The sequence below is a fragment of the Coenobita brevimanus genome, chromosome 103, assembly GCF_032717465.1.
Source record: "Coenobita brevimanus isolate Jiangsu-jjx chromosome 103, ASM3271746v2, whole genome shotgun sequence".
NCBI lineage: Eukaryota > Metazoa > Arthropoda > Malacostraca > Decapoda > Coenobitidae > Coenobita > Coenobita brevimanus.
Window position 1 is genome coordinate 29,603,127 of NC_137056.1, and position 144,179 is coordinate 29,747,305.

Here is a 144,179-nt window from a genome sequence, read left to right on the forward strand (position 1 = left end):
GGGACCTAAGAAGACTAGAGGAAGGTGATGTCCTATGATGAAAGCAGATGTGTTTTCGTCCTCGTATTAGGCGGGTAAGCAGGCCTCGCAACTTCTGTCAAGTGCAGTGATAAGAGTAATAGTGTGGGGTTGTTTTAGTGAGGAAGTGGGCACGGAAGGCCTCTACTTCCTTCTCGAAAATGACGATGAATGCAGACAGGCATATACTGATCCAAGATAACCATTCCTTGCAATTTTATAACGTTCATGGTTGGACACATTTAATGCAGGACTCTGTCTCACGTCACAGGGCAAAAAGAGTTATGAAATTCCTCTTGGATCATGAGACTGAAGTGCTGGATTAGCCAGGTATATCAAGGATTTGAATTCCATTGAAAAAGCATGGAATTATATGAAGGACAGAAAACATGCAATACTTCGTCAGTGCCTCGCCTAATGGATGAGACTGGCAACATGTGGTTCAAAAAGATGAATGCAGAATACTTCTGAAATTTACAAGACATGTCCAGATGCCTCCAGATTGTAAATGAGGCCATGGGCAACATGACCAAGTATTAGGATGTAGTTATGGTGCATAGTTTTGTCTATCATTACTACTTTCCCTGGAATGTGATTTTGTTAACTTTATGCCTTGTACGGTCAGCTTCTTTTGCAAAGTCTGTACATTACTAAATTCAGTGCTTAAATTATTATCGTTACTGTTAGTCTTGGATAAATATGGTTATCTATTAAGGAAAAGAAAAAAAAAAAGGAAGTACGCACTGAAAGAAATTAAACTGACTGGGAATGAGTAGGCTACGTCTGAGGTCTAAGGCCAGTGTGCCGTCACTGTGCCGCTCGGGCATATTTTCGTGCTCTGCCTGGGACACCTTGTGTGTGTACAGTACAGTAGATTCTAATGGGACCCGCGGCAGTAACGAGTCCACCACACCCACTTAGCCCGGGGACTTCTTTGTAATTTAGTATTCATCACCTACTGGCGACTTTTTAATTTAATCTTTATCACCTCCTGGCGGCTTTATTCAGCTTAAGTACAGACTTTTCCAGCGGGAGCGGTTAGATATACTTTTAATACACCGCTTTTCAAGATGCCTTTCGAAAGCTCAGTATAAATCGTCAGCCAGAACTAATATGAACGTCACTCGGTACAAGAAAATATGCTGAATCCTGGGACGTATATAATCTAACTTTTTTTTAAAGCGATGTTAGTGACATAATGAAAGGTGTCTAGTACTGATGGGGTTAATGAAGACTAAATCTAACTCAGGTAGTTAAACAGGTCTTATCCTAAGCTGAGTAAAATCGTCAGGAGATAACAATAACAAATCAAGTGCACAAAAGGAGCGCATATCTCCGCCAACGCCTAACCCTAACAACTTAAATCACCATGAAAATTGTCACCTTTTCCTTGACCCATAACCCAAATATCCACAAATTTAACTGAAGTGCATCAATAACCTTTTTTTTTTTTTATATCTTAAGCATAAACATACAAACAGACAAACTGGGATGAATAGATAACCTCCTCCAACTCTGTTGGCAGAGGTAATAAAACGAAAATGACTGGGCTGACTGGGCTAATGAGTCGAGCCTAAGTGCAGTGTGTGAGAGGCTGACAGCGAGTAAAAACAGTGGAGAAAATGGTACTTGTCACTCTGTGGGAGAAGTGGTGACTGGGCTGTGGGATATGTGGGGATGGGAAGTGGGGGGAGGTGTAGGCTATGCAGGTGTGTGGTTGGGTGTGGGTGTTTGGCTGGATGTGCGTGTGTCATGTAGAAGCTGAGATTTAACTAGAAAAATTCATAATAAATAAAAGAAAAAAAAAACTTCTGTATTCAAAATCCCAAAATCGTGATATGGAAGAGCCACACCAAATAGTACTTGAGATGTGCAAGGCAGCCAGTTCACCAGGTTATAGATTTATACAAAACGCTCAAGGGTTTGACATGATCGCTAATCTTTTATAACCTTTATAACTCTGATTTGGAATAAACTAAATTATGTCACAAAATATATCACATACAGATCAAAACTTAATCCAAATCTCACAATACACAGTTTTTATAAGGAGAAATTTTATACCCCAGACTATATACTTTTGTGGCGTTCACTCGACTAAGACTCATGTCACATAATCTAAGAACAGAATCAGGTAGGTAGAGTTGAACACCACCTGAACAAAGAATGTCAGTGTGAGAGTAACAGTGTGCAAGATGAGCAACATTTATTAGTAGACTGTTCACTCAATTCAGTGTTGTCAGAAGTACCCTACAATTGCGTCCATCCATCCATCCATCATCCAGTCCTATGCCGCCCCATTAGAAGCGCAGGAGTCCGAGGCTAGGCAAGTTGGTCCTGATATTTAGATGTGAGTGACCAGCCTCACTCATCCCTGAGTGGCATTACGTGAGCAATAAACCCCAACCATCCCTCGGATATAAAGCTACACAGGCTCAATCCGATTGGAGCACCTTAGTTACCCATTAAACCACCAGGCTCCATAATTTGGTTATATGGTTACCATCCAGCGTAGTAAATGGTTTCCTGGTGTACAGGATACCATTTGGCTTGTCATTCAGTGCAGAGTCACCCATAGGAAGATGGAAGAGGAAAGAGTGAAAGAAAGAAAGACAGAAGAGGGAGTGTAAAGTCACCCGTAGGCAGAAGGAAGAGGAAAGAATGAACGAAAGAAAGATAGAAGAGGAAGGAAGGAGGAGAGGAAGGGGAAGACACGCAAAGCAGCACTACATCAAGTGAGTGGATGGTGAGTGCTGCTTTGAGTGTCTTCTCTTAAGCAGCACTACATCAAGTGAGTGGATGGTGAGTGCTGCTTTGGGTGTCTTCGCTTTCCTCTTCTCCTTCCTTTCACTAACGTTCGGTCCTCACCGAAAGCCAAGACACTGCCAGTATGTGTAAATATGACTGTGATGTACTGCAGGTTTATAGATGAATATGAGGAGTAAAGTGTCGTTGTATTTTTATTTTTATTTTCTTGAACGAACACGCTTAATGGATTTCTTTTGTTTGAGCAGGTTTCATATATTTGAACAAATTAGTACCGTATGTATTCTGTACTTGATCATATTAAATGTTGTATTCTTTTTGTCAATAAACTGAACTGAACTGAACTGTGTGGGTATGTTCTCTGTGGCGAGGTGATGTGGGCTTAGGTTATTGTTCATTCATTACCAAAAGTTCGCCCACACTTCCCGGGCCGCAGTGATGATGGAAGATGATACGTGAATTGCTTTTGTGATACTATTAAAGAGGACATGACAAATGTGTATGAGAAGGAAGGCCACTCTCCGTGGAACACTACTAGGAATGAGAGATATTGAAAGTAGGACATAGTGATAATACTTGTATTTATCTGTACCTGTCTAATGGTCCACTTCATGACCGGCGTCGCGTTGGTTATATATCATCAAGTAGTGTTAAAGAATTGGCTGTGGTGAGCAAACGAATGGGCGGAATGTGCTGGAAATTTGATGGAAAGTGGGGCAGGGACGGGAATATACTCCCTTTGAAAATTGGTGCAGGAGGATAAACGTTTGAATGCAATGAAGTTTTATTTCAAACTATGTTCCAAGAGTACATGTGTCGGGGGTGGAGGCATGGGCGCGGGGGACTAAAAGGAAAAAAAATGGATAGGATGAATATGAATTGCAATAAGGTGGGAAGGGGCCATGAGAGTCTACCTTAAGAAAATTAGTGCTATAGGACTGGTGATTTGAGTGCAGTGAAGATTTATTTCAAGAGTTTCCCTAGCAAAAACAGGAACAAGATGAAGATTATAAGCTTATAGGATCTCACAAACCCGGAGTCTAGTAACAAGGTAAAATAAATGTTCACCAAGTCTGATAAGAAAAAAAAAGAGTGAGGTGAGGGGAACTTAGTAGGAGATGAAGTGAAATAGGAAAGAACATGGGGAAAAATCAATGGAGAAGTTTAGAAGATGAAAATGTAAATGGGAGGGAATCAGGGAAGGAAATTGGTGATGTGAGGAAAAAAAATTAAGGGGAAGAAAGAAATAATGATCAAAGAGAAAGGAGGATAAATACATAAACTTTCTCATGATTGGGACAACTCTTGTATTCCAGCTGAGTTAGTCATAGGAGCCTTTATTTAAAGAGAGTGTATGGGAAAGATCAGTGAAAAATGAAAATGAAAACAAGAGAGAGAGAATAATTAGAAGGAGGAAGCAGAAAACAGGCTGCCCGGAGATAACGGAAGGGAAACGCGAAAGAAATACGATGAAATGGAGACACGAGAGAAAGGATTTAGAGGAAGGGAAAAAAGGGAAAGGAGTTAAGAGAAGCGAGGAGAGGAAGCAATAAACAGAAAGGAAACAATAAAGAGAAGGTAGGACGTGAGAGTCATTAAGAGAAAGGGGAAAGGAGAAATCGATTAAGGGAGGGAGCAAGATAGTAATGGAAATGAAAGGAATGGAGCGAAAAGGGGAGGAACAATTGGGAGAAATGAGAAAAGCACAACATGAAGAAAGTGAAAAACAACTAAGTGAAGGGAGAACAAAGTGAGGAAATGAACGGAATGGAAAGAGGCGTTTTGAGATAAAGGTACTGAAAGTGAATGGAGAAATGAATGCACACAGCAAGTAAACATGTGTGCAAACAATGAAGTTTTACAAAATGAAAAAAAAAACATCAATAAAGAGAAGTAAGAGGAAAAGCGACAAATAAACGGGGAACAAACGATAAGAGAGAGAGGGAGAGAGAGAGAGAGAGCGAGAGAGAGAAAGAGAGAGAGAATGAACAGGCAAAAGGAAAGCGAGAAAACGAAAATACACAAAGAAGAATATGATAAAAACGAAATAACAAGGGGAAGGAAACGGAAATACGAAGAAACAATAAATAGAAGTAGCAGAAAGAGGAAGAAAGAGGAAGATTGGTGTGGATGGTAACCCTTTCAGAACTGTGTCATCCCCAGTGTTATAATCCATTTAAAGACAGTCCCCTACATTCTGCTAAGAGTGGCTGGAACAACTCTACTTTTCTATTCCCATTAACACCAGACGCTTTTACTTAGTGCAGAATGAGTCGTAATAGATTATGTCGATCTACCTATCTATCAATAGCCCGACACCCTAATCCCGCGAAGGGTGGCCACAGACAAAGCGCCTTCAAGTCGTTCTGTCACCCACCGTTTGACTACCCTCCCCTCAGCTCATTCCTCTCTCCCTCATATACCCCTCAACTCCATCCTTCCACCTCATCTTAGTTCTCCCCCTCCCTCTCCCTTCCTCTAATTCACCTACATACACCCTCGTAGTCAGTCTTTCGTTCTCCATTCTCTCCACATGTCCAAAACACCTCAGTGTATTTCTTCTAATTTTCTCAATCACATCCACATCCACCCCACAACGTTCTTTCACTTCTTCATTCGTCAACCTGCCCCTCCATGTCACTCCACATGTTCCTTTCAGGTAACTCATTTCCACTGCTCTCACTCTTGACTTGTTCCCCTCTAGCAAGGTCCACGCCTCGCTTCCATACGTCAGGGTAGGGATCACAATAGTATAATGCAGTGACTTCTTAACCACCATACTGACCTCCCTATTTCTCATCACAGCTTTCAGTGAACCAATAACTTTCCTTCCCTGCTGTACCCTTTCAAGCACTTCATCCCCAAAACTTCCATCCTTACTCATCACATTACCCAAGTACTTGAATGCTTGAATGCACTCACATTCTCCATATTCTCACCATTCAACCTCATTGTGCATTCTGTGACTTCATTCCTCTCAAACACCATAACTTTACTCTTGTTTACATTAACTTTCAGATTCCTCTTCTTACACACTGTACCAAATTCATTTCACCAAACCTTGCAACTCCCATTCATCTTCACTCAACAATACTGGATCATCTGCAAACAGATTATGTGTTACGAAATGGAAAGAAAAAGGAACAGATTAGGGGCAGAGATGGAAAAAAATGCGTCCAAAGGGAGTGATAGTACTGAAAACAATGAAAGAAGAAAGCCAAGGAAATAATAGGGAGAGGAAAACACATACGATATTGGGAATAAAGGTTACATTAAAGAACATGGCCAAGACAAAGAAGGAAACATTTGAAATTAAAGATGTTGGAAATAAATGAGTATGAGAAGAAGTTATGTGAATAAGGATGAGTAACGAGCAGTGGGTGAGAGGTGCCTTGTGTCTGTCACACGTTGATTGACGCGGCGGCGTCTCAGCAAACACGCATGGTGACGTCGACTTCCCACACTGTGGTAGCTGTGGTGAGTAAATGAGTAGCGATGGTGAGGAAAGGTGAGTAAGACGAGTTGTAAATGTTGACTCTGAATTATGCTGCCGTCGTCTTTGACCTTGTGATCTCCTGCAGTCAGCTCGCTGCAGGCAGAGGGTGGTTGGAGAGGGTGGGGTCTGGTGGTTATTGCTGTGTTCTTGCTTTTCGTTTGCTTGTTGTGTAGCAATCGTTGATAGATGTAGGTCGTTGGTTAGTCGTAGAAATTAAATTTATGAGGCGTCGTGGGGCTATAATTATAGTGTCGTATGACTTATATCTTGATAACGTAGATCCAACTGTAGACTCGTCGACTCGTAAATTCGTAGAGCTTGTTTTCCTTCACTCGTAACTCGTCAGTTTTAGAGTATGATTGTAGAAATGATGGTTTTTAGTTCGTTACTGCCACCAACTATATACATGTATATGTGATTCTTTGGTCTTGTAATATGTAAATCTTGAGATTTGGCTAAAGTTATTGTGCTAGTCGAAGCCAGGAGAAGTTAAAGATGAATATAGGGAGTTGATCTTGATTTATTATCTTCAAGGAAAGTTTAGTTTGAGCAGAGTATGTATTACACAGGAACTTAATTTACTAAGTCTCGTCGGACTCTTCTTATTTCCTCTCTCCACGACCTTTCGTTTCTATGACTAGCCCCTTTCTGACTCTCTACTCCTTCCTGACTTCTCTAGGAGGGCTTTGTGTCACGTGTATAACCCATAGGTATGGGTTCTAGAAGCTTGTGTGTGTTTGTGTGTATGTAGTGCTTCCGGTGCCCACTGGCATACTGTTGATTAAGTCTTTGCTGCACTCATTTCCTTTTGGTCGATTCTCGCTGACACACTTCCTGTTCTCACACCCTGGCTGGTGCTTCTATCTATCTATCTATCTATCTATCTATGAGTTGTATTATTATAATATGGAGTCCTGACATCGAGAGAGAGAGAGAGAGAGAGAGAGAGAGAGAGAGAGAGAGGAGAAAGAGGAGTGGGAAAGGAGAGGACTGCTGTGTTTGAAGAAGGGTCGAAGTATACGTAACAGGACGAAAAAAAGATCAGTATAAAAAGAAGGAAAAGAAAATGAGGAAAACAATATGAAAACGAATATGAAATGACAGAGAGAAAATATAGATGTGGACGAAGTGAGAGGGAAAATCAAAAGGAAAAAAATGGACAGGAACGAAAAAAGATGAAGGTGAAGCGAGCGCAGAGAAATAGTTGAAATAAAAAAAAGTGTCAAAAGAAAATCAGAACGAACATGAGCATCAGAAAGAAAATGAATTAATGATAGGTACCGAGGCAGAGATAGCAAATAAGTTGGAAAATAAGAAACAAATAAGGGAGAAAAGGGTGAAAGAGAAAAGGAAGGTGAAGAAAAAAAAAGCGAGAGATGAAATGGGAGATGGTCACGGGAAACGTAGAGTATATAATTATAGTAAAAAGAAAAGAAGGAAAGAGGAGAGAGAGAGAGGAGAGATTAAGGGGATAGATGCGAGTGAAGGGAGAATAACCCGTGTTGGAATGCAGACGGAATCACAAATGAAACGGAGAGCGAGGCTTGCTTGTCAGTGAGATTTCACACATCCGAGAAAATGAGAGGGAGATAAAGAGGGAAGGAAAGAATACAAGAGTGTTCGAGATTGAGAGACATAGACAAGGAAATAGGGAAAGAAAGAATACACAGGGAGTACTGTACAACGAGTCTTAAAGAGAAAGAGAACACTAGAATGGTTACTTAGATGTTAAAAAATGATACAAACTTGCTTTAACGGAAGGGATTTAACACAACACACAGAATGAGAAAAACAGGAAGGAGATGAGAAACACAGGGAGGGAAAGTGGAGGGAGGAGATACGGAACGGGAAAAGGGGTGAAAAAAGACACAGGGAGGGGAAAGGGAGGAAAGGGGAAGAAATAATGGACGGAGAGAGGCAGGGAAGGAAAGAGGAAGGGAAAAAGATACAGGAAAGGTAAGAGAGAGGAAAGGGGACATAAAAAGAGATGTAGGAATGGCAGTACATAACAGAGAAGTAAAGGAGAGACCCGGGGAGAGGAAGAGGGGGAAAAGAGAGACAGGGAGAGAAAAAGTGAAGAATAGGAGACGCAGGAAACTTAAAGGGAAGAAATGAGGCACACACACACACACACACACACACACACACACACACACACACACACACACACATACAGGAAGGGAGAGGGGCTTCTATCCCTTCCCTAGATGTGGCCTCAGGTGCATGTGAGAAATATTCAGACGTATCTTTTGCCTCCCACAAAGCTCACTCACTTTGTAAATCTGAAATTTTCACTGTAATTTCCATGTCTTTGCCTCTTCGTCCCTCCCTCCCACCCACCCCCTCTCTCTCTCTCTCTCTCTTTCTCTCTCTCTCATTTATTCATCATGGTTACATTCTTTAGTTTCTCTGCAGTGTCAGTGATGTTAAAGTTAATCTGTTATTTTATATCAACTGGGGCATTCCACGTTCACTTCCTGAGTGTCTTTTTTTGAGAAACAGCATTCACAAATATCACGGGATTCTTTTTGAGTATGCATTACCGAATAACTGAAAATGTAATTCACACATGGCTGGAAGAACTTAAGTAATAAGTTCCAGTTCTGGAAAGATTTTAGTCATCTCGATATCTGGTACAGAAGGAGTCAATGGAGACTGTTTCTAGTCCTTTCAGTGTGACTGGTTCTACTTAGTTGATTAGCAGTGTGTGGCAACAACAATAATAAATATATATATATATATATATATATATATATATATATATATATATGTATATATCGGAGTGAGTATAGATAGATATTTCAGAGAGAGAGAGATAATGGACATAAAAGAGATAATTCTTCTATCTGTAGCCCGACGCCCTAATCCCGCAAAGGGTAGCCGCAGACAAAACGCCTCTAAATCACTCTGTCACCCACCATTTGACTGCCCTCCCCCCAGCTCTCTACCCCCTCCCTCATATACCTCTCAACTCCATCCCCCCACCTCATTCTCGATCTCCCCCTCCCTCCACTTCACCTACATACACCCTCGTAGTCGTTCACTCTCCATTCTCTCCACATGTCCAAACCTCCTCAGTGTATTACTGTTAATTTTCTCAATCACATCCACATCTACCTCATAAAGTTCTTTCACTTCTTCATTCGTCAACCTGTCCCTCCATGTCACTTCACATGTTTCTCTCAGGTAACTCATTTCTACTGCTCTCACTATTGACTTGTTCCCCTCTAGCAAGGTTCACGCCTCGCTTTCATACCTTAGCGTAGTGATCACAATACTGTCATGCAGTGACTTCTTAACTTCCATACTCATCTCCCTATTTCTCATCACCGCTGTCAGTGAACCAACAACCTTCCTTCTCTGCTGTACCCTTTCAAGCACTTCATCCCCAAAACTTCCATCCTACATTACCCAAGTACTCACATTCTCCATATCCTCATCATCCAACCTCACTGTACATTCTGTGACTTCATTCCTCTCAAACACCATAACTTTACTCTTGTTTACATTAACTTTCAGATTCCACTTCTTACACACTGTCCCAAATTCATTCACCAAACCTTGCAACTCCCATTCGTCTTCGCTCAACAATACTATATCATAAGCAAACAGCAACACCGGAATCTTCCACACCTCACCACATTCATTAGAGCCACCCTCACATCCACTGTCCTCTCTTGCACCTCCTTTACAACCCCATCCATGAATATATTAAACAGCCATGGAGACATCACACATCCCTGTTTCAGTCCCATATTTAGATCAAAGAACTCACTCAGCTCATCATCCACTACCGTAGCCCTAGCTCCTTCGTACATACTCTTCACAGCACTCAACAATAGCCAATCCACTTCATATATTCCTAACACCTTCCACATTCCTTGCCTATCCACCTAGTCATATGCTTTCTTCAAGTCCATGAAGGCAGCATACACCTTCTTTCCCTTCTCTAGATACTTCTCCACTAAACATCTTAGAACAAATATCTGATCTACACTCCCTTTTCCGTTCTAAATCCACCTTGTTCTTCTCCAACTAACTACTCTATTATGTGCCTAACCCTGACAGTAAGTATTCTACGATATTATTATTATTCCAATCGCACTAAGAAGGCAAATACCCCTATGGTTACCACATACTTCTCTCTCCCCTTTTCCTTTGTATAACGGAACAATTATACCTGATTTCCAGTCCTCTGGCACCCTTCCCTCTTCCCAAGCCAATCTACTGTACACAACTTCTATATCCACTCCACAACAATCTCACCCCCATACTTCAGCATTCCACCACACACTTCATCAGTTTCTGGGGTCTTTCCCATCTTGATCATCTTCATTGCTTCAGCTGCTTCCTCCTTACTGATCTCTTTCTCCTTCCTCTCATCTCTTCTTTTCCCAGCCATTCCCCAGCCATTTATACTCGTACTGCTCTCATTCTCTACATTCAACAGATCTGTAATGTGCTCCTTCCATCTCCTCATTTTCTCTCTCTTCTCCACCAACGCTCTATTATTCCCATCTTTCACTCTATTTCCCCTTTCACACTGTCTTACTCTCTTTACCTCCTTCCAAAACAAGTTCTTACTCTCCCTCCATTTCACACTCAAATTCCACCCAAACTCTTCATCCACTCTCTTCTTACTCTCCTTCACCAATCTCTTCACCTCCCTTCTCCTGCTCACATATACCTCTCTCTTCTCTCTCTTATCTTCTCCCCTATCTATACTCGCTAGCCAGTCACTATATGCCTTCTTCTTTTGTTCCACAGATCGTTTCACTTCAGCATTCCACCATGCAGTCCCTTGCACATTCCTGCATCTCCTCCTCACTCCACAAACCACTTCGCTCGCTGAGCCTGTCTCTTCCCTGAATGTCATGGATACTTCTTCCACCCCTACCGTCCATCTGCTCTAGCTCATATCTTCCCAATCTATCTTCCACTATGCTCTTATACTCTGCCATTTTCTCACTTTCTTGCAACTTCTCCACTCTTTTCACAGGAGCTGCTTCCTTCTGTCTTCCCCTTTGTCTCGTCACCCATTTTCTTTGCAGTCTTACCTTGGCCATCACTAAGTGATGGTCTGAGATTCCATTCCTCCACCCTCTCCACACTCTTGCATCCAACAATTGTCCTCTCATTCACTCATCCACACACACGTAATTTATCATTGCCTTTCGTTCAACAGGTTCACCGTCCCTCCTCCTCATGGCTCTCCATGTATACCTGTGGATCATCTTATGCTGGAAGGTGTTGGCTATTGTCAACCCTTTACTAGCACAGATGTCCACCAAAGCACTACCATTCCCATCTACTTCAGCTGGCACACCCCACTGACCAAACCACTCCAAGCACTTGTACATTCTCAACGTTGCCATTCATGTCTCCAATCAAAAACACTCTCTCGCTCCTCTCAAACATCTACACTCGCCCAAAACTCATCTTTCGCTCTTACCACTCGGTCCTCTGTCAGAGTATAGCCACATACAGTCGCCCAAGTATGTATACTTACTTTCATCCTCACCCATACAATCCTTGCACCCACTGTTCCATGCTCTCTTATATTCTCTCTCCACTTCTTGCTTATAATCAAACATACTGACTCATTTCTTCATTTCTGCAACATTCACGGCCTTTCCTCTAACCTTCTCTCTTTTGAACACCACTTCTCCTCCTCTAGACCTCACCTTCTCTTTTTAACCGAGACTCAGCTGTCTGAGGCAACTGACAGCAAACCCTTTTCTGTATCCTCCTACTTTCTCTATACTCATTTCAAAGCCAAAAGTGGCTGTTGTGTATATATACACAACAACTTATCTTACTTTCTTGTTCCTAAACTCGATTCTTCTGAAGTCTCTACTTTCTGGCTTAGGCTTTCCTGTCATTCTCTGACTAAATATATCAGCACTGTTTACTTATCCCCTAATTCTACTATCAAAAATTCTTTGACTATCTTACTTCTGCGATGGAAAACATTCTATCCATTTCTCCTTTCTCTGAAATCTCCATTCTAGAAGATTTCAATGTTCATCAACTTTCGCTCTCCTCTCCTTTCACTGATCCAGCTGGTGAACAAGCCTACATCTTTTCTATCCTTAATGACCTAGAGCAGCTTGTACAGCACCCTACCCGTAACCCTGACCGCCTTCGAGAGAGCTCCAACATGCTTGACCTCTTCCCTGCAACTAATCCTTCTGCTTACACTGTTAATCTTTTCTCTCCATTGGGATTCTCCAATCACAACCTTATTACCTTAACCTGTCCTATCGCTCCAGTATGGTCTGTGGACCCCTCAGAGAAACGTCGACTGTGGCACTTTGGCGTTGCGGATTGGGAGGCCCTCAGGCAGTACTTCTTTGATTTTCCCTGGAATGATTATTGCTTCAATGGCCAGGAGCCATCTGAGTGTGCCTTGCGCATTACAGAGGTTATTCTCTCAGGCATGGAAGCATACATTCCTTTCTCATATCCATTGACTAGTGCAAGAAAGCCTTGGTTTAATCACGCTTGTTCTAATGCTGTCCACAACAAGGAGAGGGCCTATAAAAGGTACCAGGGCCACCCCACCCCTGAATCACATCTGTTATATGTTTCTACCCAGATTCGTGCTAAGTCTGTTCTTCGCTCTGCTGAAAATAATTTCATCAGTACTAAATGCTCTCAGCCCTCCAACTCGAATTCTTCTTGCTCCGTCTGGCATCTTCCCAAAAACCTTTCTGACAACTTTACCTCATCTCTTACTGATAAAGGAGATCTCTTTGCTCAGACTTTCTCCTCCAATTCCACCTTAAGACAATTCCGGTGCTGTTTCTCCATCAATTTCCCTCTCTGACTTCCTCATGGCTGACATTAAAATTTCTTCAACTGATGTATTTTCTGCCGTCACTGGCCTCAATACTAACAAAGCATATGGGTCTGATGGAGTCCCTCCTGTTGTCCTCAAGAACTGTGCTTCTGTGCTTACACCCTGCCTAGGCAAACTCTTTCGCCTTTGTCTTTCAACTTGTACTTTTCCTTCTTCCTGGAAGTTTGCTCTCATTCAGCCAGTCACAAAGAAGGGTGACCATTCCCAACCCTCTTCTTTCTGATCGTCAGTACGAGCTTCGTCAGGGGTGCTCCACTGGCGATCTTCTCACCTACATTTCAGACTCTTGGTCATCTTCCTTTCGGGGCTTTGACGAAAGCTTTGCCATTGCGCTTGACATCACAAAGGCTTTTGATCGAGTCTGGCATAAATCTTTAATTTCCAAACTGCCCTTTTATCGTTTCTATCTTTCTATCTGTGCCTTCATTTTTAGCTTCCTTTCTGGTTGTTCTATAGTCTCTTATGCTGAAGATTCCACCCTTCACCTTTCCATTTGGTTCCCGCAACGTCCATCTCAGCAATTACTTCAATAAACAAGGGATGAGGCTATGGCACACCTAATGTCTGACTTGGCTCGTATCTCTGACTGGGGTAAAAATAATCTTGTCGTTTTTAATGCATCAAAGATTCAGTTTTTACACCTATCAACCCTACAATATCTTCCACAGGAGTACCCACTAATGTTTAATATATCCAGCTCAATCCTGCATCAACCTTAAACATGCTTGGGGTTTAATTCACTCGGGATTTATCTTGGAAAGATCATATTTCATCTCTTGTAAAATCTGCTTCCAAGAGATTAGATGTGCTAAGCCGACTCCTTACCTTCTTTACCCCTGCACAGTTGTTGACTTTATGCACGGGTTTTATTCGCCCCTGTATAGAGTACAACTCTCATGTGTGGGGAGGCTTCCCACATACAGCTCTTCTCAATAGGGTGGAGTCAAAGGCTTTTCGTCTCATTAACTCTCCTCCTCTTACTGGCTTCCATCAGTATCTGTCTCTTTGCCTCACTGTTGCCTTTTTATCTCTTTTCTGTCGCTACTTCCATAATCACTGCTCCTCTGAACTGTCTGCTTGCATCCCTCCACCTCTACGACTACGCACCCATCTAGCAACAAACTTTCATCCCTTTTCTGTCCAACTCTCTAATGCAAGAGTTAACCGTTACTCCCAGTCCTTCATTTATGCAACAGATCAACTCTAGAACTGTCTCCCTCTGTCTGTATTTCCTACTTCCTATGATCTCCAGTCTTTCAAACGCAATGTGTCCAGGTATCTTGAAATAAACTGATCTTGAATTTGGCTCTCTTTTGCATTACTTGTGTTTTCTTCTTGGAGGGAACTGTTTTGCGGGCTCCTGGCCTTTGGTTCCTTCTTCCTCGCATAAAAAGAAAATACTCCCTCTCTTGCCCTCTCATTCTAATTATTCTTAGTTACGTGAAATGGTGTACTTTTTTTTTTTTTCATTTTCGGACGGACTAGGTACAAGGGCCATTCACAGGTGGCATAAGAGGCCAAGCAGAGTTTTACCCTCAGCGACTGACAATACCATTTTTTTTTATAAATACCTTAACATATATGACTGTGTCGTGAGGATAATACATCACCTAACGAAGAAGAAGAAAAAAAAAGTATCCTATGCTCTGTTCATATTAAGTATTCTGATAGTCAAGTTGGTTAACTTGACTATCAGAATACTTAATATGAAAGCTGTATACATCCTCATGCCCAGATGAGTGGTAAAAAGAAAAAAAATCAAGATGCCTGTGTTTTTACAGGAAATAAGGCAAGATCCTTGCTTTATTGTTGACAAAACGATTCACTCATGATAAATAACGAGACTGTGAGCAATGATCTTCAAATGTAATTTTTGTAATTTTAGGAGCTCAACTAACTTTCAGAACAATATGCTTAAATTTCAAAATTCTCCAACTGACATGAGGGCCAATATTACTATCAACAGTATATCAACGGTGGAGTAAACTTTGCAAAAACTTTTACAAATATAAAGTTCCATATGTGCATATGCAGAGTCAGAACTCAAGATATGTGTATTATTTCCTTGTATTCGAACTTACGTATCCAACACACACACACACACACACACACACACACACACACACACACACACACCGCTCGCTGGCTCAGTGGTAACGTTCTCTCTTGCCATCTGGTAGACTGGAGTTCGCGCCTCGCTCAGGTTGCGAAAAGTTTCACTGACGAAGTGGGTGGTTACTGTCCCCTTTGAGCAAGGGGACGGGTGTGTGCGTGTGTGAAGGTCACAGCCTTGCCCTTAGATCGTACTATATGAGCTCTCAACTCCCTTCCGGGAGGGTAAAAGCTGATGATCACGACCATCAAGTGATCCTGACCGACCCGGTGAATTACACACACAAATAATTGTAGAAATGAGACGGGACAACACGAGCTTGGCTCAAATCCTGTATAATACAATTCGGTAAATACATTAGGAAAATACACGAGTTCTTCCATTACCAGTACTCTACATGAATCTGAACTCCCGTAATGTGTGTGTGTGTGTGTGTGTGTGTGTGTTTTATTTATATTCCACCAAACTATTTCCACCATTAAGTCACTCCCCTCCCCCCTTTCCAATCTCCACCACCACTTCGCCACCCCACTAACTCCCTCAGACATCCGGGGCCGTATTCACAAACTGTCTTTACTGAAAGCTGTGCATAAGATTCCACGTATACATGTTCATACAGCTACGATAAACCTTGAAAATGGAGACAGTGTTAAAGTTTGAAGTACGGCAAAGCCAAATGACTTTAGGCGATAAATAACTTTATGGTGAATTAATTTATTGTAAAAATTGGCCGAGATGTTTCATCAACAAAGTTCCAGAAGAAGCACATTTGGCAAGATAGGGCATACGTAGCTCTTACTTTTAGATTAGGTAGGAAATTATTATATTTTTAACCACTTTACTCCAAGAACGTCATTCGTATTTATTCTTGCAATATCCAGAAATATCAATAAACTCAGGTCAAGCTTTTCGAAGTGGACAGGTTAAATACGGACTTCCTTTACCTCTTCAGTAAAAGAGGTCTCCCAGGAGCTGAATATAATTGGCTGAGGCTAGTAAGAATACATCAGTAAAAACCGTCACCAAGTATGATGGAGCAATTTCATTTTTTACCCCTTCAGTCCAATGAAGTACTTTTTTAGTTTATTCTTGCAATGTCGAGACGATTTTAGTCAGATTCGGAGAGACATGTTGAACTGACAGGGACAGATACAGCCTTCGTTATCCCCTTCACTTCTAAAGCGTTGTCCTAAGCTAAGTGAAATCATCTGGTATGGCAAGAATAATAAACAAAAAACATCTTTGACTGGATGAATGAATGAGCTAAAGACTACATAGCTCTCACATTCGGCTTAGCTGGTTATTCCTGTACTTTCCTCAATCCTTACAGTACGCAAGACACGGTATTTCTCCAGAATGGATGATGATAATGATGATGATGATGAGGAGGAGGAGGACGAGGAGGAGGAGGAGGAGGTGGAGAAGGAATTGGAGGAAGAAGAAGAGTAGGACGGGGAGGAGGACGAAGTGGTTCCAAAAGATCGCGTATCCTAGCAACCAGGAGGGTCACAGATCGTCTGGGGGGAAAAAATGACGTGGTATTGGATCTCCATCTAGGGCAGGATTAGGCAGGGTGGAACTTCCTCGTCCCCAACACGAAGGTCTGACTCTAGGGTGAACTTCAGCTTTTACAAACACGCATACCCACCAGATCAGACTTCAGACAGCCTGGGCCCCTAAAGGCTATCCCTCATTGCTGAAGGCGGCTCCAAGGGATCCCAGGCAATGCCAGTGTGCACGGCCATAGTTTACTTTTTTACCTGGGAACACAAAATTTTAGACAGTTGTATACCTCCACCCAAACCGGTTTTTAGGCAAGTTGGGACCCCTAAGGGTCGCCCAAAACCAGGCAGCGGCCCATGGGGCTCTTCTGCCATGTTGGTGGAGCTGCATAGTTTTGCTGCATGTGCTTGTTATTTCCTATTGGTTCAATACGTAATGTTGTCATCTTTTACCCTTTCATTAAAAAGTCGTGTGCTACATCTTGTTTTATTCATTCTGCCATTTGGCTCCTTTGTTTACCTTTGGGGATATCTTTCACTGTGAAGGAGTTCAATACAGGCTGCGCCGACCCATCTGTGAGATTCTACTCAAATCATCTACAGCAGTGCTTCTCAAACTATCTAATTTGGTGGACAGGCATTTTTTTTTTTTTTTTTTTTTTTTTTTTGTGCCAGGGACTGGCACCATGTTCCCGCCATATTATGCGTAGCATCATTAGTGTATACTCCAAATAATGTAACGAATATAACAGACAAATTAACTCGTTTTTTGTTTAACGGGTACACAGATAAAAGTGTTACATTAAATTTTTTTTTTTTAATCAACTCAAACCAACTGTCTCCTCGCAGAAGTATGTCTAATATATTATTGATTAAAAAAGAAAATGAAAAAGAAGGGTGAAATATGTCATATATTTCAGACATATTAAACCTTCATCAGCGAAAACATTAGTTTAAAAAATAAGATTAAAAGGCTGAAAGGAACAGGTGACATTAAACTGAAAACAATGATTTTGAAAATCTGTTGTAGTACCAAGAAACTAAAGACTTATTTTACTCCCACAGTGCACGTTAACACCTTTACTAATGTGAAGGAAGGGCAGCTTTTTTTTTTTATTAGCTTATCCGGTCGTGGTTTGGTTGTGGACAACACCACACGTAATGGTGAATGAATACCCATACTACTCCTGTACTTTGTCATCTTGACACTCATCGCTGGGAAGCCATGTCCGCATAGGTATGTGGAAGGAAATGGCCGAAGAGTTTTCATAGCAATTTCGGTAAGTTCAGGGTATTCTGCTCATACTTGCATCCAAAAGAAAGCAAGTGATGATGCAGTTTCGAAATTCATCTTTAATCCTTCATTCTCAGCCAAGTCCAACAATTTATCCTCCACTGTGACAGGCAAGTCATTTTTCAAGGACAAAAAACGGGTTTCGGATCCATCCATTTCCTTTTCGTGGATCTTCTTCTGTTGGAAATTAAAACTGAAAACGTCGCACCAGATTCGTCAAGTGTTCCCTGATGACATGTCTTAGAGATGTAATATTAAACTCTTCGCTTACATCGGTGATAACTGTTGCTAATTGGTGAAACATGTCAGTCTCCTGACACTTGACTCTTCCATATTTCCAGCTTTCGTTTCAGTCGGTTAGTCTTGTCTGTCATCGTAAAACATGAAGCCATCCTTCCCTGCACAGAGATACTGAGATCATTAAAGATGGCAAAGATATCAGCCAGATAAACTAGCCTGGCAGTGCAATGCAAATCTCGGAACAGTTGGGATCAGTCTGCTCCTCTGTCCTGAAGAAACTCAGCAAGCTCGTTTCGCAACTCAAAATACCCTTGACATGACCTTTCTCCTTGATAACGAACGTCCATCAGCATGCACTACAGTAGGAGCTGTTAATGACCTGCTCCCATATCATCACACAATGTATATTTTCAAGACAGGAGGCACAGAAGAAGAGGATTTACGAGTAAAGAGGGAAAGATCTGTAGCCAGTAACGATACTGAAGAAGACTGGACATTTAGGGTAGCAAGAGGCTGGAAGGATAGGAAACAGAAGACTGCGCCAGATCTTAAGCCTCGGTAACAGCTGAATAATAATACAAAAGGATGAAAGGGTACAGATAATTCGAAGGTCTGAATCCTTATTTATAACTGAAGAAAGACTCGCAAGTACACAACACGTCGCATATTTAAGCAGGGTGGAAAATGAACTTTAAACACTAAGCTTAGAGAGAGAGAGAGAGAGAGAGAGAGAGAGAGAGAGAGTATATTCACCCTAATATTCAGTCATCACCCAAGCTAAGCCATGATATCATATACAGATTACATAGAAAGACAGTGAGATTGAGGTTGTTGCTAACGAATTATTGCATCATGGTCAGGGATTTTTATCCATTACTTTCATCTGAGTGGGGTTCGTTGTCCTTATGATGTTCTGTGCATACTTATGTCGGTAATCTATACATAAGCATTCATAATTACATTCATATATTAGCAAATGTGCAGAAACATTAATTAAAGCATGAACATAAATTGTCCACGATTTAATGGACTTTGTTTCTATTAGTTCATTAACAGCGGTCCCTCTCATAAACAGGGTAATACTACGTGAGGGTAGCAAGAATATTTTTAAAAAGTTGTTTTTAACACCTGTATCAGTACAAAAGATGTTCCAGTAATGAGAAGTGATTAACTCTCTAAGACTCCAATGACTCAACTAAATAAATCGTACAGTGCTGTCTGGAACAGAATGATGGAACAGTTTCAACTTGGTGAAAACATTAGTACTCAACAGCTCCTACACTGACTCAGTTGAATAAAATCCATAACTGGGAGAGATCAGGCTAGTAAAGCAGACCCGATCATCAAATTATTAATGGTGTCAGTAATAACACATTCAGATTCCTATGACTTACTACCAGCTGATCATAGTTGAGTGCCTTTGTGTGGAATATAATAAAATACAGTACCATGGTAAGGTAATGAAATTCTCCGAACGAAAAATAAAACACAACACCTTGTCCAGCAGAGCCAGTGTAAACATGACATACCCACAGCTGAATCGTAAGCAAAAGAGTTGGTTCAGTTAAGTAATTGTCGATGCTTTTTCTTCTGCGTTTTTGGTGTGTGTGTGTGTGTGTGTGTGTGTGTGTGTGTGTGTGTGTGTGTGTGTGTGTGTGTGTGTGTGTGTGTGTGTGTGTGTGTGTGTAGTATGAGCGACTTTCTCTCTCTCTCTTTCTCTCTCCCCTTTCACACATCCACCCTTCCCTCTCACCCTGGATACTTTTATCATCATAATGAGACCAATTACTTGTTCCCTCTGCCTCCTCTGGCGAATATTAAGACCAAGTTGATGAGGTGCGGATGGGATCAAGTCAGAGTAGAGAAGTTAATAGGATTATGAGTATGATGAAAGAGAGAGAGAGAGAGAGAGAGAGAGAGAGAGAGAGAGAGAGAGAGAGAGAGAGAGAGAGAGAGAGAGAGAATATTGTACAATAGTAGCAAACAAGAAAATAATAAGGCGTAATGGGCAAAATAGAACAACGAAGAAGTGTTATGAAAACTGCTGGGGTAACAAGAATAAAACCCCAGTGGTTGCAACGATGATATTGGCTATTTGATGGATTGTGTCCAGTGGCGGGAATTAATCTAGGGTGACGAAGGAGACGGGCTGGGATGAGGAGAGGGGAGACCATTATGAGTGAGGAGTGATATATGTTTATATATTGAGTGATTCGGCGTGAAGTGGGTGAGAGTAAAGAGGGAAGTGGATTAGAGTAAGTAAAATTGTGTTGGAGCGAGGGGAGTGTGAGGGAGTGAGGACTGGCGTTTTGGGGTGAAGGAAAAGATGTGGTGTGGAGGTGATGGCTGGTGTGATGGAATCGGGAACAGTGATGAGGGAAGGTGTGTTGGGGTGAGAGGTGGTGTGTTATCGTATGGATATGAGTGGGTGAAGGATTAGGGATGTAGAGTGAGGGATATAGGAGGTGGGGTGTTGGGGTGAGATGTGGTGTGGGCGGGTGAGAGGAAGTGTTTTGTGGTGAGAGGATGTGCAGTGGGGTAAGGAGTAGTGTATTGGGTTGAAGGAAGATTCGTTGAGGTGAGGGATGCTGTGTTGGAGGGATGGAAGCTATGTTGAGATGGAAAGGTTTGCTGAGGTGAAGAGACCTGGGGTCAAGGAAAGAAGACTGGCTGGTGGTCGATTAACATGATAAGAGAGATGGGGAGAGGAGGGGAGGGGAGATAGCTAGCGGCGAAGTGAGGAGAGAAGAGAAGATGAGAGATAGAAGAGGGATGGGGAGGTAAGGGTGAAATAAGGTTGTAGGATGAGGGAGACTTGCGGGGTGAAGATGGGGGCTATAGGCAGAGGGAAGCAGTGGATCAGAGAATGTGGGTAGGGATTAAATGATGTGGATGTAGGAGAGGTGAGAAGTGAGACAATATTGGCGTGATGTGTGAAAGAAAAATAAAGGGAGAGGTAATGGATGGGGGAATGAAGGGATGGGTAATGAGTAGACGAATGAATTGATGGGTAATGGGTAAGGGAATGAAGGAAGGAGTAATGGCTGGGAGAACGAATTGAGATATAATGGGTAGGGAAATGAAAAGAGGGGTGATGGGTAGGGGAGTGAAGGGTAATGGGTATGGAATGAAGGGAGGGGTAATGGGTAAGGAAAGAGGGGTGGGGCAATGGGTAGGGGAATGAAGGGAAGGATAATGAGTAGGGGAATTAAGGGAGGGGGTAATGCATTAGGGAGTGAAGGCTGGTAATGGGTAGGGGAATGAAGGGTGGGGTAATGGGTAAGGGAATGAAGGAAGGAGTAATGGGTAGGGAATGAAAGGATGGGTATTGGGTAGGAGAATGAAGGGTAATGGGTAAGGAATGAAGGGAGGGGTAATGGATAGGGTAGTGAAGGTTGGTAATGGGTAAAGGAATGAAGGCAGGGGTAACGGGTAGGGAAATCAAGTGAGGGGTAACAAGAAGGGAATGAAGGGAGGGGTAATGGTTGGGGAAATGAAGGGCGGGGTAACGGGTACGGGAATGAAGGGAGGGATAACAGGTAGGGGAATGAAGGGATGGGTAATGGGTAAGGAATGAAGGGACGGGTAATGGGTAGGAGAATAAAGGAAGGAGTAATGGATAAGGAATGAAAGGAGGGATTGGGCTGGGGAAAGGAAGTCAGGATGGGCGTGAAGTGAAGGGTTGGAGGTAAAGGTAGAAATGTAAGAGGTGCAGGGGGTGGAGAATGAGTTGGTGTAAGTCCAAAGTAGGTTGTTTTGGTGCGGTGGCTGGAGTCAGGAGGTGAGATGGTAGACGCGATGAGACGAGAGCAAGTGGAACGAACTGAGGAGAGGCGCACTGACCCTCAAACGACGGCAGACATATGAACTATTTTACTCATGTTACCGCCAGACAATCTTATTCAGTTTAGTGGTAAGCTGTCGTGGTTTCAGGGTTAAAAACCGTCTCAGATAACTGGTCCCCTTCACCTCTCACATTTCATGTTGTCACTTGGGCATTTTTACCCATTATGTCTTGCGTGATACCCTGTGGTACCACATCTTGTGTCATTCATTATTGTTTGTGTGTCTATGTAACTATTTCTATGTGGCAATGGAGATTTCGTAACTCTTCTTCCTTAGCGATTTATTTTGCACATTACATGTCAGCATCCACTTATATTATGTTGAAGCAAAATTTGTCGATATTATAACGATATAACCTAAATAACGCACCAGAGAACGTAATTCGTATGGCTCCACGACATGTTGGTGGGTAAAATGAAAAATAATTGAACAAGGTGATACCAATACAAATCCACCAATACTAGCCGATCTTGACCCATGTACACCGATGACTTGTTTTTTTTTTTTACTCTGTTCTTGTGTTTACCAGACGATTTTACTCAGATGAGGAGAGACCACACAGTAGTAAAGGGGTTAAGGACTGCTGTTTGTAACCCATACAGTTCGGCAAGTCTTTCCCGCACTAAACTAATCTGTGTGGAAAGTGTGAATAAAATGAGTGTATGTCATCGAGTGTAAGTGGTAATTTATGTCATGGCAGTACAAGGAGGTAATGAAAAAGATTAGAGATGTTGCTGTGCAGTAGAAGATATTACACTTCACATCTTACACTGCCATATCTCACACAGCCACACCATACATAGCTACACGTCATATCGGTAAACCTTATACTACTATACAACTACTCGTTAAGCTACTACAACTTATACTGCTGGATCTCAGACTGCCACACTCCCACACCTCACACTGCCACACAGCCTCACACTACAAACCCTCATGCTATATCTCATACTACTACATCTCATACTGGTGTATCTCATACCTCCACATCTCACAATGCTATACTTTACACTACATCACACACTGCCATACTTCACGCAACAGATCTCACACTCCCACACCGCATAATCTGCACATTTCACACTGCCATATTTCACACCATCACACTTCACACTGCCACAGCATATGTTGCCACATGCTACTCACGCTTCACATACCTATAAGATACTCTCTCGCTGTAATATTTTCACGTGTGTTATTTATACAAACTATGTTGATATTGAAGATATTTGTAACACAGAAGAATATATTGATATATAATGCGAAAAATAAAGTACTATGGAAGACATTCTTGGGAGCCTCCTAAGGCCAAATGTAGAGGGACGTAAAAAAATCGGCCGAATGTCACTGATATATTAATGATTCTCGTACTCTCTCTCTCTCTCTCTCTCTCTCTCTCTCTCTCTCTCTCTCTCTCTCTCTCTCTCTCTCTCTCTCTCAAGTCACCGGATACTGAGCTCCCTGCTCGGCCTACCTGAGTGAAGTAATATACAACTTTGACGCTGCATGAAAGGCAATGTTACCATGTTGATGCTGCTGGTAGAGACCTACAGTATTTGTGTGTGTGTGTGTGTGTGTGTGTGTGTGTGTGTGTGTGTGTGTGTGTGTGTGTGTGTGTGTGTGTGTGTGTGTGTGTGGCTAATGAAACTATGCATATAATTCTTATTTTTATCTCCATATGCATAATCCTTCTGTATTTCAGTATATCTACGTGAACATTGGAACAGAGTTGCTTCATCTGCATTTTTACACAGATAAAAACATATATCTATCTATCTATCTTTATCTATATCTCTCTATCTATCTATCTATCTATCTATCTATATATATATATATATATATATATATATATATATATATATACTGTTTCTGGCTCTAGGGTTAGACTTTATAGTTCGTTCCTCAAGGACAAGAGTGTTCTTTCACTTCTCAGTATTTCGGCGCTACTACTCACCGCGTCCGAGATGAGGGCGGGCAGGAGGGGGCGAGCGAGAGCGGGGACGGGCACTAGGGGAGAGAAGGCGGATGTTGCCATGGCAACGCCAACATGTCGCCCTCAACAACTGCAGGCGGCACGATCCCTGGCGCTAAAGAAAAATAAAATTAGAGATGGTATTCCTATGAACGTCACAGCTGCTGGAAGACAGTATGCTGAAGAACAAACTACTTCATAAAACAGACACATCTTACCCTAGACAGGGTTTAAACCACCAAAAAAGTGTTTATTACCACCTGCCGAGAGCCAGATGCGTTGGCGTGTCTTTGGAGTTACAAAAAATTCAGAATTTTCAACCACCAAAAAAAGTGTTTAATTATCACCTGTCCAGAGCCAGATGCACTGAGTGTGCCTTTTGAGTTGCGAGAAAAAATTCAGAATAGTAAATAAAACCAACGAAGCATTTGTTGATGACGCAGTACAGATCAGTAAAGCTGTGTGCAGCCCACAGAATGTGATTATTGAAGAGGGGTAGATGCAACAGCAAATCCTGTTGGTGATATGAAATGTGAAGTTTTACAACTCAACAGAAGAAAAAAGTTACACGAGAATGGAAAAGTAATTGTTGGAGATATTTTCAGAGTATTTCCGTTTCAGATGACGGCTCAGTGCCCTGGCAAAGTTACATAACCTTTGCTTAATTATACATAGCAATTTCGGTGCAGTAGTCCTATTATTACACTGGTGCAATTTTCATCAAAATATCTTCAGTTACTTCATTTACATCACAGTAACTATACTATAAATTTTGGTTAGCACTATAATACAAATTCATCCATAAAAAAGACTAGCACTAGACGAGTATGTGCAATGATATATAAACCCAGATGCCACATGACCTACTTTAGATGCGTTCTGCGCGGCCGCCATCTTTGAGCGGTCAAGGCAGACGATTTTGTGTTCCAGACATTGGGCAAAGTTGACCACAATTTAACTGGAAACGCCGCAATGCTGTGCTGCTTTGGGATGTAAGAATCATCGAAATATAGAAACAAGACAACGGGGAATAACTTTCCACAGGCAAGTTGATCGAAAGGCTAGTTTTTTTTGTGGTAATTTGACAATGGCTCCTTGAAAATGCATCATTATTGACAATGTCAGTAATGTCCATGGCGCCTGCTGTACCAGTGCCAGTGGCATGTGAAATTATTACGTTACAGGCAGTTGATATAAAATGATTTGCTTTCTTGATGTTCGTATATAAAAAGTATCATGGAGAATTTAAAAAAAAAAAAAAAAAAAGCATCAACAATTGAGAGTCAAGAGTTTGAAGGCTGTCCATTCCAAGATATGACCGTGTATGTTGTCAAAATGTATTGTTGTGCAGTTGTCACATTGTCCGTGTTAATAATACAATATATATTCAGGGCCAAGCACAATTATTCTATTTCATTTATCCCCACGAATTAGATTCCAACAGACTGTTTCATGATACAGCCCAAGTGATCCATCCTCACAGATTAACACATGTGTCATCACATAACAGGATAACAAAACATGTATTTCTATGGGATAGAGAGGGCAGAGGTGGTAGCAATAGGTATAGATATATATTAACAGATATGGAAAACGAGGAGTCCTATCATCTGCTTAACCAAGTAGAGCCATTATATGCTACACATTGCCTAATAATTCAATATGCTGAGAGCTTGTGAAAAAAAAAAGAAAAAAAAAGACTGGTGTGCCTAAAGGAAGAATATATTGTTATATATGAAACTGACTTTCGTACCGAACCATATGTAAATAAAATCCTACACAGAAGCCAAAGATCCCTCGTAGCACAATTCAGATGTGGAATACTTCCACTCAGTATTGAAGCTGGGGGATATCATAACATCTGCAATAAGGACTATGTAATGTCAGTGAGGGGGACCACATTGGAAATGATGAACATATCCTATTTTTCTGTACAAAATATGTTGAACCATGAAACATTTTATTAACTAAAGCAAGTTAAATATTTGTAAACTTTGAACATTTAAATATTCATCAAAAGTTTGTAATTTTAATAGATGTAATTTTAATAAATGAAATATTAAGTACGGAACCTGAGGTATTCTGTTACATAGAAACTGAACAATGACTTTGGCATTACGGAATATCAGTTCATGGATATATTTTTTTCCTTATGCATCGTATTTTTTATTCATCTGTAATCATATGTGCTATTCTTTTTGTTATGTGCACTGTGACAATGTAACAAATTAAGATGCATATTTTTTCGTAACCTGTGACTTACAAGCCCATAGGAGGTTTGGTGTAGTGTATTTCTAGTCCCTTCCCGGTGTAATCAGAGGGACTATAGCAGCGGTTCTCGAACTTTTTAGTGTATAACCCTTTTTGGAATATTTCAAGACTTCACGACCCACAGGGTAGAGAGAGAGAAAGAGAGTAACTGGTATATAGCCTATTGTAGCTATTATGAATATGCTAATGGTGTAATAAGGATAATTACAATTTCAGTTAAGTAAATAAAATACACCGAAAGCATTAGGCCTATGCTATGTCCCTGCGACCCATTAAAATTCCCCTCGTGACCCACCTTTGTGTCACGACCCATAGTTTGAAAATCACTGGACTATAGGTTTCAGTGCCGCAGCCAGCTGTCCGGCGAGAAAATATAGAAAACTAACAGTTCAGACACTGTTAATGGGCTCGAGTCACCCATGTTCAATCGGAAATAACTTCTTATAAGTAATAGAGGCACCTGTGAGATTTTAAAAAAGTTTTTTTTTTTAAGCAAGGAAGAAGGAACCAAAGGCCAGGAGCCCGCAAACCGTCCCTTCCACGAGAAAAACAAAAACAATACAAAAGAGAGCCAAATTCAAGATCCGCTCATTTCAAGATGCCTGGTCACAATGCGTTTGAAAGACTGGAGATCATAGGAAGTAGGAAATACAGACAAAGGGAGACAGTTCCAGAGTTGACCTGTTGCATAAATGAAGGACTGAGAGTAACGGTTAACTCTTGCATTAGATATACAGAAAAGGGATAGAGTTTGTTGCTAGACGGGTGCTAAGCGCCCGTCGTAGAGGTGAAGGGATGCAAGCAGACGGTTCAGAGAAGCAGTGACCATTGAAGCAGCGACAGTGTGGCAAAGAGACAGAGGTTGAAGGGAGCCAGTAAGAGGAGAAGAGTGATACATTTAAACTGTAAAGAATGTGTGAAAATTTAATTTTTGGCAGATAGGTTCTAATGGTTTTAAGTTTTAAAGTTAGTAAAACTCAGAATATGCACATAGTCAGATGCAGAAGTGAGCATGGAAGTGAAAAAGTTACTACATGACAGTATTGTGATACCAACTCTAACGTATGGAAGTGAAACTTGGACGTTGTTGGAAGGACACAAGTCAAGAGTGAGAGCCGTGGAAATGAGTTATTTACAAGGAGCCTGTGGAGTCACATGAAGAGACAGGCTGACAAATGAGGATATAAAGGAGCTTTGTGGTGTGGATGTGGATGTGATAGGAAGCGTTAGGAGGAATACGCTAAGGTGGTTTGGCCATGTGGAGAGGATGGAGGGTGAAAGACTGACGAAGACAGTGTATGTGAGTGAGGTGGAGGGGGGAAGAGGAAGGGGGAGGCCGAGGATGAGATGGAGAGATGGGGTGGAGAGGTATATGAGAGAGGGGGGTGTGAGTTGGGAGCGGGGCAGTGAAATGGCGAGGGACAGGGCGACGTGGAGGCGATTTGTTTGTGGCCACCCCGAACGGGATTGAGGCGTCTGGCAATAGATAGAGAGACAGATAGACATTTATGTACTTTCTTTGTTTATTTAATTACTCTTTTTTGAGCCTAAGTTTGACAAATTCGGACAAGAAATGGCAAAGTTATTTTCATTTTCATACTCTGAATTATCTCTAGAACAAGCGCCATTATTACATGCTTGACCACTCCAAGATGGTGGCTGCACAGATACATCGCCATTGTACCGAAGAACAGGCAATGTGGCATCTAGGTTTATATACCTATGAGTATGTACAGTATTTGTACATCGAAACAAACTGGTTAGACACACCTAATATTTTTCCTCCACTCCTTCTCCACTGGTGTAATAAATGCTCTGTTACTGCGCATCATAGGGGATGCATCCCTAGTAGTTGGTGTTAGTGAAACCACAATAACAACCTGCTATATCCACCCTGCCTGCGTGGGTTCAAGCGACAAAAGTTACCTGTCAAAGTTACTCCTCCCGTGTGAACCTAAGCGAGCATGCACTAGTGCCTGCTCACAACAACTGACAGTGCGGCCACGCCTACAGGGAATGAATACTGTAATTTAAAACCTTCGCCTCAGTGCACTCTCACTCGCGCCTGCCCAATCTCAGTCCGGATACATCCTTACTCTGGATTGATGTAATGGTATTAACAGGAATGTATTTATCACAAGTCGATGGGTATCTGGATAATCAATGAAGTCTGTTGGAAGGAAATTCAATAAATAAGCTGCTTTCTGCCTAAGTTTGGTATCAAAATCTCGTTAGGCGTTAACTGGAGTAGAATACGAGAGCCTATTTGTGTTCCTATATCCATGGATAATCTTCCCTGTAATGTCCCTGCGCATCAGAGAAGATTTTTTTTTTTTTTTTTTTTTTAGAAAAAGGAATCAAAGGCCAGATACCCGCAAGATTGTTCCCCCTTTAAGAAAAAAATCAAAACAAAGTAACTGAGAGCCAAATTCAAGATCTTTTTATTTCTAGATGCCTGGACACATTGCGTTTAAAAGGCTGGAGGTCATAGGCACTATGCAATACCATACAGGCAGAGGAAGACAGTTCTAGAGTTGAAATGTTGCATACATGAAGGACTGGAATTGGACAGAAAAGGAATGAGAGTTTGCTGCTAGACGGATGCTAAGTGTCCGCTGCAGTGGTGGAGGAATGCAAGCAGACAGTTCAGAGGAGCAATAATCGTTGAAGTAGAGAGAGAACGCGGAGAAGGATGCAACAGTGCAGCAAAGAGACAGAGGTTGAAGGGAGCAAGTAAGGGGAGCAGAGTTAATAAGACGAAAAGCCTTTGACTTCACCTTGTTGAGAAGAGCTGTTTGTGGGAAGCCTCACCACACATGAGACTTGTACTCAAAACAAGGGTGAATAAAACCCGTGTATAAAGTCAACAATTGTGTGGGGGTAGAGAAGTCAGGGAGTAGGCTTAGCACACCCAGTCTCTTACACGCTGATTTTACCAGAGAGGCAGTATGATCTTTCCAAGAAAAATTCTTAGAGAATGAAACATAAGCTATGTTCAAAAAGGATGCAGGACTGAGTTGAATATTCTTAAAAATTAATATATTCCTGTGGAAGATTCTGACAGGTTGGAAGATGCAGGAACTGAATTTTTTATATAAAACAACAAGATTGCTTATAGCCCAAATATAGATATGAGTCAAGTCAGACATTAGATGTGCCATAGCCTTGTTTGTTGAAGTAACTGCTGAAATGGACGCTACGAGAAGTGACTGGAAAGGTGAAAGGTGGAGTCATTAGCATACTGGTGGATAGGGTTATACGTACGAGGGTTGTCCACAAACTATCCGACCTTAGGCTCTAAAAAGTAAAGAAATAAAAAAAAAATCAAGCACTGGAAAGAACACTGGGCAACGTGTGTCAAGTCAGAAGGGGCCTACTTTGAGGGGGGATTAGTGTCCTAGCTCAACAAATTAGCTGTTTATTTTTTTAGAGCCTATGGTCGGATAGTTTCTGGACCGAGGGTTACAGCATAGAAGGTCACTGGTGAATGTGAGGAAGATAGTTGGTGATAGGACAGAACCCTGAGGAACACCACTACTGATAGCTCTAGGAGAAGATCTGTGGGAGTCTGCAACAAAATCTATAGAACGACCAGAGAGAAAACTAGAGATGAAGGCACAGACTGAAAGTTAGAACCGTAAGAGATCAGTTTGAAAATTAAAAGTTTATGCCAGACTCGATCGAAAGCCTTTAAAATGGCAAGTGCAATGGCAAAACTTTCACCAAAATCCAGAAAGGAGGACGACTGGGAGTTTGAAAGTTACGTTAGAAGACCTCCAATGGAGCATCCCTGGCGGAACCCATACTGACGATTGGGAAGAAGTTTCTGATAGGAAAGTGCTTTAATTTTTTTAAAGTATAGATTCAAAATATTTAGAAATATATGATGTTAAAACAATTGGGCGATAGTCAGGCGGCTGGAAATGACCACCCTTCTTTGGAACAGCTGAATGAGAGCAAACTTCTAACAAGAAGGAAAGGTACAAATCGACAAACAGAGGTGAAAGAGTTTGCCTAGACAGGATGTAAGCACAGAAGCACAGTTCTTGAGGACTACAAGAGGGGCACCATCAGACATATATACCGTGTTAGTATTGAGGCCAGTAACAGCAGAAAGTACAGTCGTGGCCATAAAAAATCACCTATACTCCTGTACCCCGTGCCTCAGATTGGCTTCTTTATGCGCGGCAGGTCACAATGAAGTAAGAGGGGCTGAGAGGGAGGGGCCAGAGAGTGAAGGGAAGGTGGCTGGGAGGGCGAGCGATAGTGCTGGGGTGGAGTGAGGGAGTGGAGGGAGGATAGGTAGGGGAGGGACAATGAAATGCGAAGTTGTGGCCACATAATTTGTCTATTTTCTTTCATTCAGGGCATCATATAAAGGTGTTACTATTCCGTAGATAAAGCTGCATAACACCTTGTATAGCGGCGTCAGATAACAAGCTTTAGATAGGTGGTGACATCAAGGACTGGCTTGTGAGAGAAATATACTGACGTGTCAGATCAAATATTAGTGCAGAGCCATCGAGACTGAGTCGGGCCCACATTGTCAACACGTGGATAAGGCTACCAGAGTCCCACCTTTAGGCGGGACAGTCTCGCTTTTTTTTTTTTTTTTTTTAATCTGTCCCGCATTTTCAACTGTGAACAAAATGTCCTGCTTTTTGTGCAAGTTATCTGAAATATACCGCTTTTAGAAAATTACTATTACATTAGATATAATATGACCTTCGTTTATGAAATTATGATGAATTAGTAAAATTATGCCTAATCCAAACCAAATGAAATACCGAATTGTTAATATAAAATCTGTAATACTAACAGGTAACTATGGTCGGCCCATTCACCGTACCGTACTGTATATTGGTTATTGGAGTTCGTTTGAGACATTAGTGTTTAATCAGCAGCCTCAGGGTGAGGTGTTGCGTAACAGCTGTCGCTGTCACTCGAATTTAAGTCAGTGTCTCTCTCTCTCTCTCTGGGGAGCGCGGTAGCTCGGTGGTAGGGTGTCGGGCTCGTAATCGTGAGGTTGCGAGTTCGCGCCCCGCCCGGTGGCTGCTGTGCTGGGAAGGGTAGCGCTCTCCTGTAACCCAAGCACGGCTATATGATCTGATAAGGTCTAGCTCGGCGATTAATCCCTTTAATAAATAATAATCTCTCTCTCTCTCTCTCTCTCTACATACACACACACGTGACAATGTCCCGCTTTTAGCTCCAATAAATCTGGTCACCTTACGCGTGGATGCTAAAGAACGAGAGGACGCGGGCCCGCCTCTCCCAGCACACTAAAGACGAGTGGGAGCTGTTCAGACGAAATAGCAAACCATCAACAACATTGTTTCCACGGTGCCGCGAGGCCTGCATGAGGTTTTTAAGACATGAGGCCACTGGACTACATACTAAGGCTTTCCTGGTTGCTTTGGCTTGACCATTATCGGTAAACATTGACACAGATATATTTTGGGAGTTTGGGTAGGATTTTGTTTCATTTTCCCTCTAACAGGTAATGAGAGATACTGTTACTGTATCCACCCATGAGCACAAACAGCAAATTTGTTTACCTTTTATGCACATTTATTTTAAATAGCCTTTTCATATATAGAGATGTCATTAAATAATTATTGAATTTACATGATGGTGACTGTATAGAGGGAGTGTATACCGCGAGGGTGATCATATTTACTGTGGACACAGCCATGTCAAAGGTTGCATGTAATATTTAGTTCCGAAAATTAATTACATGTAAGGGTAGAGGACGTTTCTTACGCAAACATTACGGAAGTCAAAGTCATCCAGATTCCATTCTGCGTCTGAAATCAAAATACACGGATAAACACAAATAACTGGCTCTGCACTAATATTTGATCTGACACGTCAGTATATTTCTCTCACAAGCCAGTCCTTGATATCACCACCTATCTAAAGCTTGTTATCTGACGCCGCTATACAAGGTGTTATGCAGCTTTATCTAAGGAGTAGTAACTCCTTTATATGATGCCCTGAATGAAAGAAAATAGACAAATTATGTGGCCACAACTTCGCATTTCATTGTCCCTCCCCTACCTATCCTCCCTCCACTCCCTCACTCCACCCCAGCACTATCGCTCGCCCCCCCACCCACCTTCCCTTCACTCTCTGGCCCCTCCCTCTCAGTCCCTCTTACTCCCGTGTGACCTGCCGCGCATAAAGAAGCCAGTCTGAGGCACGGGGTACAGGATGATAGGTGATAATTTATGGCCACGACTGTACATCGGTTGAAGAAATTTCAATGTCAGCCATGAGGAAGCCAGAGAAGGAAAGTGATGGAGGAACAGCACTAGAATCATCTAAGGTAGAATTGTAGGAGAAAGTCTGAGCAAAGAGTTCTGCTTTTTCAGTAGAAGAAACAGCTACAAAGCCACCAGATCAGAATAGAGGAGGGAAGGAAAATGAAGTAAAGTTGTTAGAGAGAGTTTTGGCAAGGTGCCAGAAGGAGCGGGAAGAATATGAGTCACAGAGTTCACAACATTCGGTATTAATGAAATTATTCTTGGCAGAGCAGAGGGGAAAAAAAAACAGCATTGTTCCCGGCAGAGACTTAAAGAGATGAGATTCAGAGGTAGGTTGGCTCTGGTACCTTTCGTGGGTTTTCTCCTTGTGGTGGACAGCACTAGAGCAAGTGTGATTAAACCAAGGTGTTTTGCATTAGTCACAGGATAAGAGAGTGGAATGTATGCTTCCATGACCGAGAGAATAACTTCAGTAATGTGCAAGGCATAGTCAGATGGCTCTCGGCCATGGAAGCAATAATCATTCCTGGGAAAATAAAGAAGTACTGCCTAAGGGCCTCCCAATAAACAGCTCCAAAGTGCCACAGCCACCACATGTTGGGAGGGTCTGCAGACCTTACTGAAGTGATTAGACAGGTTAAGGTGACAAGGTTGTGACTGGAGGAGCCCAAGAGAGAGGAAAAATTAACGTAGTAAGCAGGAGGATTAGTAGTAAGGAAGAGGTCAGAAATGTTGGAACTCTCTCCGAGGCGGTCAGGGATACGGGTAGTGTGCTGTACAAGCTGTTCTAGATAATTAAGAAAGGAAAAGATGCAGGCTTGTTCACCAGGTGAATCAGTGAATGGAATGGAGACCCAAAGGTGATGATGAACACTGATGTCATCTAGAATGGAGATATCAGAGAAAGGAGAAATTGATTATGGATTCAATCGTAGAAGTAAAAAGCGTCAAAGAATTTTTCAAAGTAGAATTATGGGATAAATGCACAGCACAGCTATATTTAGTCAGAGAATGACAGGATAGCCGAAGACAGAGAGTAGAGAATTCAGAAGATTCAGGTTGACGAATACAAGAGCAATATATGTTGTAGCGTACGTACACACAACAGCCACCTTTGTCTTTGAACTGAGTATAGAGGAAGTAGAATAATACAGAGAAGGGTATGGTCTCAGTCACCTCAGACAGCTGCGTCTTAGCAGGGAAGAGAAGACGAGATCTAGAGGAAGAGAGCTGGTGTTCAACAGAGAGAATGTTAAAGGAAAGGCCACGAATGTTGCTGAAGTGAACAGAGAGTGAGTCTGACAATGATTCATTACATCTCATTTGGTCGCCTGTATTATACTCACTTGATGTAGTGCTGCCTACTTCTTCCTTAGCCTTTATCATTCTTTTTCTGTGCCTGTCTTCCTCTCTTCCTATTTCTCCCAACTTTCCTGTCACTTCTTATTGCTTTTCTTTCCTTTACAGGTGGCTTTACATTGAGTGACAAGCCAAATGGTTTCCTGTAAGCCAAGAAACCCTTTACAACGCTGGGTGGTAACCATATAACCAAACCATACGTGCTCCCTACGTGTCAACAAGTGGGTTGGTGGAGGGTTAGTGCCCCTCCCCGTAAAACAACTAACTCAAAGTCAAATGGCCACCCCTTACGGGATTATGGCGTCTGGCAGTAGATAGCAGATAGACATTCCCTTCTGTGTTACTCTCAACTCTGCCGCTTTCATTTACAAACTACTGCTCTTCCTGTTACCCCACTTCCTCCAGTTTCGTCCTTTCCCTTATCAAGTTCATGCTGTCTTATCAGCAACTACTGAGTCTCTAATTTCGCAACTCCTACACCAGCCTCTCTTCCCTCCCAAGTGTGTTAGTTACGTTCCAAGCCTCGCCTCCTCAGGTTCTTATCAAACTCCTGTAAACCAGGAAATCACCTAATACGCTTGCTAGTAACCATATACCAATAACCAACCAACATGTGTTCCCTACGTGTCAGCAAGTGGGTTGGCGATGGGTTAGTGCCCCTTCCCAGAAAACAACTAACTAAAAATACAAACAAGATGCCTCGGATCAGGACAGATCAACAGGTGGCGACCTGTTACTGATTGCAACATGGATGCGAATAATGAGATGAAAGAGATGGAGATTGTCCAGGTGCCTGAGGGTGTAAAAGTGGACACGTAGATTGACTGAGTCTAACTGGTAAGGTGGAGTGTGAGAGAGTGGGAATATAGATGGGGCACATGTGAGAGAGTAGGAGAGAATGAGAGGACAAAAGAGAGTGTATGTATTGTTGTGTGCAAGAGATGGAAGGAGAATATAAGAAAGTATGGATCAGTTGCTTCAAGGCTTGTGTAGGTAAGACTGAAGGTAGGAATGCAAACGTGGGCGATTGTGGGTATATGCACCAATAGAGGACCGTGCAAGCAGAGTGAAAGAAGAGTTCTGGGCAAATGTGGAAGCATGCATGGAAAAGTTGAAGAGGAATGAGTTTTTTTTTTTTTTTTTTTTTTGGGGGGGGACGGAGATATGAATGGAAAAATAGGGAATGTGAAGGTAGATGAAGCAGTTGGTGAGAGGGGTGTGCCTGCAGAAGTGAATGAGAATGGCAGTGCTCCTTTGGACATTTATGCGGGGTGGGAGTTGATGATAGCCAATGCTCTTTTTAGGCACAAAATGATCCACAGGTATACGTGGTGAGTGATGAGAAGGGTGGGTGGTGTACTGAATGAATGGAAGGCAATGATTGATGATGTGTGTGTGGATGACAGAATGAGAAAGTATGTAATGGATGCAGATGCATACAGAGGTTGGGCAGTGGACTTTCTGACCACCACTTGGTGGTGGTGAAAGTCAAGGTAAAAATGGGATTGATGAATAAAAGGAAAGAAGACAGGAGGAAGTAGTCCAGAAGAGGAGGGTAGAAAGGTTGAAAGAACATGGAAAAAAGGCAGAATATATGACAGAAGTGGACAAGCGATTGGGTAAATATGATTTGGAGTTGATGGGGGAGGTGGAATGTGTGTGCAAGACATTCACAGAAAATATCTGTGCAGCATGTGAGATGATGTGTGGGGTGAAGAGAAGACGAAAGGGGGTGCAAGGAACAGCATGGTGGAATGAAGAGGCGAGGCAAGCTGTGGTGCAAAAGAAGAATGCATATAGCGAGTGGATGGGATGTAGAGGCATGGAGGAGGTTGAGAAACGAGAGAGAAATGTAGGGAGGAAGAGAGAATGAAAAGATTAGTAACAGTAAGAAGAGAGTGGATGAGGAATTTGGAGGAAATTTGAGTGTAAAGTGGAAGGAATATAAGAATATGTTCTGGAAGCAGGTTAAAAAAATTTAGACAGGGTGATAAAGAAGTTAGTAGGGGAGTGAAAGACAAAAATGGTAGCTTGTTAGTGGAGAAGGGAGAAAAGGTGAGTAGATGGAGAGAACACTTTAAGGAATTGTTACACATAGAGAATTAAGTAATGCGAGTATAAATGGCTGGAGAATGGCTGGGAGTAGGAGAGAAGTGAAAAGGGAGGAAGAGAACAGTAGGATGCAAGTAGTGGAAGCAATGAAGAAAGTCAAAATGGGGAAAGCTCCATGAATTGCTGGAGTGTGTGGTGAAATGATGAAGCATGGGGGAGAGATAGTAGCAAAATGGACATACAAAATGTGTGGGTTGGCCTGGGAGGAAGGTAGAGTCTCAGACGACTGAAGGTCAGGTATAATTGTTCCCCTTTACAAAGGAAATGGGGGAAAAAAGTGTGTGGTAATCATAGGGGCATTTATTCTTCTTAGTGTACAAGGAAAAGTATATGGCAGGATACTCACTGAAAAAGTTAGGAAAGTAATAGAGGAATTAATTGGAGAAGAAGAGGGACCTTTAGGAAGTGAAGAAGTTGTGCAGACCAGATATTGATCCATAGGTCTTTAGTGGAAAAGAGTCTGGAGAAGATAAAGAAGTTGTATGCAGCGTTCTTGGACCTGGAGAAAGCATATGACAGAGTGGGTAAACAAGGAATGTGGAAATAATGGAGTAAATGAGAAGCTGTTGATTGCCGTCAACAGTATGTACGAGGGTTCTAAGGCTGCTGCGCATGTGGATGGTGAATTGAGTGAATTTTTCTATCTGAATGTTGGATTGAAGCAGGGATGTATCATGTCTCAATGGTTGTTCTATTTGTATATGGATGGGATTATAAAAGATATACAAGGTAGGGCAGTGGATGCTGGAACAGCCCTAATGAGAGAGGGCAGCGTTTGGAAAATCCCTGTTCTCTTATATGAAGATGATACTGTACTGTTAACTGTAGACGAAAGGGAACTACATGGCTTGGTGAATGGTCTGGAAGAGTGTGTAGGAAACGGAATATAAAGGTGAATGTAGGGAAAAGAAAAGTTATAGCCTTCGAGAGAAATGAAGTCACTTAATGTACAGTGAGGCTGGATGATGAGGAAAAGGAAAATGTGAGTGCGTTTAAGTACTCGGGTAGTGTGATGAGTAAGGACGGAAGCTTGGAGGACGACGTGCTTGAAAGGGTACAACAGGGAAGAATGGTTGCTGGTTCTTTGAAGGCAGTGATAAGAAACAGGGAGTGAGCATGGAAGTAATACAGCCGCTGCATGACAGTATTGTGATACCAACTCTATCGTATAGAAGCAAACCTTGTGGTGTGGAAGTTGATGTGATAGCCTTAGGAAAAATACAGTGAGGTGGTTAGGCCATGTGTAGAGGATGGAGAGTGAGAGACTAACGAGAGGAGTGTATGAGTGAGGTGGAGGGAGGGAGAGGGAGGGATAGGCCGAGGATGAGATGGAGGGATGGAGTAAAGATGTATATGAGAGAGGGGTGTGTGAGCTGGGGGAGAGCAGCGAAATGGCGGGGGACAGAGACATGGAGGCCATTTATTTGTGGCCACCTCTTCCGGGATTAAAGCGTCTGGCGATAGATAGATAAATAGGTCCTGTTTCTGCTGATAGATAGGTCCTTCTACTTCTGCTGATGACATCTTTGTCATTTCTATGGTTCACATAACTTATTTCTCTCCTATCGTGCCATACTCATTTCTTCTCTGATACTACAGCTTCTGTTCTCGACTCTGTGTACTCTTACCCCTCTTAATCCTCAGTCAAATGGCATATTTTATATATATATATATATATATATATATATATATATATATATATATATATATATATATATATTGCTTTCACAGGACAATTATATTCATCTCAAAATTATATTTACTAACTAATACTCATACAGATTATTATTTCTATTTCTAGTATTTAAAGAGTTTATGAACATCATCCCAGATGGTGGAAGAGCCTCCTAAACTGGGTAAAATTCTTAGGGGATTGCAATAGTGAGGTAAAAACGAAGGCCAATAGGACCAAATACATACATGCACAGCAATGCACAATAATGCTATCACAGAACATAAGATGAAACAATTTATCAATGTTTATCACTGTCTGGCAACCTTTTCTAAGGTGTGTTCACGCCGTGACGGTGTGCGCGAGCTGGACACAAATTTGCCCTTGTATGACATGACCTGGTAGTCTTATTGGCCTTGGTAAAAACTACGCCCTCGGGTGAAATCCTGAACCTCATTTTTCTACATGTCCTCTAATACGTTCTTGCTGTCTTGTCTGTTGCTTTTACTATAATCATTTTTGTTTGTTACACATGCAGCCTCCCATCTTTATCATAACACTGAATTTTAAATACCTTCATATCCATCGGCTGTACTTCTCCTCTTCTCTGTCATTTACCACTCATACCGTGCAGTTTCTATTCGTATTACACATATATCATTCCCTTCTCTACTATCACTTCCCGTGTTTTCAATTTCAACATTTTTTGCTGCTGCTATATATCTGATAATTCATATTTTGCTGTTGTCAGTTATGCAAGCTGTCTTTCATTTATCGTTTCCTTGGTGTATGATTTTTTTTTTTTCTGCCATGATTTTGATGTTTCTACATCCTTTCTGTCACTTCCACTCCCAGTCCTCTCTTCTCGGTACTGTTACATCTACACACACACCCTCTTTTCCTTTAATCATCACACCTTCGTATCTCTTGGTTACATATCTCTCGCATTCTATATATATTACTTACATCCCTTACCCTGCAATTCCTGTTAGTAATACGTTTCTATCATTTCCTTCTCCTCTCTCCTGATCTCACTCCTGATGCTACAACTTCTGATCCTTCACACTGTGTTACTCTTCGGCTTGATAATCTTCTCTCATCTTCTTAGTTCCTGGCATATACTGGGTTGTCCATGTATTTCAACTCACCTTGGCACTCAGCAAAAACACCAGACAACACACCAACCACAAATACCACACCACCGCACAAACATCCAAATATTCCTTCATTACTAGTACCTCAGTTATTACACGTCCCCTACGTGATCATACACACCATGAATCACAATACCACAAATAGTACACAACCACAAGCAAAATACAGCCACAACATACCGACCGCACCACACAACCACAAACACGACAGTATTACAAATTCACGTAGCCACAACCACACATCACCTTCCTCCTCTTCTAACCTTGTCTTTAGTAGATAAAATAGTTGTCTTAGTTGTACCGTAACCTTCCTTATAGCAGTCAGTCACGTAAGGACCAGCAGGACTTTTGCTGTGTGTTTTCTTCTGTACTCCTTTGTACTACTTCGTACGTCACAGTCAAAAACACTACCCCACCACACATTACAAATTCACAGTGATATCCAGGCATCCCTTCACCACCACCATTACACACATTCTCTACCACGTCACGCAACACACCACCTCAAACGACACAACTACAAACACCATAAAATCTACAACACAATTTCACACTACTGTCAAAGAATCCTCCACCACTACCATCACGACAATCATCATGCATAACATCTCCTGCATCTTCATAAATACCACAGCATCACCACAAGCACCACACCAACATTTACAACACACACACACACCATAACTTCACACTAATACTAAAGCATCCCTTCACCACATCCATTACACCTCTCCCCTACCCCATCGCAATCCGAGGTAAGTTCCATCACCTCCTAGCTCGCTCACATCTACGCCTCTTCCTATTCACGTGCTCCTAACTCCCATCACCACCAGAGAGAGAAGCAATAAAGCCGGTTTGTACTGTGATTCTCTCTCTCTCTCTCTCTCTCTCTCTCTCTCTCTCTCTCTTTCATTCCTCCTCGGGAAGAAAACGTCAAATTAATCTTAAATTCCAGCATTTACAGGGGATAATCTTGTTAGCTTTGCCGACGTGGAGATGTGAGAGACGCAGCTCATTAGGTGGGATGTGGCGGCCCAGCAGCTCTCACACTGCCACACTTTAACATTGCCACGCCTTAAAACTGCCACTCCTCACACTGCCACACCCCACAGTGAAACACCTCACTCTCTGCTACATCTCATATTGCCACAACTCACATAGTCACACCTCACACTGCCACATTTCACATTCAAACTTCACACTATCACACTTCACACTGTCACAACTCACACTACACATAATACTACATAGTTCACAATGTCATAGCTCATACTGCCACAACTCACACTACCGCACCTTACACCGCCACACTTCACACCGACCCACCTTAAACCGCCACCCACACCCCACACCGCCACCCCTCACACCCCCACACCTCACACCCCCACACCTCACACCGTCACACCTCACACCACCACACCTCACACCCCCACACCTCACACCGTCACACCTCACACCAATACACCTTGCACACTACCACACCCACACGGACACAGCTCACCCTGCCACATTTTTCACACTGCCACATCTCACACCGCCATACCTGCTTTGATGAGAAGCCTACAAGTGGTGGCGCTGTGCACCTTGGGTGGAGCAGCCGCGGCGTCCACCCGGAAGACAAACCTCCTCGTATTTCCTTGGCCCTCACCGTGGGAAGGACCATGGTTCAAACCTGGTGAGGTGATGTCTACCATGGAGGGGAGTGGAATCCCTATACTGTGTATGTACTGTACCGTACCTAGAGGATGACCCCTCAGAAGCCGTTTGATACCTTAGGTCGATGGGTCTGCTCAGCTAGATAGACGGGGTTATGCAACAACAGCAAGAACACCTCACACCACCAAACCTCACACGCTGCCACAGTACACAATCACACTTCACACTGACCCATATCACATACTGCCACAGCACACTCAGCTTCCCGCCTCATACTGCCACATCACACACATAACCACATTACATTACCACACCTCCAACGGCCACGCCACGCACTCACCTCACGCCCGGTTAACCCTCACATCACCACACTCCCGTCGCCTAATGCATCCAAAGACATTCGTAATACTTTAAATTACATGCTGTTTTTAATGCGCTATTACGCCATTCCTGAGTTCGGTTTGCACAACACCATTGGCTGTATTTATTTTCTTGCTCTGTTATTGGTACTGCATTCACTAGCTTTAATGTCTTGTCATTTGCAGTTACAAACAGGAAGCGGTCCCGTTCCCTTCCTTCCCCTCACTTCTCCCTTATTTTCATTATATTTTTTCCTCTGTTCACTTGTGTTCTGATTTTCATTCTCTTGTTTCCTAACTCACCATAATTCTGCTTTGCTTCCCTTCATGTACTTCCTTATCATCATTTTCACTTTACATGCGCACATTTTATCGCTGCTCTTCATCATTCATCATTTTTTTTTCTGTTCTTTACAGACATTCAGTCGCTATTCTTTTGCTTTATTTTATTCACATTCTTTCGTGCCATCTTTTTACTGGTTTAGATTTTACGTTTAACTTTACGCACATTCACTATTATGTCTTGTTTCCTGCACATTCTTCCTTATCATCTTCGTTTCTCTTGCTGTTTGTGTCCTTCCTTAAGTCTTTCTTTGAATGACTTTTCCTTTCCTTTTTGAGACACATTTTCAGTGCCACCTCGTCTTTCCCAACTCGTTAAACTCGTTTCCACCTGCCTGCAGTTCACTTTCAGATATCTGCCTTTCGTCCTTCCCTTCCTTATTCTTTCATTGCTCTGCGCTCTCCTCATTGTTTCTCATTTTTCTAATTTTCCCTTCCTTTTCTCCTTCATTCTTTTCTCATTTTCGTCTCTCCTTTCCTCCATTCTTCTCATCCCTTCTATTCTCTCACTCCCTTCCTTTCACTTCCATCTCTATTCCCTCCCTTTCTCACTCCTTCACGTTTTTTCTACCTCGTTCCCTCCCTTCCACCATTTTCCGCTCTCCTCACTTATCTTCCTGCCTCGCTTCCTCTCTCTCTCTCTTGCATTTTCGCCTCTCTGCTCCCTGTGTCTTCATCTAAACATATTATATCTCCTTTTTCCTCTCGTCTTGGTCATCTCCCTTGTTTCATTTTTATCCTTCATCCCATTTTCCCTTCATTATTTCCGGATGAAAACAGAACACAGCAGAAGTTGGATACACTGAAAAACAGAACACACCAAATACCAGCACAATGAAAAATAGAATACACCGAAACACAGAACTAACCGAAAAACGAATAACGAAATGAGAATTGAAAAACTAAACCACGAAAAGTCACAGAAAAAGAGTCGAAAGCCACAGTTCCACGAAACGATCTGTGAAAAATTACAGAAAAAATGATTGCTCTCAAAAAGGCTACCCGAACACAGACCACCCAGAATTTCACTGGATTAAATCGCTGACAAGAAAAATTACCCATGCATCAAAAAAGGCGCCGGCAACGAAAAAAAAAAAAAAAAAAAAAAAAAAGAACAAGCACATTTCTAAATCAGCAACCCACAGCAAAAGACCCGCTAAAAAAAAGGGACACACCAAAAAATTAATATGAAATAAAAATGAATAGCTCAGCGAAAGGAACTAAAGCACTGTAAAATTAAGACGGAAACATTTGGGGAAAAAATGAAACAACGAAAAGAAAACAATGATACATCGAAGACACAGACGACAAGTAAAACGCCTAGAAACAGAAATCACACACACAGAGAAAAAAAAAAAGAAAAAAGTACCACCAGTCAAATCCACAGCCACGATCCTCACGTAATCAAGCAGAGGGAAAATTCGGCTCCCGGTATCACTTCGGCTTAATTAAGGGGGCAATTCTGCCACACCTCGAGATTGGAATATATTCTCTCTCTCTCTCTCTCTCTCTCTCTCTCTCTCTCTCTCTCTCTCTCTTTCAAGGTCCAAGCGCAGAAACCCCGACGCGTGAGTCAATTTAGTAGTCGTTAAGAGGCAACCACTACACGCAGCCAACCACTATAGACGTGCAAAAGAATCCTCATCTGCATGTGATTATTCAGATGTGGAGCTGTGTTTGCTGGGTTAGCCTATGCTCTGATACGGGTGTGGGTAGCTTGGGAAAAATGTGTGGGTGGGGAGTGGGTGGCGAGGGGGAGGAGTGAAGGTATGGGTGCTACAAAGAGATGATGTGTGTGCCGAGAAGATATGGATGTCTAGAGGAAGAGGTGTGGATGTGGGTGGAGTGGATGACGATGGGAAGGTGTGAGTACCTAGGAGAGGGTGTGTGTGATTGTGGGTGTGGGTGTCTCGGGGAGAGCCTGTGGGTGTAAGTGTGACCCTGTGTGGGTGTGGGTGTGGGTGTCTCGAGGAGAGACACTGGGTGTGGATGAGTGTGACCTTGTGTGGGTGTGGGTGTCGGTGTCTCGGGGAGAGACACTGGGTGTGGATGAGTGTGGGCATGGGTGGGAGTGGGTGTAGGTATCTGAGAGAGGGTGTCAGTGTTGCTTTTGTGTGTGGGTGTAGATGAGGTGCGAGTGAGGGTGTGGACATCTAGGGAAGGAAGTGTTGGCCTAGGAGAGAGGGTGTAAGGGTAAGGGTGTTGGTCTGGGTGTGGGTAGTGATGTGGATATAGGTATGTGGGTGTAAGTGCCTACGGTAGAGCAGGTATGTGGGATGTCTAGGAGAGCGGTATGGGAGGGCTCTGAGGGGCTTTAATTGCTTCTCGCCATCAGGGGACTAAATCGACTTTAAATCCGCATCTAAAAGTCAAATGTGTGTACCTTAAGCAGTGGAGACGTTTATACTGTGGTGGTGAGGAGGGAGGGAGGTGAGATGAAAATGTGATGATGAAAGGAAGAAGCGGGGGGGGGGGGATGAGGGAAAGGGAGTGAAGGAAACAAGGAAGAGTAAAGTATAAGGAAGGGAGGGAAGGAGAGAAGTGTGGGGAAACATAAACGAAGGATGGAAATGAGGGAAAAGAATTAAGTATACGAGGACAAGAAGGAGGGAAGATACCGTAAGCACTGGGGAGGAAAGGAAAGTTTTGAGGAAGACAGAGAATCCAGAGAGCTGATAACGAGAGGGAGGAAAGGAGAAATGGAAATGGGAGGAAGAGAGGGAAGGAGAGAATAGAGGAAAATAAAAGGACGAGAAGGAGAGAAGGAAGGAAAGAAGAGAGGTGAAACGGAAGGAAAGGATGGCAAGAATCGACACAGAGCAAAATGAGAGGAAAGGAGGGAAGAAAGAAGGAGACATGCGTAAAATGAGAGGGAAGGCGTAATGAGAGATCAGTAGGTGACTATAAACTGAGAAAGATGTGGGAGGACGGGAATGAAAAGGGAAAATTAGTGTGAAGATGAAAGAATGGGAGGGACGAGGAAACTAAGATGAAATTAACGAGAAAGGGGAAAGGGCGATGAATGAGAGAGAGAGAGAGAGAGAGAGAGAGAGAGAGAGAGAGAGAGAGAGAGAGAGTTTGATTTAAACTGGATGAAAAGTTTTTAATTACATTTTGCAAGATCAACGTTTGACCTTGCACTGTGACTTTAAACTTTGACCTATTCTCGAAAATAATCGTTACACCCACTGGCAAACCCTCAACTGTTATACCAACTTTAGTTGGAATCCAAGAAAACATGTTCATTTTGCACACACACACACACACACACACACACACACACACACACACACACACACACACACACACACACACACACACACACACACACGATAAAAGTGATGTTGCGTGGGAAGATGATTCTGTGTGGCGTGGTGTGAGAGGGTGGTATACTCGTAGTGTGTTGTGTGGTGTGGTGTGAGAGGGTGGTATACTCGTAGTGTGTTGTATGGTGTGGTGTGAGAGGGTGGTATACTCGTAGTGTGTTGTATGGTGTGGTGTGAGAGGGTGGTATACTTGTAGTGTGTTGTGTGGTGTGGTGTGAGAGGGTGGTATACTCATAGTGTGTTGTGCTGTGTGGTGTGAGAGGGTGGTATACACGTAGTGTGTTCTACTGTGTGGTGTGAGAGGATGGTATACTCGTAGTGTATTGTGTAGTGTGGTGTGAGATGGTGGTATACTACTGTGTGTGTGGTGCGGTGTGAGAGGGTGGTATGCTCGTAGTGTGTGTGTGTGATGTGGTGTGAGAGGGTGGTATACTCGTAGTGTATTGTGTGATGTGGTGTGAGAGGGTGGTATACGCGTAGTGTGTGTGTGATGTGGTGTGAGAGGGTGGTATACTCGTGGTGTGCTGTGTGATGTGAGAAGATGATTCTGTGTGGTGTGGTGTGAGAGGGTGGTATACTCGTAGTGTATTGTGTGATGTGGTGTGAGAGGGTGGTATACTCGTAGTGTGTTGTGTGCTGTGGTGTGAAAGGGTGGTATACTCGTAGCGTGTAATGTGTGGTGTGGTGTGAGAGGGTGGTATACTCATAGTGTGTGTGTGGTGTGGTGTGAGAGGGTGGTATACTCATAGTGTGTAATGTGTGGTGTGGTGTGAGAGGGTGGTATATTCGTAGTGTGTTGTGTTGTGTGGGAAGATGATTCTGTGTGGTGTGGTGTGGGAGGGTGGTATACTCGTAGTGTGTTGTATGGTGTGGTGGGGTGTGTCTTCGTTGATGTTCCCCTCGTAGCTGAGGAAAATCGTATACCGTCAGTAGGAATAAAATGCTAGACTTATTTTGACAATGACAGTATTGATGGTGACAATATTAACATTCTAAAGATCCTATACTCACGTTCGGCCTAATTAAATCGTCCGCCGGCCACAAGAGAGCTAAATTTAACTGCGTAGCCTTACTTATGAACATTACACACATTTCCACAGAACAAGTCCAAACTTGATTGTGAAGGCCACATACATTTTTTTCCAAGGTTGGGGCTGAAGAATGCCAGTGTCTGGACTAAGCACTGGGTGGCACGTAAACAGCACTCCACTAGACATTCAACTGACGATTTTATGCGTTGCGGGGACGGCTGAGTTTGTTGGTGTGGGTGTGGTAGTGGGAGTAGGATATTACTCAGTGATGCAGGGTGGATATTGAAAGCGGTGACTAAGCTGTCTGCAACATACTGGAAGTCACCCAGCGGAGTGGAAGAGGAGCACTATATATGGACTACCCTGTATACGGTTTTCAGGGTTGTTATAGGCACAGTTATATTTGGATTGTGTAATATCCATAAAAAAGATTCACCAATTAAACTATTCGCATTTACTTCGAGGACTTTTTTTATTCCGATTATTCTGCCCACTGTCACATAGTTTACTTCAAGTCTACGAGAGACAACAGTCAGTGAAGAGGTTAATGAAGGCTATTTCAAATGCCCTCAGTTAGAAGTCTATCCTCGGGTGAGTTACATCGTCTGAGGATTTTGAAAAGACAAAATGGAAAATACGTCGTCGCACTGAAGGGCTAGCAATCAAAATTAGAATTTTTTGGTCCTTTGACTGCGATGACGTCTCATTCTGGATTATTCATATAGCCTTCAGACAAGTTTATTCAGCTCAGGATTGGCTCCATATAGTTTGAGTCAACAGCTCTGAGAATTAACCGCTTAATCAGGCCACCAACAGACGATATTACTCCATTAGTGGAGATATCTTGTAGTGGAGGGATCAGCAAAGTCTGTATCTAAACAGTCAAATCTGAAAAGTCTCTCCTAAACAAGAATGAAAAGATATAAAGGACGGCATCCAAGTGAAGGATTTACTGAAGGCTTTAATCAGCCATTCCAGTTCCAAAAGCCGCTCTTAAGCTCGTTAAGTTGTCTGTAATTAGCAGGCACAATAAAATGCATCATCTTAATGAAGAAGTTTACCCTTAGACTTTTTCAGCGTGATTTTCAAACATTAAGGTAATTCTACTCGACCTAATGGAAACTTTACGAACTGGAGAAATAAGATATAGGTTACACTAACGTCTTCACATCGAGCTATTTTCTTAATAACCCCATCACTGCGAGACGTTTTCGTTTGTTTAATAAAATCGTCTGGAGTAAGCACCTACAAACGGCATGGGACGTCACGTTACGGAGGGGTTAATGAAGACTGTAATGATCCTCACCAGTTCGTAAAAGCCTCCTCTAACCAGAACAAAATCAGGTGTTCATAAGGTAAGAAATAGCAGAAAAGGGGTCATCACACTGTTAATTTTCATGACCTTAGTAATGTATGCCGTCTTCAAGGTGCCAAAGGCGGCATCGTAACACCTCTCCGTGTGCTGTGTGACGTGGTGTGGCACGTCACACCTTAACCTTCTCTTCTGTGCTAATTATTTCGCTTTGACATTGACCTAGTTCGTATCAAGAAAAGAGGATACAGAGTCGTAATGTGCAGAATAAATAAATCGTTAAGGAAGATGTGTTACGAAATCTCCAAATACGACCCCATGACCGTACGTGAGTTAACCTCTCATCCTGGATCGTCTTGTGTGTGGTTTGGGAGATTGTGTAACACTTTTTCCTTAGCAATTTATTCTGCACATCACACCTCGATACCATCTTATGTTACTAATGTAAACAGTGTTGATAAAAAAAAAAAAGGAAAGAATACAGCAGAATATTAGGATGCGGTATATATTAGAATGCAACAAATATTAGGATGTAGTAAATTTTAGGATGTATTAAGTATTAGGATGCCATATGCAAATACCTTTCACTGAGGAAGAGGTTCTGCCAAGCCTCCTGTGCCAGCTATCATGCACAGCCCTTTATTCTCTCGTGCTGTGTTACCCCTCCGTTGCCTTACTGTCGTTCTCCTTTACAGTACAACGTTAGCTGGTGTTACTGCTCCGTTGCATTATTTATCTCCTGTACAACGTAACGTTATTTGGCGCTACTGTTCCGTTGCCATACGGTTCTCCTGTACAGTTAAACATTAGCTGGTGTTCCTGCACCGTTGCCTTACTGTTCTCCTGTACAGTAAAACGTTAGCTGGTGTTACTGCTCCGTTGCCTTACTGTTCTGTACAATACAACGTTAGCTGGTGTTACTGCACCATTGCCTTACTGTTCCCCTGTACAATATAACGTTAGCTGGTGTTACTGCTCCGTTGCCTTACTGTTCTGTACAATACAACGTTAGTTGGCGGGGTTGGGTGTGCAGCAATAGTCCGTATCTACCAAAGTCTATCTTCGTACACTCGAGTTTCTCTCTCTCTCTCTCTCTCTCTCTCTCTCTCTCTCTCTCTCTCTCTCTCTCTCTCTCTCTCTCTCTCTCTCTCGGTTTGCCTTACGTTCATTTCTGTCCATATACGTTCGTTAATGTTCCCATATCTGGCAATACCCATCCGTCTACTTTTACCGTTACGTGCGTAATGTCAGTGTCTACAAAGGTCTGTCACCATATTCACGAGTCCCTTGTCGATTTATACTGCCTATCACTCATCTGAAGAGAGAGAGAGAGAGAGAGAGAGAGAGGGGGGGGGTGAAATGGGACAATGGGTAGGGAGATGGGGTAAGGGACCGTCATGAACTTAGGAAAAGTCTGAGATGGAGAAGAATAGACCTAAGAGGGAAAGAAAACTGGGAGAACAGAGGAGAGTTTCAATCAATCAATCAGTCATTTCCTGTGGCACCCCACGGGATGCATAGGGCCTCGATGAACTCTCTCCACCAATATTGGTCTCTGGCCATCTCCTTCAGGTCCCACCAACACTCCTCTCCTGCTTCTCTTTTCACTGTTCTCAACCAAGTTTCCCTCGGCCCACCTCTGCCTCTTCTTCCTCTAGCAGTCCACTCTGGCACATCCTGTATTAACCTGCCTTCTTTTATATATATGTGCCCCAGCCACTTCCAGCGAGACAGTCTCACATATTCAACTGGTTCCACTCTTGTAATATCCCTTACTCTTTTATTTGTAACTCTGTCTTGCCACTTTACCTCAAGTCTCCTTCTCAGTATTTTATTCTCAAGTTCTAATACTTTCTGATCTGTTGCAATTGTACTGTACCATGACCCATGCCCATAAATAAAAATGGGTCTAACTATGGTCGTAAATTTTTACTTTAGTATGTACCGAAAGCATATCATTATTCCAAACAGATTTCAACATTCCAACAGCTCGCCAAGCCTGTCTAATCCTCTCCTTAATTTCATTGTTTAATGATCCATTAGATGATACAATCGTTCCCAGATATTTAAGATTTTCTACATCCTGCACCACATTATTCCCAATTACACAATCGATTTGGTTCTCCACGTTCATATTAATAATTTCAGTCTTTCCACAATTCATTACCAGTCCTACTTTTTCTCCTTCCTCTACCGGACAATCAAGCACCCTCTGCATCTCGTAAATACTTCCGCAATATCAGTACAATATCATCAGCATAGTCCAAATCCATCAGCCTCTTATTATCTTTTCAGTTAATTCCTGCACCTGTTCTCCTTACAACCTTTCTCATAACATAATCCACAACCAAAACAAACAGCAAAGGCGAAAGAACTCCTCCATGAATCACTCCTGACCTAACGTCAAATGGATCACTCAAAGAACCACCCACCATTACCTTACAAAAAGTACCTTCATGCAGGCTTCTAATAATATTTACAAACTTTTCTGGTATACCATAGAATCTCATAATTTTCAACATAGCTCCACGTGAAACACTATCAAACGCCTTTTCAAATCCCACAAAACACATTCTATGTGGCATTTTCATCTCATTAGCTTCTTGCATTAGATGCCTTACAATAACAATCTGATCATTACAACCTCGACCCTTCTAAATCTCGTTTGTTCTTCTCTTAAAATTTTATCAATTACTGGCTCTATTCTGTTCAACAAGAATTTGGAAAAGACTTTTGCAACTACAGGTGTCAAAGTTATCCCCCTCCAATTTCCACACACAATTAAATCTCCCTTTTTTGGTATTTTTATACTGTAATCATTCCATTTTTCCACTCTTCTGGAATTGCACCATTATCCCAAGCCGCATTAGAAAGTTTCAAAAGCGCATTCATCAACTCATCATTTTCCGCCTTAAGCATTTCAGAAAATATTCCATCCTCTCCTGGGGCCTTAAAATTCTTTAATTCCATTATAGATTTTGCTACCTCTTCCAAGGTTATATCCCCTGTTTCTATCTGCAAATCTCTCTCGGTTGGCAAAATGTCCTCAGCTGGGATTGGTCTATTTAAAACAGATTCAAAATGCTCTTTCCACCTTCCTTTTGTGCAGGGAGGGGGTTGGTGATAGCCAATACCCTCTTTAGGCACAAAATGATCCGCAGGTATACATGGATAATGATTAAAACGGAGGGTGGTGAACTGAATGAATGGAAGGTAATGATTAATTCTGTGTGTATGGATGACAGACTAAGAAGGCTTGTAATGAATGTCAGAGCAAAGAGAGGATGGGGGAGTGAACTTTCTGACCACCACTTGGTGGTGGCGAAAGTCAAGGTTCAAGTGCAATGGAGAAATAAAAAGAGGGAATGTCAGGAGGAAGTACAGTAGTCCATACAAGGAGGGTAGAAAGGTTGCAAGAGGATGGAAAAAAGGCAGAGTATAAGATGGAAATGGAGTGTTTGGGTAAATGATTTGGAGCAGACGAGGGAGGTGGGCGGTCTGTGCAAGATATTCACAGAAGAAATCCGTGCAGCATGTGAGGTGGTGTGTCGGGCCAAGAGAGGATGAAAGGATATGCAAGGAACAGCTTGGTGGAATGAAGAGGTGAGGCAAGTTGTGGAGCAAAAGAAAAAAGCATATAGTGAGTGCATGGGAAGCAAAGGCATGGAGGAAGTTGAGAGACGGAAAAGAGAGGTATTTGTAGAGGAGGAGAGAGAAATGAAATGTTTGGTAAGAGAGTAAGAAGAAAGAGGATAAGGAATTTGGAAGGAATTTGAGTGTAAAATGGATAGTGTAAGAAAAAAGTTCTGGAAGAAGGTAAAGAGAGTTAGACAGGTTGATAAAGAAGATAGTAGGAGAGTGAATGAAAATGGTAAATTAAAGTGAGCAGATGAAGAGAACAATTCATGGAACTGTTAAACATAAAGAATGAAAGTAATGCGAGAATAAGTGGCTATGGAATGGCTGGGAGAAGGAGGGTGGTAATAAAGGAGGAAAAGATCATTAGGATAGAATTAGTGGAAGCACTGAAGAAAGCCAAAATGGTGATAGCATCAGAAATTGATGGAGTGTGTGGTGAAGTGATGAAGCATGGGAGAGAGATAGTAGCAGAATGGATATGGAAGACGTGCAGACTGGCCTGGGAGGAAGGTTGAGTCCCGGAGTATTGGTATTCAGGTATAACCATTCCCGTGTACAAAGCAAAAGGGGAAAAAGAAGTGTGTTGTAACCATAGTGGCATTCTTAGTGCAATAGGAAAAGTATATACATAGTAGGATACTTACTGACAGAGTTAGGGAAATAACAGAGAAATTAGTTGGAAAGGAATAATGTTCTAGGAAAAGAAGAGGTCGTATAGATCAGATACTCATCCTTAGGTCGTTTATGAAAGTTTCAGGAGATGGATAGAAGTTGTATGTGGTCATCATGGATTTGGAGAAAGCATATAACAGAGTGGATAGACAAGGAATGTACAAAACATTAAGAATTTATGGAGTAAATCAGAAGTTGTTGAATGCCGTGAAAAGTGATTATGAGGGTGCTAAGGCTGCAGTGCATATGGACAGTGAACTGAGCGAATTTTTCTGTCTCAGTGTTGGATTGAAACAGGGATGTGTCACATCTCCATGATGGGGTTAACAAGGAGATACAAGTAGGGCAGTGGATGTTGCAGCAGCCCTAATGAGAGAGGTCAGCATTTGGAAACTTCCTGGATTGTTGTTCCCAGATGATGAAGAAAAAGGGGAACCGCAAGGCTTGGTGAATGAGTTTGAGAGAGTGTGTATGAAACGCAATCTAAAGGTGAATGTAGGGAAGAGTAAAGTTATGGTCTTCGAGAGAAAAGAATTCACTGAATGTACGGTGAGGTTGGATGAGGATGAAATGGAAAATGTGAGTGCATTTAAGTACTTGGGTAGTGTGATGAATAAGGATGGAAGTTTGGACGATGAAGTGCTTGAAAGGGTACAACAAGGAAGAGAGGTTGCTGGTTCTTTGAAAACAGTGATAAGGAGTAGGGAAGTGAGCATGGAAGTAAAACAGACTCTGCATGACTGTATTGTAATACCAACTGTAACGTATGGAACTGAAGTTTGGACCTTGCTGGTAGTACACACGTCAAGAGTGACAGCAGTGGAAATCAGTAATCTGAGAGGAGCATCTGGAGTCACATGACGAGATAGACTGACAAATGAGGAAGTAAAGGAGCACTAAGGTGTAGATGTGGACGTGATAGAAATCGTTAGGAGAAATATATTTGGGTGATTTGGCCATGTGGAGAGGATGTAGAGCTAGAAACTAACGAGAAGAGTGTATGTGAGTGAGGTGCATGGGGGGAGACGGAAGGGGAGGCCGAAAATGAGATGGAGGGATGGAGTGGAGAGGTATATAAGAAAGTGGGGTGTGAGCTGGGGGAAAGGCAGTGAAATGGCGGAGGACAGGGCGACATGGAGGCGATCTGTTTCTGGCCACCCCTTACGGGATTAAAGCGTCTGGCAATAGATAGACAGATAGAAGTTCCTGGGACCTTTGTCATGTTTATAGCTGATTGGCTGTTCTCCTCTATTGTTTTGGCCTGACTTGGACCTTTTACCTTCATCTGTCCCCGCTCCCCCCTACGTCTAACTACTCCCTCATCCCCTCCCATTTGGTGAGGTCAGAGCTGCACCTGCCGCAGGGATTCACCAACACATAAAGCAATCTCTATGATTAGTGACTTCTATTGTACATATATGTGCTGCCTGTTCTTCTTGTCTAATCCCTTCTTTGGAATCTTAGTTTCTGCTATTTTGGCAGATGTCAGCACTGATCTATATACAGGACTGTTGAATTTAAAGAGTTCTGTCTACGGACATCTGCCTTATGTTCTGTTAGTCTTTCCGGAAGACCTATCCCGGTCTCACCTATATAGATATTTCTGAGAAACCAATACGAGGTATACTATAAATAACACTGTTCTCATTAACGTTACTCTTACCTTTACCCTTTATTATTTGGCTGATCATTACCCCTGACGAAGGATTTATTCTTAGACCTGCTTTTTGTAAATAGTCACCAGTTACGGAAGCTTTGTCCAAGTTTCGGGTGGATATGTATTCTTCATTCTCTTCATTGACGTTCATATTATAACCTCTGTACCTCTACATTACTCTTTCTGCCTTATTTTTGAGACATATTAGCCAACCTTCTGCGTACCATAAGTTTAAATTACACTGTTATGTATTTACATTCTTCCTCCAAGAATTAATTACATATCCTAAAAGCTCTCAAGAAAAAAAAAAAAACTATCACCATGCCTGATTTCGTTCTTCCACTGTCAGCGAATAGATAATGAACGAAATCGTCCTTGTTGTTGGCGTTCTGTCAACGGAGAATTTTACATCTTGATTTTTTCATATTATGGTCTCTAAAAATGGTAAACTATTATCTTTCTCTTTTTCTACTGCAAATTAGATATTACTGTTTACAGTTTTCAACATCCTTAATTTATTCTCTATATTTGTTCCACTCGGCACGTCGTCAACATATCAGAGTCATGCTGATCCTCTTCCCATAATTCTTTCGTAATTGTCAGCCTCCAGTGTCTCCACGCAGAGGCAGACCATGACAGCACTGAGGGGGGAGTCCATGACTAGGCTGTTGTGCTGTACATATTTTTCACCGCTAGACAAATTTGACGAATTCTTCCCTCGGTACTGGCAGCTGATCCTCTTCCATGTTCTTCAACGCCCTCTCCACTGCTCACAGAGCCCCATCTCCTGGTGCAGTACAGTACTCTAAAACACTGGAGGATATTCTTTTTCCTTTAACTTGGCCTAAAATGCCATCTCTCTGTCTTCAATACCAAGCTGTAAGCATATAACACTGGAATATGATGCTCATAACAAAGAAGTGCTATGGAAAGATTTCAGAACCATAGTACTTTCTTATTCTGCCACTGAACTCCATACAATAAGCTCAATGAACAAAAATCTGTGATAAAATAAAGTGAATGAACAATTGTGACGAAAGTGATCAATTCAGTAACGCATTACTTGGATAAATCTGCAATAAATTCAATATAACAAAGTGTAATGTTGTTGTGTATCATTCCGTATCAAATGGGGTGAAGGAATGTCAGACTCACAAAATTTAGGATTCACCGTATTACTTGGCATGGCCTAAGATTTATGCCAACTGGGTTGATTGATGCCACAAGTCGGAGCTGTATTAAACGGATCTGAGGAGGGTCGCAGGTATGAATGTGAAGAAAAACATTCCCAGAGGTAAACTAATGAAGGACTTAAATGAGGTTCTGCAGGGGGACTGTCGAGCTTGTGGGTTTCAGTATGGAAATGACTCAAGATTGTGACACGAAAGAGCTGCCTTCAAAAGGAAAGACCTATAAATGCTAATGGTAATAATTTTTTATCTGAGTGTACGTATCGCAAGTGTTAAGTCTCGTATTAACAAAAGTGTTAATCTGAACAGGGGTGAAAGTGTGTAATTCACCAGGTCGGTCAGGATTACGTGATGGTTGTGATCAGCATTTTACCCTACCAGAAGAGAGCTGAGAGCTCATACAGTCCGATCTAAGGGCAAAGCTTTGACCTTCACACACGCACACACCCATCCTCTTGCTCGAGGAGGAGAGTGACCACCCGCTTCGTCAGTGAAACTTTTCACATCAAGAGCAAGGCATGAACCCCCGTCTTAGCAGATGCTAGGCAAGAGCGTTACCACTGAGCCGGCGGTGTGTGTGTGTGTGTGTGTGTGTGTGTGTGTGTGTGTGTGTGTGTGTGTGTGTGTGTGTAACCCTTATTATGCACATAAAAAGGAAATGCTACGGTGTTTAGTCAGTCACAATAAGAGGCTGATGGTGTTCATGTAAGTGGTGTAAACGAGTCCACAGATTGCACAGTGAGAAGGAACTGTGACAAGATTGATGCTGCAGTTCGGATGGGATTGCAACGTGTGGAAAAAAAACGTGTGAGGGATGATGTGTTAATTAAGAGAGAGAATATTTAAATGAGAAATATTTGTGCCCAGCGTGAGCATAATCTGCCGAGCAATGACTTTCAGTTGTGTCAAAAGAACAAGGAAGTTTAGGATAAAGTTGTACATCGGTGACATTCAGTTGTGTAAAAGAACAAGGTTTAGGATAAAGTTATACATCAGTGACTTTCAGTTGTGTGAAAGAGCAAGGAGGTTTAGGATAAAGTTGTACATAAGCAATGCTGGGAACGCTACTAATAAAAAGTAGCGGCGCTCCCATACCCGTTACTAGCTCGAAAAAATAGTGGCGTTACTAGTTTCGCTACTTGATACGAAATGTAGCGGCGCTCCCGCTCCTCCTCACGCTACTTTGGATAAGAAAAAGGTAGACGAAGGAAAGATTAACAAAAATCTGTGATACAGCAATACTGTTTTCGATAATGTTAGTCAGTCTGAGTGGTTATGTTGTGTACCAGTAATGTCATTATAAACTTATATTGAAAATTAACACACACACACACAAAAAATCATATACGGTACAGCCAAAGGTACAGGAAAGAGCTACTTACTGTACTGTACAATGTAACAAATGTTCTTTTACACTGTTACCTAGTATACCTACTGAAAGTAACATACGTAAATTAAAGGCAAAAAAAAAAATGTGGCCTACCATTGATACATATTATATAGATGTATTATATTTTCAATGATACATATTTAAGATATGTACGAAAACGAAAGTAAAAATGAACTGGGGGTTTCTTTTAAAGGATATTTATAAAATAGCAATTTTTTTTTTCATTACTTTAAACTGAAAGTAACATACTGTTACGAAATAATAACGTAGTGAGTAAAAATTAGTCTGAAAAAGAGAGGAAGGGAGAGAGCGGGAGTTAGGGACGGGGATAGTTAGAGGTGTGTGTGTGTGTGTGTGTGTGTGTGTGTGTGTGTGTTGTCTACATCTAGCTGACATCCTTATTTATCTTTAGGCCTACTTAATTTAAATGATCGATAATTAACTAGCAACTTCCTGTCTAATTATTGCACATTAATAATAAGTAATATATATAGTTAATAAATTACTGAAGTAATGTAAAACAAACATCATTAATTGACAGAATTGACGAAAGTGTTATTTTTCGTCATTAATAAATATAACCAAACCGTCGGCATATCTGTATGTACTCACCGACTCCGGACCTGTATTCGTCGCGAGTTGCGAGGAGCGCGGTAACGCCTGAGTACGGCCAAAAAGTAGTAGCGCTGTCAGTTCCGCTACTGGCTAAAGAAAACTAATGGCGTTACCACCATCGCTACTAATAGGGGCGCTATTCCCAACTTTGCACATCAGTGTCATTCAATTCTGTGAAAGGACAAGGAAGTGTTTGGTAAAGTTGTACATCAATGGCATTCAGGTCTGTCAAATGAACAAGGAAGTTCTCAGTAAGGTTGTACATTGGGGATATTCAGTTATGTCAAAACACGATTTTGACGCAGATGGTCGTGGGGAGTGCAGAAGTTTTTTCTTAGCTCTCTAGCTTTCAGGGCTGCCTCACCGGCATTAGATTTTGTTTTTTACGCCACTAGGGCGTTTTTTTAAAGTTAGGCTAGCTAGTACTCATTTTCCTCCCCTCCCTGTTTAGAGATATAATAAGTGTTTGTGTCTTTTCCTGAGTTTACCTTTGCTTACTCGCCCACGGAGGATCCCCCCCACTGATCGCTTTGGAGCGTGAATAGACACGGTCGGGCCTCCCTGGAGTGGTTTGAGAGGGCAACCTCAGACACAGGTGTTTGGTCCCAGGTTAATTGTCCTTTGGTTGCTTTCTCTCCTCCTTCCCACTTCCTCCGTTAAGGGGGGAGTGGTACTATGGCGGACGCCCCTGCTGCCTCCCTCCCCCCCTTCAGGGGGGGAAGTAGTCCTGACCGACTCCCGACTGTTCAACGGACAAACTGCCCCCAGACTGATCGGCCCACGACACACGCCCCTTTAGACATAAATATCAAGAACGCCTCGTTCGTGCTTATTCATGCGGTTGGTTCTGCTCCCCTGTCCAGCCTCAATCCCTTCATCATCAAGAAGGTGATTGACAGGTGTGCCAGTGAGGTAGAACAAGTGAAAAAACTTGCAATTGGAGACCTCCTAGTAAAGACTCTCAACTCCTCTCAGGTTAAGGACTTGCTGAAGCTGCGCAAGTTTCACTTCTATGATGTCGAGGCAAAGATCCCAACCTCCATGAATTCCTGCAAGGGTGTTATCACTTGCAGGGATCTTATGGTGATGAGTGAGGAAGAGATCATAGAGGAACTTGCCCAGCAAGATGTCATTGATGCCCACTTTATAATTCGTTTCCAGGAAGGCATAAGGACGAAGACAGCCTCAGTAGTCTTGACCTTTGGAAAAGTATCTCTACCCACTAATGTGAAAGTAGGATATGAAATTATCAATGTCAGACCCTACATTCCCAATCCCCTTCGTTGCTCAAAATGTCAGCTCTATGGACACCACAAAAAGACTTGTCGGACTTCCAACTTCGTGTGGCAAGTGCACGGCTGTAGGTCACGCTGACGACAAATGTACATCCGAGACTGAGTGTTGCTTTCACTGCAAGGATGCTCACTCCACTTCCTCGAGGGTTTGTCCCACGTGGAAGGAGCAGAAGGAAGTCTGCACAGTGAAAGCGACAGAGGGCATTTCCTTCTACGATGCTAGGAAGAAGGTGAAGGAGTTGCATGCAACTCCCAAGCCTACTATCTCCTATGCATCGGCAGTTGTGTCCCGTCCCGTGATGTGCACTGTGGAGACACAGACTGACCTTACCTTCGCTCCTCATGCCACTCGCCCTACCTCTCAGTCCAGACCCCTTGTACGTTCCAACTCTCTTACAGACATCCCTGTCGCTACTTCCTACTCTCAGGTTTCCTCTGCTCCTTCGCAGTCGGTGCAGCCGAAATCGAAGTCTGACAAGTCTGATAAGATTAATCTGACCACCCTCACCAAACAGTCACGGCCTCATGTTCTTCCTGCTCCTGGTCCAGCAAGGGAGAGAAAGAATAGCTCTTCCTCAGTGGAATCTGGGAGCCTAGTTATTGACGAAAATATGGAGGTTTCCACCAACAAGCACCAGGAAAGGTCCCCCGGTAGCCACACGCCTGTTGGTGGGTGGCATAAAAAAAACTAAGAGCACTGGCCACCCTCGTAAATCTTAAACTGCTGCATTCACTATATTACAGTGGACTTGTAGAGGTATTGGGAATAAATTACACAATATAGCAATCTTGCTTTCCATACACAGGCCAAACGTTGTTTGTTTACAGGAGGCGCACCTGGAGGATCATCCTGATCCTCCACAGTTCAAACACTACCACTCGTATAGAAGATATGAAGGTCACGGAGTTCCCATATACACATACAAATCACACCCACAAACGGAAGTGATTCTAAATTCTACTCTGCAAGCTGTCGCATGCAGAGTAAAATTTAATAACACGTATCAATCTATTTGCTCTCTGTACTGTCCTCCACATGGCATCATTGATAGTGATGCTTTAAATTCACTGTTTGAACATCTTCCTGGAAATAAGTTAGTGCTGGGCGATTTTAACGCCCATACTTCCCTGTCACCACCCTGCAGGTGAGCAACACCATCTATGACGAGCCCATGGACGTTGCTAACATCCTCGCCAGGAGTTTTTGTCATGTAAGTAGCTCAGCCAATCATGATCCACGTTTTCAATATCATAAATGCACGGCTGAGCTACAGATCATAAACTTTGCCACAGAAGACGTTGACTCCCCGTACAACCAAGAGTTTATGCTAGATGAACTGCTCCTTGCCCTTAAATCCTGTACAGACACCAGCCCTGGACCAGACACCATCACGTACGGTATGATCCAGCATCTTAATCAGGACAACCTAATTAAGATGTTAGCATTGTACAATGAGATTTGGGCATCTCGACCGTTCCCAAATTCATGGCACTTTGTTCACGTCATACCGATACCCAAAGAGGCTGGTCGTCTTATGAATCCCACTTCATTTCGTCCTATTGTGTTGACTTCTTGTCTATGTAAGGTCATGGAACGAATGGTAAACAATAGGCTTCTTTTTGTTTTAGAGTTGAAGACTTTGTTAAATGATCAACAATGTGGCTTCCATAAATACAGATGTTCACTAGATCATTTAATGAATTTGGAGCATTGTATTTCAGAGGCATTTGCCAAAAAAGAATTCATGATAGGGGTGTTCTTGGACATCCATAAGGCCTATGACATGACATGGCAACACGGTATACTAATATGGTTTAAGAGGAAATTTGCCTATTTTTATTTCAAATTTCTTAAGGGACAGGACTTTCTCTGTCAAATTGCCCCGTAACGTAACATCGGATACATTTATCCAGGAAAACGGGGTGCCACAGGGAAGTGTGCTTAGTCCCACTTTATTTAGTATTATGTTCAATGATATTCTGTCATCAGCTCCCATCACGAGGAATCTTAAATACTCGGTCTACCCTGACGATTGTGCAACATGGCACTCTTCCCATAATGCACAATTTTCGGCTGGGCGGATTCAAGCAGCCCTTGACTCTGTCCACCAATGGTCCTTGCAGTGGAGATTTAAGTTTTCTGTCCCTAATAGTGTGCCGCTGTAGTCTTCACTAATCGTAACGTACCTAATTTGTACTTAACTTTGGATAATCAAGCGGTACCTTTTCAAAATTCTGTAAAGTTTTTGGGAATACATTGTGATCGTTGGTTGAACTTCAAAATTCATCTTAATACTTTGATTGCTCGTTGTGATAAACCTTTAAATGTCCTCAAGTACCTAGCGGATACTACATGAGGTGCCGACAGAAAATCTTTATTAATGGTGTATAAGTCCCTTATTTGATCAAAGCTAGACTATGGCGCACAGGTGTATGGCTCAGCATCCGATGCATTATCCTATGGACTTAGAACATCAAGGAAAAGTAATATCGGCAATGTGGCCTGTACCCCCCTGCGTCAATACCACCATCTTCTGCGGGGGGTGCGTCGGCCACTTGCCGTTCGCCTCCACTTACTAACTCAGGAGCTTGGTGTGGACCTCAGTGACTGTGACAAGTTGGTATTAAAAAATATAGCATCTTGGGAGCCATTTGGGGGAGGCGGTGGCTGAATCGGTAGAGAGGCGGCCTGCAGTTCTGATAGACCCAGGTTCGAATCCCGGTTGGGGCAGGGAACAGTTTAAGGATTTGAATTTCGTGAAAGCAGACTTTCCTGATCTACCAGATGACCCGCCGACATGTCATAAAAGTACCCCCGCTATGACCAATACACCAGTCCTGTATGAGACAGCCCTAGCATGTAGTCAATATGGACAGTGGATGTTAGCGCCGAAGTGGTGACATGTAGAGAGGAGTATGGTATGTAGGAGGACTACTCTGCCTTGAGAGCAGGCTGTGGAGCCTATGCCCTGAGTCGGACACATAAAAAAAAAAAAAAAATGGCTTGACTCTTGATGTATCATGGCTCCCAGCACCAAAGACCAAGGCGCCGGAGGCGGAGGTCCACCACTTGTTTCGTAATATCATCATTCGTCACTTGGGGTCCCACCAATTGTACACTGACGGCTCCAAGTCGAGTGAATGTGTGGGTGCTAGTGTGTGGTCAACTGAATGTGCCCTCAGGTATCGGTTGCCGACTCATACATCTGTGTTTACCTCCGAACTTCTTGCTATTGACAAAGCCATAGACTGTGCTCTAAATTCACGGCATGACTCATTTGTCATATTTTCAGCCTCGAAAATATGCCCTTCAGGCAATTGCATCTTGCACAACGGACTCGCATGAGATCCAGGGCAGCATCGTTAATAAGTTGCATTCATGCAACAAGTCATTCACGCTGATCTGGGTGCCTGGTCATTGTCGTATTTACGACAATGAGCAGGCTGACTTACTTGCAAAGTCGGCTATAGAGCTCGAGGAGACTTGGGACGTTCCTCGTGATCTACGGTCGAGTCTCTCTCTCGGAAAGAAATCAATAAATCTTCTGTGGCAAGGTCAGTGGACCAGACTAAGTATTCCAACTTGTAAGCCGTACCTGGGCGACTGGGACACTGCCAACCGTCCCAGTCGCCTGAAAGAAAAAGTGTTGGCTCGCTTACGGCTTAATGCCACCATGTTAACAAATATGAAACCACATATGGAAAGACGCTTCCCACCGCACTGTGACATCTGTGATGCGGTGTTATCTATCAGTCATATCATCCTGCGCTGTCGGCGATTTATTAGTGAAAGGGCTTCACTTATAAATTAATGTGGCGCAGCAGACGTCCCCTTCACCCTTTCCACCATCCTGGATGATGGGGACATTGTTATGACTGATAAATTGATGGCTTTCTTGAGAGAAACAGGACTGATCAAAGTGATGTGACTTTTTTACTGTATGGTTATGGTTTTTATCGAATGTAAATGTGTATATATTGTACTATTAATCAGGGTTGACAGTTGACGTATTTGAAATAGTTCCTCCTCCTACTGATCTATTTCTAATATTGATGTCCCCTACATTAAACTCCGTTCCTCGACTGACAGTCACCAGCTGATGAGTGAAAGTGTGCATTATAGAAAGGTATTGGGCACTTGCAGTCAATAGTGGTCTGTTGGGCGAGGTTCTCATTTTTGTACGTATTATGTAAATATGTTATACCATCTTGCTTACGTTATTCTAATTAGGGCCGACAGCTGACGTATATGGAAATGTTCCTGACTCGTCTGGTTACCTTTCATATATTGATGTCCCCTATATTAGGTTGTCTCGACTGACAGTCACCAGGTGATGAGTGGAGGTATGTAATGTAGAAAGGCATTACATATCTGCAGTCGATGGTGTTCTCTTGGTTGTAGTCTTTTTACCATTAGAATAGGTTTGGCTATTTGTCTCTTTAGGATTTAGTATAGGTTAGTGATTTGTCAGTTAGGTAATTAGTTTCAGGTTCTTTAGATTAGGCATTTTTGTTTATAATGTAAGGAAATATATATATATATATATATATATATATATATATATATATATATATATATATATATATATATATATATATGTATATATATATATATATATATATATATATAATAAATAAAAATACAAAAAAATAATAAAATAATAAAAATTATATATATATATATATATATATATATATATATATATATATATATATATATATATATGTATATATATATATATATATATATATATGTACGTGTGCGTGAAAGTGTGTATGCTCATATGCATGGATGTGTGTGTATATATATATATTGTTACATAGCCTATGATTTCATCATCCTTTGTGTAATTTTAACGCACAGTATGCTGCATGTTTGATCACGAGCGTGTTCTGCCTCAGTCCCCCCCTTCTACCGTTATAGTAGAGTAAGTCGTTCTCTCTGTTGTCCAGGGCGGGATTGTCAACTCTATGTCCCCATGGCTTCATTTGCGCGTCCTTATTACAAGTTGTATCAAGCTCTCCCAGCCCCTATATAATGAGCTCAGTCTCTGCATCATGGCCACTTAGATCTGCTCCTCATTTTGTTCACATCTCTGTCCTCCCCTGTACAGATATTATTATTGTGAGTGCTCAAGAAGTCTCCAACCATCTAGCAGCTGTGTGTAATTTGAGTATAACTGTTGTTGCATTTTTTCTTGTACTGTATAGCATAAGTTTAATTTGTAGGCCTAGTGAAGTTTTTGTAATTCGTGTGGGGTTCTTTATGTCAGTCATTTTTGACAATAGATCAAATCATACATAAATTTTTGCCTATCGACCATTGAGGCCGAAGCCTCTGGTCATTAAGGCAAATATATATATATGTATATATATTGACACATATATACATATATATACAAACATATATATATACATACATACATACATACACACATCCATGCATATGAACATACACACTTTCATGCACACGTACATATATATATAATAATTTTTATTTTATTATTTTTTTGTAGTTTTATTTTTATTATTTTTATTTATTTTTTATATTTTTAACCTTATATTACTTATAAACAAAATACCTAATTTAAAGACCCTAAAACTAACCACCTAACAGACAAATCGCTAACCTATACTAAATCCTAAGAGACAAATAACTAGGCCTACACTAATATTCAAAAAGCCTCGACCAAGAGAACACCATCGACTGCAGATATGTAATGCTTTTCTACATTACATACCTGCACTCATCACCTGATGACTGTCAGTCGAGGCACAACCTAATATAGGGGACATCAATATATGAAAGGGAACCAGACGAGTCAGGAACATTTCCATATACGTCAGCTGTCGTCCCTAATTAGAATAACTTAAGCAAGATGGTATAATGTGTTTACATAATTTGTACAAAAAGTGAAGAACCTCGCCCAGCAGACCACCATCGACTGCAAGTGCCCAATACCTTCCTATATTGCACACTTGCACTCATCAGCCGGTGACTGTCAGGCGAGGAACTTGGCTTAATGTAGGGGACATCTATATTAGAAATAGATCGGTGGGAGGAGGAACTATTTAAAATATGTCAACTGTCAACCCTAATCAATATTACAATATACACATATTTACTGTTCATAAAAACCATAACCACACAGTAAAAAAGTCACATCACTCTGATCAGTCCGGTCTCTCTCAAGAAAGCCATCAATTTATCAGTCATAACAATGTCCCCATCACCCAGGATGGTGGAAAGGGTGAAGGGGACGTCTACTGCGCCGCAGTAATTCGTAAGTGAAGCGCGTTCACGAATAAATCGCCGACAGCGCAGGATGATATGACTGATAGATAACACCGCATTACAGATGTCACAGTGCGGTGGGAAGTGTCTTTCCATATATGGTTTTATGTGGGTTAAAACGGTGGCATTCAGCCGTAGCCGTGCCAACACTTTTTCTTCTAGGCGACTGGGACGGTTGGCAGTGTCCCAGTCGCCCAGGTACGGCTTACAAGTTGGAATATTTAGTCTGGTCCACTGACCTTGCCACAGAAGATTTATTGATTTCTTTCCGAGAGATAGACTCGACCGTAGATCACGAGGAACGTCCCAAGTCTCCTCGAGCTCCACAGCCGACTTTGCAAGTAAGTCAGCCTGCTCATTGCCGTAGATACGACAATGACCAGGCACCCAGATCAGCGTGAATGACTTGTTGCATGAATGCAACTTATTAACGATGCGGCCCTGGATCTCATGAGAGTCCGTAGTGCAAGATGCAATTGCCTGAAGGGCTGATTTTGAATCTGAAAATATGACAAATGAGTCATGTCTAGAATTGAGAGCATAGTCTATGGCTTTGTCAATAGCAAAAAGTTCTGAAGTAAACACAGATGTATGAGTCGGCAACCAATACCTGAGGGCACATTCAGTCGACCACACACTTGCACCCACACATTCACTCGACTTGGAGCCGTCGATGTACAATTGATGGGACCCCAAGTGACGAACAATGATGTTACGAAACAAGTGGTGGACCTCCGCCTCCGGCGCCTTGGCCTTTGGTGCTGGGAGCCATGTAACATCGACTGTAAAGCCGGGTAGCTCCCAAGGCGCTATATTTTTAAGCACCAACTTGTCACAGTCACTGGGGTCCACATCAAGCTCCTGAGTCAGTAAGTGGAGGCGGCGGCAAGTGGCAGCCGACGCACCCCCCGCAGAAGGTGGTGGTATTGACGCAGGGGGGTACAGGCCACATTGCCGATATTACTTTTTCTTAATGTCCTTATGCCGTAGGACCATGCCAGGTGGTCACGGCGAATACGGAGAGGAGGCACATTCGCCTCCACTTCCATACGAGCCACACGGGTACACCGTACAGCTCCAAGACACATTCGCAAGCATTTATTCTGTAACACATCCAATCCTTTCAGCGTGGCATCAGATGCCGAGCCATACACCTGTGCGCCATAGTCTAGCTTTGATCGAATAAGGGACTTATACACCATTAATAAAGATTTTCTGTCGGCACCCCAGGTAGTACCCGCTAGGTACTTGAGGACATTTAACGGTTTATCACAACGAGCAAGCAAAGTATTAACGTGAAGTTTAAAATTCATTCTACGATCAAAATGTATTCCTAAAAATTTTACAGAATTTTGAAAAGGTACCGCCTGATTATCCAAAGTTAAGCACAAATTAGGTACGTTACGATTAGTGAAAACTATAGCGGCACACTTACGTACGGAAAACTTAAATCCCCACTGCAAGGCCCATTGGTGGACGGAGTCAAGGGCTGCTTGAATCCGCCCAGCCGAAAATTGTGCATTACGGGAAGAGTGCCATATTGCACAATCGTCAGCGTAGAGTGAGTATTTAAGATTCCTCGGGATGGGAGCTGATGACAGAATATCATTGATCATAATACTAAATAAAGTAGGACTAAGCACACTTCCCTGTGGCACCCCGTTTTCCTGGATAAAATATATCCGATGTTACGTTACGGGGCAATTTGACAGAGAAAGTTCTGTCCCTTAAGAAATTTGAAATAAAAACAGGCAAATTTCCTCTTAAACCATAAGCATAGAGCTTCATTAGTACACCGTGTCGCCAGGTCATGTCATAGGCTTTATGGATGTCCAAGAACACCCCTATCATGAATTCTTTATTGGCAAATGCCTCTGCAATACAATGCTCCAAATTCATTAAATGATCTAGTGAACTTCTGTATTTACGGAAGCCACATTGTTGATCATTTAACAAATTCTTCGACTCTAAAACAAAAAGAAGCCTATTGTTAACCATACGTTCCATGACCTTACATAGACAAGAAGTCAACACAATAGGACGAAATGAAGTGGGATTCATAAGACGACCAGCCTCTTTGGGTATCGGTATGACGCGCAAAGTGCCATGAGTTTGGGAACGTTCGAGACGCCCAAATCTCATTGTACAATGCTAACATTTTAATCAGGTTGTCCTGATTAAGATGCTGGATCATACCGTACGTGATGGTGTCTGGTCCAGGGCTGGTGTCTTTACAGGATTTAAGGGCAAGGAGCAGTTCATCTAGCGTAAACTCTTGGTTGTACGGGGAGTTTACGTCTTCCGTGGCAAAGTCTAATATCTGTAGCTCAGCCGTGCGTTTATGATGTTGGAAACGCGGGTCATAATTGGCTGAGCTACTTACATGAGAAAAACTCCTGGCGAGGATGTTAGCAACGTCCACGGGCTCGTCATAGGTGGTGTTATTCACCTGCAAGGTGGTGACAGGGAAGTATGGGCGTTTATTATTTAATAATCTTATAGTGGACCAGACTTTACGTAATGGTGTTGTACAAGTCACCGTGGACACAAAGGACCGCCAGGAGTCACGTTTGGCCCTTCTTATTATTCTCCTTGCCTCAGCCCGTGCCTGTTTGTATGCAATAAAATTTTCCTCAGTGGGCTGACTATCAAAAATCCTGTATCTCCTATTGCGTTTTCTTAATGCTTGTCGGCAATCCGGCGTCCACCAATGTGCTCTATGCTTCGCATGAACTGTAGAAGTCTTGGGAATAGCAGCCTCAGCTGCGTGTAATATGGATTGGGTTATATTTTCGACCTTAACATCTATGGTCTCCCCAGATATATCTAAATTGGCGATCCTTGAGAAGGATCCCCAGTCTGCTTTCTTATAGTTAAATTTTGGAGGTGGAGGGTCCGAAATGATGTCGCGTGTATAAGAAAGACAGATGGGTAAATGATCACTTCCCAAGGAGTCGTCGTAAGGGTCCCATGAGAGATCTGGATGTATACCAGGGGAGGCCAAAGATAAGTCAATGGCCGAAAAGTTACCAGTACGATCATCTACACGAGTCGCTCTACCATCGTTCAGAAGACAGAGGTTGGACTGTAGTATTAGGTCGGCTACTTGCTCCCCACGACCATCAATCCTCAAGCTACCCCATTGATAGTGATGGGCGTTAAAATCGCCCAACACTAACTTATTTCCAGGCAGATGTTCCACTAGTGAATTTAAAGCATCACTATCAATGGGGCCATGTGGAGGACAGTACAGAGAGCAAATAGACAGATACGTGTTATTAAATTTTACTCTGCACGCGACAGCTTCCAGAGTAGAATTTAGAATCATTTCCGTTTGTGGGTGTGATTTGTGTGTGTAAATGGCAACTCCGTGACCTTCATATCTTCTATACGAGTGGTAGTGTTTGAACTGTGGAGGATCAGGATGATCCTCCAGGCGCGTCTCCTGTAAACAAACAATGTCTGGCCTGTGTATAGAAAGCAAGATTGCTATATTTTGTAACTTATTCCCAATACCTCTACAATTCCACTGTAATAGGGTGAATGCGGCGATTTAAGATTTTCGTTGGGGGCCAGTGTGCTTCGTCTTTTTTTGTCGCCCGCCAGAAGGCGAGCGACTACCGGGGGACCTATCCCGGTGCTTGTTCATGGAAACCTCCATATTATCGTCAATTAAGAGGTTCCCAGACTCCCCCGAGGAAGAGCTAACCTTCCTCTCCCTCGCTGGAGTGGGAACTGGAAGAACGTGAGGACGAGACTGTTTTGTGAGGGTGGTCAGATTAATCTTATCAGACTTGTCGGGCTTCGATTTTTGCCGCACCGACTGCGAAGGAGCAGCGGCAGCCTGAGAGTAAGAAGTGGCAACAGGGATGTCTGTAAGAGAGTTGGAACGTACAGGGGTCTAGACTTAGAGGTAGGGCATGTGGCATGTGGAGCGAAGGTAAGGTCAGTCTGTGTCTCCACAGTGCACATCACGGGACGGGACACAACCGCCGATGCATAGGAGACATTAGGCTTGGGAGTTGCATGCAACTCCTTCACCTTCTTCCTAGCATCGTAAAAGGATATGCCCTCAGTCGCTTTCACTGTGCAGACCTCTTTCTCCTCCTTCCACTTGGGACAAACCCTTGAGGAAGTGGAGTGAGCATCCTTACAGTGAAAGCAGCACTCAGTCTCGGATGTACAGTTGTCAGCAGAGTGACCTACAGCCGCACACTTGCCACACACGATGTTGGAAGCCCGACAAGCCTTTTCATGATGTCCATAGAGCTGACATTTTGAACAACGAAGGGGGATTCGGGATGTACGGTCTTACATTTACAATTTCATATCCTACTTTGACATTTGTAGGTAGCAAAACTTTGCCAAAAGTGAGGATAACTGTGGCTGTCTTCGTCCTTACACCTTCCTGATAACGAGTGATGAATTTGGCATCAATTACATCCTGATGAGCAAGTTCCTGTATGATTTCTTCCTCACTCATCACCATGAGATCCCTGCAAGTGATAACACCCTTGCAGGAATTCATGGATGTTGGGATCTTGGCCTCGATATCATGACAGTGAAACTTGCGCAGCTTTAGCAAGTCTTTCACCTGAGCAGAATTGAATGTCTTTACTAGGAGGTCTCCATTTCCAAGTTTTTTAACTTGTTCCACCTCTCCCGCACAGTGGTCAATCACCTTCTTGACAATGAAGGGATTGAGTCTGGACAGGGGAGTAGAACCTAGCGCATGAAGAGTTACAAAGGTCGCGTTATTTACAGGGATGTCAAGCGGGGAACGAGTCTGGCGTCCGTCAGTCTGGGGCCGGTCAGTCACGGTAGTGATGTCGTCAGGACTACCTCCCCCCCTGAAGGGGGAGGAGGCAGTAGGGGGGTCCATCATAGCTACCACTTCCCCCGTGAAGGGGAAGTGGGAAGAAAGAGAAAAACGACCAAGGGACAAGGTACCTGGGGAAGACACACCTAGGCTGAGATTACCCTCTCAAACCACTCTCGGGAGGACGCGCCCGTGTGTAACTCACACCCCAGAGCGATCAGTGGGGGGTACACTCCAGAGGTGAGTAAGCAAAGGCAATCTCAGGAAACAGATATAGACACTTACTATATCTCTAAAGGGCTGGGAGGAAAATGAGATCTAGCTAACCTAACTTTATTGAAAAACGCCCTAGTGGCGAGAAAAAGAAAAAGCTAAGGCCGGTGAGGCAACCCTGCAGCTAGAGGAGAGCCAGAGAAACACGTCAGCACACTCCACGACCATCCATCAAAGTCCCTCTGATAATAGTTTGTATCTGTAATTATTTATCTGGCATTCACTGAGTATTATCTGGTATCTCATTTTATCAGGGCTGACTTAGATAAAATTTACTCTTGCTAATTTCGTGTTAATAGAGGCTATTGCAGTTAACCATATATTTAACCTGTTTATTTGCCATTACATTATCCTTATGAGTCCTGAATGTTTTGTTGTTAATTTAAGCATTAAACTTTAACTTGTAATTTTACCTAACTCTTTTGTTTTGAACCTGGAACTTTACGGGACAGTAGTGACTCTTCGTATTCTCACTTAAAGTGTACATTATCTTTCTCTGTTCCGTAACATAAATTTGGCGACCTCATATCAGGATATTCAGGATATTATCATAAGGATATTGTTTGATATTTTGTGACTGTTATATATTCATGATGGCTACTATTTCTACACTTGATGAAGCCAAAGATTTTTTGTCAAATGTGCAAACAGTGTGTGATATAGAAAACAGAACAAAGAATGAACTTAAGCTTGTTGCTCAACAATTGGGAATTGCAGTTCACTCTCATCATTCTAAAGATCAAATTGTTGGCATGATTAATAAAAGCTTGTTTAATGTAACTCCTCCAAATGAGCAAACGCAGATTGAATTAGCTAAGTTACAGCTAGCTCTGCAGGAGGCTAAGGCTAAGGAGGCGGAGTCTCGTGTTAAGGAAGCAAATGCTCGTATTGAAGAGGCACAGGTACAGGCTCAGGCACAAATTGAACTTGCCAGGATTCAGGCAGACCATGAGTATCGCATGAAACAAGGTGGAACTGGATCATCTAGCTCTGATGATTTTGATGTGGCTAAAAATGTTAAACTTGTCCCTCCTTTTAATGAATCTGATTTAACAAAGTATTTTCAGTTGTTTGAGAGGTTAGCTACAGGTTTTAATTGGCCTAAAAAGTATTGGCCAGTACTCCTTCAAACTGTTCTCACCGGTAAAGCTCAAGTAACTTATGCATCTTTGCCTCAGGATCAATGTGATAATTATGATGTAGTTAAGAGCTTGATTCTTAAGGCCTATGAGCTTGTTCCTGAAGCTTATAGAGTAAAATTTAGGACAACTTATAAGCAAGATAAGCAATCCCATGTTGAGTATGCAAAAATCAAAGAAGATCTGTTAGAGCAGTGGTTAAATTCTAAGAATGTGGATTCTGATTTTGGTAAATTTAAGCAGATGATTTTGCTGGAGGATTTCAAAAGGTGTATTTATAAAGATGTAAGCCTATATCTTGATGAGAGAAGAATAGATAATTTGTCTGATGCTGCAGTTTTAGCTGATGAGTATGTTCTCACTCACAAGAGATATTCTAGAGAAAAGGGAAAGCTGAGAGTAAGTATGTTGCCTCTACTCAGAGTACAGGTAACAGGAAAGAGAATAAGGATGATGTTTCTCAGGAAGTAAATACCAGCTTCACCTCTAGATTTCAGAAAAGTAAATGTACTTATTGTAGTAAGCTTGGTCATACTACGAAGAGATGTTTCAGGAGACAGCGTGATGTGAACAAAAAGGAGTCTTTAAATATTCAGTCAATTGGTCTAGTGTCCACTCTTGAGAGTTCCCAGAATTCTTTAACTGAGTTAACTGAACCTGCTTTGAGGGGTAACTTAAATTCTCATGATGGAGCTCCTCTTTTGAGCAGTAACGTGGGTGACACTCTCAAGAGTTCATGTGCTAATTTCCTGTCTGATGGTTTTGTCAGTCCTCTGGACAGTAATGACAGGAAATCAGTTCAAATATATCGTGATACAGGTGCTTGCCAATCCCTTATGCTGACCAGTGTTCTAGGCTCTAATTTTAATTCCTCTGATGAAACTGTAATCTTACAAGGTGTAGGGAATAATTACTTCTCTGTTCCTCTGTGCAGAGTGAATTTAGAGTCTGGTTTTGTTAATGGTTCTGTTATGGTTGGGTTGGTTGAGACACTCCCAATGTCAGGTGTAACTTTCTTACTTGGAAATGATATTGGTGGAAGTCAAGTGTGTCCAGCTCCTCAGTTGTCTAGTGAGCCAGTGGCTGTGTCCCGGGATTGTGATGTCCCTGATGTGTTCCCTGCATGTGCTGTCACTAGGGCTAAGTCTAAAGTTACTGGTGATTTAGAGGATAATGATGATGATGATGTTATCCTAGCTGACACTTTTCTTGCTAATTTGGACCACTCACCAGATGAGGCAGTACCCCGTAGTGCTGATAATTTGTCTCGTCAAGAGTTGGTTGAGTTGCAGGTTGCTGACCCTGAGTTGAAAGGTCTAGCTAACTCTGCTTACAGTGAAGAAGAGTCAGCCGGTGCTTCTACTTGTTATTATGTAAAGTCAGGAGTACTTATGAGGAAGTGGAGACCCCCAGCAGCATCAGCCGACTGTGAATGGGAGGTTGTACATCAAGTTGTCATCCCTCGTGTTTGTAGGCAGGATATCATTCGAGTGGCTCATGATTCCAGTTTGGCAGGACACCTTGGAGTGAGGAAGACTGTGGCACGCATTTTGAAACACTTCTACTGGCCAGGTATCTTCAGGGATGTTTCCTGGTATTGTAAGTCTTGTCACACCTGTCAAGTTGTGGGAAAGTGTAATCAGACCGAAAGGTTGCACCTCTAGTTCCAATTCCTCCTTTTGAGGCGCCTTTCACCCGTGTGTTGGTGGATATTGTGGGCCCTCTTCCTAAGACTTCTTCAGGATTTTCTTATGTGTTGACCATGATTGATATGGCTACTCGTTATCCTGAAGCCATTCCACTTAGAAACATCTCAGCAAAGAACGTGGTTAAGGAAATGCTAGGGTTCTTCACAAAGTTTGGTCTGCCCAAGGAGGTACAGTCAGACCGAGGAAGTAATTTCATGTCAAATGTTTTCAAGCAGTCTCTGAAAGAGTTGGGCATCTCCCAGATCACGTCTTCAGCTTACCATCCCCAGACCCAAGGAGCGTTGGAGAGATATCATCAAACACTCAAATCGATGCTCAAGAAATACTGTTTGGAACATCAGAAAGACTGGGATAAAGGTCTTCCATTCGTTGTGTTTGCTGCAAGAGAATCTCCAAATGAATCACTGGGCTTCTCACCTTTTGAACTACTGTTTGGCCATGAAGTAAGAGGACCCCTTAAGCTACTCAAGGAATGCTGGCTGTCGGAGGAAGATGACGTCAACCTGCTGGAGTATGTGATGAATTTCAAAGAACGGCTGTCCACTGCTTTACAGCTGGCGAGAGAGAATTTAGGAGCTGCTCAGGAGAAGATGAAGACTTGGTATGATAAGAAGTCCAGGTTACGCCACTTTCAGCCAGGAGATCAGGTTTTGATTCTGTTACCAGTTCATGGGCAACCTCTTCAAGCCAAGTTTAGTGGCCCTTATTTCGTGAAGAAACTCAGTGATGTCAACTATGTCATCGCCACACCAGATCGTAGAAAGAGCAAGCAACTATGTCACATCAACATGCTAAAGTTATATCACAGGCGGGACGAAAATAATCCAGTCTGCACTGTAGCTGTTCCACCCGAGTCTGCAAGTGAAGCTCTCCCATGCAGTATGAGCCTGAGTGATAGTTTGGGGAAGAATCCTGATATCATGAATGATCTCCAGACTAAGCTTTCTCATCTACCACCCAAGGAAAGGCAGGAGTTTTCGGCATTACTGCAGGAGTACCCGCAAGTGTTCCGTGCTACTCCAGGAAGAACCACTGTGTTGATGCATGATGTCGATGTTGGAGACGCAAAGCCAATTAAATTGCCTCCTTACCGTGTGAACCCAGTGAAAGTTCCTCTCATCCAGAAGGAGCTTGGCTACCTGTTGGACCACAAGATGATTGAGCCCTGTCAGAGCAGTGGAGTTCTCCTGTCACTCTAGTCCCTAAGCCAGGTGGGTCACAGAGGCTTTGCATCGACTACAGACGTGTTAATCAGATAACCAAAACAGACACTTACCCTCTCCCTCGTGTGGAAGATTGCATAGACAAGATCGGAAAGGCTAGGTACATAAGTAAGTTTGATTTGTTAAAGGGATACTGGCAGAAGTACCTATGACTGAACATGCTAGGGAGATCTCATGTTTTGTAACATTAGGAAAGGCTTTGCATGTTCAGTAATGCCGTATGGTATGAAGAATGCACCAGCCACATTTCAGAAGCTCATGAATGTTGTAACAGAGGGTTTGGCAGGGTGTGTTGTTTATATTGATGATGTATTAATCTTCAGTGACAACTGGAAAGATCACCTATGCCATGTCAGTAAATTTCTTGACCGTTTAGTTCATGCTAATCTTGTAGCTAATTTATCAAAGTGTGAGTTTGGTCAAGCTAAAGTTCAGTACCTTGGGTATGTAATTGGTGATGGACATGTTGCACCACCAGGAGCTAAGGTTCAGGTTATAAGTGATCTTCCCAGACCTAAAAGTAGGAAAGAGCTACAAAGATTTTTGGGAATGGTAGGTTATTACAGGAGATTTGTTCTTAACTTTTCTATTCTTGTATCACCACTTACAGACCTACTGAAAAAGGGAGTTGATTTTGTCTGGACCGATAACTGTGAATCCTCTTTCAACAAACTTAAAGCTATTCTATTAAGTCAGCCAGTGCTCGCTACTCCAAATTTTGCTAAGCCTTAAATTTTAAGATGGCTGTTGATGCAAGTGATACAGGAGCTGGGGCTGTTTTGCTGCAAGAAGATGATCAGGGTATTGAACATCCTGTATCTTATTACAGTAAGAAGTTCACTCCACCTCAAAAGAACTACTCAACTATTGAGAAAGAGCTTTTGGCCTTGATTTTGGGTTTACAGCATTTTTCATTTTATTTGTGTTCTGGTTTTGACCCCATAGTCATTTATACCGATCATAACCCACTGAAATTTCTTAGTAAGTTTAAAGATAAAAATCAGAGATTGACAAGATGGAGTCTACTTCTTCAGGAGTATTCATTAGACATACAACATGTCAAGGGGAAAGAAAATGTTATTGCAGATTGCTTATCCAGACTTTAGACAGATTGTTTTAGAGTAATAAGAAATTTCCTTTGTAAATTTCTTTTTTCTTTGTGGGGAGGTGTTACATAGCCTATGATTTCATCATCCTTTGTGTAATTTTAACGCACAGTATGCTGCATGTTTGATCACGAGCGTGTTCTGCCTCAGTCCCCCCCTTCTACCGTTATAGTAGAGTAAGTCGTTCTCTCTGTTGTCCAGGGCGGGATTGTCAACTCTATGTCCCCATGGCTTCATTTGCGCGTCCATATTACAAGTTGTATCAAGCTCTCCCAGCCCCTATATAATGAGCTCAGTCTCTGCATCATGGCCACTTAGATCTGCTCCTCATTTTGTTCACATCTCTGTCCTCCCCTGTACAGATATTATTATTGTGAGTGCTCAAGAAGTCTCCAACCATCTAGCAGCTGTGTGTAATTTGAGTATAACTGTTGTTGCATTTTTTCTTGTACTGTACAGTATAGCATAAGTTTAATTTGTAGGCCTAGTGAAGTTTTTGTAATTCGTGTGGGGTTCTTTATGTCAGTCATTTTTTATAATAGTTTGTATCTGTAATTATTTATCTGGCATTCACTGAGTATTATCTGGTATCTCATTTTATCAGGGCTGACTTAGATAAAATTTACTCTTGCTAATTTCGTGTTAATAGAGGCTATTGCAGTTAACCATATATTTAACCTGTTTATTTGCCATTACATTATCCTTACGAGTCCTGAATGTTTTGTTGTTAATTTAAGCATTAAACTTTAACTTGTAATTTTACCTAACTCTTTTGTTTTGAACCTGGAACTTTACGGGACAGTAGTGACTCTTCGTATTCTCACTTAAAGTGTACATTATCTTTCTCTGTTCCGTAACAATATATATATATATATATATATATATATATATATATATATATATATATATATATATATATATGTGTGTGTGTGTATGTCACTGTATATACATATATATATATAATTGCCTTAATGACCAGAGGCTTCGGCCCCATTGGTCGATAGGCAAAATAAAAAAAAAAAGTCAAAACACACACCACAAAGCCAGCCAGAAGTCAGGGCGTGTGTGCTGGGCAGTCCCCAGGCCCACACCCCACTGACCGGGCTAATGTATGGCCCGGCCAGCATTATAGGTGCAGGAAATCTGTAAACGAACGAACGAACGTGTCAAAACAAGAAAGTTTAAGGTAAAACTACATCAATGACGTTCAGTTGTGTCAAAAGAACAAGGAAGTTTAGGGTAAAATTGTACATCAATGACATTCACTTGTGTCCAAAATGGAAGTTTGGAGCAAAGTTGTACATCAGTGACATTCAGTTGTCTCAAAAGAACAAGAAAGTTTATAATAAAGATGTACAAGAAATATATGTGAGGCCAATCCATGAGTTCTGTGTCAGTGAAGGATGGCTGAAGCAGTTTGTCAAGAAGAATGGGCTTCACTACGATCAGTTCCATGGTAAAGCATCTCCTGCCTGTCGCCACTATTTCTCTTGAGCAGGTCTGAAGGGAAGGTGGTAACGAAAATGACAAGGTTTTCAAAATAGATAAGACTGCACTGTTTTGGAAATGCCCGCCTTCCTTTATACTGTATTTTTCTACCACAGAAAGAAAAGCAGGCCAGTCAATGTCATTTGCCACAACTTGTTGCTTTATGCCCTTCTGATGTTGCTGTTTTGTTACGTGTTTTATCTGTGAATAAAAAGGCAAGGTATGTCTTTAGAAGAATGTCAATAACCTAGTTTGGCCAATACATTTTTCTTTGGGGGATGGGGGGGTTTATTGGGGGGTGAGGCTTGAGACATAATTATTATATTAGATTCTATACACTACATAGAACAGTAGCAAGTTAAATGGACTGAGATACGAGGCCTGAGTTACACGTGATGTGATGCTTATAAATATCCCTTGTAACTTTATCTTTATCTCTTTTCTATCGCTACTTTAATGGTCACTACTCCTCTGAACTGTCTGCATGCATTCCTCCACCTCTGTGACGGGCGCGTAGCACCCGTCTAGCAGCAAACTCTCATCCCTTTTCTGTCCGACTCTCTAATGCAAGAGTTAACCGTTATTCCCAGTCGTTCATTTATGCAACAGATCAACTCAGGAACTGTCTCCCTCTGTCTGTATTTCCTGCTGCCTATGATCTCCAGTCTTTCAAACGCAGTGTGTCCAGGCATCTCGAAATGATCGGATCTTGAATTTGGCGCTCTATTGCATTTTGTTTTTCTCTTGGAGGGAACTGTTATTGCGGGCTCATGACCTTTGGTTCCTTCTTCCCCGCAAAAAAAAAAAAAAAACTTGAGGAAATCACAGAACGTGACTATTACCTACCAAAATGGAATTACACCCAACTAACGGAGACTGGAATATCTTCACTATTTTTTTATATTTTCAGCCATTTTTCTTCTACACACTTCAATCGGAGATGCACGTTTAGTATTTAATCGGTAGAGGACGGGGGTTATTATCCTGCTCCTATCTCCATCTGTTACTGAACGTACGTTAAAATTAGCTTTGGTTAGGTTACGTTAGGTTAGGTAATATTAATTTGTTAGGTAAAATTGAATATGGTATTTTAATTTTAGCGTAGATGTAATAAACATACGGAGACCGAAGCAGGAGACTCTGCCCTCCACCTTATTTTCTATGTAGGTAAAAAAATCATTTGCTACCTATGTTTACTCTGGCGGCCTTATGACGCGATACACGGGATGCTTTACACACCGTACACTCTGGGTTCAGATATACCACTTGTTCCATCCTTGTGCTAGATTATTTCTGTAAGTGCATACTGGCCGGAAAACTGAGATAGCGAGAATACCCGCAGTCAGGACATTTGTAGGTATTCATCAGCTCGTATTAGCACCGTAATTTAGCACCAAAGGTAACATATTGCTAAGTATTTGCTATCAAGCACTTTTCACACTTAGTCTAAGATTTTTCAAGCAAAACAAATATGTTATGTCTATATTATTATTAACCACAACTCCCCTTGTTAAATATCGGACACTGTGAACCCCAACGGCTCACTGTGACTACTTGGCGCCAGCACTCGCCACAACAGATGCCAAGACCAGAAGCGGGCGAGTCCCACAGTCCCACTCATCAGAGAAAGAGGCAAAAAGTTTAAACCTGAGGTAAAATTCAATTCCCATATACGATACCAGAAATTACTTAGATTTCTTTTTATTAAGAAAGGGGCAACTGAATTATTATTTATATTTATAGAAGAAAAACTGTTTAGAGTTGCTTACGCACAATAATGAGATTATTTTCATGCTCGTTTATTGGACGTAATTCGAAAATTTTACCGCAAAAACATACAAGTGGTAGGCCTTTGCCTGGATTGCACTGCCTTACTGTACAATCCAACACCCCTGGGGTTTGGCGTAAGGAATTATCAATCCGAGTTTTAACCAGGGATCAGGGGCGTCATTTGGGGGGAGGTCAGCGAGGGGCGCTCCCCCCCCAAGCTTTCTAAGGGGGCCTCCAAATCAACTACAATTAATGAAAAAAATATAAGGTTAACATCATGAAATTAAAAATAATTTGTATTTAGCCTCAGTACGTTTTGAGTGAACTATATCTTGTGTGTGTGTGTGTGTGTGTGTAATAATCACAATAATTTACTCGGTATGTTAAAGGATGTCAATGTAAATATGTTCCTAGCCCGCTGTTCAGTTAACTTCAGGATCGAGCTGCCTTTTTTATTGTATTCTGGCTATCATTAAAAGTTTTTCTTCATCTTAGGATGTACGTACCTGTAGGTGGGAGTCTTAAGAGTTCATTTAGATCAGTGGTTCCCAAAGTGGGAGGTGGAAAGATCCACAGGGGAAGGGAGGTACTATGGGTCCGTGAGGAGAAAGGGGACGGTAGGGGGGGCGGCAGGGTGGCATGAGAACCAAGTTTTTTTTTTTTTTTTTTTTTTTACAAAATCTGTATGACAAAATCGAAATCACAAACATTTAAGTGACATGTATGCTTTAGAAAAAAAAAAAAAAAGAATTATACACGAAAGCATGGTTTTATTTTATTTCGTGGTTCGACGTCGGAATTAAAAGTTTGAATGTTTTCTTTATATCTTGGTAACGTGGTCTGGACACGATAGGCACCACAAGCCAGCGGCCGCCAGTCAGACAGCAGACACCGTGGGGAGTTCATTCTGTAAGGGCTGGTAAAGTACGTATGAACACAATTCTATCCACCTATCTATTTCCAGACGCCCTAATCCCGTAAGAAGTGGCAACAATCAAATCGCCTTCATGTCGCACTGTCCCCCTCCATTTCACTCTCCTGCTCCCAGCTCACACCCCGCTCTCTCATATACCTCTCCACTCCCATCCCTCCATCTCATTCTTGGCCTCCCCCTCCCTCTCCCCCCCACCTCACTCACATACACTCTCCTCGTCAGTCTCTCACTCTCCATCCTCTCCACATGGCCAAACCACCTCAGTGTGTTTCTCTTAACGCTTCTTATCGCATCCACATCCACACCACAATGCTCCTTCACTTCCTCATTTGTCAGTCTGTCTCTCCATGTGACTCCACATGCTCCTCTCAAGTAACTCATTTCCACTGCTCTCACTCTTGACTTGTGTCCCTCCAACAAGGTCCAAGCTCACTTCCATACGTTAGAGTTGGTATCATAATACTGTCATGTAGTAACTTGATCACTTCCATGTTCACTTCCCTGTTTCTTATCACTGCTTTCAAGGAACCAGCAACCTTTCTTCCTTGCTGTACTCTTTCAAGCACTTCACGCGCCAAACTTCCATCCTTGCTCATCACATTACTCAAGTACTTAAACGCACTCACATTTTCCATTTCCTCATCATTCAACCTCACTCTACATTCATTGACTTCACTTCTTTCGAAGACCATAACTTTACTCTTCCCTACATTCGCCTTTAGATTCCGTTTCTTACACACTCTCCCAAACTCATCCACCAAGCCTTGCAGCTCCCCTTCGTCTTCACTTAACAACACAGTATCATCTGCAAACAACAGTACAGGGAGTTTCCAAACACTGTCCTCTCTCACTAGGGCCGCTTCAACATCCACTGCCCTACCTTGTATCTCATTTATTACCCCTTCCATATACAGATTGAACAGCCATGGAGACATGACACATCCCTGTTTCAGTCCAACCTTCAAACAGAAAAATTCACTCAGTTCACTATCCACACGCACTGCAGCCATAGCACCCTCATATAAACTCTTCACGGCATTCAACAACTTCCCATCTACTCCACACATTCTTAATACCTTCCACAATCTATGTCTATCCAGCCTGTCATATGCTTTCTCCAAATCCATGAAGGCCGCATGCAACTTCTTTCCCTTCTCTAGAAACTTTTCCACTGAAAAGCTAAGAATGAATATCTGATCAACACAAACTCTTCCCTTCCTAGAACCTCCCTGTTCTTCTCCAACTAATTCCTTTGTTATTTCCCTGACTCTGTCAGTATGTATCGTTCCATATACATTCCTATTACACTAGAAGACAAATACCCCCATGATTACCACATACTTCTTTTCCCCCTTTTCCTTTGTACAGGGGAATAATTATACCTGGCTTCCAATCCTCCGGGACTCTACTTTAATCCTCCCAGGCCAATCTGCACATCTTCCACATCCATTCTACTACTATCTCTCCCCCATGCTTCAGCATTTCACCACACACTTCATCAGTTCCTGGGGCTTTCCCCATTTTAACTTTATTCATCGCTTCCACAACTTCCATCCTACTGATTTCTTCCTCTCATCTCTTACATCCCTCCTTCTCCCAGCCATTCCCCAGCCATTTACACTTGCATTACTTTCATTCTCTATGTTCAACAATACCCTAAAGTGTTCCCTCCATCTCGTCACGTTTTCTCCCTTCTCCACTAATAAGCTACCATTTTTATCTTTCTCTCCCTAACTAACTCCTTTGACACCCTGCCTAACTCTCTTTACCTCTTTCCAGAACAATTTCTTACGTTTCCTCCACTGTACACTCGAATTCCTTCCAAATTCCTCATCCACTCTCTGCTTACTCTCTCTCTTGCTAATCTTTTCACCTCTCTCTTCCTCTCTATATATAACTCTCTCATCCATCTCTCAACTTCTTCCACGCCCCTGTTTCTCATCCACTCACTATATGCTTTCTTCTTTTGTGCCACAGCCTCTCTCACCTCTTCACTCCACCATGCTGTTCCTTGCATCCCCTTTCGTCTTCTCTTCACCCCACACATCACCTCACATGTCAAATTAATGTATATCTTGCCATGCAACGATAATAATCTCTTAGAATTGGTACAGTATAAAGCTGCTTTAGGTAAAATATACGGCATTATTCACCATGGCACGTAGGCCACAAAGGGCACTACAAATAACTTTGCAAAGCTGAGATCACGGAGATATCCACTGTTGCAGTGGTTTATTCATTATTCAATGCAATAAATATATGTAGTTTAGTTTTCAATTTCCTCTAATGAATTCTGAAATTAATATACTATTCTTACCTAAGCGTCTTCCAGATTTAAAAACCATTTTATTTCTCCCACGTCTTAGTGTAGAGCTTACTTTTTCACATTACTTTATATGGTTCATGGTATTTTGGGGACTAGTAAGCTAAAAAGCTTTTCATTTTTAATTCAGTTACAAGTTTACAACTTTTCATTCTCGATTTTATATTAATTATCTTTTCATTAGGCTATAAGAATGAAGTCAGTTTACGCTTTCACCAATACAAATATTTTAATTGCTATTTGGTCTATTATCCAAGTTCATTAGCATATAATGCAATGATATGTACTTTACCATGCACTTTAAATTACATATTCAACTTCATACAGAAATACTGCCAGTGCTAGAATATCAATTAGTGTGTGTGTGTCAGGAGGTAATTGGTTTAAAAATAATTATATACAGTATATACATTTGTTTACTAATTTATTTCTCTAAATATAGCTTTGCATGTGGCTTCAAAATGCTTGCTGGCCACCCCCCCATGTGGGGAGGTGGGAGTTAGGGAGCCTCCTAAATAGCCTATGCCCCCTCCCCCCCAGGAAAATTCAAATGAAGCCTCTGCCAGGGATGGACCTCTTCTTCAGTCTCCAACTCCTTACAACCCAAGTCTTTGTCCAAGAACTTGATGTAGATGTAAAAAACAAAGACATACCTCACACAAACGATAAAAAGATATTCCTGGTCAAAAAATAAAGTAAAAATAATAATTCAGTTAACCCCTACACCGCGGGCTTGTTTACCAATAACTTGCGTGTGCCGCGGGGTTATTTGGGCTCCGACAGACTCTCAAAAAATATTTGCCAAAAATCAGTTATTAGTCCTAGAATATTAAAATTACATATGCTTATGGCACATACCTTCAGCTTTCTCCTGGAATGATTGTTGAGCCTTCGTCGGTTACCGTAGGACTTGTGGAGACCTCTGAAGTAGGGTAACGAAGTCTCCACTTTACACTTCCCGACAACCCGTAATATGATTACCACAGCCAGATACAAACACTATAAACACTATTCTACAATTTTCAAGTAGTTTGGGATCCATACTAAAAAAAAAAAACACTGTGAAAGCAATGGAAATTACGAGCGCGTCTGATCGTCGCACTGGCACTAGTTCGCTCACGGTAGTCTGTCATTTATTATTCATAAAACCCCTCACACTTTATATTTCTATTACTATATAACACTTATATATATCTACAGTCTTTATCCATAAGTTTCCTTCAGTAGTATTAGTTTATTGTCACTGTAGGGATTCAATTTCTTTCAGTAAAATACGTAGCATTCACTTTCTCGTCCTGTATACTGGCATTGAGAGTGAATGTCACTTTCATCTTCACTCTCATAACTCATAGCATTCAGACATGCTAGAGTGAAACTTTCACTTTCATTACTCCTAGGGTATATACTCGTATTCTTATAATACTACTCATTTACATTTCTATTTACGTTCTCTATTTTATTTACGTTATTTACATTTCTATTTTATTTACACTGTGTTGTGCACTGTCACTTGAAAATAACTTATAAAACTATTTTCCATTGTTCACGTATATTTACATTCATTACTTTCACTTGCTGTTTACACATTATTTACACATTATTTACAATTCCACTTGCACTGTTTTACTCAATAGAAAGATCGTAGTCACTCTTTTATCAATTGTCAGCCCTTTACCTCTTTCCACACGAGGTTTAGTAGGGGGTAAAGGTCACAGAGCCATTTGCATGTGGGTGAAAAAAGGCCTTGAAGTCAGCAAGATGAAACATACGTCCTCTCACTTCGGAAGATGAGAGTACACTGATAACGCAGGGGCAGCCTAGAGGCCTGCTTTAGGGGTTATTCAGAGTTACCAATATTACTTCTTGAAACAGCTAAGTCTAGCACTGATATGATTGGCAGGAAATCTAGACAATACATTATAAATCTGGTAGTTCCAGGTGAATGTAAATATTCTCCCTTCCCTCCTTACATGTATATTTATTACGAAAATAGATTAGAGGCCTACTTAGGAGATATATAATCAGAGCTACCAATGTTAAATCTTGAAACAGCTTTGTGTAGCACTGATATGATTGGCAGGAAATCTAGACAATACATTATAAATTAGGTAGTTCCAGGTGAATGTAAATATCATTTAGGCTTCTCCCTTCTCTCCTTACATGTATATTTATTATGAAAATAGATTATACGGCATATTTCAAGGGAAAAAAACAGCGAAAATTAGCGAACGAGTGCACGTGAGGTGTTGTCAGGTGATAATTAGCCAATTCCAGGTGTATGGCACTCTCACTTACCTGATTTCTTTCTTGTATATATTATTTGGTATAAGAATACGACATAGGGCTTATTTCAATGGATGAAATCAGTGAAAAATTCCAGGGAAGATTTACTTAGCGTAGCATGGCCGGGCAGGCGAGAGCATAGGGTAATGAAGGGGGGGTAGGGAGGGGAGTCAAGAACGGGGAGAAATGGCTAAATTGTCAACAATGGATGGGAGTACAGATGAGATTAGGAGTGCTGACTAGTGTTGGACATTGTCAGTACTGATAGATGATACAAGCCCCCACTGGAAAGCCCGGGTGAATTCAAAATAACACAGAATCACAAAAGCGACGCCCCGCGGTATGATCCCTTGCTCCCAAGCGTCACGAAAGTGACGCCCCGCGGTTAAGGGGTTAAACCCAAACAAACAGCTGAAGGGTAATAATAACAAAAGTGGTGCTCATTTTTGTCACAGGTAACACTTAGGAATGGGTTACCTGTTACCATTACCTATCCTACTTGCCTTAAAGCCGAGCCTCCCTCAGTTTCCGTCTCAATAACACACCTTTCCGTGGAGGCCATCTGCTCCACAGCTTCCAAAAACTCTTCTGTCTGCCTCATTCTGATCTTGTAACACACTGTCAGGCGTTCAACCTCCCGCTGCCAACGATATACGGCGTAACGGACGAGAACACCGAAATACAAACACCATACTATACAAAAGACCACACAAACACCCAACCCACATACGATGCCTTACCATTCCATATCGTGCCAAATTCACCCACTTCATTCTGGTGGGGAAGCAGCACTTCAACATTAAAAGGTGAGCCTGTTGCCCACTGCAAGGCAAAATACAGAAGGATTTTCAGTAACACACCAACAACTATCACCGGCAACAGATAAAGCACATTCCAAAAACACTTCATCACACATCCCAACATTACAATCAAAATTTCAATGATAAGGTAACACCAAATTTCCATCCAAAGTCTAGGCAGGACAGGTCTACCCAGCCTATCCTCTTGAAGTTCAACCTGGGTCCCAATAACTTCATCGGGGATCATGGCATGAATATTAAATTCCATTATAAAAACACAAACCACTTTACACATAAATACCGACAAATAAAGCAGTTCTATTACCCACTACAAAAAGAGTTTGGGAATCCAATATTTTCCAAAAGAACACTTTTCACCGCGGCCACCGCTGCCTTCTTCCACATCAGATGAGCACATTTTGTTCATTTTACTTCTGATTCTGAAGTCTCGATTAATCTGATAAAACTACACTTTGACGGATTATTACACTGTGGTGTATGTATACAGGTTACTAATTTTACAGTGCTAAGGAAAGTCGTTCAGGCAAGTGCTCACCTTTTATGGCCCCAAGACGCCAGAAGTGGACATTATGAATACTTCGTGCTACAAATATTTCATCATTTTTCTCCCATAATTGCCTCAGTGCTATTAAGACCGTTTTCACTGATGCATTTTTAAGAGAAACAAATTTCTTATTCGTAATTTTAGTAAATTAGATTAATTTAGTGATAAAATAAGATTTTAAGAAACGTTTTAAGTCCAGTAATATTTTCCAGACTGCATTTTTTTTTTTTCGGTAGTATAAACTGAAATTCAATTATCTTTGTACATTTTAATCCCCCACAGTAAATGCATAATAAACTAGCCACATAAGTTTATGTATATTTTTGATTCTTCAGTTATTGTTATCATGTCTCTTCAAATAAGATGGGAATAAATAACTGTTTACACACAGAGTCATCCAACCTCCTTGGCTGACATGCAAAAATATCATGTATATATAGTTATGGCACCTCCGACAATATAGTAACCTACTAGCCTGTGGCTCCACATCTTTTCCATTGCACCTCTTCGTGACTGGCACCATATCTAAGTTAAAGCTAATATGTTCTTACAGCACAACACAGAAGATAATTAGATGGCAATTTAGCACTAAGTTAAAGTGAAGAGTTTAGTACCTTCACTACTGCACTTTCCTCTAACTTTTCATCAAGGCCTTACTTTGATCATCTGGAGCTGTGATAATTATAAGAGAAAATATTCAAGTACCAGATTCTGTACCAACTAATACTGCATTTCATAACAAAATAAAACAATTTATGGATGCTGTGAACTTCTTAGCCACAGTTACGATGAGGTGAGGGTAAACCGTGCTATCAGTGAGAAAATATGCACAAAACATTCAGAAAATGGTTTTATTACAAAATGTAAATATCAAAAGAAACTTCTGGAAAAGGGCTATTTTTGGCATGGTTATCACTTCTTTTGAGAAAAGATGATTAAAAACTCTCTCTCCAAATAGGAAGCCATGTGCACAGAGAGTGGAGGTGAATCCTTCATCGTTTTTAACAACATTCTGATGTGTAACCAAATTAAGATATGTTTATATGTGATGCAGGGAATGTAAGCATTGAGAGAAGAGACATTTATCTACTCCAGGACTTTGATATTGCCTTACAAGCGACACAAGAATTTAATATTCCATTATTAAATGTTTAATCTGGATGAAAATTAAAATGTGGTCACAGATTATTTGTATTGTAAAAGTAAAGGACATATGCTGTCACAGAACAAATATGGTGGCCAGGTGTTACAGAAATATGATAAATCCCATCAATGTGCAAAAACAGGCCAGGTTAAGACGTAGGACTATATATAGATATATATATATAGATATATATATATATATATATATATATATATATATATATATATATGCACACTGATGCCTTTTATTAGAAAATCAACAGCATGCACACAAATAGGAGGCATGTACTAAAATTGTTTATTGTAAATTAAAATCAAAGTTTAATTAAAATGCATTTCTCTGGTTTCCTAGATCATCAGTTAAAAGTAGTGGCCCAGGAAGAGGTGTACTTCCTACAAGTGATTGAGTGGCTATCAATCACTTGTAGGAAGCACACCTCTTCGTGGGTCACTACTTTTAACTGGTGATCTAGGAAATTAGAGAAATGCATTTTAATTAAACTTTGATTTTAATTTACAATAAACAGTTTTAGTACATGCCTCCTGTTTGTGTGCATGCTGTTGATTTTCTAATAAAAGGCATCAGTGTGCATACATATTAATACTTATATTTCCCCACAAGAATTTATTCATACCTTATAAGACTATTTATTTTTTCTTGTGAAGGGGAAACGTGTACTACTCTTTTCTCAATATGGATTCCAGATCAAGTGATATAACTAAATCTGAAAGTTCACGTGAATCTGAAATGATACATATATTGAGAAAAATATACTCTGTTTTGGAGGAAATTAAGGAACAACAAGAAAAATATCACAAAAACAACTGAAGCAATAAATAAACACAATGTGAGTGTACCATATCCCGAGGTGTTAAAGGAAGGAAATCCCTCAGAAATGTTTAACAATTGTCATGACTTAGCAAATGACCAAATATTTCAATCTCACAAGGATGAATGGCTCAAACAACTGAACATTCGAAAAAAGCATTTTATAACCACCTTAGATCAACTGGAATAGGCTCCATATATGAAGATTTCATTACACGACCAGAATCGGTAATCCCCAGAAAATTTAAAGAAAAGTCTATACCTGGACAAACAGAGTCTCAAACCAAAAGAAAAAAAAGACCTTGAAATAGCAAAAGTAAAAATTGAAATCTAAAGATTAAAAGAACGAGCAGAGAAGCAGCTGCAAATCATGAATGCAGCAGAAGAGGAAATAAAGAAACTAGTCAGTAAATATGATTCTCCTGAAGTTAGACAGAAATTAATAGAAGACTGGTACAAGGATATAACTGCTGAAGATAATATCTCCAAAACGATTTGGGAGAAAAAGTATGTTATGCTGGTGTTTTTAAGGCGACTTCTCGTCCTAAAAACACTAGCGACTGAAGCGGGGTCCTCTTTCTAGACCGGAAGTAAAGCACCAACAAGGGAACAGGACATAAAAACCAGGCAGTACACCTTAACACATCTATTACCTTAATTCTAACCGTTACAATACAACACAGAGTGATATTTGAGATACAGGGGAACAGGGACACAGAGTTAACATTCAGCACCACAAAATATAGTTACACTCAGTACACACTGCAATGCTCATACAGGGATATCTTGAATTATATATGTTATTGTCTATGTGTCACTTTTAGGCAGGATATACACTGAACTGATCACAAAGGGGATAAACAAGATTGGGAGTCTGTAGGGGAAATATTACTATAAATAAGATAGGGTGCGGATAGCGACACTTGACACAGTCACCTGGTCACGGCGACACTCACACTCAGGCTTTTGACCGGCCAGCGCACGCTAGCCTTATGCGTTCACAGAAAGTTCTTTTATTGGGGGGACTTGGATAATTATTCTAACGTTCATTCTCTGTCCTGCCGACACTGAGTTCTTTTGGACTATTGGTAACTGCACTGTTCTTCACTTAGTCACTGTTCACTGTTCTTTTCCCCAATTTGTTCTCGACACAAGGGGCGTCACTGTTTACCTGTATCTCCTGGGTAATGTTCACTCCGTGACAAGGGCGTGAGGGTAGAGCCCTAGGGGGACCCGGCCTGCAGAGGGCAAGGGATTACCCGCAGGGGAGTCACTGCCCGGGTTACACTCGTCAGTGGGGTGCAGGGAGGCCCTCCCGTCTGGGGGCCTCTACCTGAGAGGTGGCCCTCGAGTTGGGGCCTCGTCGGTGTGGTGCAGGGAGGCCCTCCTGTCTGGGGGCCTTGACCTGGGAAGTGGCCCTCAAGCTGGGGCCTCGTCGGTGTGGTGCAGGGAGGCCCTCCTGTCTGGGGGCCTCGACCTGAGAGGTGGCCCTCGGGACTGGGGCTGAACAGCTGGAGCAGTCAGGCCTGTCGTCTCTGGCTCTGTGGAGTGAGGGAGCCAGGATTGCCTTCGTCGGGAGCCAGCGGGTCTGGCCTGGGTGTCCTGGGACTGCGGGCATTGACAGGGCTGGGCTGCGGCAGCTTCTCCTTCGGGACTCGGGCAGGAACAAGGATCTCCCAGGCGTGGGAGGTAGGTCCGATATCAGGCCTTGCCACCACTGTAGTGTCACTTCTGGGGCTATATTCCCGGGTGGTGACGAAGGACTCCCACAGGGGGAAGATGCTGGAGAGGGACTCACGTCACTTGTGTCCTCTCTGGTACGTCCTGAGGCTGGAGCCTTGGGTCGCCTTATTCTGGTACGTACGTTGGCTGTGGCCGTGAGCTTACCCGGCGTACAAGGAGCAACTGAAGGGCATACAGGGCCGCTCCTTCCCCGCCACGTATAGGGACCGTTGGCGCGGTGTTGCTCCCGTAGTAGGGAAAAGCTACACGTACGATAGTAGGGGCTCTTTACCCTGGTACATACTCTGGCCATAGCCGGGAGCTGATCTTTCCGACCAGAAGCAACTGAAGGGCGTACAGGGCCACTCCTTCCCCGCCACGTATAGGGACCGTCGGCACGGTGTTGCTCCTGTAGGAGAGAACAGCAGGAGAGGGATGCAATGGGGCAACTCTCTCTCCGGGGTGTACTAAGGCTAGAGCCTTGGGTTGCCTTACCCTCGTACACTTTATTAGGCTGTAGCCTTGGGCCTCCTGCCCTAGAGGGTGTAACAATTGCCGTCAATATGGTGTTACTTGGGACTGAAGCTAGTTCAGTCCCACCCCTTTTCTGGCGATGGTTGTTCCGCCCACAAGGTAGTTGCCTTTCCCCGGTCACCTGGTGTTGGGGCAGTTGCTGGGAACAAGGGCCCAGGACCGTAGTGTCCTGGTGACCCTCTTGATTGGGGTCACTAACCCCACCGTTGTGTCCTCCTGGGGTGGTGGTGCGGTGGCGGCCCGGTGGTGGGGTGGGGGGTGGTGAGGTGGGAGGTCCGGCGGCGGGCACGGCGGGCATTTTAAATTAATTATTCTTTCTAAGTACCAGTTCTGATAATATGCCCAAACCTTCATCTACACATAATAATCTCAATTATAAAAGACCTAAGTCTTATACTAATAAAAGATTGAGCAATATGATACAAGACATCCCTATTATAAAAACTTAAATGATCAAAACAGAGACAGAGACAATTATGTTCCATGGTTGAAAGAATTGGGAAACCTTTTCTCTACTGTATACTGAATGTTGCCTCACAAGACCTATTACGTGAAAGAAATAATACTCAGAATTTTTTCAGGAGAAATCAGAATTGGAGGCAACCCAGCAAGTAGACCCAAAGATAATAAATCTTTCAACTTAAGCAACGTTGGGTCTGGTTAGTACTTGGATGGGTGACCACCTGGGAACACCAGATGCTGTTGGCATAACGTTCTCCCTACGTGTCAAGTGGGGTTGGTGGAGGATTAGTGCCCCTCCCTGTAAAACAATTAACTCTAAGCCCTTGGCCACTCCGTTTGGGATACATGGCGTCTGGCAATGAATGAATGAATGAAAAACTTACACACTGAGTGATAATGAAAAATCCTTACTTACTAAGAGACTAAAATATTATCCCACACCATATTAACTCAATCACTAGGAACTTAATAGTGATATTGATGAGTTATGCCGAAAATTAAGATTAAAGGATTTTTTCCACAACTGTGTTAAATGATGAATCATTAGTAAAACCTAAATCTACATGGGAACCAAATACTGGTAGAAATTCCACTCTCGATGCTGCAATTGATTTCCTAAGACTGAGTCTATCTACTATCACCAGACAAAACAATAAACCTAAGTCTAATTTAACACACAGTGAACAAAAAGCTATAAAAGCTCTTAAGAACTGCACTGATGTTGTAATTAAAGACGCTGATAAAGGGTCAGCTGTTGTACTAATGGATACATCATTCTACGAACAAAAGGTGATAGATATTTTAAAGGATCAGGATACATATGAAAGATACCAAAAAATATAGACCAAAAAACAATGAATAAAATAAAAAGGGTAATTAATAATTATAAGGATAGGCTAACTAAAGATGAAGTTTATTACTTAACCAACTTTGAATATAGGACAAGCTTATTTTATGGTTTACCAAAAGTGCATAAGTCCAAACTGATAATTGATCAAATTATTGGTGATTATACAGAAGTGATTTCCGTAATAAACCCTGTAGACTTTAAAATGAGACCAATTATTTCGGGACCAGCTTGCCCTACCCACCGTCTCAGTCACTTCTTAGACATATGACTGCAACCTTTTCTGAAATACATACCTTCCTATATTAAAAACAATCTAGACTTTTTAAACAAGATTCCTACTAAATTAGATGATAATGAAATTTTCGTAAAAAGTGAGTGGCTATCAATCACTTGTAGGAAGCACACCTCTTCCTGGGCCACTACTTTTAACTGATGATCTAGGAAACCAGAGAAATGCATTTTAATTAAACTTTGATTTTAATTTACAATAAACAATTTTAGTACATACCTCCTGTTTGTGTGCATGCTGTTGATTTTCTAATAAAAGGCATCAGTGTGCATACATATTTATACATATATTTCCCCACAAGAATATTTTCATACCTTATAAGACTATATATATATATATATATATATATATATATATATATATATATTGTATAAAACTACAAAAATAACGTTGAAGATACACATTTCGCTCTTGACCTCAGGTGTTATGCCTGCATGTTAACCTTAAGTTGCAAAAAGTGTATTTCATATTGTACAGAGTTGCATATTCAGTGTAATAATGGCAAGCCACTGAGTTTCACCTCCCTCTCTCCAATTTGTGAGGCATGTTGACAAATCTCTGAAAGACATAATGCATGAGTTTTTCACATACAATTGTTTCTACTAATCTTTGGCAATTTGTGGGGGTGAACCGTATAGTAAATTGGGACTGTACATAGCACAACAAACATGTTTAAAATGTGAAAATTACACTTTATACTGGACTATAAGCCAAACAGTTTAATTTGCAAGGCTCAAATGAACATTACCCATATTCCAAATTTAAATTTTTAATATACGGTACCTGCAACATCAACACAATCGTACCATGTATTACTGAAAATCATGTTACACCAAACACATGTACATAATTTCATACTGGATTGCTACCAGTATTGTTCTGTGAGTATCATGGTACCTTCTAGGTATTTATTTCTACTTTTTTTTTTTGTTCTAGGATGAGTACACTAGACCCCCTACCCACCAGTGTTGCCATATGTATGATAATCAGTGGCATACCAAAGGGGGGGGCCATGCAGCCATGGTCCCCTCCTTTTGCAATATATATATATATATATATATATATATATATATATATATATATATATATATATATATATATATATATACTGTATATATATATATATATATATATATATATATATATATACAGTAATCCCCATACTATCCTGATGCCCACTTTCCGGACACTCCACTTACCGGACATTTTGGTCCCGGGATTCAATATTCCCAAAATTTCCCAAAAAAAACAAAAAATTCGAACAAAAATCGGACTTTTTTTCCCCTGTAATTTGAACTTGGCACACGCAGCCCTGACCAGCTATGTTTTGGTGCATAGTTCCGCTGCCATCCGCTAGAGTGCCCCTGCATCCTCCCCACTTACTGCCCATCTCTTGTTGTGAGTGCACACTCGTCATCATGGCCACCCACATGCTCGCTTTTGTGCTGGTGCCCTACTTGCTGCAGGCTCTGCTGCTGCTCTCTTTCCTCTTGTTAGTGTGTGTGATGATGGCCCCGCCGGCTGGGAAGAGGAAGAGAGTGGTTTTGACTCTGGAGAAGAAGAGAGAGATATTGGACAAGGTGGATGAGGGATGGTCAACCTCACTCATCCTCCGTGAATTCAACCTGGCCCGATCTACTTTGTTTGATATCGAGAGATCCCGCGACAAACTCATGCAGTACACGGCTGACTCATCGAAGAACAAATGCAACGTGGAGAGGAAGATGATGTTTACTCCCCAGTATGCTAAAGTCGACCGCTCCATGTTGATTTGGCATCGACAGCAACGTGCTGCTGGTGTGCTGGTGCGTGACACGGAGCTGAAGGCTGCTGCTGAGAAGTTCGCAAGGCTTCATGATGCCCCAGACTTCAAGGCATCTGAGGGTTGGCTCTTCGCATTCAAGTTACGACATGGCCTTACCAACCGTAAGTCTCATGACGAAGTTTTGGACGCCAACGATGGTGGAATAGAGGAGTTTCAGCACAAGGTGAAGGGCTTCATCAACAGGGAAGGCCTCACTCTCGTTCAAGTATACAACGCTGACAAAACTGGTTTCTTCTATCCCTCTTTGCCAACGAACACTCTAGCCGAGAAGAGGGAAAGGTGTGTACCTGGCTGCAAGCTCTACAAGCAATGGACATCTGCTTTGTGGCTGTGCCAATGCTAACGGCATGCACCTGCTTAACCCGCCCCGTCCCGTCGACGTATGGGTACGTTGCAACGATTTGCATTTGCCAGTCCCGGCGACGTACCGGTACGTCTTGCAATTGCAAGGTCCCTAATTTGCACAATTTTCAATTTTCGCATGTGATTTTTCGTATTTATACACGGGACACCTTCCTCTATTCCTCTACAAGATGCCAAGCAGGGACAATGCCTTACACCGCATAACCTCCCCCCTCCCCCCCTCACGCCATTGTCTTGGCAATTCACCTGTTACCAGTGACCTGGCCAATAAAGACATTCAGGGCCAGAGTGATTCCCCAATCGATGACAATGTGGAGGACAAGGTTTACATAGCATTACAGGAAGAAACAGTCAGAAATGATGATCAGGTAATGTGGGAAAAAAAGGTCATGAATGGTGATTAGTTAGTGAGTGAAACAATTCTTATAATGCCCATGTTACTGCTTGAAAACCAATATACTCTCATACTACAGATAAATTCGTACCAAGTAAATAAGTAAATACCGTTTATGAGTGGATAAAATAGTTACCCTCCCATAGAACTCGTTTTCTTTGGTGCCAGCATGTTAGAAAACCCAGTCAGGTAAGGAGGAACTCCTACCTGGATTGAGTTTTTTAAACCTCAGGTGAGCGATTTCTCTGAATTTTCGATGTTTCTCACCAAAAGCGGAGGTTTTAGCCAAAATTTTTTTTTTCGAAAATACCTCGGGACTGGGGGATGTCGGAGATGCGGAAAACCTCGGGATGTGATGGGTTAAACCCATTGTTGTTGGTCGTGCAAAGGAGCCTTGGTGTCTTTGTGGGGTGATAGACGTCCTTCCTATCGTTTGGTACCATTCTTTGAAGGCGTGGTTCACTGCCCAGATCTTCAAAGACTGGTTCCACCGCCATTTCGTTGAGGAGGTCATCAATTACCAGACGAAGACACTGAGAATCCCACGCAACCAGGTAAAGGCCCTCCTTCTCCTCGATAATGCACCTGCCCACCCATGTGACAATGACTTGGTGGCTGAGAATGGGCGTATTAGGTGCATGTTTATGCCACCTAATACGACTGCTTTCATCCAACCAATGGACCAAGGAGTGATCGTGGCAACGAAGAGGCTGTACCGAAGAAAGTTCCTGGACGAGGTGATGGTTGTTCTCGAGGACGAGGACGAGCGCAGGGAGGGATGGGACACATGAGGCCAGCGAACTTTGGAAAACCTTCACAGTTACAAAATCAAGTCTGCAATCTACAACTGGGCCAGTGCGTGGAAGGAAGGCCCTGTCAAGACTCTAGAAAATGGTTGGTCTCGTCTGCTTCTCGGAACGGATATGGAGCATGATTTCCTAGGTTTTGACATGGATGACTTCCATGCACGTCTACATGCACATGGCGACGATGTTGATGTGGACGAAGTGCGTGAGTGGTTGGATGACGATGAGGGTGATCCTGGGTATCAGACCATGTCTGATATCGAGAACGCATCTTCAGTTGCAGGTGTCAGTACCCAGCTTGAAGATTCTGACGAGGATGGCAACGATGATGTGGACTCCTCTCAGCGTGCCACTACTCCAGCCATCCCCAAGCTGAGCACACTCCGGGAACACGTAGAGTTCGTTCTCAACTACCTGGAACACCTGGACTGTGACAGGGAGATGGGGCCCTTGGGACTTGTGGAGGAACTGCGCGCTTTCAGGCAGCGCATCATTCATTGCCAAAATCGTTGTTCCTTGCATCAATCAACCATTGACAGCTTTTTCAGACCCGTGACCCCCGCTGTGCCCAGCCCTGGCTCCACACCATTGCCTCCCCAAGACAGGCCCTCATCCTCCGAGCCACAGCCCAGCACATCAGCCACGGTGGAGTCACCACTGGACGTGAGTTTGCACCTCTCTTCAGAGTCGTCTGCAGTGGGTAGTCCATCACCACGTCCCAGCGACGCACCCCTAGGCCACCTGCATCAGCTACTCTTAGACTCTGACAGTGAATAAACAGCAAGAACTCACCACTAGACCACACAGGAATTTACAGTGTTGTGCAGTGAAAAAAAACAGTGCGTAGTGTTAAGAAATTAGAATTCTGTGTGCAAAGACTTAAGTGCACATTGCAACACTGATTTTATTGACATTCAATGGAGCACAAATTAGAGTAGAGTGTGTAGTGTTAAGAAAATGGATTTATGAGTGCAAAGACTTAAGTGCAGATTGCAACACTTATTTCATTAAGGTGCAATGGAGTGTAAGTAAGACTAGAGTGCGCAGTGTGAAGAGAATGGAATTCTGAGTTCAAATGACTAAGTTCAGTGCAAGACTTCATGTACAATGTACTGCAGGTGCTTCAGGTACTCCTTTTTACTGTCAGAGTCTGAGAGGAGGTGGGTTATTCATCGAGATGGCCAGGGACTTGTTGTAAGCACCCAGAATCTTTCATATTTTTGTATTGTATTTTCCATACTCACCTCTAAAATTCATTTCACTCTTCTATGTCCCTTCTTGGTGTGAATAGGGTCTTAGGTGCTATGCATGTGCAGTAAGGAGATGTTTTTCTGAGCTAGGCTAGGTTAGGGTCCATAAGTACCAGTCCAGGAGCCAGGGACTTGTTGTAAGTACCCAGAATGTTTAATATTGTATAAACTCACCTCAAACCTCATTCTCAGTTTTTTTTTCTTGCATTTATTTCAGTCTTTTATGTCCCTTATTGGTGTGGACTGGGTCTTAAATAGGTGCTATGCATGTCCAGTAGGGAGTTGTATAGGTGTTTTTCTGAGTCAGGGTAGGTTAGAGTCCATAAGTACAGGTCCAGGAGGCCAGGGCCCACTTTCTGGACGGGACCACTTTCCAGACATGCTTTTGGCTCTATTGCATCGGATAGTAGAAGGATTACTGTAAATATATATATATATATATATATATATATATATATATTTTTTCTGACTCAGGGTAGGTTAGGGTCCATAAGTACAGGTCCAGGAGGCTGGGGCCCACTTTCTGGACGGGACCACTTTCCAGACCACTTTCCTAGGCCAGCATGCTCTCCAGTACAAATTTCTCTAACTATCTTCACCAAACTACATGCACAGTACACACTACACTTCCTTTTCAAAAATCAATAAAAATGGCGTCTATTAATCAAGCCTCGGAGTCCCCAGGGGGGGGGACCATAAATGCCCCCGCCATCTGCCCCTCTCCCGGTGACGACTCGAGGTGCCTGGAACCACTGTCTGACTCTCTTCTTCTTCATTTCTGCAACATTCGCGGCCTTTCATCTAACTTTCGCTCTGTTGAGCACCACCTCTCCTCCTCTAAACCTCACCTTCTTTTTCTGACGGAGACTCAGCTGTCTGAGGCAACCGACAGCAAACCCTTTTCTGTATCCTCCTACTTTCTCTATACTCATTTCAAAGCCAAAGGTGGCTGTTGTGTATACATACGCAACGACTTATCTTGCTCTCGTGTTCCTGAACTTGATTCTTCTGAATTCTCCACACTCTGGCTTCGGCTTTCCTGTCATTCTCTGACTAAATATATCTGTGCTGTTTACTTATCCCCTAATTCTACTGACTATCAAAAATTCTTTGACTATCTTACTTCTACGATGGAACACATTCTGTCCATTTCTCCTTTCTCTGAAATCTCCATTCTTGGAGATTTCAATGTTCACCACCACCTTTGGCTCTCCTCTCCTTTCACGGATCCACCTGGTGAACAAGCCTACATCTTTTCTATCCTTAATGACCTAGAGCAGCTTGTACAGCACCCTACCCGTATCCCTGACCGCCTTGGAGAGAGCTCCAACATACTTGACCTCTTCCTCACAACTAATCCTTCTGCTTACTCTGTTAATCTTTTCTCTCCGTTGGGCTCCTCCGATCACAACCTTATTACCTTAACCTGTCCTATCACTCCGGTGCAGTCTGTGGACCCTCCAGGGAAACGTCGTCTGTGGCACTTTGGAGCCGCGAACTGGGAGGCCCTCAGGCAGTACTTCTTTGATTTTCCCTGGAATGATTATTGCTTCCATGGCCGGGAGCCATCTGGGTGTGCCTCGCGCATTACGGAGGTTATTCTCTCTCGGGCATGGAAGCATACATTCCTTTCTCATATCCTTTGACTAACACAAAAAAGCCTTGGTTTAATCACGCTTGTTCTAATGCTGTCCGCAACAAGGAGAGGGCCTACAAAAGGTACCGGAGCCAACCCACACCTGAATCACATCATCTTTACGTTTCTGCCCGGAATCGTGCTAAGTCTGTTCTTCGCTCTACTAAAAATAATTTCATCCATACTAAATGCTCTCAACTCTCCAACTCGAATTCTTCCCGCTCCTTCTGGCACCTTGCCAAAAATCTTTCTAACAACTTTACCTCATCATCCTTCCCTCCTCTTTTCTACTCTGATGGTTCTGTAGCTATTTCTTCTACTGATAAAGCAGATCTCTTCGCACAGACTTTCTCCTCCAATTCCACCTTAGACGATTCCGGTGCTGTTCCTCCATCACTTCTCCCCTCTGACTTCCTCATGGCTGACATTAAAATTTCTTCAGTTGATGTATTTTCTGCCATCACTGGCCTCAGTACTAACAAGGCATATGGGCCTGATGGGGTCCCTCCTGTTGTTCTCAAGAACTGTGCTTCTGTGCTTACACCCTGCCTAGGCAAACTCTTTCGCCTTTGTCTGTCAACTTGTACCTTTCCTTCTTGCTGGAAGTTTGCTCTCATTCAGCCAGTCCCAAAGAAGGGTGACCACTCCCAACCCTCCAACTATCGTCCAATTGCTTTAACGTCCTGTATTTCAAAAGTTTTCGAGTCAATTCTTAATAGAAAAATTTTAAGGCATCTTTCCTATCACAACCTTCTTTCCGATCGTCAGTATGGGTTCCGTCAGGGACGGCTCCACTGGCGATCTTCTCCTACCTTTCAGACTCCTGGTCATCCTCCTTTCGGGACTTTGGCGAAAGCTTTGCCATTGCACTTGACATCTCAAAGGCTTTCGATCGAGTCTGGCATAAATCTTTAATTTCCAAACTGCCCTCCTACGGTTTCTATCCTTCTATCTGTGCCTTCATCGCTAGCTTCCTTTCTGGTCGTTCTATAGCCGCTGTTGTAGACGGCCATCGTTCTTCTCCTAGATCTATCAACAGTGGTGTTCCTCAGGGCTCTGTCCTATCACCAACTCTCTTCCTTTTATTCATTAATGATCTTCTAAGCTGTACATCTAACCCTATCCACTCATACGCTGATGACTCCACCCTTCACCTTTCCATTCGGTTCCCATAGCAACGCCCATCTCAACAGTTACTTCAAGAAACAAGGGATGAGGCTATGGCACACCTAATGTCTGACTTGGCTCGTATCGCTGACTGGGGTAAAAATAATATGGTTGTCTTTAATGCATCTAAGACTCAGTTCTTACACCTATCAACCCGACAAAATCTTCCACAGGTATACCCATTAATGTTTAATAATGTTCAGCTTAATCCTGCATCATCCTTTGAACATGCTTGGGGTTTCATTTACTCGGGACTTATCTTGGAAAGATCATATTACATCTCTTGTAAAATCTGCTTCTAAGAGATTGGGTGTGCTAAGCCGACTCCGCTCTTTCTTTACCCCTGCACAATTGTTGACTCTATACAGAGGTTTTATCCGCCCCTGTGTGGAGTACAACTCTCATGTGTGGGGAGGCTCCCCCACATACAGCTCTTCTCAATGAGGGTGGAATCAAAGGCTTTTATTCTCATTAACTATCCTCCTCTTACTGACTCCCTTCAACCTCTGTCTCTTCGCCGCACTGTTGCATCTTTATCTCTTTTCTGTCGCTACTTTAATGGTCACTGCTCCTCTGAACTGTCTGCTTGCATTCCTCCACCTCTACGACGGGCGCGTAGCACCCGTCTGGCAGCAAACTCTCATCCCTTTTCTGTCCAACTCTCTAATGCAAGAGTTAACCGTTACTCCCAGTCTTTCATTTATGCAACAGGTCAACTCTGGAACTGTCTCCCTCTGTCTGTATTTCCTGCTGCCTATGATCTCCAGTCTTTCAAACGCAGTGTGTCCAGGCATCTCAAAATGATCGGATCTTGAATTTGGCTCTCTATTGTATTTTGTTTTTCTCTTGGAGGGAACTGTTACTGCGGGCCATGGCCTTTGGTTCCTTCTTCCTCGCATAAAAAAAAAAAAAAAAAAAAAAAAAATAAAAATATACTGTATATTTTGTCATACTGTCCAGTATTCCTGTCTATTCTGCTGAAGTTTTATAAAGCTATGCAACATCAGCACTCATAAACTATGATTGATGAAAATAATATGGAAGTGAATATTATGAAAACATTCAAACACTGTATCTGTGTTTTAAAACGATAGGATACATCATAGACCAAACGTATCTATTACCCTATCTAATATACTATAGCAGTAGCTGTGTGTGTGTGTGTGTGTGTGTGTGTGTGTGTGTGTGTGTGCATTTTGGGCAGCCGAAACTACACATTCAAATCACACCAAAACTGGCACAAAAATCGCAAAAAATTTGCTGATGTAAAAAAAACTTGGTCCCATCACAATTGAAAAACTTTTACTATATTAAATAAGCAGTCAAATTTTGACCAAAAAATGCCACTCCCGGCGCCCGGTCGGTTGCCGTGGCTGAGTGGTATCTCGGACTTGCGTGCAGACTTGGGTTCCATTCCTGAAGCTGTTAATAACATGATCAATTGGTTAGCTGCAAAAAAATCCAAGTGACAACATTACAGTAGACTAGGACAGCACATAAACGGACCATTATGGGCCCTTCGATGTCGCCTTGACAGCTGATAGTGACAATGTTCGACTAGAACAGCACATAAATGTGACTCTGATTACGTGAAATGATCGCAATGCATGCGCGAAGGGTGAGGAACAGAGTGAGAAGCATGAGGAAACGAATGCGGGGCACGAGAAAGCGAGTGTGCAGAGCAAGAGCCCTCCGCAGGAGCAAGTGCAAGAGGGCCCGAAGGGCCCACGAGCATTTGTGACGTCTATTTTAGTAGTATAAGGTTATTGGAAAGACTGAATCATAAGTCAGTGGCACAGAGTACTTAAAAATGACTTTAGAATATGCTATATTTATGTTGTATACCCATTCCATGTGGCCTCAAAATGATAACAAAAATTGGCCAAAATGCAAAATTTTCTCTGTGGGTGGGGCTTACAGCGCCCCCCTCCTCAACCTCCCAGCTGTACGGGCTTGCTGTGCTCGCCAAAGTCATGGGCTGCACAGTTAAAAAGATAAAACAAAAAAAAAAAGCCTCCCTTTTCAACTTTCTGGGTACGCCGCTGACGATAATTATCGTTCATATACGAAATGTCACCTTCAATACGGTGTACAATAGCATATCTTATTATCGTACGTTTTGTACGATAATTTTATGATTCTCCAAAAAAGGAGAGAGAGAGAGAGATCAAGTTCATGTCTGTTTGATATTCACTGGCTTCGTACAAATCTATAACGAAACGAAGAAAAAGGGGAATAAGCCAAGTAAGTCGAGAGGAGGCATCCTTCATACTCTTCATAAAATATAAGGCATAATATTACCAGAGCCTCTGTAATACATTGGTATCAGAGTGTGCGTTTTCGCACATGGGAGAATGAGGGTTTGCGCCCCGTCAGGGTAGTAAACTTTGGGAGCTTTCTTCCGGCCACGTACTGCTAGGGCGGACATAAGGGGTGCTGTGGTTGAACCAGTGTCTCATACTATACAGTAAAGTATGCTTGCACCCAGTCAGCTTGTGAGGGCCGATTACACTTGGTTCACAGACCACACACACATCCAAAACCACTCCAACACTACAATCACACTTACAAGCACTTCTCACCCTACATACAATCTCTACCAGACAGCCTAAGCCACTTGGTAGAGATACATTGGCTGTATCGTCCAAAACTTCGGTCAGGATAGGCCGGTCCTGCAGTGGACACTCAAACGGCTGTTGATGATGATGATGATGATTATCATAAAAAGTGCTCTACTTGACATTGGAGGGTTCTTCACTTTTTTATCTTAGCGCTATGTGCATTTTAGGGGCGATATAAACCAACAAAGATGTTCTTTACCCCATAAAATAAGTAAATAAAATAAAAATGAAAAGCCAAATTCAAGATCATTTTATTTTCCAGACTTTTAGACAGCGTTTTTCTGTATATTACTGATATAAACTATATGGACATTAGAAAGACTTCTTTTAGCATACAAGCCGATAACAAGATGAAAAGTGGAAAAAAAAAAATCGCTGAAGATGCGCTACGAAGCCTCCAAATCCACCTAGAATGCGACCTTCAGTCCAAATTTGTCAGACCTACAGCATTTACGAGTATCAATATTTATTTGTAATTCGACAAAAATCATTAGGTTGATAAACAGTAGATTAAACAAGAAAGATACATCATGAAATGGAACTAGACACATTTACCACACTTCTTACCTGACAAACAACCTTTCCTCAAGAGCACCAATGTTAATTAAATTCTGTAGATTCTGTTGATAAACCCTTTCTGTCTATCATACAATATATATATATATATATATATATATATATATATATATAGATATAGAGATATATATATATATATATATATATATATAGAGAGAGAGAGAGAGAGAGAGAGAGAGAGAGAGAGAGAGATGATAGATACACAGATAGGTACATAGAGAGATATAGATATAGATATGCAAGGGAAAAGGAACCAAAGGCAAGGAGCCCGCAAACCGTTCCTTAAAAATAAAAAAAAATAAAAAAGAGAACCAAATTCAAGATCCGTTCATTTCGAGATGCCTGGACACGCTGCATTTGAAAGACTGGAGATCACAAAAATAAGGAAATACAGACAGAGGGAGACAGTTCCAGATTTGACCTGTTGCATAAATGAAGGACTGAGAGTAGCGATTAACTCTTGCATTAGAGAGTTGGACAGAAAAAGGATGAGAGTTTGCTACTAGACGGGTGCTATGCGCTTGTCGCAGAGGCGCATGGATGCAAGCAGACAGTTCAAAGGAGCAGTGACCACTGAAGTTGCGATAGAAAAGACATAAAGATGCAGCAGTGTAGCGAAGACAGAGGTTGAAGGGAGCCAGTCAGAGGAGGAGAGTTAATGAGACGAAAAGCCTTTGACTCCACCCTACTGGGAAGAGCTGTATGTGGTCAGTCTCCCCATATATGAGAGTTGTACTCCACACAGGGGCGAATAAAACCCGTGTATAAAGTCAATAACTGTGCAGGGGTATAGAAGGTACGGAGTCGGCTTACAAGAGATGTAATATGATCTTTCCAAGATAAGTCTCGCGAGAATGAAACTCCAAGCATGTTCAAGGATGATGCAGGACTCAGCTGGATATTATTAAACGTTAGTGGCCTTGGGTACTCCTGTGGAAGATTTTTCGGGTTGATAGGTGTAAGAACTGAGACTTTGATGCATTAAACACAAGATTATTTTTACTCCAGTCACAGATACGAGCCAAGTCAGACATTAGGTGTGCAATAGCCTCATCCCTTGTTTGTTGAAGTAACTGCTGAGATGGACGTTGCAGGAACCGAATGGAAAGATGAAGGGTGGAATCATCAGCATATGAGTGGATAGGGTTAGATGTGCAGCTTAGAAGGTCATTGGTGAATAAAAGGAAGAGAGTTGGTGATAGGACAGAGCCCTGAGGAACACCTCTGTTGACAGATCTAGGAGAAGAACGATGGTCGTCTACAACAGCGGCATAGAATGACCAGAAAGGAAGCTAGCGATGAAGGCACAGATAGAAGGACAGTAACTGCAAGAGGGCAGTTTGGAAATTAAAGATTTATGCCAGACTCGATTGAAAGCTTTCGAGATGTTGAGTGCAAAGCCAAAGCTTTCGCCAAAGTCCCGAAAGGAGGATGACCAGGAGTCTGAAAGGTAGGTGAGAAGATCGCCAGTGGAGCGTCCCTGACGGAATCCATACTGACGATCAGAAAGAAGGATGTGATAGGAAAGAAGCTTTAAAAATTTTCTATTAAAAATAGACTCAAAAACTTTTGAGACACAGGATGTTAAAGCAATTGGACAATAGTTAAAGGGTTGGGAATGGTCACACTTCTTTGGGACTGGCTGAATGAGAGCAAACTTCCAGCAAGAAGGAAAAGTACAAATTGAAAGACAAATGCGAAAGAGTTTACCTAGGCAGGGTGTCAGTACAGAAGCACAGTTCTTGAGGACAACAGGAGGGACTCCATCAGGCTAATATGCCTTGTTAGTATTGAGGCCTGTGATGGCAGAAAATATATCAGCTGAAGAAATTTTAATGTCAGCCATAAGGAAGTCAGAGGGGGGAAGTGATGGAGGAACAGCACTGGAATCGTCTAAAGTGGAATTGGAGGAGAAAGTCTGAGTGAAGAGATCTGCTTTATCACCAGAAGAAATAGCTACAGAGCTATCAGAGTAGAAAAGAGGAGGGAAAGATGATGATGTAAAGTTGTTAGAAAGGTTTTTGGCAAGGTGCCAGAAGGAGTGGGAAGAATTCGAGTTGGAGCATTGAGAGCATTTAGTATGGATGAAATTAATTTTAGCAGAGCGAAGAACAGACTTAGTACGAATCCGGGCAGAAACATAAAAGAGATGTGATTCAGGGATGGGTTGACCCTGGTACCTTTTATAGGCCCTCTCCTTGTGGACATCATTAGAATAAGCGTGATTAAACCAAGGCTTTCTTGCATTAGTCATAGGATATGGGAAGGGAATGTATGCTTCCATGCCTGAGAGAATAACCTCCGTAATGCATAAGGCACACTCTGGTGGCTCACGGCCATGGAAGCAATAATCATTCTAGGGAAACTAAAAGAAGCACTGCCTGAGGACTTCCCAATCTGCAGCTCCGAAGTGCCACAATCGACGTTTCTTTATAGGGTTCATAGGCTGTACACAATAGGACAGGTTAAGGTAATATGGTTGTGATTGGAGGAGCCCAACGGAGAGGAAAGATTAACAGTGTAAGCAGAAGGATTAGTTGTAAGGAAAAGGTCAAGTAGCTCTCTCCAAGGCGGTCAGAGATATGGGTAGAATGCTGTACAAGCTGCTCTAGGTCATTAAGGATAGAAAAGATGTAGGCTTGTTCACCAGGTGGATAAGTGAAAGAAGAGGAGAGCCAAAGATGGTGGTGAACATTGAAATCTCCTAGAATGGAGATTTAGAGAGAGGAGAAATGGATACAATATGTTCCATCATAGAAGTAAGATAGTCGAAAAAAATTTCATAATCAGTAGAATTAGGGGATAAATAAACAGCACAGATATATTTAGTCAGAGAATGGCAGGAAAGCCAAAGCCAGAGAGTAGAGAATTCAGAAGAATCAAGTTCAGGAACACGAGAGCAAGACAAGTCGTTGCATACATTTACACAACAACCACCTTTGGCTTTGAAATGAGTATAGAGAAAGTAGGAGGATACAGAAAAGGGTTTGCTATCAGTTCCCTCAGACAGCTGCGTCTCAGTCAGGAAAAGAAGGTGAGGTTTAGAGGAGGAGAAGTGGTGCTCAACAGAACGAAAGTTAGAGGAAAGGCCGCGAATGTTGCAGAAATGAAGAAGGAGTGAGTCAGACAGTGGTTACAGGCATTATGTTGAGTCGTCACCGGGAGAGGGGCGGATGGTGGGGGCATTTATGGTCCCCCTCCGGGGGACTCCGAGGCTTGCTTGAATATTGCCATTTTTCTTTTTTTTTTTTATTCTGAAAAGGAAGTGTAGTGCGTACTGTGCAGTTAGTGTGTAGTGTGTGTGTGTGGTGTTGGCAGTTAGAGAAACTTGTGTTAGAGAGCATGCTGGCCTACTCTCTGTGTTACTGAAACACTGAAAAAGTTCGGCAAAGGTGGATGGTCAGGAACTAGTCCTGAGGGCTGATGAAACGGGAGCTCCAGCTCTCCATGTCATCAGCTTTCCATCCACCTTGAGAGTACTGCCCTGCTTGACTGGTGCTACAGTCTCTCTCTCTCTCTCTCTCTCTCTCTCTCTCTCTCTATATATATATATATATATATATATATATATATATATATATATATATATATATATAAAATGCATGTGTATGTACGTGTATGATAATTTTAGTGTAAATTCTATATTTTTGTGGTCTCTGTATGATTGTACTGTAATCTGTGTTTCTAATATGGCAACACTGCTACCCACACTATTAGTCGCACAGACCACGGGATTCGATGGACAACAGTTTCATCAAAGATCATAGCCGACAGACTCAAATTACAATGGCATGCCCAACCATCAGAATCTACCAGTATTCGTAGTCTATATACATAGCATCAGCAGTGTTAAATATTATCCAAGACACCCAAAAAAGGCTGAATAACTCACCTTCCTCATCCAGCATTCCTAGGGTAAAGATGGTGTTACTACCAAGCTGTGAGGACCCCTTTTCTTCTTTTTGAGTGGATACTATTCTAGACCCAATAAGGAGGAAATCAGAGTGTCTGAACGTATCACTCCCTAGTAGGATACAATTTATCTCCGCCTCATCCTACCCTTAACAAGCCTAGCTTACGAATAGCATTTACATTTGTTTCACTTTCAGTGTACACAGTATACATGTGCATGTTATGTTTGCACTCAACCTCAGTGAACATCGCACTTGGCATACGTTTAAATCTTAACCCATTGAATCCCATGACGCATATCCTATTTTATTTCATTTCCAAGTGATTTTGTGCACCTTAATCTTTTGACCAAGGACCACTAGACTTTGTTCACCTTAGGTTACTTTATTTACTCTACGACAGACTTTTTGACCAAGAGACGTTAAATTATTCAATTTACATCAACATAGTGTTGAGAAGCGTGATTTGTTAGTTAGGTAGTGCTGGAGTATTCCTGACGATTCTGGAATAAGTTACGTTGACGGGCTTCCACCATCTGCCCGTGTCCGCTCTCCTTAGTAAGATGGACGAATCTACACACACACACACACACACACACGCATTAGTTACGTGTCAGAGTTGCCAGTTAGCCTGCTGTTTGATAGTGGAGTTATTTTGTAAGTTGTACATTAATTTTTATACTCTTTTTCTGTATAATGTTTTATTTAAGTGATTGTTTGTTAAATTGCGTAATTTTATCTCAGTTTGTATGCTAAATAATTATTTAGGGTGTAATGCAGTGTAAGAAAACTCTGGCATGTTTTGGATGTCTCTGATTTGGTTAAACTCTTTTAGAAACTTCGAGAGTAAGGCAAGGTTATATGAGGATAGGGATAATGCTAGAGCAGTTTACAGTCAGTTTTCAGTTCGGTCTGAGTGTAGCTCATTGTCAGTTCAGTACGGTGAAGATTGTATATCTCCGGTACTTTTGAAAGCAGTGAAATGTAATTTGCAAGCATAAAGTGTAATTATTTGAAAAATAAAGACAGTCAACTTATGAAGCCAGTGTTTACTTACAACGCCTGAGTCGATCTTGTTGTTGTACACCGAAAGGTTGACCATAAGAAGACCAACTCACTTGGCAACGTCCATGGTATACTGAAATACTGCTGTTGGAGCCTGTGGCAGTGTGGAACAGGGACGTAACAGTATTGACCTAGACAGGTTAGACTTTATTCACCCTGAGAAAGGCTGCTTGACCTAGAGGAGTTACGCTTTACCTACCCAGGAGACATTATTTGACCTACGATAAACTGTATTTACCCTAGGATAGATATCATTTAACCTAGGATAAAATTTATTTACCCTACTGTAGACATTATTTATCCTAGGATAAATATTTCAAGCTCTACGGCAGACTATTCACCTTAGGACAAACTCTGTGAACTAGAGCAGTGGTTTTTCAATTTTTCAACCCTGATAGCCCCAGGTTCAACTCTAGGTCAACCTGATACCCCCTCTCTAATATCATTACTCCTTTCACTTGAAGTTTCCTGAAAAAGACAAAAGACAATGGCTATGAACAAATAGCTGAATTCAGTGGACTTTTGTTTTCAACAAAATAACATTCATACACAAATTATTTTTCTTCACTGTTGCCAGTCGTGTTAACAGACACGAAACTGATAAACATCCCCAATAGTCCATGAGCCAGTCAGCTGATTTGGGTTGGTCAAGACCATCTGAGGGCACCAAACAATATTGTCATTTTCTGATAGCTAGATGTATCTGTAACTCAGAACTGCATGATGGACATCATTGAATCACAGCTGAAGCTTAGTGGAGCACTCAATGAACAGGTGGGATATGTAGAAAACAACATTTTTTTTATCATATATACTGTAGGTAATGAAAGGAGGAAGGAAAAACAAAGGAAAAAAAATAAGTCCATGTGCCTAAAGCCATCCTCCATTCATAAAATATTTATAACAACTGGATTTAAATTGAAGTGGATTAAATGTTTGTGGGAAACAACTCTCGGGAAGTGAATTCCAGAGACTAGTAGTTCTGGGGATAAATGAATTTTGATAAGCAGAGGTTCTGCATTGCGGGGAAGAGAGTGAGAGTTCATGGGCGCTCCCAGCTGCCCGAGTATTTCGGGCAAAAATGTGAAGGGGAGGCATAATGGAAGCCAGTTCGTCAGAGCACTTACGGTAAAAATATCGATAAAATAATGCTAAAGAAGCAACATCTCTACGTATTGATAATGAAGGAAAGTTCTGCGTAATGGCAGGATTATTGATTAATCTAATGGCTTTATTTTGAATTTCGTCCAACTGCCTCAATGCAACCACTCCACATCCACTCCACAGCGTTGAAAAGTATTCGATCTCAGAACGCACATGACTTTTGTATACTGTGCCCATCTGCTCGTCTGTGAAGAACTCACGAACTCTGTATATAAGTCCCAAATTTTTTGAAGCATTTTTAGCAAGGGATTTAACATAAGCTGTCCAGCTTAGGTTGGGGTTTAGAGTAACACCTAGGATATCAATTGTAGTGGATATGGGAATACTGACATCATTTAAAATTATGTGAGAGTCTGAGGGATTCTTTCTGTTGGAGAAATTAATGTATTTAGTTTTCTGAGCATTAAATGAGACCAGATTTGTTTGTCCCCATTGATTAATTTTATATGTAGACTTGTACTAACAAAAATTGTTTTGTCTTACTTCACATGAATTGAAACACAATAGAAAGATAAAATCTCTTAAACTATAACCATTTTCCAGATTTTCTGGTGATTTACAGTGGATTTTTAAAAATCAACGTGCACATAAAATATGTGCACAATTAACCATAGTCATTTACATAATTATGCAAGATACTCCAAACTCTTTGACAATGTAATAATGTTAAATATTAATTATACACAAATACCACCCAGTTAACTCCAAATTACCAAAACATAGACATCATTTATGGGAAGACTACACACTTGACAGTGACAAATACCGCTTTGTTTCTGAATTATGCTACACACATATACAGGCTATATGTATAGACAAACATTATATTCTTCATTCTTGCATGTGTAAGGAAGCAAAATTTTATGATCTTCACACTGTATTTAAAATAAAATGTTAGCCAGCCGGATGCACATACATAATTATATTTCGCAAAATTCTGTAGGCATCCATGTCATTGTCTGAGCCATGAGATTCGTCCTGCACATCATCAAATTCTTCGTCAGTCTTCATATTCTCACAGTTCTGCAAGACACATGCCTGGGTACAGATCAGTCCATTCACCATACACTGACACGATGGCAGTTTGCACGCCTTCCGGCGTTTACATGAGAGAAATTCTAACACTGAGTCTGGTGCAGGTACTCCCGTCATCCAGTTTATGACAAGCTCCCCATTGTCATTTTGGGCCCAACCTTTACTTTCTAAAGGGCTGGGTACTTGTGGATCTGCCTGCAATGCACATTGCCAAGTGGCAGCCTGATTGTTAGCTCTAACCGCATGTAAGTATAGACGGTCTTGACAGGGTGGCAGCTGCCCAGATTCCACATTGCCATTTTTCACTCTGAATAGCTCATTTCACATGTCAGTAGCATCACAGATATCAGATTGGGGAACAAATAGTCGACACGTAAACTCTTCCAAGACGAATATATCATCAATGAGCTGCCATTCTTTTCCAAACGTTGTGAAGGCATCCTGGAAGTGATCGTTCATCATTGGACGTTTCAGCGCAGCAAGCTTCACACGACCACGGAAGGTACTTACTGTGTCACACCCAGTGAAGGAATGGAGTCCAAGAAAGGAAGCACACACATGCTGACCAATTGCAGCTGACACTTTGGTGATGCTAATGTACCTGGTGCAGTTAGCAGTGCCACATTTTACATACATGTTACAGTCTATGTCTTTTTGAAAGGCTAATCACAGGAGAATGATATCTGTATCATCAGCTACTACGATGATGGAAGACATAAGTGCAGCTGCATGACTGGCATGCAGGATGACTCTGGAGTCTCCTTCCTCCTGCGAACTGATCAGGTCCTTCACTTCAGCTACTGCATCTTCAGTAACCCTGAAGCACTAATTACTCAGTATGACATACAGGGTTTTACTATCCAGTTTTTCTCTCATGTTTAGTTTCTTCCACTGGCTAACGATGAAGTTAATCAGTTTCATCTCACTGGCTCCACAAGACAGTAGCCGTCTCCTGTGCTGGATTTTGTGGTCTGGTATTATGCTGGTGAAACGAGTTCCTGCTTCTGCACCTCTCATGCTCCTCTCAGCCCCTTTGATGGACATCTGTTGGTACACATCGAACACCACAGCAATACGCTCACTCCCATGACCTGTTCTGAGTACGGACATCAGCATCTGATCGGAAACGTCTTCAGAGGTTATCACCCTTCATCTTCTGGATGACACCCACTCCATCGATGATGCATGCTCATGGCCTTTCCATGTCATCAGCAGGTGCTGCCTTAGCTTCTAATTGTCTTGCCAATGCTGCCTTGTTTGTTTTCTTGGGTGTTCCATCAATATTTGCCAATGACCAAGGGATGAGACCAAGAGGATGTTTAGATGTTTTAGAACCTCCTTCATGCTGAGTTTCCTTGAAGAAGCAACAAGTACCATGTGACCAAACAATTTGTTGTCACTCTTCAGAACCACTTCTTTACTGGCGGATGTCTTTGCCTTCCTCTGTTTGACATTGTCAATTGTCTTTAGATTCAGCCTAGGAATTCTCTCATAAAATTGTTGTCCTGACTTCAGTCTACTCTTCTGAATTTTTTGCCGAACTTATTCATCTTTCTTGTGTGCTGACAGAAGATCAACTGCTATCAGTTGTGACATGTATGAGCTCAATTTCTCCTGCTTTAAATGGATTAGTCCAGTTGGAATATAGGAGATCCTCGAGAGATTGGACAGCATCCTCAACTTTATGCGGGAAGTTTCCAAGTCAGGATGAATTGTAGTCCTCTAGCTTTTGTGTGTGTGTGTGTGTGTGTGTGTGTGTGTGTGTGTGTGTGTGTGAAAGAAGATCTACATTTTCAGTGGTAATATAACTGTTCATCTATTTATGTTCTTCCAGATTTGTGATGGCCTCGAAATTCTGAATTCTTGCTGCATTCAGTAGTACTAACAGATTCATCATCTCTAGACCTTGTCAGGTCTGACTCTTGCCACAGTTTAAAACATGATACAAGTCCTTTCTTTTGAGATGGTCTTTTTTGTTTTTTCTTCGGCGATTCCATTATTCTACACTTGGATTACGAACATTATACCATAACGTGGAAAGATATTACTGTATGTTATTAATTCATCACCTTTAAATCACACCTGAAATCACCAAATTAATTTTCATTCAAAAACAAAAATTGCAAAAAAATGGTAGCCTACAAATAATAAATTTCAAGTCTATTCGGAAATCAACAATAATTAATATGAGGAACCGTACACTGAAGAAAAAGATGTGGTTTTTGAATATTTCTAATCAAAATTTCATAACTGTTGTAGAAAACTTGATCTATGAGTTTGGAGAGTCCATCATGCATTTTTGTCATGTCTGTGGGTAGACAGTCATAATAATATATGCTATGTTTGGTGTCCTCAGATGATACCGACTTGTCACCTGACTCATGGACTACAATACTGATGGTACCCCCAAGAACCCATTGTGATACCTGCTGGGGAGATTGAGGCACTCCTTTAACAACACCTGACCTAGAGGGATCACACTAAGCCTTCGTTAACCCTTTCAGTACCAGATATAAATCCCAAGCTAAATAAAACCATCAGAAGGCGGCAGGAATAAAATAGAATGTACGTCTATCAAATTTTGAATTAAATCTCAAAAGAAGCAAGCCTAATGTTTTTATAGTAATTTGTGATACATTTGATGACAGTGCTGACCCTCCATGTTGTTGCTTACTGCACTTTGTAATGTGAACCCTTTGGTAAAGGGGGGGGGGAATACTTCCCCAGTATCCCTGCTTCTCGTAAGAGTCTACTAAAAGGGGGATTTTTTTCTCCAATCTTTCTCTCCTTACTGTCCTCTTCTGCTCTTCTGCCCTGTCTCTCTTCTTGATATTTTCTTGTTATCTTCGGCCTTTACTTTCCTGCAACTCATACAGTGCTATATAGCCATATTATGGTTTGGTTCTGATTCTTGATTATTCCTTCCTTCCTTCTGTAACGTGGAATGCTGGCCCATGATTAAGACAACTCCAGTAATTTGTTACAGATGATGCCAGATACGTTTTATTCAGCTGAGTCCAAAGAACATCAGAGTTTTAATACAGTGTTGTCACATCAACCCTCTAGTAGTAAAGATAACTCTAGCATTTTCTTCCAGTTAATGCCACATAATTATACACAACCTGAGAGTGTTAATACCCACAGGTGTTTGATATGACCATCACGAATCAAGGGACAGTCTTTCCCTTTGTGATTTTAGGCTTAACTCCTTAAGTCCCATATTTTCTTGTATTCTTACCGTGCATATTTCTCTGCTTTAGAACTACACTATCTCCAGACTATTTATTCATCACGAAGGAGAAGCATTTTGAACACACGTAATTATAGGCTGCTTAACCTAACCAGGATTTCTAACTCCTTTCAGCTTGGTTGATGGCCGTGTACTTAGACTGGTGAGTCAGTTTGTCTATTAACCAAGAAGTTTATCATATAGTCACTTGTCCATCTATCGCCCTGTTTACACCCCGGGTTTATCATTTGTTAATTTATGTTAATATTTCACTGATCAACCTAATGTTTTGAGGCATGGGTGGCTCCTCCATAGGGTCACTACACCAAACCATTTACAGAGCTGGGTGGCAACCATATGACCAAACCACGGGGTGATGTGGAGCCTACTGTGGTGCCCCTATTAACTAGGTGAAGACGCAAATACGGTGCCCATCCCGGAACCAAACCTCCACACGTTTCCCTGAGACTCATTTGGCGAGGCGCTGTCTGCCACGAGGGTCTGCCGCGAGGAAACATTAATTGACTAGATGAGATGGCCTCCCAGGGGCGGTTGCTTACCTGTTGTTGATGGGTCTACTAGGCCAGACAGATCGGGTTATGTCAATAACAGCAACAATTTTAATTCAAGTTTTTGTTCTTTAGTTCATTGGCAGAAAAAGACACTGCTACAGCTATATAGCTTTCAAATAGCACTTCCATACTACTACCACCATAAGGCCTTTCCACCAGCCAGCACAGGCAGCCTCAAGGCACACACGCATCGTTCAGTTTTACCTGAACAGGTAGGTGTGTACAGGCGACCGGTGTCACAGTGCATGAACATTGTACCCTATGCACTAAAGTACCTCATATCACATCCCTTGTCTGTGACCGTATTATCCTTAATACACTGATTTCCTGTGATAAACGGTTTTATATCTGCACACATATTGTCCCTATGTCTATCCAAAATGTAGTACATACCCAAAGAGAGGGGCGTGCACTGTATGTGAGTTTTTCCCATAAGGTATTCATGCATGCATGCATTATGTACTGTATATGTGACCCTATGCATAAGTTCCATGTCCCATACCCTCACACTTAGGTATAGGGCACTTTATGTATAAGGTACTTTTTGTGTGTGCCCCTATGCACCAAGTGTACGCTCGGAAAGTACAATCTCTTGGTCACCCGGGTCTGGGCCGGAAAATAGGATTGGGTCCTTTCTGGACTGGCGGGCTACTCTATCACTGGGTAACACACTCACGTATGGGTGTTATGAACCAGTCGAGGCTTACTCTCAGTCTGTCATGTTTGATTTATCTTGCGAGAGATTATGCTATGGAATCATATTATTAGTGTATAGATGACAATATGTATTAGTCTGTTGCATTTTATTCCCTACAATATCATCATTAAACATGGACACGACGGAAAAATCCCAAAGTTTTTATGAAATTAGAGTCAAACAAAGCACTTCCCAACCCCCCAGTGGATGGCATTGTGATTTTACTAACTGTCGGATTTACATTTCACGGATTCAGTTTTTTGCAGTGTTATATTGGGGAGGCATTAGGTTAGGTTAGATTAGGATTAGACTAGAAGTAGGCTTGCTTGTGAGTCCTAATTTCAAAATATAACACTACCGCTATACATGACTTCGAAAAATTTAAACCGTGAAATCGAAATCGAAATCCGACAATCTGTAAAATCACAATCCCCCCCCCCCCCAGCGTATCCACACAACGGTTTCAGTATTTGGCGTGCACGCGCGTGATTCCTTCTAGAGCAGTGGTTCGTAAAATTTTTCAGCCTCGATACCCCCAGATTCAACTGCAAGTCAACCCATTACCCTCTGTCTAATATTGTTACTCCTTCCACTTCAGTTTCCTGTTAAAAAGAGAGAGAGAGAGAGAGAGAGAGAGAGAGGAGAGTGGATGGCTATGAACTAAGAGTTAATTCTATAGATTCCTTTATTATATTTTCAACAAAAAAACGTTCATACACAGATTAGTTAGTCGTAGTTACCATACACGATTTTTTTTTTTTTCGGGATACCTTTCTGGATACCCCCAAGAAGCCATTTCGAGACCCCCTGGGGGTATCGAGGCACTACTTTAAGAGCACCTGCTCTAGACTATGTGTCACAAAATCACTGGCAGAAAAACTAGCACACATTTGTAAATTGATGAGCAAGCAACACAAAAGATACTGTTATAATCTAAATTTATATACAGGAATCAACCGTATATGGATATGTGATAACTCAGAAATGTGCAGAAAGGATATTGATTCCATCAGTCACAAAAGAAGTACAAGAAACGTAGCAACATATGATTTTTCAACGTTATACACAAAGATCGAACACAAGGATATAAAAAAGAAGTTGGAATGGACAGTTCAAGCTGCTTTTAAGGGACTGAATAAGAATCTGATCGCAGAAGGTGAACACGAAGGATATTGGGTAAATAAACGAGATGACAAAAACTTGACGTTCTCAGAGGATCAGATAATAGATATGACAAATTACCTGGTAGAAAACTGCTTCTTTACTTGCGGAAATATGGTTTTCAAACAGTGCACAGCAATACCCATGGGAAAACATCAAGCCCCATTCATGGCAAATCTATATTTATATAGTTATGAATTCAAGTGGATGGAACGAATGTCAAAAATTCAATATTCAGTAGCGAAAAAAAATAACAAAACTAGACGATCCATTGACGATTAAATATCCTTAAACAACGATGGAGAAATGAATGAAAGGATGAAGGCCATATAGGCCTATCTGGAAACACATAGTCATCATCATCATCATCATCATCCGGACCTCCCTTCCCACCCTAGGGCAGGGTGAGGAGTAACACTGTCCAGACAGCCCAAATTTGCCCAATCCAATGGGCCACGCTTCCATTCACTCATCATTCAAGCCCCCGGAATCCTGGCTCTATCGGATATGCCAAAAACATTCACCACGTTCTATAACTTCACATAATCGTATCCGATAGAGTCAATCCAGACGCTGCCATGTTAAAAAAGGGTGTCAAATCCCTGATCATGCACTTCTTCTCACAACATTCATCCAGCCAACTCGATCTCCTGTCAGTTCCCTAGCCTCACCGACTTCCAAACCTCTCTTCATCACACAATCATCCACCGTATCTCTCCACCTTCTCCTTGGCCTACCTCGCCTCCTCCCTCCTTCGAATTCGCTCAGATATACCTTTTTCATCACTCTTTTATTATCCATTCTCTCCACATGACCATACCATCTCAGTACACTCTTTTCGATTCTGGTGTCCACCGACTTCCTCACTCCGCATCTTTCACGAATCACATTATTTCGTATCCTATCCACCCTCTGTACTCCACATACATTCCTCAGCAGTCCCATCTCCACTGCTCTTACTCTTGACTTTTCATTTTCATGCCACACCATAGTCTCACATCCATATGTTAAAGTTGACACTAACACTCCTTTATGTAAGCCTCGTGCAGCTTTAACACTCAAGCCTCTCTCCACCTTCTTCTTGGCCTACCTCGCCTCCCCCCTCCATCGAATTCGCTCAGATATACCTTTTTCACCACTCTTTTGTTATCCATTCTCTTCACATGACCATACCATCTCAGTACACTGTCTTCGATTCTGGTATCCACCGACTTCCTCACTTCGCACCTTTCACGAATCACATTATTTCGTATCCTATCCACCCTCTGTACTCCACATACATTCCTCAGCAGTCCCATCTCCACTGCTTTTACTCTTGACTTTTCATTTTCATGCCACACCCTAGTCTCACATCCAAACGTTAAAGTTGGCACTAGTACTCCTTCATGTAAGCCTCGTGCAGTTGCAACACACAGTATTAAACACTAACATAGTATTAATAAATAAATCGCCGACAAATGCCTAGCAAGTTTTTTGGAAATTAATAGCAAAATAAAATAAGAAAATGTCAACAAAACTGTATGATAAAAGACATTATTACAATTTTGAAGCTGTATCTGACCCAAAATTGTCGGGAAACATACCTAGAGTTGCAGCATACGGTGGATACGTCTCAACTGCTACGGGTCGCAAAGGCAAGTACTAATTTGGAAAACTTTATTACAAGGATACAAAAAATTTCTCAGTCAAGGATTTTTCAAAACAGAATTGCGTAAGACATTAAAGAAAACGTATCATCGTCACTATAACCCCTCCAAACATCTAAAAGGAGAAATACACAGTCCTACAGGAGAAATATTTGATACTGCTAGGGATACAATAGTATCTCATGACCGTCGACAGGCAGACAGTAGGCTACTCACGGATCCCCCTTGGCTCTGTAGCACATTAAAATCGACTATAACAAAAACCAATTATACCTACCGATTTGGACTCACCTGGATGTGACTTCATCGACCATAACAACAACAAATTATTCCTCTCAATTAGAACAACCAATTATACCTATCAGTTTAGATCAACTGGGTGCAACTTAATCGACTATGACAAGAAACTATTCCTACCAAATTGAACTCCACTGGATGTGGCATATTTGTCCTATCTTTTCGTGTGTGTGTGTGTGTGTGTGTGTGTGTGTGTGTGTGTGTGTGTGTGCAAAGGCAAGATAAGTGACTTTTTGTAATTTTATGTGTATGCTTGAATCATCAGGCGTCATCTGAAGTAGTTACGATTAATCATGTAATTACTCTGTATGATACACTTCGCCCATACGTCCTTCTGAGCTTGGTGGCTGAAACCGATGCTTCCACCACACCACACAGATCAATATATCTTTTATTTCCCTTCATCTGTGTAGCTATGTGAAAATACGTATATAATGTAACCATGTGTTTCAGAAACTTTGTGTTATAATGTGAATTAGTCACTGTTCAGTTGACACATTTATAGTGTAATGCTTAAAACCAACCCACCTCTGTATACAGATGCACACGGTAAGTCTCACAAGCAACAAACATACCAGCTCACAAGTTATGAACCCTTCGAGTCTTTGTTATCAGTGTTGTGATATGATCACATAGCTACGTTTTACAACGTTTTTTCCATAATACTGCACGTTTTATCCTACTTGTCTTTGAAAACCATGGAAAGGAAGGAAACAGGCCGTAATTTCAATACTAAGATGCAAAGGAGCCACCCCACATCAGACAACGCATCACATAACATTACTGTACAGTGTGTGTGTGTGTGTGTGTGTGTGTGTGTGTGTGTGTGTGTGTGTTTTATTACATCAAGCTTCATTCTCAGCAATTCTTTCATGAAAATAATCTACCATTTACCGTCGGAGACAGCTCACCCTCTCGTCATTGTCAGCATCGTCCAGGAGCACATTGTTTCCCTCACAACCATGATTCCTCTTTATTTCCAAGAAAGAAAGATGATAAATACTCATTCAGAACCCGTATCCATTTTGAAACGGCAGGCCTTCTACCCACGACGTCAGGCAGCTCATCTGTATGGCGTTGCTTCGGATCTTCATGTCGTAACTCTACCGTGTGGGAGTTTTCTCCCACGTCATGTTGCCGTGACGATATTTTGAAGGGTCTTCAATAAAAAGCAATATTATATTAATACATATTGTCACCTATTCATCCATACTTTGACTGCTTACCACGATACAGAGCAAAAAGAGCTGAACATGACACATATAACAGAGCTTCGAAGGATTCATAGCTTGTGCAAGTGCGTCTATGGCCTTGTGATAATCAGAGTGGGCCGTCGTTCAGAAAGGACCCGATCCTAATCTCTGTCCCCTACCCGGGTAGGATTGATATTGTGGTTTCTGAGTGTACACTGGTGGTCAGAAGTTCTGTCCTGACCCCATGCACAACACGAATCTCTACAAACTGAGGTTCGAACAACGGTGCTTCGGGAGGAGGGGAATGTGAGGTGCTGGGGTAGCAAGAGTCGAGGTCACAGGGAGGGATTCAGTATCTGGATCCATGGGTAGATTGGTAACCAAGATTGCCATGATCTCAGTATGATTCACTGATAAGGGTATAATAAATTAATAAGTATGCACATGATGATACGCAGGTAACTGTATCCTTCGTGAGAATTTTTTATAAGGGGATTAAGAGAATCATTGTTAGTATTATGATGTTTCTCAGTCCTCGTAGCGTAGAAACAGTACGTTTGTATTTCATTTTTTCAAACATTGCGTTTAACAGTGATGTGTAGGTTTCTTCGTAGAGGGGCCAGTCGTCGGTTACCACCGCATATTAAACTTTTCAGTGTATACTGTGATCATATTTTTCTGTCTTTAATAAGGTTAAAATTCATATCACACAGGTATACCGTGCCACCGTGATTTTGAGTCCCTTCAGCTGAGGAAGGACTTTGTGGCAAAAGCCTGATCATTTTAACAAGTTTCGGTAGAAGGTGTTCAGGAGGGAGATAGAAAATGTAGCAGCAAATTTCAATTTTTGAGGAAAGTGAAAAAAAGAGTTAAACAAATGCATTTATATCAGACCCCAGCAACGACACACACACAATTAAGAAGTTGGGTTTTTTTTATGATGCAGACTTGGAATACGATTTCTTACATACACAAGTAACCCACATTGGCTATTAAGAAAAATACATTCATATATAATTACATTAATTAATGATAACTCTAGATTAAATTAACCCTCAAAGAGGATACAAGGATGATCAAAGAGGATACAAGGATGATACTGACAGACACAAACACAATGCCAGGCTTTGGGTAATTCATTGTATGCAGTAAATACATATAGAAGACATACAGTATTACTTATCAGTATTGTTAAGAAGCGAGATTTGCCAGTTAGGTAGTCGAGGAGCATCTCGATGTTTCTGGACGTTTATTGTAGGTTTCGATACGAGCCAGAGTTGCCAGTTTGCCTGCTGTTTGTGAGTGCAGTTATTTCGTAAGTAATGCATTAAATATTGTGTTCTTTTTCTCTATAATATTTTATGTATGTGCTTGCTTGTTAAATTATGCAATTCAAGTTTGTTTGCAAAATAATTTACAGTGTTATGTAATGTAGGAAAACTCTGGCATGTTTTGATGTCTCCTATCTGGTAACTGTTGTTGCTAGGGTCTGATGCAGGACCAGCATGTCCTAGAATGTTGGAGAAGTAGATCATTCTAGTACAATGCGAGCTTGTATAAGAGACTAGAACAGTTCAGTCGGTTTTCAGTTCAGTTTGAGTGTAGTGCAGTGCCGTTAGTGAAGTTTGTGAAGTGTTGCTGGCAAGCATTAAGTGTAATTACAGTTAGTGAAGATTATTTTCGGTACTTGTGAAAACTGAAGCGTTGTGAAGCACTGAGTGTAATAACAGTGAAGTGTTCTCAGGCATTAAGTGTAATTGCAATTAGTAAAGTGTGTATAGCTCCAGTGCTTGCGAGGACAGTAAAAAGAAGTTGGAAAGCATTAAGTAGAATAATTTGGAAAATGAAGACAGTGAACTTTAAGGAGTCTGTTTATTTTTGCCTCAGCTGAACTTGTGTACTGTACAGTCATAAGAAAAACTAACGTTACCCTTCAGAGCTATGCACTATGACACAACGACGAAGTGCTGTGGAATGACGCAACAGGAAAGTTTGTATCGCAAACCCGTCAATGTCGGTTATGTGAGACACAGATATTAGAATTTGTGCTAGAGGTAAGAAAAGCTAATTAGATCGTTTGGCCTCTGTGCATTGAGACAATACGTTTCATTATCCGGCACCGAATTCATTAAATAAAAATATAACAATGGTGTAGAGTCGGCAACACACATGCAGACAGGCAAAGAGTATCATGTGCACCCATGCCTGACGTATGATAGTACCTCAGCCAATACAAGCCAAGTTAGTAAATTTCAATGTAATAATGATATGTATTGCTTTCTACATATAATAAATGTTGAGTAGAAGGAAAATAATAATACATGTTCAGTCTCACTGGTTTAATATTTTGTAATCCCAATCCCTGCTTCCAAAACAGCCTCTAGACGTCTGAAGCATCCATCTGAAGCATTAACCACCCATCTAAAGCAAACAAATGAACTCGTGCACCCCTGCTAGACTATCATAAAAAAAAAGAAAAGAAAAAAAGTTGATACCTATAAATTTAATACCCTTGAAAATAATTTATTTGTTGTATTCAATAGATAATAAATGTTGAATAGAAAGAAAATAATAAACGTGCTGAGTTTCATTATTAATACCCGGCGGGGCGCTCTGGGTAACACAAACATGTCCTATATATTTCCCCGCCATATGGCTCATTCTTGCTCAATATTCCAACTCTTGTAATGGGATTGTGATATGGCAACATGAGATAGGGGAGGGGCGAACAGCAAGGACCCGCCCACATAACCCAGCTAACGTTCGTTTCACATCGAACATTCCTGGGGGTAACGATAGTTTTTCTTATGACTATACACCTAAAGGCTGACCATAGGAAGAACAACTCAGTGGGCAACGTCCTTCCTATGCTGTACTACTGCTGTTGGATCCTGTGGCAGTGTGGGATGCGGATGTAACAATATTAAAGCTACCCCACATGGAATAAATGAAAATTACATCATCATGCATTCAAATTATGCAAACACATCAGTACAAGGTCCAGCCACCTTGAGCGTGAACAATTTCATCAACCCTCCTGGGTTGGGATGCCACTTAATTATGACAATATATTTGGACGGTTCCTCAAAGACTATACCAAACCTCAAGGGCTTTACGTTCTACAGCTTGAACACTTATTTCTTCACCCATGTCCCAGTCCTTGCACATAATGGTCCATGTTTTCTCGACTGGGTTTTGATCCTTCGAGGACCAGTCGAGGACTTCCACTTTCGGGTGCTAATTTACCCAATCCTTTACCACTCTGCACATTATGCACAGGACTCCTGTCGCGAACAAGTCTAATAGGATGAGGATGTGAGATTGCCATATTTTGCACAGATGGCAATAATACATTTTCTAACAGGTCAGTGTATTTTAGCCCTGTAAATCTTCCTTCTATTTTCCTCAGTTCTCCAGGTCCATTGGTCCACATCCATTCCCAAAATGATAGGCTCACCCTACCACGCTTGCCCTTCTGTATATTTCTGCATTTCATACCGTGTGTTTACAGGTCTCCAGCATGTTCGAGCCCCTGCTTCCACCGACGTGAAGCATTTCTCATCTGTAAATATTACTGCTCCAAAAATCTCCATCTGCTCCTATATATTGTAAAGCCTAGTCTACACTCTGTTGGCTTCAGTTTTTCTGTTTTGGCCGTCCTGTAACAGTGAGTGCTCATCTCGTGAATGCGTCTTCTTGTCTGCGGATCGCAGGGAAGCTGTAGAGTCCGAGTAAATTGAACTGCGGAATACCTTGACTGCTTGTTTACCATGTCCGATATACGGGCGACATCTTAACAAGTGAGAACATGAGGTCTTCCACTACGAGGCTTTGTCTTCACTGAGCCCTCCATTCGCCACAAACTAATCCATCGTTTCATAGTCCCCACATACACCTGTGAGAAGGGCAATTTCTCTTGGTGACTTTCCCACCTCCCACATTCCGATGATAGGGCCACGGAGGGTAATGACCCCAGGATCGTTCGCACTCTTCCCTTCACCCACCGCGTTACCGCATCTCTCTACCATTTCTACAATGGATACAAAATAATGCAATAGTTGATAATGTAGTCTCAGACTATTCATAATTCACTGTTGATTATATTGCACGATAAAATTCTTTAAAAAAAACTTTCACTGCCGCCCTCATCTACATTCAAAACAACCTTTCTCTCTCTCTCTCTCTCTCTCTCTCTCTCTCTCTCTCTCTCTCTCTCTCTCTCTCTCTGACAAATTGCCGCATAATAAATTAATGACAAAGGTAAGATCACTTGGAATTGACGGAAATATTCTTAGGTGGATAGGTTGCTGGATGAGTGAAAGAAAGCAACGAGTCGTTATAAATGGAGTGGAGTCAGACTGGGCTCCTGTGACCAGTGGTGTTCCTCAGGGATCGGTGTTGGGACCAGCTCTATTTATTATGTATATTAACGATATCGATGTTGGCCTGAACAACTTCATTCTAAATTTGCAGACGATACAAAAATATGCAACACTACATTAGCAGAAGGAGACAGAACCGGCCTTGAAATTGACTTTAACAAAACTGTCAGCTGATAAGAAAAATGGCAAATGCCCTTCAGTGTAAGTATATGTCAGGAACTGCAGTGTGGGAAGAAAGACAAAAGGTATGATTACGAAATGAATCATTAGCAAGTCCTCACTAGTCAAGGATCTAGGCATACTAATTTCAGACGACCTAAAATGTTCAAGTCAATGTATCTCTGCCGCCAATAAAGCCAACAGGGCCCTAGGCTTCATCAAAAGACATTATACATATAAGAGCAGAGATACTGTAATCCCCCTATAGAAAAGCATAGTCAGGCCACACTTAGAGTTTGCAGTGCAATATTGGGCACCTCACCTAGTCAAAGATATAGAAATACTTGAAGAGGTCCTGCGTAGGGCTAACAAGTTAATCTCGCCCTTGAGGAATAAACCATATCTCGAGAGGCTCAGGGAATTAAACTTATTCTTGTTAGAAAACAGAGACTCTGGGGACGGCTAATTGATTGTTTTAAAATCCTGAAAGACTTCAGTAATACTGACTGAAGCAAGCTCTTCACAGTTATTGCCGAGACTCTAACTTGAGGCAATGGTATGAAGTTGCAAGCAAGGAGGGCTAATCTTGATACAACCAAAAACTTCTTCACTTTGTTGTAAGTGAATGGAATAAACTCCCTGGGTGTGTGATTGAGAGTGGTACCATTAATACCTTTAAAAGGAGACTGGAGATGTATCTCGACGCGATTGGTATCGTTTAATTAGGAGAGAGCAATTATTGCATATTCACGTCTACATTCATCTTTTTATTAAACACAATACACCTAAACCAGTAATCAACATGGACAGTATTTTAGAGCAAATATTATAGATAAACATTCTGTTCATCTGCTTTATATATATATATAAAAAAAATCAGAAAAAAAAAGTGCATGCAGAGTATGTGGCTATACCTAAATTCTCCATTTCCATATTATTCTACTTTCTGCCGATCCTATAAAATTCCTTCAGGTTTTTCAGTCCTGCAAGGTTTTCCTTCCTCTCTTGCTTCCTCTGCGGCCAATGCTGGAGGGTCTGGAGGGTGGGGAAGAGGGCCTTCTACCGTGCTATCCTTTTCTCTTGCCCCTGTAATTATAGCACACTATTAGTATTAAGGCCGGACCGCCTCGTAGGGACCGTAAGATCTGTGTGATCTGTGTATCTATGTAACTCTCTCTCTCTCTCTCTCTCTCTCTCTCTCTCTCTCTCTCTCTCTCTCTCTCTGTTTATGATTCGTACAACCAGTCATGTCATTTCACTACATAATTAGGGGATTCTACCCTCCTGCCACTGACACATTCTTGCCTTCCATAATAAACTGCAATGCCTTTTAAACAACTGGCATTGATTCAGCAGTTATTTTTTTCTATAAGGGAAGGTTTGGTAAATGGGTTATTATTCTGATAATCAACAGGCTACGAATAAAGCTGGCCAGACTGTCTCTAGATAGTATTTATGCAATGAATGTCGTTGTATTTGTAGTAAATGCAAACTTTCCACTACCATTGGTCTTCAGATCACCAGTTAGCTCCCCCTGTATTTTTGATCACATATTGCACTGGATCCAGACAGGAGGTCCATAGACCCTGAGGGGAGGGAGTAAGTAGGTAGGAAGAGTGAATGTTGGCGAAGAGAGTTAAAGAAGAGGGAGGAAAGAGGTAGGAGGTTAATAAGAAGGGTTAGAATCGGTGGAAAGGGGTTAAAGATGTATGAGAGAGAATCGGAGATACAGGGGAATACAGCTAAGTAGTACCTACAGCTACTTGACCTTGATCGAAGTTGGTGGTAGTCTGGGATAGCTCTGTAACCTGCCTAACCTCATCACTTCGTGCTTTCCGTTTTCTCCATAGCTGAACGACAGAGACTGATATTCACCACGAGTATACCAAGGCTGAAATTCACGTATGCGCACAGTCTCATGGAATATTTGACAATACAAATATTTTTGTAAATCTTCAATATTACAGCCCAGCCTTATCAGTGAATCACATCAAGACTATGGCGATATTAGTTACTTATCTTCCTATGCACCCGGACACTCAGTCTCTCCCTCTGACCCTGTCTCCTGCCACTCCGGCACCTCGCATCCCCCTCCACCTGAAGCACCGTTGTTCGAACCTCAGTTGGTAGAGACACATATTGTGCCTTCAATCACGACAGAACTTTTGACCGCCAGTGTACATTAGTGAATAACGACTTTACTTCAAAACTCACTAATATCTTGTTTTGTAAATCCTTAGTTTTAAGTCGTTCTATAAGGTAGCTGGAGTGTGTCAGGTGAGCATCGCTGATGGTGCCTAACGCACTGGACAAGAGTTTTGCTGTTTGTTTTGCTAGTTTGTGGGTGCGCTTCCTTTCCCAGACGTGATCGGTCTCATAGATATACCTTGTTTATGCATTTTGGGAAGTCCCCTCATCTTTGGTGGGTGTGGGTTTTCTTCTATCGGATTCAGTACTTTTTTCCCCTGATTTTCTCAATATCTTGTTTGCCTCATTTTTGAACTTCATTGTTTCACTGTTCGCATACTCTTTGCGTTTCTTTTCATATGTTGTATCATTTCGTATGTCCATCATTTTGTTCGTGTAATCATTTTCATTCATTGCGACCACTCCTACACCTTTGCTCAGGTAATCACTATTTCCGGGTTCATACTTAAGTCACTTAGTGCTTCTTTGTACAGTCGGGGAAGAAAGAAGCTGGATACAGTTGGCGGCCTCTGGCAACAACTCCTAAAGTAAACACGTAGGTGGTAGTGGAAATGCATGAATGGAGGGGTAACGTTTGTATCATAGTGTGTGATTGGTCGGCGCATCACCGTCTGTTATTACCATGTAGTCAAATATTGGAGTCTTTTGAGTACGAATATGCTGTTTTAGATATAATAGATATTCACCCTGTGTCATAGGACATATATTATCATAATTATCATACACAATTGGCAGTTGATTAGCTGTATTAATTAATGTCACTCATCTTTAGGACACTGTGCATCTGAATGTATTTGTTGTGTCAAGAGTATCTGTCTTGAGTGTAGGTTCAACACGAGACCGAAGCCTCGGATCCTTGAATAAATCATAATTGTTAGCAAGTGATATACATGATTTATTAGCGTGTTCGTTTCAATGTTTTATTAAAGAATATGTCCTTGAAATATGACGTTGGTGCTGATAATCTTTATGACTTTGCTACGTTCAGAGTCAGTAAAAACGTTCCTCCCATGAACGTGGAAAGAGCTTCATTGAGCACCATCCCTTACCGTGTTGGGGGTTGGAGGAACCGTGTACACACGCATGAATTATAAGTTCTTCAACTCCCAGTGAAAAATACTATGCAGTTAACAGATGTTTGCTCCATTCATGATGATAAAAGACTGCTCCCTGATAAGACAGATATCTCTGATACTCAAAACATTCCTCGTAGGTGATGTCCGTCACACGTTTTCCGTCTCGAGTTGGGTTGGTGAGTTGGCAGGGTGAAGTATAGCCTTTTCAACGGCACTTCTGTCGTGATTGTTTCGCCCTTCAACCTCTCTACCGAACTAGTCTCACATGAGCATCCCCTCCAAGCTAGCCTCACACGAGCACTTTCCTCCTGCATTCTATTCCCTCACCTAGCCCAACCTTTCACATTACGAACATGTCAAGATGATTCCTAAAATCCAGTTCAGTCACAGAATTTGCACGTTAAGTAATGATTTGTTATCCCACAGTTTAAATCAAGGAGATTCTAATGAACTCATTTTATGGTGATTGCACTTTCAAGTTAGTGCAAATATCCACACTCATAGGTTACATGTTATCAGGTGACACCAGTTATACACACAGTAATAATTCACTCATAAGACCTGATGAATATGTAAGCGTTTTATACTAGCTAACGCTACACGATTCTAGTTCATTTACAGGGCATCCTTGCATATTTATGGTTAACTCTTTCGATGCGAGATTTCTTCCTGAGATGTGACTGGTGTCAGGGTAAATTACTAGTTACGTGCAGTAAAACCCTAAGCACTAAATGAAAGGTGACGTAAGTTTGAGAATGTTACTGAAATTACAATAATTTCACACAATGGCTTTCCAAATGAGAAGTAAATTTGTGATTCACTGAGTAAAAGTGGCACACACAGATTACGGTATATTCCTTTTCACCTTGGACGTTTTCACTCGTATAGCATACAAAAACCTTTACAGTCGAAGCATCTTCTCCATAATGCATTTTTAAGTATAAAATTGAGATATCAATTACAATATACTACTACTGTATGCTTAACGGTAGACGATCTTGCTGATAGCTTGGAACAATCTGCCTTCAATAAGGACTATCCAAAGAATAAAGGTGATAAGTATAAGGTTCTCAACAGACGAGTATTTTCAATGATACAGTAATGTGCTACAATATTATATATGGCATATTATTTAGGAATGGCTTTTTTATTCAAACCTTTATTAATAGCAAAGTGCTCGAAACATTTATCTCCCTTAATGCTGCGAGAAATGATCTTAGAAACGTAGGTATCGTTTGACCATCACCTGGTGGCATGCTGACATTCGCTCCACGCACCTCGGCGGCACCAGCTGTCAAAATGAACTCGACTAAGATTGCTCAATGCTGACACGTTGTGGGTATGACAGACTCTGGCCTGACACCTTCAGAAATGTCATGGGATCTAGGGATATCTCGCACAACAGTGTATAAGTGGTAATAAAGTTGAGATGAGGTAGAACGTCTTCAAGATCGAGAAAAGTCAGGACACCTCAAGAAACTACACCAGCTGAGGATGAAGCTATACGTGGAGCAGCAGCAGCAGACCCCTTCACGAATGATGTCGCCATCAGGGAACAGCTAGGATTCGACATAACTTCAAGGACAGTGAAGAAAAGGCTACAGGAATCTGGTATACATTATCGGACGCCCACTATCAAAGAAAAGCTCAGAAAGAGATTGACTTTCTGAGGGCATGTCATTTGGAGCGATGAAAAGTCCTTCTGTTCAACATCACATGGGAAACTTCATTGTTTGCATAGAAATAATGAAAGTTAAGACTGTATGTCTCTGATACCTAATGCTGAGACTGCAAACTGTTACGTGGTTTGTCATTCAGTTATTCCTTTGTCTTGATCTTCAAGATCATTATTAAATAATGTTCTTGTAGATGAAGACAATGATTAAATTCTGATCAGTGTCTCTAGTTATCAAAAATATTATTTTGCTCTGTAAAAGACACACACACACACACACACACACACACACACACACACACACACACACACACACACACACACACACACTGCCCTTATCTTTCCATCTGTGCTCCTTCCCTTCTCTGTATCTCTTAACTACAGAACAAATGAATGCTATAACATGTAGTGTACCGTGGTTGTAAAAAAAGTCTCTCCTACTGATTGTCCATCCGTTTATTACTCTGCATCTTTTATGTATCATAGCTGTGTACAGAATAGCAGAATATCCCATTAACATAAAAATCATGAACCAGGTATGCCAGCTCTAACTTCTACGAAGTGACCTGAAGCGATCACCTCACTACCAGCTTATGGGGCTGGATCTACGTGCACGGGGTAGGTGAGCTAGTTGACATCTTGGGTCATCTAACGGCAGACAAATACATAGAAATACTTGAAGAGGTAGTGCTCCCTTCGGTGCAGACCTACGCACTACCCTACCTGGAGAGGATCATCCTTACACAGGACAACTGTCCCATACACACTCCTCGACTGGTTAAGCAAGGCATGCTATCTCATTCCAACTAAAAACATAATGGGCAAATATTGTTAATGAGTGGGAGCCAACACAGGAACGAACATCACATGAACTAGTGCTGCACGCCCATAGAGAATGGGAAGTCCTGAGGGGGAAGCCTGAACTGGTGTTCAAGCAAGTGGCTTCTGTTCCCAAATGGCTGCGGGATGCAATTGAGAGGGGCAGAGGTTGGACTGGCCACTGAGTACAGGAAGGAAATGTGAGCTTGAGAGCATGGCATGGTTTGCGTGCATGTTTGAATGTTTGTAAGTATGTGTGATTAGTTATGACTGAAATATAAGAAACCATGTTATGGTATTTTTAATTGGAACCTTTTTGTCATATTCGGAACAGCACAAATACATGTGAATAAACTTCCCTTTTACCATACTGATGAAGACAAATGAGGCCAACAAGTGAACTGTAGCTACATGATGGATTAAAGCAGGTCATAAGACTATAATCCGAGATACATCGCGCCATAACAAATCGAAAATCAGTGTTGTAATAATTAAGGTAGAGCACGATTCCAAAGTTCGTGCAGAGGGTTGATGGCTCGGCACCATAACTGTGTGGCGTATTTAAAAATCTGTTGTTTCGTGTTAACCGCATAATTCCCTGCAAACTGCTGCTCGACGTTTATCATATAAATCCAACTGGTGCAGGAAAGCAATAATTCCTAATAATTACTCGTGCGTATTCTTTTTATGCTTCTACTGCGCCTGTTCTGTCCTCGGATGCAAGATGAACGCACACCCCTCCAGTCAAGGTCTATTCGATAAGTGGAGCGACTTGCTAGCTGCAAATTACCTCAACCTATTTCAGTATGAAAAGAATGTGACCTATCAGGAGTGAAGCACAATAAATGTTGCAGGACCCACAGACGTCATTTTCATGAACTTAAGTAACAGAATCACACATGAGGCAATGCGATAATGTTGAATATTATTTCGATTAAAATAAATAGTTGCAAAAAAATACGCTAAGCACAGATGTTATGTGTAATAATGTAGCTCATTACGACATCATTGGAAATACTCGTTTGTTGGTAACCTTAGCCTTATCACCTTTATTCTTTGGACAGTCCATACTGAAGGCGGATTGTTCCAAGGTATCAGCAGAATCGTCTACCGTTAAGCATATTGGTATATTAAACCTTTTCCTATTTCAGTTATAAGCTTACGAATACATTATGGAGACGATGCTTCGAATATAAAGATTTTTGTATTCTATTTTATACGAGTGAAAAAGAATATACCGTAATCCGTGTGTGGCACTTGTACTCAACTTAATGCATCACAAATTTACTTTTTATTTGGAAATACATTTTGTGTGCTAAAGGGAATTACTGAAATTTCAGTAACATGCTTAAGTTTACGTCACCTTTCATTTAGTGCTTAGGGCTTTACTGCACGTGACTAGTAATAACCAGAGAGATAGCGAACCTGGTATTGTTTTCAGTTTGTCTGTCTGTCTGTCCGTGTATCTGTTAGGACGATAACATCGCAACCGCTCAAAATATCATCACAAAATTAAACAGGTGTGTAATAGGGATGAAAATGTCCTACGAGTTCGAAATTGGTGAAAGTAGGTCAAGGTCTGTGGGTCTGTTAGCATGATAATTTCGCGACTCATCAAGATATCATTTTAAAAAAAAAAATACAGGTGTGCAGTAGGGATGAAAATCTCCTACGAGTTCGAAATTCGTGGTAGTAGGTCAAGGTCAAGGTCATATTCCAAGCCGGGCTAGATATGTATTGGATCACGGGTGGTGTGATTCTTCCTTACGGGGGGCCTCTTATTTACTGTAGCACCAGACACATCACAGGAAGAAAACTCGCGGCGAAAGAGTTAACCATAAATATGCAAGGATGCTCTGTAAATGAACTAGGATCGTGTAGCGTTAGCTAGTATAAAACGCTTGCATATTCATCAGGTCTTATGAGTGAATTATTATTGTGTGTATAACTGGTGTCACCTGATAACATGTAACCTATGAGTGTGGATATTTGCACTAACTTGAAAGTGCAATCACCATAAAATGAGTTCATTAGAATCTCCTTGATTTAAACTGTGGGATAACAAATCATTACTTAACGTGCAAATTCTGTGACTGAACTGGATTTTAGGAATCATGTTGACATGTTCGTAATGTGAAAGGTTGGGCTAGGTGAGGGAAGAGAATGCGGAAGGAAAGAGCTCGTGTGAGGCTAGCTTGGAGAGGATGCTCATGTGAGACTAGTTCGGTAAAGAGGTTGTAGGGCGAAACAATCGCGACAGAAGTGCCGTTGAAAAGGCTATACTTCACCCTGCCAACTCACCAACCCAACTCGAGAGGGAAAACGTGTGACGGACATCACCTACGAGGAATGTTTTGAGTATCAGAGATATCTGTCTTATCAGGGAGCAGTTTTTTATCATCATGGATGACGCAAACATCTGTTAATTGCATAGTATTTTTCACTGGGAGTTGAAGAAACTTATAAATCATGCGTGTGCACACGGTTCCTCCAACCCCCAGCACGGTAAGGGATGGTGCTCAATGAAGCTCTTTCCACGTTCATGAGAGGAACGTTTTTACTGACTCAGAACGTAGCAAAGTCATAAAGATTATCAGCACCAACGTCATATTTCAAGGACATATTCGTTAATAAAACATTCAAAAGAACACGCTAATAAATTATGTATTGCACTTGATAATAATTATGATTTATTCAAGGATCTGAGGCTTCGGTCTCGTATTGATCCTACAGTCGACAGATGATCTTAACCCTACAAATACTTTCAGCTACGCAGTGCCCTAAATGTGAGTGACATTCATTAATACAGCTAATCAATTGCTAATTGTGTATAACAGTTAAGATAGTATATGTCCTATGACACAGGGTGAATATCTATTATATCTACCACATAGCGTAATCATGCTCAAAACCCTCTCCAATATTTGACTACATGGCAATGACAGACGGCGGTGCGCCGACCAATCACAAACTACGATACAAACGTTACCCCTCCATTCATGCATTTCCACTACCACCTACGTGTTTACTATAGGAGTTGTTGCCAGAGGTCGCCAATTGTGTCCAGCTTCTTTCTTCCCCGACTGTACCATCCTGTGTTCGCATACGGTTATCTGTCGGTTAGAGCTTTGCAGAATGCTAAACTGCCTTGAATAAAACCATTTTCTACGTCACCGTCGCTCCATGTGTAGTTATCCATTACATAGGCCTATTCGGCATAGGTTTTTCTGCCTTCACCTGTGTCAAACTTTAGTCCGAGTGGCAGTGCTTCCAACTCATTTCTCGTTAGTGAGTAGAGGATCAGCGTGGCTCACACATGTTGATGTGCTAGTCATAATGTCGAGTGGACATATAGAGAATAAATTATGGATGCTCCAATTCACAGTAGAAAAAGAAAACCATAATAGTTTACCATTTCTAGACACCACAATATAGAGTTTACAGAAAGCCAGCCAACAATGACGATTTCGCTCATCATTTGTCCGCTGAGTGGCAGAACGAAATCAGGTGTGGTGTTTTTTTTTTTTTTTTTTTTTTTTTTTGGGGGGGGGAGCTTTTAGGATATGTAGTGAAATATCCTAGAGGAAGAATGTAAGTACATAGTAGGGTCATTGAAAAAGCTGTGTTACCCTGAAGGTTGGCTAAAAAGTCTCAACAATAAAGCAGAAAGGATAATGAAGAAGTACAGAGGCTATAATATGAACGTCAATGAAGAGAATGAAGAATACATATCCACCCGAAACTTGGACAAAGCTTCCGTAACTGGTGACTATTTACAAAAGGGAGGTCTAAGAATAAATCCTTCGTCAGGGGTAATGATCAGCCAAATAATAAAGGGTAAAGGTAAGAGTAACGTTAATGAGAACAGTGTTATTTATAGTATACCTCGTATTGGTTTCTCAGAAATATCTATATAGGTGAGACCGGGATAGGTCTTGCGAAAAGACTAACAGAACATAAGGCAGATGTCCGTAGACATAACTCTTTAAATTCAACAGTCCTGTATATAGATCAGTGCTGACATCTGCCAAAATAGCAGAAACTAAGATTCCAAAGAAGGGATTAGACAAGAAGAACAGGCAGCACATATATGTACAAAAGAAGTCACTAATCATAGAGATTGCTTTATGTGATGGTGAATCCCTGCGGCAGGTGCAGCTCTGACCTCACCAAATGGGAGGGGATGAGGGAGCAGTTTAGACGTGGGGGGAGCGGGGGCAGATCAAGATAAGAGCGCCAGGTCAAGCCAAAACAATAGAGAACAGCCAATCAGCTATAAACACCATAAAGATTCCAGGAACGTCCAGTATATAAACATCTCTAAATTCCTCACCTTTGTAGTCTCTCAGAGGATGGGCTGTGTGTAGTCCGAAACGACAGAGAAATAAAGAACTCAAGATCTTTCCTCTTTTTCCCTCCCACCCATTGCTATCCATATCATTTAATATATTTTTAACTCTCAGTCTCCTAGCACTCATTCCCATCTGCATAAAATCGTTTGGCGTTAGGTTGCAATAGAATTGTGGAGTGATACCACTTTCAACAGGGTTAATGATAATAGTAATAGCACTCAGGCTCCTATGACTCATTCTGTTCCGAGGAATGTTGTCTGGCAGTAGCTGGAATAAATGTTTGATTTGTCTCGATCAAGGTGGTGGCGACCATCATCCACCTACTCTATGCAGTGCTGCCTACATCTTCCTTCACATTTACTATTCTCTTTGCTGCCCTTCTCTCTTCCGATTTCTCCCTTTCGTTTCGGTCACTTTTTATTACTCTTCGTACCATTCCGGCGACTCTGCACCAAGTGGCAAGTCTAAAAGCTTCCTGTGACCCAGGAAACCATTTACAACGCTGGGTGGTGACCATATAACCAGAAAACGGGGTGGCATGGAGCTTGCCATGATTCCTCTGCTAACTGGGTGGAGCGATGCCAATGTGGCGTACATCCAGGAACCAAACCTTCACATTTTTCCTCGCTCCTCACCGTCGAGAGACGCTGTCAGCCCCAAGTGAACAGCAGTTCACTGCACGGACGGCCCTGCAGGGGCAGTTGCTTACCTACGGTTGATGGGTCTGCTCGGCCAGACAGACAACGGTTGTGCAACAATAACAAGAAAGTAAACATGTAAACTCAGAACTGTTTACAAAATATCACTATACGTCTGTATAATTTTCCTCGATTTTATAACGAAATGTAAGCATTATTAGCCATTCGAAAAAAGAAAAATACACCCGTGCAAAAGTAACACGAAGACACGAATAATCAGAAGGTTATACTCTCAAGCAAAGGCGTTCACACACACACACACACACACACACACGGGCATAAACATACAGGGAAAATTTACAACCAGCAACTGAGGTAAACCATTTACACAGCAGAACTTACACAACCAAAGCATACACACTCATACAGAAGTCCACATCCTAGATTAACACACACACACACACACACGAGCATCAATATACACTTACAGGGAAATTTACAACCAGCAACTGAGGTAAACCATTTACAGAGGCAAAGCTTACGTACACAAACAAAGCATACACACTCATACAGACATCCACATCCTAAATTAACACACACACACACACACACACACACACACACACACATACAGAGAGAGAGAGAGAGAGAGAGAGAGAGAGAATTAAGGCATTTATAGATTGTACAGAAAATACAAAATTAGTAATTTCATTGATTCCTACAATACAATCGATAGAATATTTAAAGCACTGAGCAGCTTAATAATAATAACAATAGAAATATTAATAATAATAATAATAATAATAATAACAACAATAATAATAATAATAATAATAATAATAATAATAATAAATCATATCATCATCATCATCATATCATCATCATCATTAACATCATCCCAACCAAAATTCTCACCCAAAACGCACAGAAATTGAAAAAATAAGAAAGCTGTAGAAAACGTAAAATAAATATGAAGACAGCTTCAGACAGAACAAGAACTATGTGAAAAAAGGCGATAGGCGATTTTTGTTACCCTTAATAAACGCGACAGGCAGTGTGGACAGGGATAGCTTACAAATGTCTCACCATCATCATCATCATCATCCTCATCATCATCATCACCAGCACCAGCCAGATCATAATTATCATCCCAAACCTTCTTCCCACCAAAAAAAAAAAAAAAAAGCTCAAAAACAACAAGATATTACAAGAGAATGTTGAGAATAAATCGCTAGAGGTGACTTTAGCAAACTCTAAAGTAAATTGGAAAACATCGTCATCATCATCATTCATCATTTCATCATCACCCTCGTTTATCACAAAGAGGAAAAACTGAAAACAAAACTAATGCCTTACGGTAATATCTATCGATCTATCTATTGCCAGACGCCTAATCCTGTAAGGTGTGGCCACAAACGAATCGCCTCCATGTAGCCCTGTTTCCCGTTACTTCACTGCCCTGTTACCAGCTCACACACCATTCTCTCATATACCTCTCCACTCCATTCCCCCCATCTCATCCTTGGCCTCCCTCTCCCTCTCTCCTCCCTCTACCTCACGCATATACACTCTCCTCGTTAGTCCCTCTCTCTTCATCCTCTCCACATGGCCAAACACCTCGTGTTTTTCTTCTAACGCTTTCTATCACATCCACACCACAACGTTCCTTCAGTTCCTCATTTCTCAGTCTGTCTCCCCATGTAACTTCACATGCTCCTCTCAAAATTACTCATTTCCACTGCCCTCACTCTTGACTTGTGTCCTTCCAACAAGGTCCAGACTTCACTTCCATATGTTAGATTTAGTATCAAAATACTGTCATGCAGCGACTTTTTTACTTTCATGCTCACTTTCCTTTCTCTTATCACTGCTTTCAAAGAACGAGCAACTTTTCTTCCCTGTTGTACGCTTTCAAGCACTTCACCCTCCAAACTTCCATCCTTACTCATCACTCTATCCATGTACTTAAATGCCTCACATTTTCCATTTCTCCATCATCCAACATCACAGTACATCCAGGACCTTCATTTCGCTCGAAGACCATAACACTCTTCCCTACATTCACCTTTAGATTCCGTTTCTTATAGTCTTCCAAACTCATTCACCAAACCTGGCAGTTCCCTTCGTATTTACTTAACAACACAGTATCATCTGCAAGCAACAGTATAGGGAGTTTCCAAACGTTTCCCTCTCTCATTAGGGCCGTTCCAACATCCACTTCCCTACCTTGTACCTCTTTTATAACCCCATCCATATACAGACTGAACAGCCATAGAGAAATGACACATCCCTGTTTCAATTCAACATTCAAATAGAAAAATCCACGCAATTCACCATCCACACGCACTGCAGCCTTAACCCTCTCATACATACTGTACTCTTCACAGAACCCAGGAACTTCCCATCTACTCCATATAAACTTAATGTTTTCCACATTCCTTTTCTGTCCACCCTGCCATACGCTTTCTCTAAATCCATGAAGGCCGCATACAACTTCTTTCCCTTCTCTAGAAACTTTTCCATTAAAGACCTAAGAAGGAATATCTCACCTACGCAACAACTCCCCTTCCTGAAACCTTCCTGTTCCTCTCCAACTAATTCCTGATATTTCCCTAACTCTGTCACTGAGCATCTTACCATATACTTTTCCTATTACACTAAGAAGACAAATGCCTCTATGATGACCACACGCTTCTTTTTTTTTTCCTTTTCCCTTTGTACAGGGGAATAATTATTCCTGACTTCCAATTCTCCGGTACTCTACCTTCCTCCCAGGCCATTCTGCACGTCTCCCATAATTATCCATTCTGCTACTATCCATTCTACTACGGTAAATCATATGCAATGTGTTGCTAAGGTAATTAAATGAAGTTTGATCATCATCATCATCATATTGTATATATATATATATATATATATATATATATATATATATATATATGAGAGAGAGAGAGAGAGAGAGAGAGAGAGAGAGAGAGAGAGAGAGAGAGAGAGTTTGATGAAATGGATATAAGTATATCTGATGTAATTCGTGTCGAAAGGATGAGTCTTGTCAGGTTAGGTAAACATCTTTACATGTAAAAGTCCCACCCCTCCAAAGCCTTGACAATGGCTCCTGTCATAATCAGGACGGGGTGAGGGAGATGCACACACACACACACACACACACACACACACACACACACACACACACACACACACACACACACACACACATACACACACACACACATGTAGAGAGAGAGAGAGAGATGTCAGGGAACAAAAATGTCGTAGCCTCTGCAAATCCCTGTCTCATCAAGTAAATGTAATTTCCAAATACCTGCATAAAAATCTCCTTGGTCAGGATCCAGTTCAGACTCTGGGAAAACACAACTGTAAGGTTGTGATGATGATAATGATGATGATGATGATGATGATGCAAAATTAATCCTGGCCAACTTAACAAAAAACGCAGCTTCCAAATAGCTATACAAAATGCCTGTATTCATATCGTATATACTGATGGTGAAATAGGCCACGTGTAAAAGCCCATCCAACATTCTGGCAAAGCCTCTTATGGGATCCCGCCTGGAGGAGCTTTGTGAAGAGGAGAAATATATCCCTGAGGGGGTGATAGTATAAACACTAAATTTAATAAAATTATCAGACGTTAGCAGGAAGAGAATGCTACACTGACCTAATCATGAGCAGTTTAACTTCACCCCTCCGTATTTGAGATTTTGTTTTTGTCTAGTGTACAGAAACAAAATTACTTTTCGTGAGTTTTCAACAAGTCATTCCCGACTCTGCTAACTGCAATCTGTATCCTTTTTTAAATCCAATTACAACTTAATTCTTTTATTTATTTATATCCGGTGACTTAAGAATGCCTCTTATACGGCAAATGTATCACTTTTAGTTACATTGCTAACATTTCTTTCATTTAGAAGTGTCTTTTCTGCCTTCATCTTTCCCTTCACATTTTTACTTGTTTTCTTTCATTCACTTCAATTTTCCTCTTCCTTTTCTTTCTCTTATATTTTAGCGCTTAATATTAACAATGTCAGTTTGTTAAATAGCCTATCTAGTAAGTCTTCTTCACATCTAATTTACTCCATCGTTGCCTGTTCCTTTCATAACCGCTTCTTTTTCATTCGCATAATCACCAAAGTTATTCAAATTCGTTTTCATGGACCACTTTATCTATTACTCCTAATATTATTTGTATTTAGTATTTTCCGTTTCAGCCTGTATACAGCGTTATCCCCGCCGTCCAACTCTCCTTCACCTCTTCATTAGCTTCCTCTCAGCCAAATATAACTCCCTCCCACACTATGGCCAGTACGTCCTTCTACATTCCGGTAGTAGTAATCATTTTTTCCCGCAATATTTCCACTATGTAGCTCTGTAATTCTGCTTTTGCTGACTTGGACATTTTGCCTTCTTACTATCCTGTTTTATGTTTATCTATTCGCTACTTTATGACACTTCAAATTCATCTAAGCGTATTATTTTGTTCTTTACCTAAAAATTTCTTCCACCTAGTACTCACCTTTTTAGCTAGAATACAGTTTTGTTGCTGCCTCCTCCCTCTCCTCCATCTCTTCATTTGGTTCCTTTCATACGTTTTCCCATTCATTTCCTCATATCATCCCATGCTCTCTCCTCTCCCCTTAGATCCTCCCATATCTCTTAATAATCTTCCCTCTCCCCACCTATTTTTCATACTTAATTAGTCCTTCTATTCAGAATATTTCTATAGCCTATTCATGAACAGTCTTCCGCATCCTTATCTGCCCGTGCTTTCTTTTTCTCTTATTTAACCCTCAGGCCTCTATTACTCACTGTCAACCGAATAAAACTGCTTGGCTTCAGCTTCCATAAAATGCTAGAGTTGTTCCGCCCATTAGGGAGGTAATAGTGACAATATTGACATTCCAGGCATCTATTGACTCACTCGCAGGTGAACAGATGAGTTTGTCGTTATGGTGTATAAAATACATGAGTTGTTCCAGTCATTAGAGGGCTGATAGTTTCTAAATTAATAATCAAATGGATTTATGGCGCAAACTCATCTGAATAAAATCGTTTAGCATTAACTGGAATAAATACTAGATATGTCATGAGCATGTGAGGGTTGTTTAATTCACATTCTTCATCTGCTTATTCTTCACTGAATCACTTTCTCTCCCTTCAGAGTCATTTCCTTTATCTTAACGTCCATTCGCTCCCTTCCCTGCAGTACCAGATGTATCGTCAAAACTCAATAAAATCTTCAAAGAATGAACAGAATAACAGAAAAATGGTCGTCGTATCAAACGGTTAAAATAATGAGGAAAAAAAAAAAAAGTCAACGCATCCAGTGGAGACACTCAGACAGACTGACAGACAGAATGCAAATTTTACCAGCAGCCGGACACCATTTCCATCGCCTGATAACAAGCTACCAGTAAGAAGTAAGATAGTCAAAAAAATTTTGATAGAATTAGGGGATAAGTAAACCGCGCAGATACAATTAGGGGGAGGCGGTGGCTCAATCGGTAGAGAGGTGGCCTGCAGTCCTTACGGACCCAGGTTCGAATCCCGGCTGGGGCTGGGAACAGTTTAAGGATTTGAATTTCATTAAATCAGGCTTTACTGATCTACCAGGAGACCCGCCGACATGTCGTAAAAATACCCCCGCTAATACCAATACACCAGTCCTGTACGAAACAGCCCTAGCATGTATTCAATATGGACGGTGGGTGTCAGCGCCGAAGTGGTGACATGTAGAGGTGTATGGTATGTAGGAGGACTGCTGGGCCTTGATAGCAGGCTGTGAAGCCTATGCCCAGGGTCGGACACATAAAAAATAAAAAAAAAAAGTCAAAGCTGTACATCTAACCCTATCCACTCGTATTCCACCCTTCACCTTTCCACTCGGTTCCCACAACGTCCATCTCAGCAGTTACATCAACAAACAAGGGATGAGGCTATGGCACAACTAATGTCTGACTTGGTTCGTATCTCTGACTGAGGTAAAAATAATCATTTTGTTTTTAATGCATCAAAGACTCAGTTTTTACACCTATCAACCTGACAAAATCTTCCACAGGAGTACCCACTAATGTTTAATAATATCCAGCTAAATCCTGCATCATCCTTGAACATGCTTGGGGTTTCATTCACTCGGGACTTATCTTGGAAAGATCATATTACATCTCTTGTAAAATCTGCTTCCAAGAGATTAGGTGTGCTAAGCCGACTCCGTACCTTCCTTACCCCTGCACAGTTGTTGACTTTATACACGGGTTTTATTCGCCCCTGTTTAGAGTACAACTCTCATGTGTGGGGAGGCTCCCCACATACAGCTCTTCTCAATAGGGTGCAGTCAAAGGCTTTTCGTCTCATCAACTCTCCTCCTCCTATTGGCTCCCTTCAACCTCTGTCTCTTCGCCACACTGTTACATCTTTATCTCTTTTCTATCGCTACTTCAATGGTCACTGCTACTCTGAACTGTCTGCTTGCATCCCTCCATTCTACGACGGGTGTTACGCACCCGTCTAGCAACAAACTCGAATCCCTTTTCTGTCAACTCTCTAATGCAAGAGTTAACCGTTACTCCCATTCTTTCATTTATTCAACAGCTCTGGAATTGTCTCCCTCTATTTGTATTTCCTACTTCCTATGATCTCCCGTCTTTCAAACGCAGTGTTTCCAGGCATCTCGAAATGAACGGATCTTGAATTTGGTTCTCTTTTATATTGTTTTTGTTTTTTTTCTTGGAAGGAACTGTTAAGCGGGCTCCTAGCCTTTGGTTCCTTCTTCCTCACATAAAACACACACACACACACACACACACACACACACACACACATGTTCATTCTATCAATCTATCATTTAATGCTATGGCTGGAGCAACTTGTTAAGACCACAATGCCAGTTTGACCCGACTGGATGACAGAAGCTACATAAGACATTTCTTAAAATATGTGAAGATATAGGGATGACACTGCACCAAAACCCATCGGAACAAGGTCGAGGCAGTATATGGACATGTAATCCCACCCCTACTTTTTCTCTCTGTGGGGGGGAGGGGGGAGGAATGAGGGAATACTTTTGTATACTGCGTGATTAGTTAATAGTTATACTGCGTCGACCTTGTTCCGATGGTTTTTGACGCATTGCCAAACATCTTCATACATTTTTAAAAATCTGTTAATATTTGTTTTTGCTGGTTTTCAAAAGCTTCTGTGAATAGGAGCTTTGAAAGGTTTGTAAATTTTTAAAATTAAGGGGGGTAAGAAGGACATACATTATCATGCACTGCGGCTGAAATTTTTATGTATTAAAGGACATGTTACGGTAAACTTTTAGACAGATTCTCATAGTGATACAATTAAAAAAAAAAATCCTCAATTGATGTTTTTGCATTTTTTGGTTCATAAGCATTTTTTTTTTTTTTTTAAGCTGGTAGGATTAGGGCAGTGTTTTATATCTGCCAATGTGGACAGCATTCTAGAAACTGAGTGTTGTGCCGTGGAATTGGGCTGGTGTGTGTGTCTGGAAATATGAGGAACATGTGGAGATTTCAGCATGTCTGTTTAGTTTTCTTTTCTAATTTACCTTAGGAATTAGTTTTTGCTATTGTGCATTGTTACTTTACGTGCATTATTGTGTCAGAAAATGTGAGTTCCCTCCTAGGTTCTGGATTATTCTAGCCTACACTGGTAGATGGAGTCAAGAAGGCTATTTAAGGAGCGTTCCACACCCCAGGAGTTCAGTTCAGTTCAGTTTTTAAGCAGAAATTTTAAAGATAATAGAACTAACTTTTGAGATACGGGAGCTCAAAGTTTTTCGTTGTTATTTAGGTTACTGTTCAAAAATTTAATTTATTATTATTATTGGCTTGTATTAACTACATCCATGATAAGTTCAAACATTTTTGACACTGTTGGCACTTGGTCCCCGTCTGTTTCCTGACTATTATCCACTCAAAGGTAAGGGTATCATGAGGTGCCATCTCATGTCACCAAGTTTGCATGCTAAGGCCCTTAGAATCCACCTGGACTATACTTGCTGCTGCATTTTGTGAGCTTCCTCACTTCTTTACTTCAGTTGACCTTCTCTTCGCAAGGCCTTCCTTCTGAGAGATACTAGAGTGAAAGATGAATCGGAGAATCCAAGTATGCAGAGGAATGATGATGCCTAAGCGGTGTATGGCAGCTTTTCTATGACGAAAGATGTCAGAAAACGCTAGGATGAGACTTATTGCAAATAAAAACGTATCAGTTTCGTCTTTCTCGTTAAAAAGGGGAGGGGGTTAACCTGTAGTAAGAGCGCGAACCAGTTCGTGAGGCGTGGACCAGGACATTGAAATACCGCGGTAAGTAGGCATTTAAAATACTTTCTTTTCTGAGAAAAATAAGTTTGCCACTATATTCTACGAATCTGCCACTTTCTCTGGACACTTTTTCAAAGAAAATCATATTTTGAGGTTTATCCCCCAGTTGTCCCCCTTAATGAACGTCATAGTAGTGAAGGGATTAGTGAAGGCTCCGACTAACCCGTTCCAGTTCGAAAAGCCTCTCAAGAGCTAAGTAAAAGTTTTTATGTAGATAATAAACAAGTCTGAACACTAAGAGAACGCAACACCAACGCCTCTGTGATCTTCAACTTTGTTTTCAAACTTGAAATTAGTCATCCTTGAGTGACCATTAATCCATCCATTAATAATGATTCATATTAAATAGAAAGTGTTTTACCTGACCATGCCGTGTGACCTTGGCCTTTAAAATTTATTTTAATAATTTTATCTTTTGCAGACTCTACAATATAACATTCCCTTCTTGTTTGTCTCCTTCGAGACAAACAAGAATGCTTCTAACTCAGGAGCTCAGGAAAAAGAAAAAAGACTGGGTAAAGGAGTCCTAGAAATGAGGGACAATAGGCTATGCTTCGAAGTAAACAACACCCCTTACTGTCCCACATCCTCTGAACCCTAGAGGAAGACAGGACAGGTAATGGTATCCAGTAGGCTATATAAGGTAAAATCCTTTGAAACCTACAACTATCCTCTGAAACCAATACAATCCTTCGAAACTCCCAACATCCATGGACCCACAAATGAAGGTCGATGGGTTGATGGCCTCCTATATGCAGCGCTTAACCTTCTCATGGTCGGGATAACTATCTATTATTTAATTCCAACTATCGCCAGATGATTATATTCTGCTGAATGAGTCACTGGGTCTGAATGGTAAACATGGTTGCGGTGAGGGTGCTCAAACCCCACGACAATTAGCAGTAGCCGTTCATTGCCATGGCGTCGTCCATACCATATACCTAGGCTGCTTCCCCCAAGAAAAGGGAGCTAACCGAGACAGGACGACACACTCCCCATTTACTCAAACACATTCATTCGCATCTTAGCCCCAAAGGGGAGAACGGACACATCCTCACCGCACCACACCGCACAAGGGTCAACCGTGCAATGCAATCAGTGACATCCGCAGCAGGGCCCGACAGCAGAACTGGTTTACCCCTGCCACATCATAACAGACCCATCCCCTTACCCACACCTGACCTGACTAGCTGATCAGATCAAATGCGGGAGAATATCCTCTCAGGGCTGCGTCATCACTTATTCACAATTTCTCTCCATTTATTTCTGTCACTCACAGCCACTCTTCCTTGCTCAACAGACATCCCTCTCGCATCCAGCGCCCTCTTCACACTGTTCATCCATCCTATTCGTGGTCTTCCTCTCAGCCTTACACCTCTCACATCAGATCTAGTTATCTTTTTCACCAATTGCTCATTATCCATTCTCTCCATATCCCCAAACCATCGCAACACCCTCTGCTCAACTCTACCAGCCATCTCCCGAACAACACCAGCTCTCCTTCGCACTTCATCATTTCGCACTCGATCCATACGCGTCACTCCACACATACTCCTCAGACACCTCATCTCCATTACATTCAAACTTTTCCTCTCTGCTACACCCATATTCCATGTTTCAGCCCCATATAACGCAGTCGGTACCACAACACCCTCATACAGCCTTCTCTTTACATCCATTCTAAGCGAACGACATCTAAACACTTTTTTCATTCCTCCCAGCACCTTTCCTACTTCATTTATGGCGTCGTATTTTATTTTATTTTTGCTGTGCCCACTCGATTTTATTCAGTTTGAGTAATTCGGTAGTGAATAGTTTAATTAAAGGTATTTCTAGCTCTTCCAGTTTGAAGAGTCTCCTTACCTCAGCAATATAGTTTGGAGGCAACACCAGTTGAACAGAGAAGTCGCCAAATTTAGGAAGGTAATGGCCGCCTACGACTCTGAACTACACTGAGTTTCGCTGACCTGAATAAAGTGCCCTACCTATACTCCGTTTTTTTTATTGAGGCTAAGATGCGCTTGACAGGTTGATGATGACTGGCTGAATGCAACATGTACAAAAAATATTTACTAACCCAAATTTCCCCCTCAGATATTTGTTGTCAGTTAATAATGCTAGATTATGAAGCAATGTTGCATTCAGCCAATAATCACCAATCTGTCAAGTGCACCTTCGCCTCGATTTAAAAAAAAAAAAAAAAAAAAAAAAAACAGTATAAGTTGAAGTAAACTGACGATTTTTTCTTTTCCGTTTCAAAATGTTTATATGATTTTTAAGATCATCTCAGATGCCAAACGCTTTTCATCAGCATAGTAAAATCATATGACGTCAGCCGAAATATAATGAAAAATAGGTGATTTACGATTACAGGTTTAAACGCGCGCGATGAGGGTAATCAGCCAACTCCCTAGAGAACTGACAGGCATCCCCGGGTCCGCCTACGCAGCGTATTCCACAGCGGCATTTCATCTGTAATGGGTCAGCGTGGATACAGCGACTCCGATACCACTATTAAGCACCCACTGCCATCTAGACAGTACCGCCACATCGAACCAAACACCTTTCTTAATTACGAGTACCTCCAAACCTGCCTTACTGCCAGACTATACTACCTGTCTTCTTAACTGTCTGTTTGTCTGCTTGACTTTTTGTTTGCATTTCCCCTCTTTCTACCTCCCTGCCTGTCTGCTTCCACAATTGCAACATTATCACTGCACCCAACACCGCCTGTCGCCAGCTTATCAGTCTGACTGTTTATCTACCTATCTGTCCGTCTGCTTGTGTGCCTGTTTGTCAAAAAATTAGACAATACCATTAGATCAAACCAAAACCATTCCATAATTGCCTCCCTGCAAGCCTACTTGTTTGCCTCAGTGCCTGCACCGTCAGTCCGCCTGTCTGCCGCAGCCTGCCTCTCTTCAACTACCTGTTTGTTTACCGTACATCATGTACAGACGTCGGAATAAGTTCGTTTCCTTTTCCGTGGACTATGGCGTTTGTAACACTGCTCGATAGGGAGATATCCCCTCCTCCTCCCTTCCTCATAGTCCCACACTCCCACCCAACCCCCCCACTTTTCTCTCCGACCCCATAGTCCCACCCAGTACCCTCCATGCTCTCACTCACAGCCAGCTAGGGGTTTCAGTACTTCAAGCACCTCTCTAATTACGTGTAGTCCGAACAACTAATAAAGGAATAGTACAGTATATATCATAAACTAAATTAGGAAAAGGTGTACTACACTGTGTGAGAGAGAGAGAGAGAGAGAGAGAGAGAGAGAGAGAGAGATTTAAAAGACAAGGAGCGACAGGCGGAGAGGGAGGAGTGGAAAAATGAGAAATGATAGGACAGTTACGGAGAAAATAAAAAGGGGAGAGGCAAGGAGAGAACAACGAAAGCTAAGAAAAGAGACAGAGAGTGAGAAGAAGAGACACTGAGAGGTGAAATGAGATACAAGCAGTGTGAAAGAGAAAAAGAAAAGGGGGATGTGAATAGAAAGGCTGGGAGACAGGGAAGTAGAGAAAAATGGGAGACAGCTGAGAGAAAATGGGAATGGAGCAAACATAGAAATAGAGATAACAAAAGGAGAAAGTGGGAAAGAGAGCTACGGAATGGAATACCCAGAACGATAATGAGAAAAATTAGAAAAGGAGGCAAGGTAATAGGGAGGAGGAAGAAAGTGTGTTATTCTGGCAGTGACGCAGGGAAAGAACTAAGTAGGATAAGACGAAAGCATTGAGGCTGAGTAGAAAGAATGTAACATTCAAGTAAAAAGGGATGGAGAGAAACAGAGTAATTAGAGAAATTTGCAGAGAGAAAGTAGAGATTAAGGGTGGGAAGAAAATAGGTTAATTTGGGGGGCAAGAAAGAGGAGGGGGATGTTAAGAAGGGAAGACAAGGGGAGGGAGAG